This window comes from Pelodiscus sinensis, chromosome 21, assembly GCF_052426305.1.
Source record: "Pelodiscus sinensis isolate ZL-2025 chromosome 21, ASM5242630v1, whole genome shotgun sequence".
Taxonomy (NCBI): domain Eukaryota; kingdom Metazoa; phylum Chordata; order Testudines; family Trionychidae; genus Pelodiscus; species Pelodiscus sinensis.
Window position 1 is genome coordinate 11791322 of NC_143072.1, and position 115094 is coordinate 11906415.

Sequence of the window (115094 nt, forward strand, 5' to 3'; positions counted from 1 at the left end):
GGAAAAACATGGAACTGAGCAACAGGCTCCATGTCCTGAGCTCAGTGTATGAACAGGGCTCCAGCTGCAAAAATTCTGCAGCAAAGGACTCCTCCTTTCCTTGGGCTCTGTAATACTCTGTTGTGTACTCAGTGGAACACTGTCAATGGATAGTTTGCAAAGGAGCAGTGTATAGGAATCCTCTATCAGCCCCAGGCAGATGTCAGGTTAATAGGACTATACAGGTGTCTGCAGCTGCTGGGCCTGAATATGATCTGGTAGGCCCAGAACTGGAGCCACAACCTGGGTAAGAAGCAGGGGAAATGTTCCCAGATTATATACATTGTGAGAGAATCACAAAACCAGGAGAAAGTTTTCACTACAGTGAAGAGGTGCTCTGGGGTCAGGCACAGATGGGGAAGCTACTCAGCTGAGTATTATCATAGAATCATAGAGCTGGAAGAGACATCAGGAAGTCATCAAGTCCAGCCCCCTGCCCAAGGTAGGACCAATCCCAACTAAATCAACCCAACCAGGGCTTGTCAAGCCAAGACTTAAAAACCTCCCTCAGTACCCTCAGATGCATTAAATCCAGGCCCATGGATTTGTGTATGTTTAGGTTTTTTAAATAGTTCCTAACTTGTTCTTTCCCCACCAAGGGCTGTCCACCTCTTTCCCATACTGCATTGCCTACTGCCTAGTGTCTGGGAGCTGGCCTTGTCCGTGAAGACAGAGGCAAAGGAGGCATGGAGCACTTCTCAGCTTTTCCCACATCATCTGTCACTAGGTTACCTCCATCATCCAGTAAGGGCCCCACACCCTCTCTGATCACCCTCTTACTGCTAACATGGCTGTAGAAACCTTTCTTGTTATCCTTCACATTCCTTGCTAGCTGCAATTCCAATTGTGCTTTCAGCTTCCTGATAACTCCCCTGCATTCTCGAGCAATATATTTATACTCCTCCCTTGTTATCTGTCCAAGTTTCCACTTCTTGTAAGCTTCCTTTTTGTGTTTAAGCTCACCAAGGATGTCCCCAGTAAGCCAATCTAGTCGCCTACCATATTTGCTTTTCTTGCTGCGCATCGGGATGGTTTCTTCCTGTGCCTTTAATAAGGCTTCTTTAAAATATGGCCAGCTCTCCCAGACTCCTTTCCCCTTCATGTAAGCATCCCAGGGAATCCTGCCCATCAGTTCTCTGAGGGAGTCAAAGTCTGCTCTTCTGAAGTCCAGGGTGTGTATTTTGCTACTCTCCTTTCTTCCTTTGGTCAGGATCCTGAAATCTACCGTCTCATGATCACTGCTTCCCAGGTTGTCACCCATCTCTACTTCCTCCTACTAGTTCCTCCCTGTTTGTTAGCAGCAGGTCAAGCTGTGCATGGCCCCTGGTCGGTTCCTTCAGCACTTGTACCAAGAAGTTATCCCCAACATTCTCCAAAAGCTTCCTGGATTGTCTGTACTGCTGTATTTGTCTCCCAGCAGCTGTCAGGGTGATTAAAGTCCCCCATGAAAATCAGGGCCTGCGATCTGGAAGCTTCTCTCAGTTGTCCAAAGAAAACCTGGTCTACCATCTTCTCCAGTAGTGACGGACTGTGCCTTTTTCTCCCCCTGCCATCACCTCTTTCCTACACTCATCATCCCCTCTCAAGCCTGCAGAACGCCCCTTGCTTGCTGCTGCTGCTGGCAGGGTTGATGTTTGCCCAGGCAAAGCCCGCAGCATCTCCTGATAAGAGCCATTATTTTATGCCTCAGTTTCCCCATCTGGCAAACAAGGGCCGGGTGTTAGGCGGGAGCCGCCTCCCCGGGGCGGCAGGGCCAGTCTCTCCGCTGTGCAGAGGGAGGACCGGCCCAGAGACAGGTTCACAGGCTCCCGCGAGGTGCTGGGATGCGAGCCGCGCTGGCCCTCGCTCCCCGCCAGGGCGCACGCGCGCTGCAAGGACCGGCCAGCTGAACGGCTCATCCGGCGCACGCGCAAAGAGCGTCCCCATGATGACACCTCTTACCGGACTCTGCGGGTACTGCGCTTGCGCGGCCGCTTTCCGCGCCTTGCAGCGTAATGCCGCCGACGCGTGTACAGCGTGCGCGCGCGCGCGCGCGCCCCGCCGTGCTCGGCCCCGCGCGCTGAGGTGGCGGCGGGAAGATGGAGGCGGCGGCGCTTGTCGGAGTCTCGCTGCTCCTGGGGGCCCTGGTCCTGCTGGTGCTGGCGGCGCTGGGCCGCGGCGCGCCGCGCGGGCAGGGCGCCGGGGAGCCGGCCGGTAAGCGGAGGGGGGGCCTGTGGAGCGGGACACGGGGCCCGCATGACGCCCCCGCAGCAAGGGGCTCCCGGGCGTCGCCGCCTTCCCTCCGCCTGGGGCCCGAAGCGCCGCGCCGGGTTCAGCGGCCCTGAGGGAGGGAGGGAGGGCGACTCCGGCTGCCTTAGTCGCCTCGCCACAGCGGGAGGCGGAGGCGAGACACCTCCCAGCAGCGCCCCCTGCCGGGCACGAGCGGGAGAACCCGCCGCCCTGAACTAGAGCTGCTGAATCGAACTCCGCAAGATCGATCCCGGTAGCTCCCACTTAGTGCAGACAGGGCCTAGTCCTTCTGAACGGAAGGCACAAGGTGGATCCCTGCTCAGCAAGTATAGACATGGCCCGAGAGGGAAGCCTGCTGCGTGCGCTTCTCTGCAGCCAGTTTACTTTGCTCTTGCTGCTCAGGCCAAGAGCTGGTCTGCCTAGTGTCCAGGATAGACTAGAGACCAGTTCACTCACGTGTTTACAATCATAGTCTTGCTACAATTAGAAATCCATCCTGTGTGAGGAAAGTAGGGATATAAGAGCAGGATGACTGGTGGGATTCTGTCAGGATGGGAAGGAGAAGCTAGGCTGTTTCTCCTGATGATTTTTTTCATATAATTGCAATTCTACAACTTTGCATCTGTAAATTATTGATAAAAACTCACAAGCCTTACTCCAGCATAACATGGTATGTTAACTAGTGAGAATAAGAACAGTCCTACTGGGTCAGACCAAAGGTCCATCTAATCCAGTATCCTATCTTCTAACAATGGCCAATGCCAGGTGCCCTAGAGGGAGTAAACACAAACAGCTAATCATCTAGTGATCCAACCCCTGTCATCCATTTCCAACCCCTGACAAACGAAGGCTAGAGAACACCATTCCTACCCATTCTGGCTAAGTAGTATTGATGGACCTAAACCCCATGAATTTATATAGCTCTTTTTTCAACCCCATTAAAGGCCTAGTTTTCATGACATCCTCTGACAAGGAGTTCCACACATTGACTGTGTGCTGTGTAAAGGAAAAACTTCCTTTTGTTTCTTTTAAACCTGCTACCTATTAGTTTCATTGGGTGACCCTTAGTTCTTTTCAATTATTTTCAAATTTCTTAAATCATTTTCAGCTTTACATTTCTAACAATAAATGATGCAAGCAATTGCTCCTTATGTTATATATAACTTTCATACCAAAACAAGCCAGGACAAAACCAACAAAGAGTCCTGTGGCATTTTCTGGAATAACAGATTTATTTGGGCATAAGCTTTTATAGGTGAAAGCCACTTTGTCAGATGCATTTGGCAAAGTGGTTTTTACTCATAAATGCTTATGCCCAAATCTGTTAGTCTAAAACAGTGGTCCCCAACACGGTGCCTGTGGGCGCCATGGCACCCGCGGGGCCATTTGTGTGCGCCCGCCAAGTGCTCGGGGCTGGCCTGGCCCTGGGCATGTGGTGCATGCATGGAGCCGGCCCCGGCGCATGGTAAGTGCCGGCCCCGGGAGCGCCGTGAATTGGCCGCTTGCGCCCCGGGCGCGCGGCGCTTGGGGGGAGGGCGCTGGCCGTGGGTGCGCGGCTCTTGCGGGGAGGGGGGCGCCGGCCCTGGTGTGCGGCGCTTGCGGGGGGGGGTGGCCCCGGGTGCGTGGCATTTGGGGGGGGCCCCTGAGCACGCGGCTATGGGGGGGGCCCCGCCCCCGGGCGTGCGCGTGCATGTGTCCCTGGCACCTGGCAGCCTCTAAAGGTTGGGGACCACTGGTCTAAAACATGCTAAACTCCCTGTTTTTGAGATACAAACTAAGGGTACGTCTAGACTACATGCCTCTGTCGCCAGAGGCATGTAGATTACGCTACCCGACATAGTAAAATGAAGCGGCGATTTAAATAATCGCCGCTTCATTTAAATTTACATGGCTGCCGCGCTGAGCCGACAAACAGCTGATCAGCTGTTTGTCGGCTCAGCGCGATAGTCTGGACGCGCGGGTGTCGACATCAAAGGTATTTGTCGACCACCCAGGTAAACCTCATCCCAGGAGGTTTACCTGGGTGGTCGACAAATACCTTTGATGTCGACACCCGCGCGTCCAGACTATCGCGCTGAGCCGACAAACAGCTGATCAGCTGTTTGTCGGCTCAGCGCGGCAGCCATGTAAATTTAAATGAAGCGGCGATTATTTAAATCGCCGCTTCATTTTACTATGTCGGGTAGCCTAATCTACATGCCTCTGGCGACAGAGGCATGTAGTCTAGACGTACCCTAACACAGCTACCCCTCTGACACAAAGTAGGGCAAGTTAAGAGAAAAATTAATTTCCCAGACCCTTCCTAGGAACAACTGATTTACTTCCCTTTAACATGAGAATATCTTTTTCAGGCTTGTCTAAGCCATGTATCTGTAGAGAATTTGTTAGCAAAGAGGAGAGAGCAGGCTTTCTAAGGAATGCAATATCATTAGAGCTGCTTTGTAACACTTTTGTGTGTCCCAGTACACAGGATGGTTCTGGTTTACTCGATTTGTGTGTCTCTGCTTTGTAATAGGATACAGATGTCGGGAAATCACTTTCATACTTCTTCCTTTTGTTTTTTCTAGACCAGGAAGTAAATGGGGAAACAATAAGTAAGACATCAGGACCAAGGAAACAGAAGCACCATCAACGAAGCCGCAAGGATAAGCCCCAGCAACATGACTTTTCACATCCACTCCTAGCTGCTGCTCTCAAGGTAACTGGCATATCAGTTGAACATCAGCACCTGTTTTTTGGCTTGGCATCATACACTGACCAACTGTTATGCATGGGAGCAAGTACAAACAGACTTCCATGCATCTCCACCTACCTGCTTAGAGATCGACTATCCAAGGATGAGGAACAGTTTACCAGCCCTCTAGTGGTTGGAGACTTAGAAGAAAGAGTAGCTAACATCTTACACTCTGCCTGCTGTGGACTGAGGTCTCTGAGGACATTTGCCAAAACAGGTTTCCTTTTGTATATGGCTTGGTGGCCATGAAAATTAAAATAACCTGGGCATGAGCCATCCCCAAGCTTCAGTCTACCTATTCCTGGATGTATCCTGTTATGGGACTGCTTTGTTTAATGTCTGTGACCCTTGCTGAGCAGCTTCTCCTGAGCATTTGGAAAGTGAACACTTCTTGTTACTTCCCTGTTCCCATAGGTGTTCGCAGCACATTTCATTAGGGTGTGCACCCAACGAATTTTTTTTAAATGTACTCTTTGACACCCATTAGCCACGCCTCGGAGGGTAATACTTTTGGGGCAATATGGACACATGACCAGAAATAAAAGGTGTCATGTGCCCCCTCTCCCCAGGACTTTTCCCACCATCCTCTTACCAATAGGGATTAGTTTGGCCCTCACTAAACCTCCCTCCCCCCCATGCTACTATCCTGCAATTCCTTTAACCCAATGTGTGTGACATTAACTTGGGGGGTGGAGAGGCTGGGGGAAGTGTCCCTTCTAAGAGTTTCCTTCCATGAGCACAATAAATTTTGTGTTGTGCACCAGTACTGAGTTTGTGGCTTGTTTGGATGTGCCACTGTGGCACCCAAGTTATTAATAAGTATCTTATAAACCTCTACCCATTCCCTCTGCTGCCATAGCTCCTCCTCTTCCTCCATCAGCCCCCCTGGTGCCTGCTGCCCCCACTCCCCGCCCCAACCCCTCACCCACTTCTGCTGTCCTGACTCCTGCCCTTCTCACTGCCCTCAGCCTTCCTGAGACCTGCCCCCCTCCACCAGTCCTTTTCTCCCCCCTGTGCTCACTCCTCCAGTAGCCCCACTCTGATCATGTGAGCTACCCCTCCCCATCCCCTCTTCCAATACCTCCCTCTATACACCTGCCTTGCCACTCTCCTCTGGTGCTGGTCCCTCCCCTGCAGGTGTCTGCCCTTCTGCTTCACCCCCAGAATCCCCTGGCACCTGCACCTTCCCTTACCCCTGCACCATCCTGGTGCTTCCCCCTTCCCTCACTTCCCCTGCCCCCTTTTCCTCTGATGCCCACCCCCTCATCACCCTCTGCCCCCATTCTCCTCATTCCCCTGTGCCCTCACACATGCCTTGCTCCATCCCTACCTTCCTCATGCCCACCCCTTCTTTCAAGCCTTCTCCCGGCACCTCCCCTTGTCCCCTCTAGCCCCCAAAACCCTTCCCCTCTCCTCTCCTAGCATCATGCTGTCCCCCCCCCTCACTGACATCTCCCCTCCTGCTCTTTTCCTCATTGTCTCCACTTGGCCCCCTGGCATTTGTCTCTCTCCTCCACTCTGTCCCTTGGTGCCTTCTTCTTTCTTCTCCTGACCTGCCCCCCTCCCGTCAGCACAAGCCCCTTCCTCTCTGACCCTTTCCCCCTATTTTTCCCTCCTCTTCCAGCAGCCGCCAGCTGGTCTGTAACAGAGTTCTAGGTTCGCCCTGTCACCCTTCTGGTGCTCCCCCTACTCTGTCTCTTAGGTGTCTCAGCCCCCCTTTTGGGCCACAAACCCCCACACCGCAGTTTCTGGTTCCCAAAGTTCTGGCAGTCTCCCCATCACTTGGTGCCTGCACTGGGTCTGACTCGTAGGATTGCCAGGTGTCTGGTGTTCTACCGGACAGTCCGGTTTTTGGGCCCTCTGTCTGGTTAAAAAAAAAAAAAAATCCAGAAAATACCCAACACATGCAGTGTCTGGTATTTCCTGGTTTTCCGGCTGGGCACCAGACTGAAGCCTGCTGGTGGCGGGGGAAATGACTGGAAGGTGGGGCACAATCGGCACTGGGAGCGTCTAGTGGGGGGGGGGGGGCAAGAAGCAGAGCTGGCGGGGGGTCAGGGGCCGCAGGGCTGGTTGGGAGGAAGGGGGACCGGGAGGAAGGAGGTGCAGGAAGCAGAGCTGGGGGGTGATCAAGGAACGCGGGGTTGGCAGGGAGGAAGAGAAGGGCTGGGAGGAAGGGGGGATGGGAAGCAGCTCTGGGGAGGGCGGGGGCCAGCCGTGCTGCCCCCAACCCTCTTCTCCCCCCCCCCAGCCCCCCGGACCAGCCATGCTGACCCTGACCCATCCCCTCCCCAGGCCAGCCTCGTTGCCCCGACCCCCCCCCCCCCCCCCCCCGGGCCAGGCAGGGTCAGCCACATTGCTCTAGACCCCGCCCCAAGCCCAGCTGCACTTCCCCCGACTCCGCCCCCCGCTCCCGGGCCCTGCCGCGCTGCCCCGACCCAACCCCAGCTGTGCTGTTCCCGAGCCGACCCCCAGCCTAGCCACGCTGGTCCCATCTCCTGCCCAGGGGTGGGCATACCCCCCGCCTTCCTGCCCGGGGTTTAAACTTACCTCGCTTTCCGGGGTGGCGGGGTAACGTTTCTGTTCCCTGCTGCCTGTTTCCATGGGGTCCTAAGACCTGCTGGTTTTAGCCACGCATGCGTGGCAAGCCCTGCGCAGTGTCCGTTCCCCAGTGCACCAGGGCGGCCCTTTGAAACATTAGGGTATGCCTGAGCACACCCCATGCGTATGCCTATTCCTGTTCCCATCCCAGTCTGTGATTGCTGCAGCTCCTCATGGAGTTGTATTGCTTGTATGTGTAGAGGCTTGTAGGGGTAATGTGCTGGGAGAGAAGCTGAGCCCTGATTAGGGGGCGGGGCTTCACTGATCAGGGGTCCTATAATGGTAGCCTTCTAGTCAGGCAGCGGCATAGATAGCTGCAGCGGCACAGGAGCCAGCAAACAGAGCTGTAAACAGGGGAGTTTGAGTGGGAGTTTGTAAAGGGAGTTTGGATATTGGGACTTGTTTGGTGTGTGTTTTTGCTGTGGAGGGGGTATTTTGGTTTGTTTTTGTGTTCACCGGACTAATAGGATTTTGGTGAGAAAGTAGATAAAACACAGAGGCAGTAGTGGCCATGGCCCAAGTAGTAGAGAACACAAGGAAGATGATTGGATGTGGTAGCTGCGGTATGTACATGATTCTGGAGGAGGTACCTGAAAGGAGTTTTGTTTGCATGAAGTGCTGCCTGATAGAGCTGATGGAAGAAAAGATCCAAAGACTGGAGATGCAGGTGGAAACTCTGGTCGAGTTTAGAAGGGGGTTTGAGCAGATGATGGAGCAAAGGCACGACGTGGCTGAAGGGGAAAGCTTAGATATGCAGATGGAAGCAGGACCAAGGGCCTCAGAGGGGGGACTGCTGGATGAAGAAAATGGACAGTGGAAGCATGTGTCTAAGAGAACCAGGCAGAGGAAAAGATGGGTCAGTGAAGGAAAAATAGAGCTCAAGAACAGTTATGTGGAGCTGGAGAATGAAGAAGGGGTACAGCAGGTAGATAATGAAGATGGAAGGGTAAGGAAGAAGAGAAGAGTGGCTAGTCCCATAGATAAAGGGGAAGAGTTAATGGAGACAACACCAATAATGAGCATCAGGAGGATACAGGATGGGTTAAAGAGGATTACAAGGGAAAACAGGAATGGCAAGGACTTGCAGCCAGAGGAAGCAAGAGATAGACCACAGAATCGCACGGTCACTAAGAAAAGGCAGGTCTACGTGATTGGGGACTCTTTATTGAGAAGAATAGATAGGCCTGTAACCAGAGCTGATCCAGAGAATACAAGGGTGTGCTGTCTGCCAGGTGCTAAGATACGGGATGTGGAACTGAGGTTGAAGAGGATTATTAAGGGAGCAGGAAGGAATCCATTGATCATCCTTCATGTAGGAACAAATGATACGGCTAGATTCTCGCTGGAACGAGTTAAGGGAGACTGTGCTAGGCGGGGGAGGACACTCAAGGAAATTGAGGCTCAGGTGATCTTTAGTGGGATTCTGCCTGTTCTTAGAGACGGGCAACTAAGATGTGACAGGATTATGATGATCAATAGATGGCTTAGGCTGTGGTGCTATAAGGAGGGCTTTGGGATGTATGGTCACTGGGAGGCATTTATGGACAGAGAACTGTTCTCTCGGGATGGACTTCACCTAAGTAGGAAGGGAAATAGACTTCTAGGATGGAGGCTGGCTCAACTGATTAAGAGCGCTTTAAACTAGGAATTTGGGGGAGACGATTGGGAGATCTCTACGCCGGATTTTAACGCTGAGAGGGAGGAAAACGAAGTAAGAAAGGATATAGCTGGGGATTGGAGAATGTACATGAGGAAGGGTAGGGTGGATACTAGTCTAATAGGTCATATTGGAGGTACAACGTCCGTGCCAAACTGGGTAAAGAATGTGAGTGAGGCCAAACAGCAAAAATTAAGATGTTTGTACACCAATGCGAGGAGCCTAGGTAACAAAATGGAGGAACTAGAGTTATTGGTCCAGGAAGTGAAACCAGATATTATAGGAATAACAGAAACGTGGTGGAATACTAGGCATGACTGGAGTACAGGTATTGAAGGGTATGTGTTGTTTAGGAAAGACAGAAATAAGGGTAAAGGTGGTGGAGTCGCATTGTATATAAAAGATGAGATAGATTGTAAAGAAATAAAAAGTGATGGAATGGAGAAGACAGAGTCTGTTTGGGCAAAAATCATATTGGGAAAGAAAACTATCAGATCCTCCCCGGGACAGTGCTTGGGGTGTGTTTCAGACCACCAGGATCCAATTTGGATATGGATAGAGACCTCTTTAATGTTTTTAATGAAGTAAATACTCATGGAAACTGCGTAATCATGGGAGATTTCAACTTTCCAGATATATACTGGAGAACAAGTGCTAGTAATAATAATAGGGCTCAGATTTTCCTAGATGTGATAGCTGATGAATTCCTTCATCAAGTAGTTGCTGAACCAACAAGGGGGGGGTGCTATTTTAGCTTTGGTTTTGGTGAGTAGCGAGGACCTCATAGATGAAATGGTTGTAGGGGACAACCTTGGCTCGAGTGATCATGAGCTAATTCAGTACAAATTAAATGGAAGGATAAACAAAAATAAATCTGAGACTAGGGTTTTTGACTTCAAAAGGGCTAACTTTAATAAATTAAGGAAATTAGTTAGGGAAGTTGATTGGACTAAAGAAATTATGGATCTTGAGGTGGAGGAGGCCTGGAATTATTTGAAGCTAAAGTTGCAGAAGCTGTCAGAAGCCTGTATCCCAAGAAAAGGGAAAAAATGTATAGGCAGGTGTGTTAAACCAAGCTGGATGAGCAAGCATCTCAGAGAGGTGATTAAGAAAAAGCAAAAAGCATATAAAGGAGTGGAAAATGGGAGGGATCAGTAAAGAAAGCTACCTTATTGAGGTTAGAGCATGTAGGGACAAAGTGAGAGGCTAAAAGTCAGGTGGAGTTGGACCTTGCAAAGGGAATTAAAACCAATAGTAAAAGGTTTTATAGCCATATAAATAGGGGAAAAAAACAACAAAAGAAGAAGTACGGCTGCTAATTACTAAGGATGGAGTGGAGGTTAAGGATAATCTAGGAATGGCCCAATATCTAAACAAATACTTTGCATCAGTCTTTAATGAGGCTAATGAAGAGCTTAGGGATAATGGTAACATAACAAATGGCACTAAGGATATGGAGGTAAATATTACCATATCCGAGGTAAAAGCCAAACTTGAACACTTTAATGGGAGTAAATCGCGGGGCCCAGATAATCTTCATCCAAGAATATTAAAGGAACTGGCACATGAAATTGCTAGTCCATTAGCAAAAATTTTTAATAAATCTCTAAACTCAGGGGTTGTACCATTTGACTGGAGAATTGCTAATATAGTTCCTATTTTTAAGAAAGGGAAAAAAAGCGACCTGGGTAACTATAGGCCTGTTAGTTTGACATCTGTAGTATGCAAGATCTTGGAAAAAATGTTGAAGGAGAAAGTAGTTAGAGACATTCAGGCTAATGGCAATTGGGACAAATTACAACATGGTTTTACAAAACCATCGTGCCAAACCAACCTGATCTCCTTTTTTGAGAAAGTAACAGATTTTTTAGATAAAGGAAATGCAGTGGATCTAATCTACCTCAACTTTAGTAAGTCATTCGATACAGTACCACATGGGGAATTATTGATTAAATTGGAAAATATAGGGATTAATATGAAAGTTGAGAGGTGGATAAGCAACTGGTTAAAGGGGAGACTACAGGGGGTCATATTGAAAGGTGAATTGTCAGGTTGGAGGAAGGTTACTAGCGGAGTTCCTCAGGGATCGGTTGTGGGGCCAATTTTATTTAATCCTTTTATCGCTGACCTTGGCACCAAAAGTGTAAGTGTCCTGATAAAATTTGCGGATGACACAAAGTTGGGAGGTATTGCCAATTCAGAAAAGGATTGGGATATCATACAGGAAGATCTGGATGACCTTGTAAATTAGAGTGATAGCAATAGGATGAAATTTAATAGTGAGAAGTGTAAGGTTATACATTTAGGGATTAATAACAAGAATTTAGTTATAAACTGGGGACACATCAGTTGGAAGTAACAAAGGACCTCGGAGTCCTGGTTGATTATAGGATGACTGAGCCGCCATTGTGACATGGCCGTGAAAAAGGCTAATAAGGTCTTGGGATGTATTAGGCGAGGTATTTCCAGTAGGGATAAGGAGGTGTTAGTGCCATTATACAAGGCATTGGTGAGACCCCATTTGGAATACTGTGTGCAGTTCTGGTCTCCCATGTTTAAGAAGGATGAATTCAAACTGGAACAGGTACAAAGAAGGGCCACTAGGATGATCCGAGGAATGGAAAACCTGTCTTATGAAAGGAGACTCAAGGAGCTTGGCTTGTTTACTTTAACCAAAAGAAGGCTGAGGAGTGGGGGACATGATTGCACTCTTTAAATATATTGGAGGGATAAATACCAGGGAGGGAGAGGAATTATTTAAGCTTAATACCAATGTGGACACAAGAACAAATGGATATAAGCTGGCTAGTAGGAAGTTTAGACTTGAGATTAGACGAAGGTTTCTAACCATTAGAGGAGTGAGGTTCTGGAACGGCCTTCCAAGGGAAGTAGTGGGGGCAAAAGATCTATCTGGCTTCAAGATTAAACTAGATGTAGGTGAGAGGATTATTTTAGGAGGGGGTGGGTGAGATTCTGTGGCCTGCACTGTGTAGGGGGTCAGACTAGATGATCATAATGGTCCCTTCTGACCTTAAAGTCTGAGTCTGAGTTCAATGCTTCCACTTTCATCTGTGAAATGGAGATAATTATTCTGAACTCCTTTATGAAGCATTCTGAGATCTAGCATTGTGTAAATATGAGACATTATAACTTTTCCTGTTGTAGTCCACCTCATTCTTCTCCCACAGTCCTGTGTCCCTTCGCTCTAATTCACTTGCCTCATACCCTGGAGAATCAGCTTTGAAAGGTATGCCCTGGAACAGCAGGAAGGCAGGGGGGAAGATAAAGGGTTTGAGGACCTAGGGATGGACATTGCAATATATGGGTAGAAAGGGGATCTCTGTCTAGTGGGGTTTTGCTCTTAAAGCAGATGGGATTCATGTACATGTTTTCTTTCTCTTTCACTCTCTCCTCTATGTGATGGGACAACTTTAGCCAGTGGCCCCTTCAGCAGGTCTTGGCACCCTGGGATGGAGCAGGCAGATTACCTGTTCTATTCATCCTACAAAAAGCTGGTGCTGATCATACCGGCTTTCCACAGGGTCACAGTGGGAGTGTAACCTGCCTCGACTTCAGCAGCAATGGCAAGTACTTGGTGTCTTGTGCTGATGACCGCACTGTCCGGATCTGGAGCACCAAGGACTTCTTGGAGCGTGAGCACCGCTGTATACGAGCCAATGTGGAACTGGACCATGCCACACTGGTCCGCTTCAGCCCAGACTCCAGGTGCGAGGTGTCTTCAGTGGGTGGGGCTAGAAAATCATAGCAGGAGATTTACAAAGAAAGCATTTCCTTTTCCTAGCTTGACAGCATAGCCCTACTTATTACCAAGGCCTGAGAGGGGAGCAGGGATATTTTCCAGCATGTGTTCCCCCTGAAGATTTATTAGATTTTTGCTGATCCTGCTGAATAATTAAATTCCCTCACCTGAAAATTAGTTCCTGTGATCACACGGCTTAGTGATTTAAGAATTGACCTGTTCCTACTCCTGCAGGTTCCCCATGTCCCAGAGGTTGGGCTCTGCCTTTAGCTTCTTCCTCCCTCTCCCCACCATACAGGCCTGGCAACAGGAAAATGGACTTAAGTGGGAAGTTAACTCTGCAGGCTGGCAAGTGGTAGCACTTCCAGGCTCTCAGGCCAGTGCTGTGAGCAGATCTGTTATTAGCAAGATGTAAATGGTCCTGGGGTATGTGTTTTATTACTTGTATTTATGTAGCTCCTGGGAATCACACCCATGGATCCAGACCCTACTGTGCTGGGCACAGCACAAACAGAACAAAAATTCAGTCTGTGCCTTGAGGAACTTACAATATAAGTGCAAGACAGCAGACACAAGATGAATGCCCATCTATCTGTACCCAAGGAAACAATGAGACTATTGGTCAGCAGAGGATTGTGGTCTTTAAATATAAAATCTTCCCAAACCCCTTCACTGCAGTAATACCCCAGTGGACTTTTCAGCTTAGATCAGCGAAGACTAAGGGGGATATATAGAGGTCTATAAATTCATGACAGGTATGGAGAAAGTGAATAAGGAAAAGTTATTTACTTGTTCCCATAACATAAGAAGTAGGTGTCACCAATTGAAATGAAAAGGTAACGGGTTTAAAACAAACAAAAGGAAGTTTTTCTTCCATGCAGTGCATAGTCAACCTGTGGAACTCCTTGCCATAGGAGGTTGTGAAGACCAGGACTTTAAGAGGGTTCAAGAAAGAACTATATAAATTATGGAGGTTAGAACAGGTAGGAATGGTGTCCCTAGCCTCTGTTTGTCAGGGGCTAGAAGTGGATGATGAGGGATGGATCACTTGACGATTACCTGTTTCTGTTCACTCCCTCTGGGGCATCTGCCATTGGCCACTGTTGGAAGACTGGATACTGGGCTAGATGGACCTTTGGTCTGACCCAGTATGGCCATTCTTATGTTCAGCTCGCCTAGTTGTGCCTGATAACATGTAGTTGTAACCTTCTACCTTATTAGTTTGAATCCAGTTCAGATTGTAAGGATGAAAGGTTCTCTTCAGACTATATGGAATGAGCTGGGGTCTTGGTGTAATATCCAGTGGACAGGTGCCTGCATCACTGGGGTCAGCATCAGAAGGGGCAGTAGGTCTCATGCTTGATAACATTCTCAGAAAGAGCAAAGGGAGAATGAGCTATGGAACCTCTTTGTGTCTGGGAGGAGGCATCTCTGGCTCAGAGCTGTGGTGGCAGGCAGAAGCTTGTCCTGCTGTTGTCCATGTTCTACCTACTCTGGGGATAAATGGAGGATTCAATCATCAGAGCTTCCCTCTGGGACTTCTTGCCAGCTCTAAATTCTGTACAAAGAGCTACACTCTGCCCAGCCAGTCTTCCACCTGCAGTGGTCGACTGGCTGGGAAAGCTCAAAGCACACTCCTAGATTGGTTGCTTCTAGCCACACAGTTTTATCCCTTGCAGTCTAGCTAGGTGCACAAAAATAAGCTTAGTGTGAGATGAGCATGCCTACACATGGCCTGTGACATTAGTTGCAGTGGTTTGTTCACTATGTTCGTTACAGGAAAATGACTGTCCTTCTTTCCTTTAGAGCCTTCATCATCTGGCTGGCAAACGAAGAGACCATTCGTGTCTTTAAAATGACCAAGAAGGAGGATGGCAACTTCACTTTCACTGCAGCCCCTGAGGACTTCCCAAAGAAGCACAAAGCTCCCATCATCAACATTGGAATTGCCGAGACAGGTACAGAGACAGAGTTGACCCCTTTCCACTGGGCTTGTGAGCCATCTGCCTTGTACATTCTGAAGAGCAGCAGCTGCTGACTTGAGCATTGGGAACATCTGGGATCTGATTCCAGCTCAGTAACCAATTGAATGACCTTGGAGAAGTCACTAAAACTTCTGCCTCCACTTTTCATGTGTTCAATGGATGTATTTAATGTCCACAAACAGAGCTCTTCCTTTGAGACAGGGACACTCAAATTCACTTCGTAGTGCATATATTATCCCTTCTTGATTCTTCAGAGATTCTGCTTGCCAAGAGGTCTGCCTCTAACACTCTACAGGCTGTGTTCTGACCCATAGATGTGTTAACTGGTAAGAATTTCTCCAAGTGCAGGCTGATTGGATCAGGAAGGGGTGCCTGCCTAGAGCTTCTGGGATCCATGTAACAACATTCTTACCAATGGTGAGACCTCAGCTCCTCTTATTTTTAACACATACAGGTCCTGATAAATTAAAACTTACCTCTCAATGTCCTGTGATCCTGCTCGGTGTTGCTATTGCTGAGATCTTTTTCGCTGCAGGAGAAGTCACATCATTGTTTGAGCCCTAGTATTTTAAGGGACACTACTGACCTGTGTGTGACTTCAAAGTGAAATGATTATTTTCATTGGATTTCTTTTTTTAGAGTTGTGGAGAAATGTTAATTTTTAACACAACCTGGAATCTTAAGTATTGTAGCAGACAATATGAGGATAAAACTTACTGAACAAAGGAGATGTTGTAGCTGTGTCTGTCTGAGGCGATTAGGGAGATGAGGTGGGTGACATCATCTTTCATTAGCCAGCTTCTGTTGGTGAGAGACAAGCTTTTGAACTTACATAGAACTCTGTTTCAAGTCTGGGAGATGTAGAGGGTGTGCATACATGGCCTTGTCTGAGCAGTAGGTCTTGAGTCAGCTGACCAATGTCAGAGAACCCTGTGCCTGAGCATCTATACGGCATTTTAATCCTACAGTAAGGATTTTCTAACCCATACTCAAACTAGGGCTCTGGAAACTTTGCAATTCTTAATTTTTAAAATGGGACATTCAGTGAAGATGTTTTTGTTTGATCAATTTATTTATGTATTTATCTGTTTTGAAGTTTGACATAAAAAGTAGAACCGCCAGTGTTTTTGACAGCTGCAGCTGGCAGTAGAGAAGTGAAGGACTTCCTCATGGATTGGTTGCAGCATGTTCCAGCACCTCTCCAAGATACTTTTTCCATGCTCCCACCACACCTCTAGGAGATATGGATAAGAGATTTCTGGGAGGCTGTATGGAAGTTTTGGGACAGGTTCCCATTCATCACTTCACAATGCCTGTGTACCTGCACATGCAGCTCCAGAGAGGGTGGGTGACCTGGGAGCAAGGAACAGCAAGGTCAGCTCAGCAGCAAGGAGAAACTTGAACTGCCACCATCACAGGAGGCTGCAGGGAGATTTTGGGACTGGTTCCCACTCGCTGCCCTCACAATGCATGTTGTCTTGCAGGGAGTGACCAGAGTGTTGGGGGGGGGGGGAGGTTATCCCTGCTCTGCTCTCTGCCCTTCGTGGAGCTATGTATGCAGGGGCGCCTGGAGAGTGTACACCAGAATCTGGCTGTGCACTTGTGAGCAGGGAAAAGCTTTCTTTGCAAAAAGCTCCTTTGCATTTGTCTATTAGTGTGCTTGCAGATCACTGTTCAGCAGACAGTGGGTTAATGCTGAGTTGCAAAGGAAGATGTGGCTTCTGGTGCAATAGTGACCCTCACAGATTGTCCACATGAAAATGACTAAGGAAGTTGCTCCAAGGAACTGGGGGGTACATCTGGAGGACCTCTGGGACCACACAGGAAAGTAATGAGGCTCAGACTCTCCAGACCTGCAGGGTCCTGGGACCCTAGGTTTAAGCCCTATCTTAACAATTGGTTTGTAGACACAGCTAGGAGAGTCTTGAGCGTAGGTTTATGTTGCTGGGTAGTTATAGCTCAGACCAGGGCTAAGTAGAACAGATTATTTAGGGATAGAAATGTAGCCGTGTTAGTCTGGTGTAGCTGAAACAAAATACAGGACTATGTAGCACTTTAAAGACTAACAAGATGGTTTATTAGATGATGAGTTTTCGTGGGCCAGACCCACTTCCTCAGATCAAATAGTGGAAGAAAATAGTCACAACCATATATACCAAAGGATACAATTAAAAAAAAGTGAACACATATGAAAAGGACAAATCACATTTCAGAACAGAAGGGGGATGCGGGGGGTGGGGGGCGGAAGGTAAATGTTTGTGAGCTAATGGTATTAGAGGTGATAATTGGGGAAGCTATCTTTGCAATGGGTAAGATAGTTAGTGTCTTTGTTGAGACCGACAGGTAGAGTGTCGAATTTTAGCATGAATGACAGTTCAGAGGATTCCCTTTCAAGTGCAGATTTAAAAGGCACTTGAGGAGCAGGATGCAGGTAATTAAGTTGTTGAGACAGTGTCCTTTCTGGTTGAAATGGCAAGAAACTGTTTGTTCTTTGTGATCCTGTCTAATATCTGTTTTGTGGGCATTGATCCTTTGGCGAAGTGTCTGAGATTAGTTAGGGTAAGTAGTTCATATTTCAAGGAATTGAAGTTGCCTGTTGTCTACAGCCAGGCACTTAGCTAGGCACAGAGTGAATCCTGGGATACACCCCTTAAGACTCTCAAAACTGCCTTAATCAAACAAGGGCACTCCACCAGAGTAGTAGATTGTCATGGAATGGGCCACCCAAATACCCTGAGAGAGCCTGCTTCAATACAGAAATAAAACCTCCTCCAGCCACACACACCCCAGTTGTCATCTGCCACCCCACAGTGGAATCCATATGGGGAACCATCAAACAGCTACAACCCATACTTGATGGATACCCCACCCTGAAAGAAATCTTTCCTGAACCACCACTTGTGGCCTTGATACAAAGTCTGCAAGCTCATCATCCAAGACAAGCTCCCCACAACCAAAGGGACACCTATATAAAGCTGCAGCAACAGACTAAAACCTGCAGACATCTCGTCACTGCTACAGCGATCAGCAACCCTCCACAACCCACCTTTTAAGATCCATGGTCTTACATATGCCTATCACATGTGGTGTACCTATTCCAATGCACTGACTGCCCCGACAACAACTGGGTGGGTGAAATCAGACAATCTCTATGCTCAAACTCACATGGGGAAATGGTAACGACAAAAACATCGCCAGTGGGTAAACACTTAATAAAGCAGTCCTTTAGACCTGTTGATCCTCACCCTCAAAAGAAAAAACTATGCAGCACTTTCAAAAGACAAATTTGGGAGCTTAAAATCATAACTTTACTAGACACTAGGAATAATGGACTGAATAGACACTGGATTTATAGCTGCTTATAACAATCTCTATCAATCCACTAACCTTCCTCCCTGTTACTGGAGGGGTGTTAATGGGCCATTTCATCTTAATTATGCTCTCGTTTTAACTAGGTACTTGTGTTAAACAGTGTTTCCCTCTTGTATTTAGCTGTGATGCTCCTGAGGCCAGATCTGTGCTACAGAGCTATGTCAGTATAACTAGGTGGTTCACACCTGAGTGAAATAGTTGCACTGACCTTAACCCCCCCCACGTAGTGCTCAACAGGAGAGCTGCTACTGCCTCTTGGAGAGGTAGTTTAATCAATGATAGAACTTTCCCATTGGCGTAGGAGCAGCTTAAGTGCTACTGCGGTGCAACTATGCTGATGCAGTGTTCTAAGTATAGACCTGGCCGAGTACATTTCCCAGACCCAAAGAAGAGTTTTGTGTAAGCTCAAAAGCCTATCTTATCAGCCAAAGTTGGTCCAATGAAAGAAATTACATCACCCAACTTGTCTCGGAAAAAAAGGGAAACATTCATTGATTTTTATTGTCCAGACTGAGAGAAATGAACAAAGTAAATGACAGCAGCTTCAAGTTGCAGTGCATTAATAGCAGGAATGTAACCAAATGAAATTTTTTTCCTGGATTTTTAAGTGGACCGGTTCCCTTCAGTCTTATTACCTACACCTGTTGTGTTTCTTGTGGTGTGTCAAGTCTTCAGACTACACTGTTATCCTGCCATCTCTGACAATGGAGTCTGAGAGGTGGAAGGCCCAAGAAGCTGATGTGACTTCCCAAACTGTGCTCAGAATTCAGTGTGATGGGATCCTATACATTGGCATTTCAAAGCCAGCTGTTCTTGCCTGGTGCACCTGGTGGAAACCAAAGGAAATGAGTGTGACGGGTTGGATCACAGAGATCCCCTTGAGCCTGTCACCCAAAGTGCTGATTATACCACTGAGCCTGCCTTTTGGAGCACCCCCCCACCCTGTCCTGCTGGGCCAGATGCTCTGGTTTCCCCTAGCGAGGCACAGAGTTAGGGACAGCCCCCCAGCAGAGTAACACAGATGGTGGTAATAGCTGTGGGAGGGCTCAGTTATAGGGACTTGACAGCACTCAGGAGTACAGCCTTCAAAAGGGACCAAAACTCCAGATCTGTCTTACTCTGTATAAAAATTTTACAGAGAAAACTCAGTTTGCGTGCTCAGTGAAAAAGAGAGCTGCACAGTGATTGTCCCTCCCTCCCCCCTTTAACAGGTAACAATTATTTACACTGGGGTTGATGATAAACAAATGTTTTTATTAAGTATAAAAAGTAGGAATTAAGTGATTGCAAGTGAAAACAGACAGATCAAAGCAAGTCACGAATCTAAAAAAATATGCACCAGGTAAGAGATTGTTACAAATCATATTTCTCACCCTAGTCCTTATTTCAGGTTCTTCTTTGAGAGTCGTCTCTGGGGGTGCTCCACAGTAGGTGCAGGTGCGTCCCAGTGCCGCAGACTAGATTCTTGATAGCAGTGCATTTTGGGCTGCGTGGGTCTCCCCCCAGCACCATCGCACATGCACAGCCACCCTTCCCTCAGTTCCTTTATACTGTCCCCGGCTTCAGACGGACCTCCGCAGTGCTCCTCAGTCCTCATTAGTTCTAGAGAGAGAGAGAGATAAATTAGTTTACTCCAAGTTCTTCTCCCTAGTAGTTCTTAGGGGGGGGGGGGGAGACCGCCGCTCACCTCAGTTGGCTTCTCCAGCCATTTTTAATATCACTGACAGAGATGGTCTCACCCGGCTTTAACCGCTTCACTGATTTCAACAATGTGATGCTGGACTCAGACAGCCACAATAAATATATAAAATACCTTGGACACTCCCACTCTCAACTGGATTGTCCACACTGTGCCAAACTGAAAGCGTGCACACGGAGAGACAGAGACCTCTGTTTAAAAATGATCCTGACAGAGAATGACAAACACCCATTCTCAGATCCAGGCTCCCAGCAAATCGCCAAGGACAAAGGGGACAAGCCACTTAAATCCCAAAAGAAATGGGCCACCTTACTTCCTCAAAACCTCTGGTGCTCTTACGACCATGGCAGCTTCAGCATCTCGCACTCCTACCATCACCTATGGGAATCACAGAGACCTTGCAGTCTCCTCAACTTTTAACTCCACATTTTTAAGAACTGACAAACCATCTTATTCACTGCAATCCAAATACACATCATCACCTACTGTATTATCAATTGACAATGATGAGGCTCCAAGGGTTTTCTCACCACAACTGTCCCCACGCACAGAGGCATCGGGACACTTGTTTCATTCTGATGTTCCTAACTACACCAACGCAGCCATGGCCCCCTGAGCCTCCTATTCATGGATGCCACCACCCATGCCCTACCCACCCTCGGTTTCCAAAAACGCAGGCACAAGGACTGGTTTGATGACAAGGACAGAGATGCCCAAGCTCTTCTTGATAAGGTGCTTGTGACACATCCGGCTTGCATCAATGATAAAGAGAATGCCTCCAGAAAATTGGCATATATTTGAGCTAAACAAGAGGCACAACTCAAATTATGGCAAATGAAAGAGGACTGGTGGAAATATCAAGCAGTTAAATTCCAAGATGTGGCTGATAGACATAGTGATAGAAATGTAGCCGTGTTAGTCTGGGGTAGCTGAAGCAAAATGCAGGACAATGTAGCACTTTAAAGACTAACAAGATGGTTTATTAGATGATGAGCTTTCGTGGGCCAGACCCACTTCCTCAGATCAAATAGTGGAAGAAAGTAGTCACAACCATATATACCCGTGGTCCCCAACCCGGTGCCCGCGGGCGTCATGGCGCCCGCCGGGCTCTTTACATGCGCCCACGGAGCAATCTGGGCTGGGAGGTGCCAGCCCCGGGCGCATGGCCGGCCCCGGGGGTGCCACGTGTACCCTTGCCAGCTCCGGCGCCGGCCTTGGCCCCGCCCCCGGGGGCACCGCGCGTGCCCTTGCCGGCTCCGGCCTTGGCCCCGCCCCCGGGGGCGCCGCGCGTGCCCCGGCCCCGGCCCCGGCCCCGGCCCCGGCCCCGGCCCCGGCCCCGGCCCCGGCCCCGGCCCCGGCCCTGGCCCTGGCCCTGGCCCTGGCCCTGGCCTTGGCCCCGCGGCGCTTACGGGGGGAGCGCCGGCCCCGGGCGCGCGGCGCTTACGGGGGGCGCCGGCCCCGGGCGCGCGGCGCTTGCCAGGGGGCGCCTTCCCCGGGCGCGCGGCTATGGGGGGGGGCCCCGGCCCCGGCCCCGTGGCTATGGGGGGGCCCCGCCCCCGGGCATGCGGCTGGGGGGGGGCCCGCCCCCGGGCGGGCAAGTGTCCCCGACCCCTGGCGCCCGGCGGGCGAACGGCCACGCCCCCTGGAGCCCGCCAACCTGAAAATGTTGGGGACCACTGATATATACCAAAGGATACAATTAAAAAAATGAACACATATGAAAAGGACAAATCACATTGCAGAACAGGAGGGGGATGCAGGGGGGGGAGGAAGGAAGGTAAGTGTCTGTGAATTGATGATGTTAGAGGTGGGGAGAGTGGGATGTTTGTGAGTTAATGGTATTAGAGGTGATAATTGGGGAAACTATCTTGGTAATGGGTGAGATAGTTCAAATGTTTGTTCAGTCCTTTTTGGAAAGTGTCAAATTTTAACATGAATGACAGTTCAGAGGATTCCCTTTCAAGTGCAGATGTAAAAGGTCTTTGTAGCAGAATGCAGGTGGTTAAGTCATTGAGAGAGTGTCCTTTCTGGTTAAAATGGCAAGAAACTTTGTGATCTTGTCTGATATCTGTTTTGTGGGCATTAATCCTTTGGCGAAGTGTCTGAGATGTATATTGGACAAACATCTCAGACACTTCGCCAAAGGATTAATGCCCACAAAACAGATATCAGACAAGATCACAAAGAAAAAACAGTTTCTTGCCATTTTAACCAGAAAGGACACTCTCTCAATGACTTAACCACCTGCATTCTGCTACAAAGACCTTTTACATCTGCACTTGAAAGGGAATCCTCTGAACTGTCATTCATGTTAAAATTCGACACTTTCCAAAAAGGACTGAACAAACATTTGAACTATCTCACCCATTACCAAGATAGTTTCCCCAATTATCACCTCTAATACCATTAACTCACAAACATCCCACTCTCCCCACCTCTAATATCATCAATTCACAGACACTTACCTTCCTTCCTTCCCCCACCCCCCTGCATCCCCCTCCTGTTCTGCAATGTGATTTGTCCTTTTCATATGTGTTCATTTTTTTAATTGTATCCTTTGGTATATATGGTTGTGACTACTTTCTTCCACTATTTGATCTGAGGAAGTGGGTCTGGCCCACGAAAGCTCATCATCTAATAAACCATCTTGTTAGTCTTTAAAGTGCTACATTGTCCTGCATTTTGCTGATAGACATGACTTTAAAGCATTTTATGACGGGCTGAGGGCAGTCTATGGGGCACACATTGCTGGCTGTTCACCAGTGTGCTCTTCTGATGGCCTTACTTTGATCACAGATAGTGCTAAAATCTTTGACTGTTGGGCTGAAAATTTTTACAAAGTATTGAACCAGACCTCAACTTTTCACAGCGGCGTTCTTGAAGAGATTCCTCAGTGGGCTAATGATTTACAACTGGACATACCACCAACTCTTGATGAGGTACAAAAAGCTGTTAATCAGATGAAATCTGGAAAGGCACCTGGGTGTGATGCAATTCCATCAGAAATTTATAAAGCTGCTTGTGGTCAGCTGATGTACCATCTCACCCGTTTATTTATCACCATTTGGGAGAGGGAGCTAGTCCCCCCGGACTTCAAAGATGCACTGATTGTACACCTATACAAGAGAAAAGGTGACCATGCATGTTGTGATGACCATTGGGACATCTTTCTGCTCTCTATAACTGGTAAGATCCTGGCCCTCATCCTTTACAACCAGCTTTCACTACATGTGTTCAAAAATGGCATTATTCCTGAAAGTCAGTGCATATTTCGTGCCGATCGAGGCACTGCTGAGATGATATTTACAGCCAAACAGATACAAGAGAAATGTAGAGAGCAACATCAGGACCTCTGTCATTTTCATCGACTTGATCAAGGTGTTTGACATGGTCAACAGAAATGGGCTCTGGAAAATTGGCTACCTTGAAAGATGTATCAACATTGTTCTGTCCTTTCATGATGGCATGCTTGGTCGCGTCCTTAACAATGGAGAGATATCAGCACCTTTTGAAATATCAAACGGTACAAAGCAAGGATGTATCCTTGCTCCTCTCCTGTTCATCTACTTTTCAGTGATGCTGTTAGTTGCTTTTAAGGACTGCTTGTAGGGCATACCTATTCAGTTCTGAACTGGTGGCAGTATTTTCAATCTCTGGAGACTTCAGGCTTGCACCAAAGTAATTACTACAACTGTCTGTGACCATCTGTTTGCTGATGACTGTGACTGCTGATGCTCATTCAGTGAAGGATGCACAGGAGCTTTTTGATCGCTTTGTTACTTCTGCTCACTGCTTTGGACTCTCAGGCTGTGTCTCAACTGCACCCCTCTGTCGGCAGAGGGATGCAAATGAAGCTGGGATTTAAATATCCCGCGCTTCATTTGCATAATCATGTCATGGTGCTGTTTTGAACAAGCGCCATGTCGAAAGTGAAACCACAGTTTAGACATGTTTTTTTTCGACAACGGTGATTTTTTGAAAGATCAAGGAGTACAAGATCTTTTGAAAAATCGCCTCGTCAAAAAAACCCACGTCTAAACTGCGGTTTCATTTTCGACATAGCGCTTGTTCAGAACAATGCCATGACATGATTATGCAAATGAAGCGCAGGATATTTAAATCCCAGCTTCATTTGCACTTTCAAAATGCTTCATTTACATCCCTCTGCCGACAGAGGGGTGTAGTTTAGATGTAGCCTTTGTGAACCTCAAGAAGTCAGAAGTTATGTCTCCGCCTGTTTGGAAAGAGCCCAGCACTCAAGTGATCACTGCTGCTGGTACAGTCCTTAAGGCTGTTGACAAGTTCTGCTACCCTGGGAAGTGTACTGCCTTCTAGCATAGACGTGGATCATGACGTATCTGCTCGACTGGCCAAAGCCAGCGCTGCCTTTGGAAAATTGACCAAAAGCCCATGGAATGACATTGGCATCAAACTCCATACCAAGGTAGTGGTTTATCAGGCAGTTGTCCTGAATATTCTGCTGTATGGCTCGGAGTCATGGACAATATATTGTTGCCATGTTTTGAAGCTTGATAAGTTCCATATGTGTTGCCTGAGGAAGATTGCCCATGTGAAAGGGGGGGACAAAATTCCTAACACGGAGATTCTTAAGCTGTGTAGTGTCATGGGCATGGAAGCAATGCTTATGAACAAATAGTTTCGCTGGATTGGTCATGTTATGAGGATGGATGATATGCAGATACCAAAGATGGTCTTCTATGGCTAGCTTGCTTATGGAAAGCGCTTTATCGGTAGCCAGTATAAGTGCTATAAAGACATCTTAAAGGCCAACGTGAAGTCATGGCATATCTCCCAATGATCTGGAAACTTTAGTTCGGGACAGATTGTCCTGGTGGCAAACCACTGTTTTGAAGCTCTTAATTGCGTTGAGAGTCAGCATATCCAGGCATTACAGGAAAAGCATAGGATCCGAAAAGAACGTACTACGCATGCAGTTGATGGTTTTCTATGTGACCTCTGTAATCAGCTCTGCTGATCAAGGATTGATTTAGTTGCTCATCAGCGGCATCATAGAAGATGTGATCCGTTGATCGATGACTCAGTCCACCCCCCTCATTCCCCAGGCAAATTTGGAGCCCGTGGTCTCAACACAACAAGAAGAGACCATATAAGATGAAGCATACTGTGAAAACACTTTCTCCCCTAACCCAATCCCCTCCAGTGGAGAGGGGACGAAATGAAATTGATGAACATTATTCTCTGAACTCAGGTCCAGAGGCATTACTTGACACAAGCTCACTGTCTGTGATGGATGTAACTATCATGCCACCGCCCTTGGCAACCACTGAGGACTTCTCCTCTTCTCAGGACCTTTTTAAGCGAGTTGCAGCAGATTTGAAGATTGACATAGAGGAAGTGCAGGACATGCAACACAACTCAAATATCCTTCAGGTGACACCACCTTCAAAAATTGCCTTGCCAGTTAACTCAGTCATACTCGAACCAGCCAAAACCCTGCCTCCATCCCTCCCATCTGTAAAAAGGCAGACCGCAAGTATTACGTCCTGCTGAAGGGGTCAGAATTTCTGTTCACCCATCCACCACCAAACTCACTAGTAGTGGACATAGCTTAGCAAAGAAAAAAGCAACAAAACCACTCCACACCATCCGACAAGGATAATAAGGGACTTGACCCACACGGTAAAAAAAGTGTACACATCAGCCAAAAAGTGTACACATCAGCCAAAAAGTGTACACATCAGCCACGCTGCAAAGCAGTGGCCAACTACATGGCACTCCTCAGCAAATACGATTTCAGTAATCATGGAAAGCTTAACGCCTTCATTGATGATATACCAGACACTAAAAAGGTGCAGTCTAGAGCAATCATCATAGAGGGTCAGGCAATATTAGACAGCCCTTCAGGCTGCCTTAGATGCAGCTGACATGGCTATAAGAACAACAGCCACATCAGCTGTCATGAGATGTGCCTCATGATTTAATTCTTCTGCGTTCCCTTGAGAAATCCAACCGACCATGGAAGACCTGCAGTTCGAGGGAAGAGAAGCTCTTCTCGACAAAAACCAAGGAGGTCCTCCACTCGATGAAAGACTCCAGGGCAACCTTATGCTCTCTTGGCATTCAGACATCTCTAACAAGGAGATGGCAATACAGATACCGACTGTACCAGAGGCCAAGATACCCACATATCATTACCAAAGGCAAACACTCTCTGAGATGCTTTCATCCTCAAATGGGACTCCCCCTTCCCCTACACATTTCTCCTCCCCCCCCCTTCCTCAACAGAGTGCTCACCAAGATATGGAGGGACAAAGCGAGAGTTATCTTAATAGTACCTTGCTGGCCCTGACAACCCTGGTTTCCCCTCCTGCACAGAATGTCCCGACATTGACCTATCACCCTCCCACATAGTCCGAGCATACTATCCCAACCAGGAACCAAGATTTCAGCCTCAGTTTCCTACTCTTCACCTCAAAGCATGGTAACTCGATGGTTCACGGGTGTAGAACTGCAATGTTCACAACATGTGTGCAACATGCTCTTACGCAGCAGGGTCCCTACAACAGGGAAGACATATATTAACAAGTGGTCTTGCTTTGCACATTGAGCGGCCTCCTGCAAGATATCACCGGAGGATGCCCCCCTGCCTACAATCCTCGATTACTTATTGCACCTCAAGCAATCACAACTTTCCCTGAGCTCAATCAGAGTTCATCTTGCAGCAATAACAACCTTCCATACAGCAGTTGATAACGCCACAGTGTTTGTGCATCCTATAACCAAGCGCTTCCTAAAAGGCATACAGGCTCTATATCCTGACATTAACTCTCCTCGGGAACCATGAGATTTACATCTGGTGCTGACGATGCTCACAAAGCCCCCATTCGAACCCATGGCCACATGCTCCTTTCTCCACTTAACCCTAAAAACAGCATTCCTAGTTGCAATAATATCAGTACGTAAAGTAGGCGAGATGGCTGCCTTAATGGTGAACCCACTGTTCATCTTTTTTTAAGGACAAAGGCTCTTTACGGACGCACCCCAAGTTTTACCAAAGGTGTGCTCCCTCTTTCACCTCAACCAAATGATATACTTACTTGTATTGTTCCCGAAGCCTCATGCCAACGCTTTCGAGGCACAGATGTGCAAAGGGTACTGTTCTACAGCCACGGAACAAAATCCTTTAGATTGTTTCCATGGCTCTTCATCTCCATTGCAGAACGCAAGAAGGGGAGCCACATATCATTCCAAGGACTATCTCATTGGATCTCTGAATCACCATTGCTCCTCGCTCAACCATCTACCACCACCTACCTCAATGCAGGCACACGCTATGAGAGTGGTTGCCGCCTCGGTCTCTTACCTGAGGAAGGTTCCCATAGATGACATTTGTGCTGCTGCTGCTGCTGCTGCTGCTACTGCTACATGGGAATCAGAACAAACTTTTCCTAAGCACCATGCACTTTCCTTCAGCCCTCTTCACTGCACAAGAGTAACAAATGTGGTACTGCAGACAGCTTACCTACTTGATCCGAAGTCCCTACCACCATAACACAAATTGCTTTTCAGTCACCTACTGTGGAGCATTCCCAGGGACGTGTCTCTCTCTAAGAGGTGTCTACTCACCTTGCTGTAACTGACATTCTTCGAGATGAGTGTCCCTAGGGGTTCTCCACTACCCTTTATTTCGAGGGGGGAAAAAATGCTTTTCTGTTATGCCGGGTTCCAGATAGAGAAGGAACTGAGGGGAAGGTGGCCGCACATGTGCGATGGTGCCGGGGGAGGAACTCACTTGCCATGCATGCATAGCCCCCAATGCACTGCTATCAAGAATCTGCTCTGCAAGTGCTGAGACGCACTTGCACCTACTTTGGAGCACCGACAGGGATACTTATCTCGAATATCAGTTACAGCAAGGTGAATAACCTTCTCTTTTAGAATGGCTATTTCACTACAAAGTAACTCCCTTCTTTTGAAATATGTATGTGTGTATGTGTATTCCAACTTAAAAGCTGTCCCCCCCCCCCCCCGCACCGGCAGGGGAGGCAGGAGGGTAGTGTGAGCTGGAAATCAGCTGATTCCCTCGGGCCTGGTCCCCTGCTGTGCTCCAGCCTTTTTACATTTAAGGCTGGTTTGCAGCAGGGGACCTGGCGCAAGCTGTGAATCAGCTGGCCTGGTTCATGCCAGGTTCCCCACTGTGCTTCAGCCTTTTAAATGTATTAAGAGCCTACGGGGCTGGGAGTTAACCCCACTTTAGCTCCCCTGCTTATCAACTAGTTGATTAAACCAAATTTAACATCCCTAGTTTTTTACCCATGAAAGCTTATGCCCAAATAAATCTGTTACTTAGGGATGATCTAGATGGTGCTTGGTCATGCTGTGAGGGCATGGGACTGGACTTGATGACCTCTCGAGATCTCTTCCAGTTCTAGTAATGTGTGATTCTTTAAGGTGCTGCAGAACTCCTAACTGTTATAGCCTTATGTTACTGAAGCTTGTAGAATCTGGTTGTCATTCTGTGAACTATGGAAAAGCTTTATCTCTCTGAATGCAGGAAGCTCGTTGCTTAGCTGCAGAGAAGCATGACAAGGGGCAGAAGCATTTCGGATCTTTAGTTCCTGCTCTGGTTTTTACAACATCTCTGCCCCCATAGGTAGAGACGAGTCAAGTCCTACTGGGAGGGAAGAGTTTGGATCCCAGGACAGCTTTTGTTTATGAGAGTATTTGCCAGCCTATTGTCCCTCTCTCCCATTGCATTCAGGAAGAGGGGAGTTTAGAGTGGATCTCTGTCCCACCTCATGGGTCTGTCAGAAATGGAGAGTTCTGCTTTTTCCTCCTAGACCTAATGCTTATACGGTTCCATCCATTCCGAGACGAGACATTTCTTCTCCTGGTGGTGAGTGGGATAGCCCATAGGAAGCTCTCGTGATATGGCTGTTAGCATGGTCTTCTCTGTGGCCAGACTTCCCACTAGACGTGGGAACTACTAATCTTCATCCTTCATTCCCCAGGGAAGTTCATCATGACCGCATCCAGTGACACAACCATTCTCATCTGGGACCTGAAGGGTGAAGTCCTGGCAAACATCAACACTAACCAGATGAACAATGCCTTTGCAGCTGTATCTCCTTGTGGGAGGTGAGGAACATAGGACTGCTGCCAGGGAGATAGGGGATTGGGATGCTATCTGCTCCCCTCAGGAGTTGTAAGGGGCATAAGAAATAAGGCAGGCTAGGATCTTCATTCCTTTCCCAAAGGGGCATCAGCAGCATGAATTGTTTGCAGTTAATATTTTAAATTTCAATAGATCCACTTTTAAACAGTACGTATACCCCTACAAAATGTACCACTAGGCATGTTCCAGCTATTTCTCCTTTTCTACAGGTACTTGCTGCCTGTTCCCCTTCAGCATTGCTGCTGCTATTACTGCTAACTACTCATGATCTCTAGGAAAGAGCATACATCATCAGACCTGATAATGACTAGACTTGTATTGCTGTCGGGTGCATGTGTGTTGGTGTTTTCTTCAGTTTAAGATCATGGTAGAAGCTTTTTTAAACAGGTCTTATGATGGATATGAGAGTTTCTTAGCAGATATTGTCCATTAACCAAGATCACTCTGTAATGATCGCTCACCAGTGAGACCATGAACTTATCAGGCTCCGGGCTTAGGCACTAGATGATCTGACCTCTGAGGGCAGGTGTTTGGATTCCTGTTTCGCTGGGCTGGAAATATGTAGTGCTCAGGATTTCCTTTATTTGGAACGGTCTCTCTGCATGGTCCTGTCCTGACCACTTGGGATTGCGATTCACCCTGTCACTGCACTGCCTTCTTGGTGGCAGGGGAAACTAGTTTTCCTTGTGACCCAAGCTATGCTTCAACCCCCATTTCCACACAGGATCTGCCAGCCTCCCCCAATGCTTTCTTATATCCATGCACTTTTGGGCACCCCCAGCTTGGCTGCTTTTTATTCCTTCAGTTTGGTTAGGGTATGACCCAAAAGTGGAATCATGCCTATGGTATCACAGAGCTGGAAGGCGCTCAGTGACTGGACTAGCATAACTGATGAACACACATGCACACTCTCTTCCCCCCAGGTTTGTAGCGTCGTGTGGTTTCACCCCTGACGTGAAGGTATGGGAAGTATGCTTTGGCAAAGGCGGAGACTTCCGGGAGGTGACCAGGGCCTTTGAGCTGAAGGGCCATACTGCTGGCGTGTGCTCCTTCTCTTTCTCCAATGACTCCCGACGGTGAGAAGCTGCCCTGAAAAAATCCTTATCCCATGTCTTTGTGATTTGCTAGCTGGCCACTTCTAATGTGTAGAAGCAGGAAGCCTGTATAGACTCTCCTTTCTCAGCAATGTGTGTCTCTAGGCAGGGTGCCCAGTATCACTGTCCATCCTGACCAATAGGAAGGTTGGGGAAAAGAATCGATGGCAGTAAATCTCTAAGCACGGAGAATGGGCTCACCTGGGCAGAATCCCACTCCAGACCGATTAAAACATAGATGCATAGCAATTCCTCCCCACTTGGATGGAGAAGGGGGCTCATGTTTATATTAACATTTCCTGTGCCTTCAGTTTTGACCCAGTTGGTGACAGGCCCATGTGCTCCTGTTTGAAAGGAATTGTTTTTATAAGTACTAACTTCCCCTGTCTCCAGATTATGGGTAGGCTGCTCTCTCCTTGTAGTCTGCACTAATTGAGAGAGTTGTTCCATGCCAGGGGCTGTGGTTTGGGGGAGGGGAGAAGGGGAGTAATGTTGCTGTCTAGTCTCCTTGCAGGTGTGATTTGTGCTCTCTCCCGCTGTAGGATGGTGACAGTTTCGAAGGATGGCACATGGAAGCTGTGGGACACCGATGTGGAATACAAGAAGCAACAGGATCCTTATCTGCTCTTTACAGGGAAGTGTGAAGTGAAGGAGCCTTGTCGCATTGCTCTGTCACCTGATGCTCGTGTGCTGGCCATCTCTAGCTGCACCAGCATCACTGTGTACAACACTCGGATGGGGGAGAAGGAGGAGCATTTTGTAAACGTCCATGGAGAATACATAACGGACTTGGTGTTCGACATTAACAGTCGTTACCTTGTGTCGTGTGGGGACCGGGCCATCCGAGTGTTCCATAACACAGCAGGTTATAGGGCTATTGTGGAAGAAATGAATGGCATGCTGAAAAAAGCAACGAACGAGGCTACCAGAGAGAGACTGCATCAGCAGATCAAAGATGCCCAGAATGCCCTGGACAGTATCTATGCCAAGAAGAACTAAATCCCTGTGGAAAGGGTATATGTGCAGACTCTTCCAGGTCAGGGAGCCTCATACTCTGTATGGTGGGTTTTTAATAACTGAGTTGTAATAAGAGAGTTTACTGACAGACTAACCACCTCCTTATGGTTGCCTTGTCATTTCTGTACAGAGCTTAATGAAAGGATACAGAGCTGAGTGGTTGATGCCTTTTACTTTGTCTGGGGTAGTTAGTGGGGCACTGTGCTGGGAATAATTACCTGCCATGGGAAGAGAACTGAGAGCCTGAGCCACAGCATGAGAGATTTCATGCTGAATGGAGGAATGGGCTTTGTATGAGGAAGTTAGAAGGGGCTTATTAGTGCCACTCCTCAGGAGCAATGGAACCAGGTCAGAGGGAAAGTTTGTCCATGCAGGGTGCCAGACAGCATTGAACTCTCCCAGTAACTAAAAATGTCTATAGCTATTGCTCCAATGCAGTTCAGATGCTAGGCCCATTTCTTTGACTTGGTCTCCCAAAGAATAACATAAAGCTCACTAAGGGGGCATCTACACTGCACCGGTAAGTTTAAATAAGATACGCAATTTGAGCTACTCAACTTGGGTATCTTATTTCGATCTAATTTCAAAATAGATTAAATTACGTTTTGAAATAAAGTGCTATGTTGAAACTTCCCTTAACTCTTGTGGAACGAGGGTTACAGGGATGCTGGAATAGTGCTCCTGTTGTTTGGAAATCTATTTCAAAATAACGGGAATGTTTAAAGATGCAGAATAGCTATTTTGGAATACTTCTGGTATCCGGAAATAGCGCTGCTGTCTAGATGTAGTCTATCTTACCCCCATATGTGCTATGCATACAGCTTTCTCCTGGGGAGAAGGAAATGGAAAGGGGCTGCATTTGACAGATATTAGTCACCTTGTTTAAAATCCTACGTATAGGAGTTTGGATACCACAATGATGCATGCAGAACAGTAATGTGAGCAGAATAACAGGCTTAAAACAGGAGGAGCCATGTTAGTCTGCCACGTAACTGAAAAAACTTAAAACAACGAATGGTCCTGCAGAACCTTCAAGATTAACAAAAAATGTAGATGGTATCACAAGCTTTCGTGGGCACAACCCACTTCATACAACTGGAGCAAGGGGTCCAGAGGTATAAATAAATAGCAGAAAGGGGGAAGATGAGGAGAGAGAGAGTAGGGAAAAAAATCTTGTGAATTAGAGAATGTCTGAGCTAAATGAGGCTAATATCAGGCTGCAAGTGCCTGATACTTACAGCCCACTCTTTTAACCTCATTTAGCATGGACACTAATTGGCAAGATTTTGTTCTTCTTTCCCTCCCAATTTCCCCTTTTTCTGCTATTTATCTGGCCCCTTGCTCCATTCATCTGAAGCTTATGATACTATTTACATTTTTTGTTAGTCTCTAAGGTTCTGTAAGTCCATTTGTTTTGTTTTTTTAAGCTTAAAACAAAAAGTTCTACAGCTATGATGACAGTGTCTCAACCTGGACTCCATACATTAAACTCCTTTTAGATAACTGCCTTGTGCCTGGAGACAGCCTGTTTGAGAGTGCTACATAGTCCTATATTTTGTTTGAGAGAGAGGTTTCCTGCTGCTCTGAAAACACTAGGCCCCTGCTCTCAGGAGAAATGCTTGCTGAAATAGCTGGAGACTGGATGTGAGATGGTTGCTAGTCAGAATTCAGGCTTTGTAAACAATGTTGTTTTAAAATCAGCAGGGTTATTAAGTTTTGCACTTTAGCTGTCTGGGAACACGCTAATTCCAGCACTTTTAGCAACAGAATTCTTCCTCTGTAAATGTCTACTAGAATAGCAGGGAGGAACTAAGTATAGTCAGTATTATGTTACTGTTCCTTTTGTGCAGCCTGAGCTGAAAGACTGCTTTGGTGAGAAGGCATATACACACTATTTTCTAGCAAAAACAAAAGGAAAAACTAACAAGATGGTTTAATAAGTGATGAGCTTTCGTGGGCCAGACCCACTTCCTCAGATCATATTCTGAAACAGAATTGGCATGACCATATATACCAAAGGAATACAGTGAAAAAAGTGAACACATTATTAAACTGACAGATCCGTTCATTTCAACCTACCTGAACATAATCTTAACGACTTTATTATATGCATTTTACTTCAGAGACTTCAACACCAGATTACAGAGGGAAACTTCAGAAAGTTCTTTCATGCTTAAATTTGACACTTTACGAATGGGCCTTAAAGATGCTAATTATCTTAAATGTGCATCTGACAAAGTGGGTCTTTGCCCACGAAAGCTTATGCTCCAACACTTCGGTTAGTTTATAAAGTGCCACAGGGCTCCTTGCCGCTTTTGCAGATTCAGACTAACAGGGCTACTTGATACCTTAACCATTACAATGATAACTTCCCCACTTATCACCCCTGATTACCCATTCATTGACTCATAAATAGCTATTCCCTCCCTCCCTCTCCCTCATCTCACCTTCTGTACTAAATCTGCTTTGTCAGTTTAATAATGTGTTCACTTTTTTCATTGTATTCCTTTGATATATATATGGTCATGCCCATTCTCTTCCAGAATATGATCTGAGGAAGTGGGTCTGGCCCACGAAAGCTCATCACCTAATAAACCATCTTGTTAGTCTTTAAAGTGCTACATAATTTTTCCTTTTCTTTTTGCAAGATCAGACTAACACAGCTACCTCTCTATTACTATTTTCTAGAGCACTGAAAGAACATTAAAGTTCAGGGACGGCATATTGCATAGGCTGGAGAACGTTGCGCCTCCCTAAGCAGCCCTGTGTAGCTCCAACAACAATCCTCCCCAAAAACCCAATTGGAGTGGCTGGGGCTGCCTCCTGTTTGGGCCCATGCCACCTGATGCTCAAAGGGGCTGCACACATGGACCTACCCTCAGCGAGTGGGGAACTACATGGTGCTTGCCCACCTCCTCAGGGACCAGGAGTGCCATGTGCTGCCTCTGGAGGCTGTACACCACACACTGCTCCTGGCTGCCTCTAGGAGCCGAGAGAGGTTGCTACTTCTGGGGAGTCCCATGAGGTAAATGACCAGAGCCCACATCCCAAAATCTTACCCAGCGTGAAGCCTCCTCAACATCCAAATTCGTTCCTGGGGCTTGAACCCGGCACACCCTACTATATCCTCGTCCCATCCCTCAGCCCCCTCCTACACCCAAATTCCAACCTAGAGCCTGTACCCACTCACATAAAGCCTAGCCCTGAGCCCCCTCTTGCACCATGAACCTCTCATTTCTGGCCTCACCATAGGAGCCATATGCCTAGTCCAGACTCTGTACCCCACCCCTGAGTCCCTGCCTATACTCTAACTCCCTCCTGCACCCAAACTCTCCCCTGGAGCCCATAGCTCCCTCAGCCATTGAATCCCTCGGCTCCACTCCCCCAAATTCCTTATCCCCAGTACCCCCAGGCTGACACTTTGGCCCTTCTCCATGGAAAATAAATGAAGATGTGGGAGCAAGGGTGGGGCTTCAGATAAGGTGAAGGGCAGGGGCAGGACTTAAGCAAAAAGAGGGGAGTCTCAGCAAAGAGAAAATGTGCAGAGGGATGGGGTTTAAGAACATAAGACTGGCCGTACTGGGTCAGACCAAAGGTCCATCTAGCCCAGTAGCCTGTCTGCCGACAGCGGCCAATGCCAAGTGCCCCGGAGGGAGTGGACCGAAGACAATGATCAAGTGATTTGTCTCATTTCCAGCCTCTGACAGAGGCCAGGGACACCATTCCTACCGCCTGGCTAATAGCATTTTATGGACCTAACCTCCATGAAATTATCTAGATTCTCTTTAAACTCTGTTATAGTTCCTGCCTTCACAGCCTCCTCTGGCAAGGAGTTCCACAGGTTGACTACATGATGTGTGAAGAACTTTCACTTAGTTTTGAACCTATTACCCGTTAATTTCATTTGGTGTCCTCTAGTCCTAATATTATGGAAACTAATGAATAATTTTTCTTTATTCACCCTCTCCACACCATTCATGATTTTATATACCTCTATCATATCCCCCGTCAGTCTCATTTCCAAACTGAAAAGTCCCAGTCGCTTTAGCCTCTCTTCATATGGGACCTGTTCCAAACTCCTAATCATTTTAGTTGCCCTTTTCTCAACCCTTTCCAAGGCCAAAATATCTTTTTTGAGGTGAGGAGACCACATCTGTACACAGTATTCAAGATGTGGGCGTACCGTAGTTTTATACAGATATTCTGGCTAGATTTAGATATTCTGGCTAGATGTAGACTGGCATGATTTTGCGCAAATACTTTTAACGGAAAAGTTTTTCCACTAAAAGTATTTGCGCAAGAGAGCGTCTATACTGGCATGTGCTTTTGCACAAAAGCATCCGTGCTAGTGTAGATGCTCTCTTGCGCAAGAAAGCTCTCATGGCCATTTTAGCCATTGGGCTTTCTTGCGCAAGAAATTAACGTTGCCTGTCTGCACTGGCCTCTTGCGCAAGAACAGTTGTGGAGGAGGACTCATCCCTGAGCAGGAGCAGGGAAGTATTTGCGCCAGAGCCACTGATTTTGTACATTACAACGTCAGTGTTCTTGGGCAAATACTTGCGGCCAGTGCAGACAGGGCAGGATTTTGTGCAAACCTTGCCAGTCTAGACGCACCCTCTGCCTATCTTCTGTCCCGCTCTTACTAATTCCTAACGCCAGACCCCACTGGAGCTGTACTGGGCCTGAGGGGCGGGTTCGCTCGGGCCAGGACAGCGCTCCACAATTCTCGCCTCCTCCCTACACGCGCAGCGGGCGGGGCAGGACTGCGCATGCGTACTGACCGCTGCGTACTCCCTGCACCCTCCCTTCCCCCGGGCGGAGCGGGCGCGCTGACGCACTACGCACAGGGTGCGGGCGGGACAGGTCGCGCGCATGCGCGGGGGGCGGGTCGTGGCGGCGGTGCCTCGGAGCCGGGTTCGCCGGTGCTGCGGGCGCCATGTCGGGCCGCTCGGTGCGAGCTGAAACTCGCAGCCGCGCCAAAGATGACATCAAAAAAGTGATGGCGGCCATCGAACGCGTCCGCAAATGGTGAGAGGCGGGGGCGGGGGCGGGGCCTCGCGGTCATGAGCCAATCACCGCGCCTCATCGGCTTCGGTGGCGGGACTCGCATGGCTAATAACCAGTCAAAACGCATCACGGAAAAGTGGGCGGAGCCAGGGGAGGGAACACCCAATGACTCTTTACGGTGTGAGTGGGCGGGCACACGAGGGGTTACCCGATTGGCAGAGACGACTCCCAATGACAAGTCTGCTGTGGCGCACTGCGTCCGAGGTCACGTAGACAGGCGTTGTGCGCGGCCAGTCGGGGCCCAGGGGGCGGGATTCTCTGTTACCATGGGCGCCGGAGGCCCTCTCCGTGACCCCCGCTGTCCTGCCTGGCGCGGGGACATGGCCGCCGGGCCGGGCTGCAGGGCCCCGCCGGGGTGAGTGGGCGGGCGGGCTCCCCCGCTCGCAGCCCGGCCTGAGCCCGGGAGTGGCCCCGCCCGGCGGCTCTGGGGGGGTCGGGCCCGCGCAGCGCATCGCGCGGCCGGAGGGAGACGGGGCCTGTCTGCGCCTGCGCGAGGGCGGCGATGCCCGCTCAGGAGCAAGAGGCCAGTGCGTTCGGGCACCAGGAATTCTTGCACAAGAAGCCCCTGTGGTGAAAATGGCCGGCCGGCAGAGCTCCCTTGCACAAGAGAGCGTCCACACTGGCACGGATGCTCTTGTGCAAGGGCACGTGCAGTGCAGACGCTCCCTTCTGGAAGAGTTCTTGCACAAGAAGCTGCCAGTGCTGACCCAGCCTTAATTTAATATTGCAATAGCTAACAGGCGCTCGCATCATTTCAGTAACACCCATAATGTGACACGTGCTGTACTAACATAAAAGACTCCTCCTGACTCAAAGAGCTGAGGTAGTGATCTCACGATGGTGTAAAAGTCATGGGTAATTTTCAGACTGATGGAGGGGCCTACCTCTTGTCAAAGTTCCCATAAGCCAACAGCTTGGCAGGCTGAAAATTAAGGCACAACAATGTTATGGCCAATGGTTTAATGGGGCCAGCTTGTGCCCAGCTGTCTGAGTGACCTAACCCACTGGATCAGGCACCTCTTTTGAGTTGAGTAGGCTTTCAGCATGACATCAAGCAAGACTTAAACCCATGATCTTCAGGAGTGCAGTTGGGCCCCTTCACCACTCAACTGCCCAACCTCTCCTAGCAATCAGTGTTAAAAAGCCTGTGGAAAGTCAAGGCCTGGGCGACCAAGTTTCCATGTCTTTCTTTACAATCACAAGGGCCCACAGACAACTGTAAGTCAACTCCTCTCCTAGTGGCTCCTCTGCAGACTGACTTTCCCATTAGTCAGCCACTACTTCCCTTCCTTTGTTTCAACAAGAAGGTTTTGGGATAGGCTTTAATTTCTCTCCCTGCAAAGCATATCTGCAGGCAGAGTGCAAGTTTGGATGCCAATGCCCCTTGGCCCTGATGATGCGAAGGTGAGAGGCACCAGGTTAGAAATGGGAGGAGAGAGAAAGCCATGCTGAGGGGCAGAGTGAGCAGAAATGCCCTCTCTTTTCCAGTCAAGTCAGTGGGCTAGGAAACTCTTGCTCTACAGATAATGGGAAAAGGCCCATTTTAGGGGGAACAAGGAGACAATGTTCAGTGTTTATGTTCCTAACCCTCAGAGCTAGGACACTGAAAGGAACAGAGACTTCCTTTGCTGCTGCTGTTGCCTTTTTGGACAGCTTTGTGGTGTAGTTGTGTCAGTTTCACTCTGTTTCTCATCCTGCCTTGGCAAATGTATGCAGAAGTAGCTGCACAGGCATGATCCTGAATTTAATGGCTGTGTCCTGAGAAATCACCAGGACTTTCTCAGTTGTGTGATTGGGAGAGGTGGTTGGCTCTGTTGGCTGTAACCTGTCTCCTGCTTGTTGGTAGGGAGAAGAAGTGGGTTACAGTGGGAGACACGTCCCTTCGGATATTTAAGTGGGTGCCTGTAGCAGATAGTAAAGAGGTAAGTGCTGGGTCCCAGGTAAGGAAGGCCCTTAAGGATTGTGTGCACTGGCTGGAGAGGAGGAGGCTGCACATCACTGCTAAAGGGGACGGACTTAAACTGTACCCTTCAGAATGTCACCCCAGCTCCCCAAGGAAGGTTTGGCTTTGAGGATCTCCTCTTCATGTCTCAACAAACCTGTAGTTCTCTCAGGAAAACAAAGGGCCTCATTTCCCCTGGCTGCCCCTCACCAGACAAAAGAACCAGTTGTCACTTGTGTGGGGATCCCTAGGGCAGGGGAGCTCTGGTCAGTTTGCTCACTGGAAGGCCAGTCTTCCTACAGCAATCAGCTGCAGGTGGGGGTAGGCCCAGCCAGCCACAGAGCATCTGTCATGTGACTAGCAAGTACCGTTGTTACTGCTGGGGAGGGCACTGTTTGATGCCCTGCTGTCTCTCTCCCGTCTGCTTGCTGCCTGTGGTGACTCCATGTTCTCTCTCCTGTGTAGAAAGAGAAGTCCAAAACAAGTGGCAGCACTGCCCGAGAACCCAATGGCTTCCCAGCTGACACATCGGCCAACTCCTCCCTTCTCCTGGAATTCCAGGGTGAGTCTGCCGACCCCCAGCATGCAGGCTGGCAAGGAAAGGGCACTGCTGCTCTTCATACCACAAGGACTTTGTAAATATTGAAGTGTCATTAGTATCTATGTCTTGCACATCACCCCAGGAGCAACACAGATTTTCACAAGGGATGTTGTTCTAACACACAAGAAGGGCCATACTGCATCAACCAATGATCAGTATAGCCCAGGATCCAGACTTCTGATGGTGGCCAGTGCTGGCTGCATCAGAGGGAATGAACCACAAGCAGTGGTTATGTGATCCATCCTGTCATCCATTCCCAGCTACTGGCAGTCAGAGGCTAGGAACACCCAGAGCAAGGGGCAGCATATTTGCTTATCCTGGCTGATAGCCATTTTGGATCTGTCCTGCATGAATTTATTCTTTTTTTGACCCTCTTATATTTTTGGCCTTTCCAACATCCCTTGGCAGGGAGTTCCACAGGTTGACTACATGCTGTATGAAGAAACATGTCCTTTTGTTTGTTTTAAACCTGTTAGGCCTTCAGGGTTATCCATGGTGACACTGTTAATTACCACTATGAGAGGACTTCAGACTAATCTCCCCTTCCCATCCCAGAAGGGGGCACTGCAGGGACTGGTGTGGAGAATTGGAGGAGCAGAGATCTCTGCCCCCAGCTGCTGCTCCTGCTTCCTTTTCTCCAGTGACTGAAGTGTGGGGAAGCTGTTTGCGGCCTGCAGCCAGCACATCTTGCTCTGTAGCACTCTGCAGAGCCGGGCACAGAGATCTCCTGTAGTGTTAGGATGGAGTCTTTCTGGGCATGTCCTGCTTTAGGACAATGGCTCCCAAAGGTTTTACTGAAATGTCCTTCCAGCTGCTTTTTAGTGATCTCTCCAGGGTCCAGATTCCTGGGGAGGGAGGACAGAAACACAGGTCAACCCCCTTCTCCACTGCCTTGCCCCACAAAGGGGTACCAGCCCGAGGTGTGTCCATGCCAAACATAAGCAAGTGGAGCTGTGACCTCATGAACCAGGTTGCAGTACCCAGAGCATGGAGCTGAGCCCAGCCTCACAGGACGGGAGCCATTGCTGCAGGGTGAGCGTGAGGCAGGCTTGTTCTTTAACCCCCATCCCTCAGAGCCTCCTCTTGGGAATGCTGCTGTAAGAGTCCTACGGGCAAGGCCCAGACCGATTCTGTGGTGGATCCAGGATGGACTTTAATTTTAAGAAGCTTCAGGGGGTAGCCGAGTTAGTCTGTACAGGAGAAACTTAAAAAAACAACCAATAGTCTGGTAGCACTTTAAAGACTAACAAACCATGTCGATGGGATCATGAGCTTTCCTGGGCACAGCCCACTTCTTCAGATGGCCGGAGTGTTGGATGTCCAGGACCAAAATAAATAGGGGAGAAAGGAGAGGGGTAGAATAAGTAAAAAAAAACAGGAGTGGGGGAAATAGAAGTAGGGGGGAAGGACAAGAAGAGGCAGTGGGTAAAGAATGCCACTTGTCTCTTCTTGTCTCTCCCCTCCCATTTTTTGCTTCTTCCATTTCTGCCTCCCCCCCCCCCTCCCTATTTATTTTGGTCCTGGACATCCAACACTCTGGTCATCTGAAGAAGTGGCCTGTGCCCACGATAGCTCATGATCCCATCGACATGGTTTGTTAGTCTTTAAACAACAGACTATTGGTTGTTTTTTTAAGTTTAATTTTAAGGCCAGTTTTGCTCTTTGGCCCATTCCATTTGGCCATAAGGGCTTTAGGAAGCCAGAATGGGTAGGAATGGTGTCCCTAGCTTGTTTGTCAGAGACTGGGAATGGGTGATAGGGGAGGGATCACTTGATGGTTACCTGTTCTGTTCACTCCCCCTGGAGCATCTGGCATTGGCCACTGTTGGAAGACAAGACACTGGGCTAGGTGGACCTTTGGTCTGACCCAGTCTGGCCAGTCTTATGTTCATTTGCTTCAGAACCAGGACAGCCTAGGAACCACTACTGAACAGATTTGTGTCCCAATCCCACAAAGATGCTCTTTGCTCAGCAAACACCTCAGGGACCCTCCTCTGCCTGTTCTCTCTTCCCATACTTGGTCTTTTCCTTCTTGGAGGAGTGGTGTCCCGGACATTGACTCTGAAAATCTTACGTGGCTTGGGAACAGCTGCAGAGCCCTCCTGTTGGGTGTGAATCCTCCCTGCTCCGTATGGGGTGCCCCCATTCAGTGCTGCCCCTGCTGGGCCCCTTGTGCTAACGCAGCAGTGAACTTGGCATCCCCCAACATGCTGATGACTTTTCAGATGAGACCAGTAACCAGAGCTCCCTGTCGGATGTCTACCAGCTCAAAGTCGACAGCAGCCCAAACTCGAGCCCCAGCCCACAGCAGAGTGAGTCAATGAGTCCTGCGCACACGTCTGATTTCCGCACGGACGACTCACAGCCGCCTACACTGGGGCAGGAGATCCTGGAAGGTATAGTCTGGCCAACTGCACTGGGAGAGGAGATCAGGGAGGGGGTAGGCGGGACAGCCTTAAGAAAAGCACAGTTCAGTCAGCCATTCTGGGCTTGGCGAGGCCTGGACAGCTGCCCATGATGGGGTGGGTGAGTTTCTGGTTCTTGCTCCTAGAAAATAGTTTGCTGCCTTGTTCTTGTGGGTGGAGAGGGGCTGGGCTTCCTGCTGGAGGTATGGCTTGGGAGGAGGGTTGTCAACCCTCCAGGATTGTTCTGGAGTTTCCAGGAATAAAGATTGATCTTTAATTAGAAATTGTTGTGCTGAAACCACCAGAATGGCAGCCCTACTTGGGAGGCTGCGTTCATGCATGTTAGTGCTGCATGTCCAACGTGGTGCTTTTCCTAGGCCCCTGTGGTGCAAGGACAGCAGAGTTCTGCCCTCCAGGCAGAGCCATACAGTCCTGAGAGTATGTTGTGGGTGTAGCTGGCTGGCTCACTCACTCCGTGAGCCTTTACCATTGGGCTCGTGGGGCCAGCGCACCCTCACTCTGCCTGCTCCCTTCCAGAGCCCTGCCTGCCTTCCTCGGAAGTTGCAGATGAGCCTCCCACTCTCACGAAGGAAGAGCCTGTCCCTCTTGAGACTCAGGTAAGGGGAAGGGGAACCAGAGCAGACCCAAGCTGCACCACCGTCCCATTGGGGCATTGCCCTGGAAACCTACCAATGGCAGGTTGGGTGATGACCCCATGAACTCTCAGTGCTGCCCATTTGAGAGAAGCACCCAGCTCATGCTTTCCCTGCAGGCTTGGGTGGCCCTCAGCCCAGGTTCCTCGCCAGTGTCGAGCTGCGAGTGCCAAAATCAGCAGTGACTGGAGAACTGAAAACGTGGGGACGGCCTGAAAGAAGCACAGTAACTAAGTAGGCTGCTGCACTTGGCCAGCTGTTCTTGTTCATTAAAAGGCTCCTCTGTGCCAAGCTGTTGGAGCCTAGGCCGCAGCGCCTCATGGTCGGAGTGTAGCCTCTGCTCTTCCCTTCAGGGCTATTGGTTCCTTGTGAGCAGAGCCCAGGGGCTGTTGCTGAGCTGTGCACAGAGCGGAGAGCTGCATGCCTTGGTGCCAATGACTTCTGCTTTCTTGCTGTTGTAGGAAACTGAAGAGGATTCTGGGGCACCACCTCTGAAGAGATTTTGTGCCGAGCAGAACTCTGTATGCCACACAGCCTTGGAGAGCTAGCCTGCCCTCCCCAGGGCCGGGCCACTTCCGGCACACCCCTGCAGAGGCAGCCTGCCCTCCCCAGGGAAGGGCCCCTTCTGGTGCACCTCTGCAGAGCTGGCCTGCCCTCCCCAGCGCTGGGCCCCTCCTGCCAGATCTCCCCTCCTCCCCCATTTCCCGCAGAGCTAGCCTGCTTTCTCCTGGGACTCTCCTGCTGGACTCCCTGCAGAGCTGGCCTGCCCTCCCCAGGGACAGGCCCCTCCCACCAGCCCCCGTAGTGCTGGCCTGGCCCTCCTGCTACTCCTCACAGAGGAACTTATTTGTCCTTCCCTCTGGGCAGGGCAGGGCTGGGCAGGGCAGTCCCTGCTATCAGTATGTGCAAACTTGCCTCTATTTATTGGCTCCCTTTTCCTGCTGCTCTGTGCTGGTGCTGCAGGGTCTGGGCCTGCAGCCTGCTTGTGGGAGGTGCTGTGTGTTCTGGGTCTCCTGCTCTGCCTGATGCCAGCTGAGAGCTGCAGCCTGGCAGACAATAAGCCCCTGCAGGACTTGGAGTCAGTGCTTGAGTGAGGCGCTGTGCCCCCAGTGGCCGGGACTGGAAGAGCCCTTCCCCCTGCACTGTTTCTCTTCACTGGTGTGACCATGTCCTGGAGCTTCCCACAGTAAACAAGCCTCCCTGATGAGCCTGGAGGAATTTGGGGAGTGGTTGGGCCACAGGACCTTGCAGCACTGGGGCTCTGACAAAGGCGTTTGCCTGCAGGACAAGAATTTCAAGCTGGGACACTGTGCAATAGCTGTTGGTTTAAGCCATTTGTGCTGGAGGAGACAGGAGCCACCCTGCTAAGGAGGGAAGGCAGCTGAGTGCTTCAGGACACAGCCGCCCCCAGCTATGCCCTACGGGGCCTCTGGACGCAGGATGGCAGCATTCGAGGATGCAGGCTGCTGTTAGTATTAGATCCAGGGAGGGTGCCCAGGTCCCAGCTGACTCTGTGCCCTGAGCCTGGCATGGACATACTGTTCCTAATGTGAGGGCCCCTGGCAGAAGCAGCAAAGGTTTGCTGCAGCTTGGGGCCCACTACAAGTCTGACCTCAGGGATGAGGAAGGACTCAGAAGGGCCTTAGGTCTCTCCCAGCAAACCCAGGGGCCTTGGTTCTCACTCTCCCAGGAATGTTGGGGCCACATCAGGTCCCAGGACATCTTATACGGGCTACCCCCAAGGCCCTGGCTGGTCACCCAGCTCCCAGGGAGCGCTGCTCCCCAGGCTTGTTTATCATGGAGCTCCCATCCCTCCTCCTCTCCAACGCCATGGACCCGTTTCCTCTTCGTAACAATCTGCATGTGAAATCAAGTCTGTGAGTGAGTCTCCGTTGAAGCCGAAGGCGCCAGTTAGGCATGGGAGTGGAGAGATATTTTAGCACTGAATAGAATATTTTTAAAATTAAACTATTTGAAATACCCTGTGTGAATTTCTCAGCAGCAGCTTGGGGAGGCTGTGGACCTACCATGGAGCTCTGCAAGTGCAGAAGCAACAAGATATAGTGACAAGACGTTTCCCATAAAATTGAGACTGTCCACTATGTAACTTGTAGTCCTTGTCCTGCCAAGGTACAGTCTTGCTGCCATTTGTCCCGATATTGTAGGATTGCCAGGTGTCTTGTTGGCCAAGGTTGGCTCCATGCCGCTCCCTGGAATAGCAGAGACATGTCCCTCTGATGCCAAGACATGGGGGAGGGGCGGGGTTTTGGGTCTGTCTGCAGCTCCTATTGGCCAGGCAGGACAATTGGAGGCCCAGGAGTGGCACCTGTGGGCAGAGGCAGCAGAAGTGCTAGAAGCCTGAGGGACATGCTGCTGCTGGAGAGCTACCCAAGGTAAGTGCTGCTTTCAGCTGGGCTGTGCACCCTTAGCCTGTGGCTTGTAGGAGGTGCCATATGCTTGTGAAAGAGGCAGGAGTGGGGCCATGCTCCTCTGCCTTGCAGCAGTGGCATCTGCCTCCCTTGTGGCTTCCTGTGGCTGTTCCTCCTCCCCCTGCTGCAGCCAGTGTGAAGGAGTCCATTACTTCTAGTTACGAGCAGAACCTGTGGAGCTCTGAGAGTGTGCGTGCATGGTGGAGAGTTTCTGCTGTTTCCAGGTGATTGTGCCCCATCGGTATCCTCAGCCTCTCCTGGCAGTGAGGCTGGGGTGGTTATGCCTCCAGGAGAACATTGCTTTGCTACCTGGTCACATGCCCAGGGTCCAGAATCTTCTCAGACCAGTTTATCAGGAATTTATCTCTGAGTCACGTGTGTTCCATAAAGACAAGTTCTTCTTCGGGGATGTCCCCGCGGGTGCTCCACTATGGGTGCTGGGCTTGCCCTGGCGCCGCAGACAGAGACTTGTCAGTAGTAGTATCCGGCCGGACCACGCATGTGCCGCAGGCTCGCGGCTTTCGCGCTCTTTCCGTTGCGCGGTCCGGCCGCCCGCCAGTTCCTCTTCACCGCCTCAGGCTGCAGCCGCCTGTAACCGCGCTCCTCTCTCCTCAGAACTAGACAGCTTCTAGTTCTCCCTTTCTACATATAAAATCTCCTTTTCCCTCCCTCTCCCCTCTCTCCCCATAAAGTAAAAAACAAAACAAAAAATTTTCTTTCAAGAGGGGAAGGATAAACAAGAGCTATCGGGAGTGAAAGCGGAGACCGCTCTTACCTCCCGCCTCTCAGTTGTTCTCCTGTCAGCTCCTCCGTATAGAGCTCCGTTCACCTTAAAAAAAAAAAAAAAAAAAAAAAAAAGACAGATTGTTAAGATATCAAGAACAAAAGATAGCTATCAGTTTTAACAACCACCTACTGTCAAAACCATTAACAGATAAGAAGCAGCGAGCTCCCGACATGTCATCTACCGGCTTTAAAAAATGCGGCTCCTGCCGGGAGGCAATGCCAGCCTCTGACGGCCATACAGACTGTATTCGTTGCCTGGGGGAGTCTCACATCCCCCAGAAGTGTCACCATTGCCTAAGGCTCACCTCCAGAGCCAGGAAAGACAGGGAGAGGCGCCTCCATATGCTGCTTTTTGATACAGCCCTGCAGTCGCAGCAAGCTGACTTGAATCAGCAGCCGCTTAAGCGCCGGGCTTCCTCCGCTACTGTGGGACTGGAGAAGAAATTGACATTGTCCCCAGCAAGATCCCTGCCAGCTGCCTTGAATGGCAGGGACAGCCAGGCACAGACACCGGGGACCTCTGGCATTCCAAAGCCATGTCCCCCTGCCTCAGGGGCTTCCAAGTCTAAGCGGCCACGGGAGCCTGCAAAGACGTCAGCTCCCCAGCCGGCTTCAGTTCAGCCACTGCCTCCTCCTCCGGCGCCGAGCATTGAGCCGCCGCCGAGAGCAGCCCCGGACCCGATCACGGCACCGGCCGCGACAACCGCCCCGGCACTGCCTTCCAGTAGCTGCGCGGTGCCGGACCATACGGCGCCGACCCGTTCTGGGGCCGGCGCGGTGCCGATCGCTCCTGCTCCTCCACACCAGGAGCTAAGTAATTCAGCGGCTAGCGCTTCAGCGCCTGCCGCACATCAATCACCCCGGAGCCCTGCTCCTGCTGCTGCTTTCTATTCCCCACGCCGCTGCAGCTGCTCCTGCTCCTGCTTCTTCTCCCCAGCACCGTCCTCTTCTCAGCCGGCGGTGCGATCTCCACGCCGGTCCTCTCACCGGTGCCGCTCTCCTCGCACCTCGTCGAGACTGCCCTCCCCGTTTCTGGCTGCTGGATCTCCCCATCGCAGGCACCAGTACAGGCATCTCTCTGCCTCTCCTGCCTCCTCCAGGGCATTACACCTCCGCTCCTGCTCACCCTGCTCCCCGTACCGTTATCGGACGGCAGCCACTCCAGCTTCAATTATGACCGTTCGCCGCATCATGGCGCCTACCATCGTGATGACCGTGACTCTCGACATTCCCATAGCCGGTATTCTTATCGACCACGATCCGTCTCCAACTACGCTGCACACAGGTGCTCTCCAACCCCGGCTCCCCTTACTCCTCCGCATCATGCGCCATCACCATCTCACCACTCTTCAGAGCCGGAACATACTCCCTTCGTGCACCATGCCTCGGGGTCTTCCATTCCAGTCTCATCTCCTCTGGAGGATGCAGTGAACCCCGACGATAGCTCTCCTCCAGACGACCTCCGTCAATTCCAAGAATTATTTAAGCGGGTATCGATTACCCAGGAGATTCCCCTACAAGAGCTCAAAGATAAGCAATACAAGCTTTTTAGGAATCTCCAACCGCGACACAGTTCACGCCTCGCCATCCCTCTCGACGAAGGCATCCTGGAACTGGCTGACGAAGTGTGGCATGCTCCAGCGTCGGCCCTTCCCACCAACAAAAGAGCCGACAAGAAATATTTTGTGCCACCAAAGGGCATGGAATTCCTCTTCGCCCATCCACAGCCTAACTCTTTAGTAGTTGACGCAGCTCAGCAGAGATCTAGAGCCCCTCATCTCAAACACCAGGGCTCTGATAAAGACGTAAGGAGGCTTGACGTCCTGGGCAGAAAGGTATATACCTCGGCGACTTTACTCCTCAGAATCGCCAATTACTCGGCGCATCTTTCCAATCACTCCTTCGACACAATTTCACGCCTCACTCCTCTCATGGATCATCTCCCTGATCCAGAAAGATTGATCCTGAGATCAGTCATCCAAGAGGGCTACACATCAGCGAGAATGTCCCTCCAGATGGCCATGGACGTGGCTGATACTGCTGCTCGCTCTGCCGCTACGGCTATTGTTATGCGTAGAGCTTCTTTTCTTCAAGCGGCAGGAGTTCCAAAGGAACTACAGACGAAGGTCGAGGACTTACCCTTCGACAAGGACAAGCTCTTCGCAGAAAACACGGATGCGATCCTGCACTCCTCTAAAGACTCTCGGACAACCTTGCGAACTCTGGGGATGTATACCCCCCCCTTTAAGAGACGTCGGTACGCACCATATCAGTGCAGATATGATTACCCCTACATTAGACACCAGTGGCAGCAGCACCACCACCAACAGAGGCCTTTTGACAACCAGCGTTCTCGCCAGAGGCCTCAACGACGCCGAAACCTGAACGGCAGAACGAACATACCTTCCAACAACAAGCAACAGATTTGATGTGTTGGTCGAGGGCGAGCACACAACCACAGGCAGCACCGTGAATCGTTCAACCCAGCTGTTTCACTACCGTCTAAGACCCTTTCTACATCAATGGGCAACAATCACCACGGACAAATGGGTCCTCGAGATTGTTCAGTTCGGCTATCCTATCCCTCTTATAGCCATCCCACCAACCACTCCTCCCACCCCGTCCCTCTTCAGGGACCCCTCTCACGAGACTCTCCTCAGACTAGAGGTCGACCGCCTTCTCTCTCTGGGTGCCATAGAGCCAGTTCCGAAGGACTTCAGGAACAGGGGTTTTTACTCTCACTATTTCCTCACCCAGAAAAGGTCCGGAGGCTGGCGTCCTATCCTAGACCTCCGTCGTCTGAACAAATATCTCAGAAAACAACGATTCAAAATGACAACTCTAGCTGCCATAATCCCTATTCTAAATCCACAGGACTGGTTTGCCGCCCTCGACCTCCAAGACGCCTATTTCCACGTCCCTATTCACCCTGCTCACAGAAGGTTCTTGCGCTTCGTCGTGGCGAAGGACCATTTTCAATACAAGGTCCTCCCCTTCGGGCTATCTTCAGGCCCCAGGGTATTCTCAAAGCTCCTATCCGTGGTCACGGCCTTTCTGCGACGCCAAGGGGTGCTCATCTTCCCTTATCTGGACGATTGCCTGCTCAAAGGCGCTTCGGCACACGAGGTCTCCCACATGGTTCACCTCACGATGCAAGTCTTCCGATCGCTCGGACTCCTCCTCAACGAGCAGAAGTCCGTCTTGCATCCCACTCAGGACATCGAGTTCATTGGGGCCCGTCTGGACTCACTCGCTGGCAGAGCGTTCCTACCGTTGCAGAGGTTTCAGGCCATCCAGGACCTCATTTGCACCATCACCATGAGCCCCACCGTTCCACTCATCACATGTCTCAGACTCATGGGCCACATGGCCGCCACAACGTACGTCGTGAAATACGCCAGACTACACCTGCGTGCCCTTCAACACTGGCTGAGCCTCGTATACCACCACACCAGATACGACTTCACAGACCCGTTACACCACCACCGGCCGTTCTTCAATCATTCCGATGGTGGACCAGCCACACAAACCTGCTGTCGGGCGTACCATTTCACCCGCAGCAGCCTCTCCACCAAATCACAACGGACGCCTCCTTACTAGGCTGGGGGGCCCACATGGGTTCCCTCTCGGTACAAGGCCAATGGTCCCTACAAGAAGCAAGGTTGCACATAAACCTTCTAGAGCTTCGGGCTATTTTCAACGCATGCAAATCCTTCCTCGTCCACATTCGAAATACCACTGTGACGATACTTACAGACAATATCGTAGCCATGTACTACGTAAATCGCCAGGGCGGCGCTCGCTCCCGTTCCCTATGCACGGAAGCTATCCACTTTTGGAACTGGTGCATTCGCCACGGGGTGACTCCTTTGGCATCCTACTTACCTGGCACCACAAACGTGACGGCAGACTTCCTGAGCAGACACTTCCACTCAAAACACGAATGGGAAATGCACGACGGCATACTACGCGACATCTTCCAACGTTGGGGGACTCCCCGAGTGGACCTCTTCGCAACTCCCGCCAACGCAAAATGCCACAAGTTTTGCACCAGAGCGGGCCTGGGCCGCACATCTCTAGGGGATGCCTTCCTCGTGACTTGGCGTGGACCCCTCCTTTATGCATTTCCCCCCATACCTCTCATTCCCAAGGTCCTTCAGAAGCTGAAGGCGGACAGGGCTACGATAATCCTCATAGCCCCAGATTGGCCTCGCCAGCACTGGTTTCCATTCCTGCATCGCCTCTCCGTGCGGACACCGATCCGCCTTCCGCCTCTCCACGACCTCCTCACACAAGCCCGAGGACGCCTGAAACATCCCCAGATACAAATGCTGAACCTAACAGCATAGTTCCTAACTGGCTGAACCCAAGTGAATCTGTTTGTTCTGCCGCAGTCCAAAACGTCCTAGTACAGAGTAGGCGACAAACCACGAGAAAAACTTACCTCCACAAGTGGCACGGATACTCCTCCTGGTGTACCTCGAACCACCACGATCCGGCACGTCCGTCCATTTCCTCCGTACTGGACTATGCACTGCACCTAAAAAACAAGGGTCTTGCGTTAGCCTCCATCAGGGTGCACCTCGCAGCAATATCGGCATTTACATCACCTGTAGATGGCGTTTCTATCTTCGCCCATCCTACGACTAAACGATTTCTCAAGGGCCTTATCAATATGGACCCACCACGCAACCCAGTCCCTCCTGTGTGGAGCCTGGATGTGGTACTCGACGCCCTAATGAGGCCACCGTTTGAGCCTCTGGCGACCGTATCCTTACGATTCCTCACCCTGAAAACGGTTTTCCTGCTCGCAATAACCTCTGCACGCAGGGTTAGCGAGCTTTCCGCCATGATGGCCATTCCACCATATACGATTTTCCGTAGCGATGGGGTAGTCCTACGATTACATCCGAGGTTCCTACCCAAAATTGTCTCCAATTTCCACGTTAACGAACCAGTCATCTTGCCAACCTTTTTCCCGAAGCCCCATGCCTCGCCACGGGACGTGGCCCTACATTCCTTGGACATCCGCAGGGCCTTAGCGTTCTACATAGATCGTACTAAACCGTTCAGGCTTACGGACCATTTATTCGTCTCCCTGACACACAGGTCAAAGGGTCAACGCCTATCTTCCCAGAGAATCTCCAATCTCATAACGGCATGCATAGTGCAATCGTACGCAGCAAGAGGGTTGCCCCTTCCGTCCCAACCACACGCTCATTCCACTAGAGCCATGGCCATATCTACAGCGTTCCACAGAGGAGTATCTCTGAAGGACATTTGCAGAACGGCGACCTGGTCCTCTCATGGGACCTTCGCTAAGCATTATTCTATCTCTCTCTCTCATTCGGATGGGGCAGTGGTGACTGCGGTGCTCTCCACGGCGGATAAATAGGGTCTCCTTGCCCTCCTTCCGCTTTCGGCGACTACCGCTATGCAGTCACCCATAGTGGAGCACCCGCGGGGACATCCCCGAAGAAGAAAGCGAAGTTACTCACCTCCGGTGCAGTAACTGTCGTTCTTCGAGGTGGTGTCCCCGCGGGTGCTCCACTACCCATCCTCCTCCCCGCTTTGGATTCCCCTCTATCTCTGCTCTTGTCTCTTACAGACTCCGAGGCGGTTCCGAGGAACTGGCGGGCGGCCGGACCGCGCGACGGAAAGAGCGCGAAAGCCGCGAGCCTGCGGCACATGCGTGGTCCGGCCGGATACTGCTACTGACAAGTCTCCGTCTGCGGCGCCGGGGCAAGCCCAGCACCCATAGTGGAGCACCCGCGGGGACACCACCTCGAAGAACGACAGTTACTGCACTGGAGGTGAGTAACTTCGCTTATCCTCTGGGCCAGTGTTGTGGCGTGGGTATCCAGATGATTGACCTGTTGGCGATCAGGGACAACAGGAAATGTCACAAGTACCCCAAAACCTTATCTTTCCAGGGTTTGGTATAAAGCTTCCCCCCAAAATCTTAAACTTAGATTTTGGGGATAAAAATCCGCTGCCACCACCCAAGTAATGATAAACTCAGGGAAGAGATCACTTGAGAAATCTCAGCCCTAAAGTAAAACAAGGACATGCAAAAATTAACCAATACCAGGTTAATAAAAGTTCTTTCTCTCTTTTTTGTTTTAATCACCACAGTACTCCTGTTACAAGCATAATGACTAAATGGAAAAGTCACCAATTTATATACTGATGGGGGGACCCCTCATGGGCCAAGAGCTTAGTTGCAAAGGAGAGGAAAACTCATTTTTAAACGCACAGACATCAGATTCCCATTCCCAAATCATAAAACAATAAAACCTAATGGATTTATCTAAACTTTACCCTACTTACAGATGGTGAAGAGTCTTTTCTTGGAGAGACAGACATGTCTTTCTCCCTCAACATCTGGAGAGAAAAACTGCGCAGAAACAAAGGAGGGAAAAACCCAAAAATTCCTTTGTCCCATTTTGAAATCCCTATCTGCATTTGTATTGGCTGACTATACCTGGCTTAGGTACAGTTAACCTCTTACTCCCCAGGCTGCTGGCTAACCCTCATGGTCATGACATACCTCTTCTGTTCTTTCATTGCAGCTGCCAAGCAGTTTTCTTCTTCGCCCTTCTGCCGGTCACCCACAAGCAGAAGGTGGGTAGGGCCAAGTGCAGGCTCATAGTTCTGGTTCTTCAACTGTTTATTCAGCCTCATGTCCTGTTCCCTCCACCCTGACCAACTTGTTCAGAACCACACACACTTGCTGCATCCCAGGTGCAGCTCCCTGCTGCTACTGGTGTGGCTGCTGCACAGCTGAATGAGGCAGCACACCAGCGAGCCCTCTGCCAGGATCCAATTGGCATCTAAATGGATGTATTGACTTGTGCAATTCATCCTGCTGGCTTCTGTCCAGGACATTCTGGCATACCTGCATAGGCTGGTTTGGGGTAACCACTACAGGGCCTGCACTTTGGGGGGGGGCCCTCAAGGTGGCCTGGGAGATTAGTAAGGGGGGGTAGAGCCTGAGGCAAATTGGGCAGGGGGTTGTCCTGGGCCCGGCACTCCCCTAGGGATGGATCTTCAGCTCTTGGGACTTGTGCTTAGTTCATTGAAATTTCTTCTGGCAGCAATATCAGCATTCCATCTCTCCAATTGGGGAAGATGAGTTTTCTCCAATGCCATAATAGCAAGGTCCCTGAAAGGGTTTCTTCCTCTACATCCTCCAGTCCAAGAGCTAATTTCTCTGTGGGACCTTAACATCAAACCTAGCGCCTTTGATGGAACCTGTTTGATTCCCTGGCATCTTCTCTGTTTCCATTTTTTTATCAGAACCCTGTGTTCCTGGTAGTGAAAACATCCACAAGGAATGGGCGAGAGCTGCCGGCTCAGATAGCAGCACCTCCTTATAGCTAATTCTCCAATGTGATGCTGACCACACCCAAAAATTGTGTTTAACCATAGCTAGCTCAAGTGAAACAAAAAAACACATTTTACTTATCTGCATACTTACCTAAGCTGCCTTCATCGCTGGAGGAGCAGTGTCTCCATATGCTACAGGTCTGGCCTTCTATTGGGCAGGACTCAATTTTGCCTCACCTGATGTGACCTGGCAAGGGAAGAGGGTTCCCTGCTAAGGGGCAATCACAGTTCACCTGGTGGTTTGCCTCACCTGATTGTATGAAGGGGCAAGTAGTCTCTTCATTCTCTCCAAATGGAGAAATCTGTATCAAACCCACCTGTGAAATAGCTTTGGCTACATCCCATCTCTGAGTGTGAGCTCAATCTACAAAAGCAGAAGGCATGTCCATAGCATTCTTCAGGACTGCCATGTGATCATCCATATGCACATTTACTCCATCTTCCAGGGCACGGTTGTAAGCTTTGGTAGGTTGGTCCTGTAGTCCTTTTGTAGGTGGACTCTAAGCTCCACCTCCTCATGGGAGATACTGTGAGGGAGTCACTTAAGTAGAATTATGGCACAAAACTGAGAACTGGTTACAGTAATTCCTCATTTAACATGATAGATGCATTTCTGAAAATGTTTGTGCTAAGCGAAAACGAGCTATGTGGGGTCAATTTTCCCATTAAAAATAATGGAAAAGGTGGGGGTTGCATTTCAGATGGCAATGGCAAAGTCAGTTTTTTGTTGGTGTTAGATCTCTAGCAACACAAGTCACTGCAGTTTGTTAAAACACAAAGATAATCACGAGTGAAGGGAGGAGCACTGTGACCATGTGTACTCATCTGCTCATGCATATTACCACTGTTTTCACAAACTTATACCGCCACATGAAGTAGTCTGCCACTTGATTATTTTTGTGTTATTTTGGGAATGGTTGTGTTATTCGAAAAACATTCCCTAAAAAAAAAATCATGCTATTGCAAAAACGTATTAAGCGGCACATGTTAAATGAGTAATTACTGTAACTGTGGTTCTGGGAGACATCATGCAGATGTGTGTTCCAGCGACCCACCCTCCATTTCCTTTGCATCAGTTTGTTCTTCAGTGCAAAAGAACTGAGAGGGTTGGGACAGTACCACTTCATATAGCCATGGTCCAGGCTATAGCCACAAGATGCAAATTCTCCTGCTCTTGAGCAGATGACATCTGAGCGCTTGTGTCCGTTTGGTTCTCTAGCCAGGACTGTCTCATACAAAGCTTTGCTAGTGAACAACCACCACATAGTCACGCCCAGCTGTATTGGTGAATATTATGCCCAGCCACGCAAAAATCGATGCTGGGTACATGTTCTAGGTCCAGCCTTGCACCCCGGTCCATCCCGTCACTGAACAGAGCAAACGCACAAACGCATTTCTTTGGAAAGGAAATAACCAAGCCAAAGCATTTGTGAGCGCATGGGGATGTCCCACGGCGCTGGTTCGGACACGAGTCTCAGGAGAGAACCTGCAGCTCTCGGGAGTCCGCAGAGCTGGAAAGCCAGGCCGGCCCCCTCCCCGCCCCGCCCCCCAAGGGGGGTCCTTGTCTTTTGACCTAGTGTGCGTCTACTGTGGGGCAAGCGACGTGCCTGTTCCCTGGCTGCCGGGCAAGCCCCCGTCGCAGGCTCTGCGCAGAGCCCGCACCCCTCCCCCCCCGACCCAGCACACCCCCCCGGCCCCCGCAGAGCCCGCACCCCCCCCCCCGGCCAGGGGAGACGGGCCGCGCATGCTCAGCAGAGGCCCCGCCCATCTCCATGGGGCGCGGACGCGCTTTCGGGCCGGGCCATGGCGGAGCCGTGCTGGAGCGCGGAGGCGGGGGGGGCGGTGTATCGCTCCCGGGACCCCGTGCGGGGCCTGCGCGTCCGGTCAGGGCCCGCGGGGTGTTCCGGGGGGGCGGGGTGTCGTGGGGGGGGCAGGGAGTGTGGGGTGTCGGGGGGTGTGGTGTCGGGGGGGGGGGGGGGCGGGGAGTGTGGGGTGTCGGGGGAGGGGTGTGGGGTGTCGTGGGGGGGCAGGGAGTGTGGGGTGTCGGGGGGTGGGGTGTCGGGGGGGGGCGGGGAGTGTGGGGTGTCGGGGAGTGTGGGGTGTCGGGGGGGGTGGGGTGTCCCATGGAGGGTACCTGGGCCCCTTTGGGGCGTTGTTGTGGCACAGCAGGCTGGGGTGCCTGGGGAGGGCCCAGGCAAGCGGCCCCTGGCGCCTTCCTCCCTCCCCTGCCCTGGGCAGCCTGCTGACTCCAGCCTGGTGCTCCTCCCTGCCCAGGGTGCATGTCCAGCATGTCACTTCCACCAGCCTGCTCCTGCAGCAGCTCCAGCAGCCCTCTAGCCAGCAGCAGGGGAAGGATCTCATCAGCCTGGCCACCTTCAGCTCCCATCCAGCAACAAGTAGGTGGTTCATGGCTGGTGTCGGATGGGGACCCATCTCTCCTGTGCAAGGCCTCACAATGGCTTCTGCCACTTGGCCGAAGCCCCACTGCACAGGTCGCAGGCAGGGAGAGATGCCGGACTTGCAGCAATCTCAGTGGCAGAGCAGATGGCATTTTTACACCTTTCAACCCCACAGAGTACAGGACAGCCTCAGCTTCTCTGGGCTACCTCATATGAAGACCTGTCCTACCTGTGGATGGAACAGGTGCCCCGTTTCTCCCCCTGGATATTCTGATAGTGGTAGGAAGTGCCTCCTTTTCCCAGCCAGGGAGCAACTGGTGAGACAGGGATTTAATACCTGTGGTAGGATAAGGTGTCAGAGTGGGTGCATCTTTGCTAGGGAAAAGGTGTGCCTTGACCTCGTTAGCAACTACAAGGTCAAATCCTAGTGAGGACAAGCCACTTGGTAGTTTTTACATGTTAGCACCTCAGAGTAAAGTCTTGCAAAATACTTGGCTCAATTTGCTAATACATGTGCTGACCGCAGACTTTGGGATTTGATCTTTTTAGTTATCAACTGTTAGTTAATTTGCAATGAGAACACATCTTTTTCTTAGTGAAGAAGCACCTTCCAATTCTTGTTTCTTTTTCTTGGTGCATCATGTTGAAGAAGGAAATTCCACCCTCTTTGACCTTAGGCATTTGTATTGCCAATTGAGCATTATACCTAGTTGCAAAACAGGCTTCCAGGGCTATTCCACTCACAGGGCTCATTGTCTTTTCTCTTGCTGAAAAGTGAGACTGGCTGTGAGCAGAAGAACATAAAAATAGTAACATTGCATCATATCAATGATCCATTTATCCCCATATCTTGTCTTCTAACAGCAGCTGGTACCAGGGGCCCCAGAAGGAATGAACTGAAGAGGCAATCATTAAGTGATTCTTCCCGTCACTTATTCCCAGCTTTTGGGAATCAGAAGCTAGTGATATCCAGAGCATAAGGGTGCATTCCTGATCATCTTGGTTTATAGCCATAGATAACGTTAGCCCCCATGAACTAACAGTGGATATTTCCAGAAAGCCTTTGACAATTTCCCTCACCAAAGGCTCTTAAGTAAAGTAAGTTGTCATGGGATAAGAGGAAAGGTCCTTTCATGGATTGATAACTGGATAAAAGACAGGAACCAAAGGGTAGGAATAAATGATAAGTTTTCAGAGTGGAGAGAGGTAACTAGTGGGGTCCCTCAAGGGTCTATCCTGGAACCAATCCTGTTCAACGTGGAGGGAAGAAGCACATGTGTGAAGAAGTGACCAGCCCCCTATTGTCTTTCAGGTGGCTATCGTGCCGACGATGAGGAAGAGGAGGCCGTGATTGGCTGGCAAGATAAACTCTTCAGCCAGGTGAATAAGCAGAAGGCTGGAAGTGACCCCTCAAGTGGCAGATAGTACTCAGAATAGTATAGTGGATAGTGTGTGTCCAGTGCAAGGGGACTTGGCTTCATCTCCAGGTCCCAGAGCAGAATGGAGGGCCTGTTCCTCTGGCTCACAGTTAGAGATATACGTGCTGCTGCAGTTCAATATGGTTTATATTCTCTAGCCTCTCATGGCCACTGCAGCCTCTAAACTCCACTAGGAGAAAATGGAACATGTTTCTGATTTAGAATTATCCCAACTGCTTGCCTGTGCCATCTTGTCCATGTCTGTAGGGGATGAGTGGAGGGTACTCATTAAACAAGAATGATTAAAGGTCTAGGGTACATGAGCTGTAAAGGAAGACTGAAAGAATTGGGCTTGTTTAGTTTGGAAAAGAAAAGATTAAGAGGGGACATGATAGTGGTTTTCAGGTATCTAAAAGGGTGTCAGAAGGAGGAGGGAGAAAACTTGTTCTTCCTGGTCTCTGAGGATAGAACAAGAGGCAGTGAGCTTAAACTGCAGCAAGGGAGGTTTAGGTTGGACATTAGGAAAAAGTTACTGTCAGGGCGGTTAAACACGAATAAATTACATAGGGAGGTTGTGGAATCTCCATCTCTGGGGATATTTAAGAGTAGGTTAGAAAATGTCTACTAGGGATGGTCTAGTCAGTACTGGGTCCTGCCATGAGGGCAGGGGACTGAACTTGATGACCTCTCAAGGTCCCTTCCAGTCCTAGTATTCTATGATTCTATGAAAAGCAGTGGAAGTGACTCTCAATCACAAGAGAGAAACAGCATTCTGGTTACTAACGGTCCAGGATCCAGCTCCAGGAACTGCAGTCTGGTCCCACAGTTACAACCACATCAATTTTAAATCCTAATCCCACAAACAGTTATGCATGTGCGTAGCTTTACACACTTAAAATAGTGGTTATTTCCACTCCAGCTTCCCCTCATCTGAAGAAGTGGGTTTTGCCCACGAAAGCTCATAAAAATATATATATTTTATTAATCTCTAAGGTGCCACAGGGCTACTTGTTTTTAAAGTGAAATACTAACACTGCTACCCCCTGAAACTTTCTATACATAAATGTACATATCTAGGGACAGAGACTCTAGGCCGTAGGGACTTTATCCTGGGAAGCAAGGACTCTGAAAAAGATATAGGGGTGGGATGGATTATCAGCTGAATTTAAACTCCCAGTGCAGTGTTGTGACATACTGCAATCCTTGGATGCATAAATGGGAATCTTGAGTAGGAGCAGAGAGGGTCTTCTATCCTTGTATTTGACACAATTGCAACTGTGCCTGGTGTAGTATGTCCAGTTTTGGTGTCCACAATTCAAGAAGAATGGAAGTAAATTGGAGATGATCAGAGAAGAGCCACAAAAATTATTAGAAAGCATTCCTTATATTGATAGATTCAAGGACCTTGTCAGAGCTGTTCCCCACTCTGGCACTCCGAGTACAGAAGGTGAAGGCCCTCGAAAACCCTTCAGCTGTGTCTACATTGGCATGACTTTGCGCACGCTTTTGCGCAATAACTAGCTGCCTGTCTACACTGGTGGGGAGTTCTTGCGCAAGAACACTGACGTTCTAATGTGTGAAATCAGGGCTTCTTGCGCAAGAACTATGATGCTCCCGCTCAGGAATAAGCCCTCTTGAGCAACTGGTTCTTGCACAAAAGGCCAGTGTAGAGAGGCAACATGAATTTCTTGCGCAAGAAAGCCTGATGGTTAAAATGGCCATCAGAGCTTTCTTGCGCAAGAGAGCATCTACACTGGCATGGATGCTCTTGTGCAAAAGCACATGTTTTGCGCAAAGACACATGCCAGTGTAGACCCTCTCTTGCGCAAATACTCTAATGCAAAAAGAGTATTTGCATTAAAGAGTATTTGCATACTCTTGCGTTAAAGAGTATTTGCACAAAAACTTGCCAGTGTAGACGTAGCCTTCCTCTATAGGCACTGGTTACAAAAAGCTCTTTCTTACCCTCCCCTTCCCCTCTCCTCCCCCGAATCATAATACACAGATTTTTGGGAAATGCTTCCACCATCCCTAAAAATCAGGAGTGAACACTTGAAATCACCTACGGGGTACCCCAAGCTCGTTTGCCCCAAAACAACTTGAAAACCAAGCGGCAGTCTCTGGTAGCTGACCCCTCAGTCAGAGCATGCAGATACACACAGACAGACCTTCCAGGACACCAGAATCAAATCATCACCTTAAAAAATGATTTTTATTACAAAACAAAAGATAAACTGGAGAAAGCAGACTTGGTTGTTAGATGTTACAGAGCAACTAAGGAAACCAAATTAAAAAACAGAGAAAATCTCTAGGAACGATGCTTAGATGACGAGGAGTCCTGTGGCACCTTATAGACTAACTGAAGTGTAGGAGCATAAGCTTTCGTGGGCAAAGACCCACTTCGTCAGATGCATGTAGTGGACATTTCCAGAGGCAGGAATAAATATGCAGGCCAGGATCAGGCTGGAGATGACGAGGTGGATCCAATCGAGGATGAGGCCCACTTCTAGCAGCTGATCTGGAGGTGTGAATTCCAAGAGAGCAGAAGCTGCTTTTGTAGTTAGCTATCCATTCACAGTCTTTGTTTAATCCAGAGTTGATTGTGTCAAACTTGAAGATGAACTGTAGCTCAGCAGTTTCTCTTTGAAGTCTGGTCCTGAAGTTTTTTTTTGCTGCAGGATGGCTACCTTTAGATCTGCAATTGTGTGTCCAGGAAGATTGAAGTGTTCCCCTACAGGTTTTTGTATGTTGCCATTCCTAATATCTGATTTGTGTCCATTGATTCTTTTACGTAGGGACTGTCCTGTTTGTCCGATGTATATAGCAGTGGGGCATTGTTGGCACATGATGGCATATATTACGTTGGTAGATGTGCAGGAGAATGTACCAGTGACAGTATGGCTGATCTGGTTAGGTCCTGTGATGGTGTTGCTGGTGTATATATGTGGGCAGAGTTGGCACCGAGGTTTGTTGCAAGGATTGGTTCCTGAGTTCGAATTGTTATGGTGCAGTGTGTAAGATGGTAATTGAGGAGGGAGGCATAGAGCGTTCAAATCAAACCACAAAATAAAGATAGATTACCCTGAACACGAAAGTGCTTTCTAGGGATCGATAACTTACTCCTCCCAGGAGATTCACCTCCTTTTTAGAGAGCAGGGTCCTGGATTTAAATAGATTCATAGATTCCAAGACCAGAACGGACCATTTTGACCATGTAGTCTGACCTCCTATGTAACTTAGGCCAGAGACCTACCCCACACTAATTCCTCCAAGAGAGCTTTCAGATAAATATCCATTTCTGGTCTGAAAATTGTTAGTAATGGAGAATCCGTGAGGGTGCTTGGTGACTTGTGCCAGCAGTTAATGACCCTCACTGGTAAATATGAATACCTTATTTCTATTCTGAATTTGTCTAGGTTCAACTTACAGCCAATGAATCATATTCTATCTTTCTCTGCTGGGCCGAAGAGCTTAGTACTGTCTGTTCTTCGTTAAGGTATTTATAGACTCTTAAGTCAGCCCTTATTCAAAATAAATTGAGGTCTGTAATAGCCAGTAGGAGTGCTGACCAGCACCCAGGCACTAAGGGGTTAACTCAAGTAATTAGCAAAGGTGTTGGCGAGAGGGCAAGGAGAAGCAATCGAGATAGAGGGTTGAAATATGGATTGGATATAGGTTTCTTGCCTGCTTTATTTGTGTGGGAGAGATAAACCAGGAGTTGAGACACACAGAATGATTGAAACCCAAGCAGGACTACCATGCCCCCAAGGAATTCGCGGCATGGGAGCGGACTGAACAAAGAGGAGATTGGAAGCAAGTAAAAAGGAAAAGTGAACGCAGTTGCTTTCAGGGTGATCTTTCTTTATTTTGTGGTTTGATTTGAACGCTCTGTGTGATTCTCTGCCTCCCTCCTCAATTACCATCTAAGCATTGTTCCTAGAGATTTTCTCTGATTTTTAATTTGTTTTCCTTAGTTGCTCTGTAACATCTAACAACCAAGTCTGCTTTCTCCAGTTTATCTTTTGTTTTGTAATAAAAATTACTTTTTAAGGTGATGATTTGATTCTTGTGTCCTGGAAGGTCTGTCTGTGTGTATCTGCATGCTCTGACTGAGGGGTCAGCTACCAGAGACTGCCGCTTGGTTTTCTCTTTTCGAGCCATTTTGGGGCAAGTGAGCTTGGGGTACCCCTGGAGTGAAGGCAGCACAAAAGTGACCCAGCCCCTGGGGGACTGACTGGGGATTCTCTAGTGCAGACAGGAATTACGTGGGAGTGATCTCTGGCCTGTGTTGTGCAGATGATCAAGCTAGCTGATCGCAGTGGCCCTTTCTTGCTTTGGGCTCTATGAATCTCTGGACTAGGTTGGAAGTAACCTGGAGGCTGTGGTGTTTAAAAGGAATTTCGCTATCTGAGGATTCTTTAAGAATCCCAGTGTAAAGGCCCTGGCGCTCTCTAATCTCTGGACACATTTTATGTCAAAGCAGCCTTTGTGCTTTCTCTGTGCTGTTCAGTTTGAGGTGGATCTATATCAACATGAGTCAGCCTGTCAGACCCCCTTGGACCGGCAGTACCACCAGGAAATCCTGAAGTTAGAGAGGTCAGGGGGCCGGAAGAACCACCGCATCTTCACCTACACAGACCATGACCGATTCACCAATCTGGAGGAGGTACTTATTCTTAGTTGTGTTTAAGCAGTTGCCATCTGTGCAGTGTTGTATCTTCACATGGCCAGGCCTACAGCCTGTAGGAAAGAGGGACATGTTTCTCAGGGATGGCCTAAGGAACTGAAGCTGAGGGCCCTAACAGGCCACCTGGATATTTTCATGAAAAACACCTCCAGTCACTGCCCCAATAGTAGGCTGAGTTCTGGACCTTTCCAAAAGATGCATATTGAAAATCTGGAGGGAGATGCCAAGAATTTAAACTCCACTGTTTGTTCCCTGTTATAATGGCAACTTCCATAACACAGAGAATCTCAGATGTGCCCTGTTCAAAGAATGGAGGATGAATTGGTAGCACTTTCACAGCTAAGCTCAGGAACTGTGCTGTCCTGCTCCAAGACCCTCTGTGGATCAGTGAGAAGGGTGTGCGTGTGTGTGTGCACGTGCACTTACGTGCCTGTTCCTCCTAAGGACTGAAGTTTGGTCTGCCTGACGCTAGAGAGGGAGAAAGGGAAATCTCATGGTGTGAATGCCCCAGCCTTTCCAAGGGGAAGGAAAGGCTCTGTTCATAACTGTAATAGTTCCACCTCCCGCCCTCTCTTCTAGCACTGTCAGAAAGTGACCAGCTCAGAGCAGGAAGTGCCATCGTTCCTTGCAGAGAGGATGGCCAATTTAAGGAGAAGAAGGCAGGACCACAGAGCAACGTGAGTGCAAAGAAGAGCACAGAGCTCATCTTGGCCTATCTCAGAACTCACTACTGCAAGATTCCCAATACAGGTGCCTGGGGGTTTGAGTACCCTACCTGGGGAAGCTGGTGATTCATCCAGAGCTTGGAATTGTAGCTTCTTGCTCTGATGCCCTAGCATGTGAATGTTTACATTGGGGTTGTATGCTCTGGCACTGTGGGGTTTTGTGCCTGGCAGCTTGGAGAGCATGGATAATACTGTTCTGTGGATTCCTTGGCAGGGAAGGAGGTGTTCTGAAGTCCCGAGTCATCACCTGGGAGCCCTCAGAAGAATTTATTAAGAATAACCACGTCATCAACACCCCTGTTCAGACCATGTACATCATGGGAGACTTGGGACCATATGGGAAGTGAGTAAAGACTTGGAGTAACCTGGTCTCCTAGAGGGGAAACCCCTGCTTTCCCCCTCCCTTATGAAACTCTGGCACTAGTCCCATAAGGGAAATTGCAAGATCATCAGCAATTCCAGCAGCTGTTGCCTTCTATCCCTTCTCTGAGTGAGAAGCATTGTACCTCTCCCTTCCCCCTTACTCTGATTGGTGGGGTATGGCTGGACCATGATTCCAATGGCAGCTGGTGTCCATGAGCTTTGTTCAGACTGGGTGTCTGTTTCATGGTCTTTCCCCTCAGGCTCGGCCACAGGGAGTATGAACGCGTTCTTTGCACAATCAAGGTGGATGGCAATGGAGTGATCATAGTGAAGCCCGATTTCACAGGCACTAAAGGTGCTTACAGGTGAGCCATAGGGATGTAAAATCCAGTTTAATTGGCTAACCAGTTAAACTTACTGTTTAACTAGTTAGCCGATTAGAGGGGGCTGAAATGCCTTCCACCCCCTGTCGCAGGTAGGGGCTACTCTAGCCTGGCCAGAGCAGTTCCTGCATGCGGCCCCCTGATACAGGGCTGCATTGTCCAGGATGCCAGTGCAGCCCCTGTCTGCACCTGGCTCCCACAGCTGAAGTCCTGCCCGCAGCAAACGGGGAGCTGCTCCATCCCCACCAATTAACTAGTTGAACCTTCACATTCCTAGTCAGCCTGGCAGGGTGGGGCTAGTACTGCAGCTGGGATGGGTGCGGAGGGGCTAAACTCACTTCCTGGGATTACCTTGTATACTATGGGAATGGGGGAGCATTGCTCCTCTCTGATACATCATGGGATCTGCTGAGGCTCTGGAACAGGAACTCACCCCCTTGGGCACGTAGGGGTGACTGCCTGCTCCCCACATCCTGGGGGTTTCCTTAAGGATGTCTTGCTGCTGGGCAAACCCCCGGGAGTGTGAGTGGTTGGGCATGGCTGCTCCTGGGGCCGCCACCGTAGCAGGCATTGCCAGTCTTGGTCTGAATTTTGCCCATGGTACTTTGGGGATGTACAGGATTGAGCTGGATGGAGAGAAGCGAGAGCTGTGGAGATACACCATTGAGAACACCTCAGCCCAGGCACAGCGAGAGGAAGAGGAGCGGGAGCAGCGCATGTTCAGGGATGTAAGGATCAGCTGTGACTAAAGGCCCCTGGGTACTTAGCTCAAGAGAGAGCTTGTGATGGGATCAGTTTCTGAAGTGGTGAAACCTTCCCAGAAACTCCCTGCCACCAGCTCCCATCTATTTAAATGGAAACAGCTCCAGATGAAGTTCCTCATTATAACTGTTGCATTTCACTGACAGCTGGGCTCTCAAGTAGCCACTCTTTTAACCAGTTTGGTACATGAGAGGATCTTCCCTCGTATCCCAGGAGTGCTTATTTCACTTAAGAGCCTTTGGTGAGGGACTTTGTCAAAGGCCTTCTGAATTTCAGGTACACTATGGCCACTGGATCCCCTTTGTCCACATGCTTATTCATACTTTCAAAGGATTATAATAAATCATTGAAGCATGATTTCCCTTTACAAAAGCCATGTTGATTCTTTTCCAACATAATTGTGTTCATCTGTGTGTCCAGTAATTCTGTTTTTTACCATTATTTCAAGCAGTTTGCCTTGTACTGAAGACTTACCAGCCTGTAACTGAATCACCTCTAGAGCCTTTCTTAAAAATCGGTCTTCATTAGCTGTCCTTCAGTCACCTGGTCCTGAGGTTAATTTAAGTGATAGGCTACAAATCACAGTTAGTAATTCTGCAGTTTCATATTTGAGCTTCTTCAGAGCTCTTAGGTGAATACCATTGGGTACTACAAGTTGCACCTTCAAAATCTGGCACACTCTGGTCTGGCAACATCTGTGGTCAGGCAGGACCAGAGAGCTCTGGAGCGTAAGAGCAGGAGGGCCAGCCAGGTGGGGCATTAGAAGCCCAGCTGAGGGCAGCGTAGGGCTGAGGCTGGAGCCCCATGGCAGCGTGGGAGTGTGCCAGAGCCCCGTGGCTTCCCCCGGCTGCGTGGGGCCAGAGCTCCAGCCCTGAGGCTGCTCCCAGCTGCACGGGACAAGAGCCCCGCAGCAGGAGCTGGAGCCTCTGCCGCCTAGGGAGCCAAATAGCTGAGCAAGCAGCCCAGCCGGGGGCGAGGGGGGGGAGAGAGAGAGCGAGGCAGAGTTGCCTGCTGGGTGATGGGTTCGACGGCCGGTGGCAGGAGAACTCCCCTGATCTGGCAGGGAGGGAGGTCTAACCTGTAGTGACATTACTATTTAATTTATCAGTTGGTCCAAAATTTTCTCTCTAGCTCACTCTGGGACAGTTCCTCAGCTTTCTCACCTAAAAAAATAAAATGGCTCAGGTGTGAGAATCCCCTTCACTTCCTCTGCAGTGAAGACTGATGCAAATACTTAGTTTAGCTTCTCTGCAATTGTCTTTCCCTTGGGTGCTCTAACGCTTTGTGTATATCTACACTACAGAGAAGATTGAAGCTGCCACTGTCGATCTTCCAGGGTTCAAATTAGTGGGTAGTGAAGACACGCTAATTGGAACTGAGAGGGGCAGTCTGGTCAATGCCGGTAGTCCTGCTTCCATGAGGAGTAATGGAAGTCGAAGGGATAGTGTTCTCCCTTCAACTTCCTGTAGTGTGGACAGTGCCAAAAGTTGAGTTACGTTACTTCAACTTCAGCTACGCAACTGAAGTAGCTGACGTTGCATATCTCAGTTCAATCTTATCCTGTAGTGTCGACATTCCCTTTAATCACCCAATTCTTTTGTACTGAAATTTGTTTGCTGTTAGTTTTTGGGACTTTCACTAATTGCTCTATGAATTCTTTTTTGGCCTCCCTAATTATACTTTTACAAATAATTTGCCACAGTTCAGGCTATTTTTTATTTTCCTCGGTAAGATTTGACTTCCAGTTTTTAAAGGATGCCTTTTTGTCTCTAACTGCAATTTTTACTCTGCTGTTTAGCCATGGTGGCATTTTTTTTGGTCCTGTTATTGGTTTTTTTATTTATTTGGAGTATACCTTTAGTTATAGTATTTTTTTAAAAGTTCCCATGAAGTTTGCAGGTATTTCACTCTTGTGCCAGTTCCTTTTAATTTCCTTGTAACAAGCTTCTCGTTTTTTGTGTGGTTTTCCTTTTTAAAGTTAAATGCGACTAGGGTGGGTTTCTTTGGTATCCCTCCTCCATCCAAGAACGTTACATTTACATATTAGTCATTTTTATTGAGCGGTTCAGCTATATTCACCTCTTGGATCTTATCCTGTGCCTAATAATAAATAAATCAAGACTTGCCTCTCCCTTTGTAGGTTTTGGGACTAGCCGCCCCAAGAAGCAGTTGTTTAATGGTGTCTAAAAATTTTATCTTTGCATACTGTTCTGGGGTGATGTGTGCCCAGCCAATGTAGGGATAGTTGGAGTCTCTCACTATTACTGGGTTTTCTGTTTTTGTAGCCTCTAATCTCCCTGAGCATTTCACAATAACTGTCACCATCCTGGTCAGGTGGTTGGTAGTATAGTCCTACTGCTAGTCTACTTTTATTATGTAAGCATGGAATTTCTTCCAAAGAGATTCAATGGTGCAGTTTCATTCATTGACGATTTTGACTATATTTGACACTCTACTTTCTTTCACAGACAGCACCGCTACACCATCAGCGGTGTATGACCTAATCTGTCATTCCTGTATCCCACTGATTATCATTATTCCCCAAGTTTCTGTAATGCCTATTATATCAGTACCCTCAAGCAATCAAATACACCCATCTGAGAATTTAACTTTCTCACATTTTTAATCATAGAACACTAGAACTGGAAGGGACTTCGAGAAGTCATAGAGTCCAGTCACCTGTCCTCATGATAGGACCAAGCACTGTCTAGACCAGTGATTCTCAACCTTTTTTAATAAAGTACTCCTTTTTTTAAAAAAAGATGTACTTGGGGTACTTACAGTTTTCAGACACGCACAATTTTTTTCTACCATAGCAACACATTTGTTTAAACAACTTAATCATAGCTGAATGGGTGACGAAATTTGTGGGTGCAAAAAGTACAAAAATAATAAAGTACTGTAAAACTTAAAACAAAAATTCAGTTTTCTCCAAATTTCAGTTGTGTTGACGTACCCCCCAGACTTCTCTCGAGTACCCCTAGGGATACTTGTACCACTGGTTGAGAAACACTGGTCTAGACTGTTCCTGACAGGAGTCTATCTAATAATCTGCTCTTAAATATCTCCAAAGATGAAGATTCCACAACCTTCCTCTAGGCAATTTATTCCAGTTTTTCCTAATGTACAGCCTAAACCTCTCTTGCTGCAGTTTAAGCCCATTGCTTCTTGTCCTATCTTCAGAGACCAAGGAGAACAATTATTCTTCCTCCTCCTTGTAACACCCTTAGGTTCTTGAAAACTGCTATCAGGTCCCCTCTCAGTCTTCTCTTTTCTAAACTAAACAAGCCCAGTTCTTTCAGTCTTCCCTCGTAGGTCATGTTCTCGAGACCTTTAATCATTCTTGTTGCTCTTCTCTGGACCTTCTCCAATTTCTCCACATCTTTCCTGAAATGGGGTGCCCAGAACTGGACACAGTACTCCAATTGAGGCCTAATCAGCGCAGAGTAGAGCGGAAGAATGACTTCTCATGTCTTGCTCACAACACTTCTGTTAATGCATCCGAGAATCATGTTTGCTTTTTTTGCAACAGTGTCACACTGTTGACTCATATTTAGCTTGTGTTTCACTATGACCACTAGATCCCTTTCTGCAGTACTCCTTCCTAGACAGTTGCTACCCATTCTGTATGTGTGACATGGGTTGTTCCTTCCTCAGTGGAGCGCTTTGCATTTGTCCTTATGAAACTTCATCCTGTTTACCTCAGACCATTTCTCCAGTTTGTCCAGATAATTTTGAATTATGATGGTATCCTCCAAAGCAATTGCAACCCTTCCCAGCTTGGTATCATCTGCAAACTTAATAAACATACTCTTTATGCCAATATCTAAATGGTTGATGAAAATATTGAACAGAACTGGTCCCAAAACAGACCCCTGCAGAAACCCACTTGTTATGCCCTTCCAGCATTATTGTGAACCATTAATAAGTATGTATAAAATGTATCAGTATTTGTCTGCCTTTGTGTGATATAATTGAATGAGACTCTTTTCTCTTCAGTTCCTACCTATACTTTATTAAATTCTATTCTCTCCTCTTTATTACAATATAGAGGCTATGGGATTTAAGAAACCCTCCTCAGGATGTGTCTGTTTGAACAATGTGCTCTTCTGCACCTGTTGGCTTTTCTCCATCTGAATACTGCATACAGATGTGGTTGCCTCATCTCCAAAAAGATATATTGGCATTGGAAAAGGTTCAGAAAAGGACAACACAAATGATTAGGGGTTTGGAACGGGTCCCATATGAAGAGAGATTAAAAAGACTTGGACTTTTCAGCTTAGAAAAGAGGAGAGTAAAGGGGGATATGCTAGAACTCTATAAAATCATGATTGGTATGGAAAAAGTGAATAAGGAAAAGTTATTTACTTATTCCCACAATAAAAGAATTAGGGGTCACCAAATGAAATTAATAGGCAGCAGGTTTAAAACAAACAAAAGGAAGTTTTTCTTCACTCAGTGCACAGTCAACCTGTGGAACTCCTTGCTAGAGGATGTGGTGAAGGCTAGAACTTTAACAGGGCTCAAAAAAGAGCTAGCTAGATTCATGGAGGTTAGGTCCATCAATGACTATTAGCAGGGCTCGACAATCTATTGAATCTATTCGCCTGGGGCGAATAGATTTCAGCCCGGCGCCCTGTTTACCAGCAGCACGCGCATGCACAATGTATTGTTGGCGAGTGGCTTTCGCTGTGGTTCATCAAGCCCTGGCTATTAGCCAGGATGTGTAGGAGTGGTATCCCTAGCCTCTGTTTCTCAGGAGGTGGGTGACGGGAGGGATCTCATGAGGATTACGTGTTGTGATCTCTCCATCTGGGGCATCTGGTATTGGCCACTGTCGGTAAACAGGACACTGGGCTAGATGGACCTTTGGTCTGACTCAGTATGGCCGTTCTTATGAGGATCTCTTAGGTTTAAATCCTCCTCTACAATCTTTTTTATTTTATACATCAACAGGCTGTTTTTTTTCTGGTTTAGATGGATCCCATCCTTCCTATATAGTCTCCTCCTTTCCCAAAAGGTTCCCCAGTTCCTAATAATCCTATCCCCCTCCTTCCAATAATTGTCTCATGCACACATTGGGACCCTGCTGTTCTGACTGGCTCTGCCTGTGGAATTGGAAGCATTTCAGAGAACGCAGCCAAGAAGGTCCTGGAATTCAATTTCTTACCTACTACCCTAATTCTGGCCTTTAAGACCTCTTCCTGTACCTTTTGCTATGTCTTTGGTACCTACATGTACCATGACCCCCAGTTCCTCCCCAGCACTGCATGTAAGTCTATCTAGAGGTCGCAAGAAGTCCACAAGCTTTGCACACTGCAGGCAAGTCACCATGCAGTTCTGGTCATTGCAAACCCAATTATCTATATTTCTAATGATCAAATCCCCCATTAATATCATCTGTCTCTTCCTAATAACTTCCCCTCCCCCACAAGGGTGTCCTCAGTGCCAGAAGATACCATGATGTCATTTGGAAGGAAGGTCCCAACTATGGGATAATTTCTCTCCATCCCAGCTTGTTGCTCTTCCCTCGAACTTTCCTCATCCTCAACAACAGAGGCTGTCTAACTGGGGGAGGGATCTGCTCTACTATGCGCTGCAAAGTCTCATCTATGAACCTCTCAGTCTGCCTTCACTCCTCCAGTTCAGCCACTGTGGTCTCAACAGCCCATATTCTGTCTCTGACAGCCATGGGCTACTTGTACTGATTGCATGCACATATAACGTGTCCTCAAGGCCGGTAATTAGACATGGTGCATTCAGTGCAATACGCTGGATAGCCCCACTTCGATTCTGGACTTTGCCTGCATTATTTTTACTCTTACAGGGATTTTTTTGGTTTGCTTTCTGGGGTGGTTGTTTTGCTAAATTTAGACTATGCATGCTTGCTATATCTGCCTCTTGTGCTTCCTCTCCAAACTCCCCTATTTGCTGCTCCTTTTCTCTGGCTCCTCTGATGACTTAAGAACTAGCTTTTTAAATCCCACCTTCTTGTCAAGGGATCCTAAAGGGATTAGGGATCCAAGGATGGCAGGCTAGAGTTTTGTTAGGAAGCTCTCAGTCTTGCCCCGTACGCTGTTTGGCTGAGCACACGGACCCCAAAACATCACATTATGAACTTCAAGCAAACAGGCACGTGGCGACAAATAGACAATAAACGCACCCCAGTGAGTCTCACTTGGTCTCCTCTTCACCTGGAGAACTCCCTCGCAAAACTCCTGTTTGCTGTTTCTTGTTGCTTGCTCCTTCCCTTTTCCCCTACCTAGTTTGTAGCCTGTCAAATAATCAGCCTGGCTGTTTGAACACAGGACTTGGTGCTTCATCTGCTAACATAGAGGGGGGCAAGATGTAATGCAAGCGGCACATCTTGTTGCAGGAGGGATTCCAAAGTGTCAAGAATCTGAAACTCCTTTCCATACCATGAGCTCTTGAGAGACAAGTGGTTTCTGTGGTCAGGCTCCAGAAAATGGAGAAGTTCATGTGTGTAGTCCATCTCTAGCTGAGTTCCTAGGTCCTTAAAAATACTGGAATGTTGTAGCTTTCTTTGCCCTTGTTATGTGATCCCACATGGGCTGCACCTGACCAAGAAACTCTTGTCATTCTTACAGGCACTTTTGCAGCACTGGCATTGGTTTTCTTTCTCTGCATCCTGGATATCTTGAGCCATGTTTCTCATGCATCTCTTAGGTTAGGCTGTTTCTGTTACACATTCGGAACTTGAAATGATTCCTGCATAATGAACTTTTTCTAATCCGTTTTTTTTTAAGTTGTATGGTCGGCACAAGGAATATCTCAATGGCCTTGTTGGCTCAGACTTTGAAATGGTGAGTAACAGATGTGGTAAGAATATGAAATCATCAGTGTCCTGAAGCCAGAATTGTTAATAAATTGTCTTTGGAGAATGGTGACTCCCAAGTCCCACAGGGCCGTCTTGGCCCTGATCTATCCCACAAAGTTAAGATGATGTACAGCTGCATATGTTGATCCAATTATGTCAGTGTACACAGTGCAGCCTTGCTCCCAATGATGTAAGTGTCCTATAGAGCACTGATATATCTCCACCTCCATGAGAGATATCAGCTTACCTTGGGGTGTTAGGCCAATGCAGTGTCTGGGTGGACACTGTGAGTTACTTACATTAGTTGTTGGCTGTCATTTTTGTCAGTTTCACAGCTCCATGCCAGAACCATGAAATTGACAAGAAAGCCAACCTGTAACCACGGGGCAGGTGGGGGGCTCCCAAGTTCAACCCAGCTGCTTCCCAGGCTCCAGATTCCCCATCCCAGCTGGCTTGAGTGGGAGAGAGCCAGGAGCCAGGATTTCCTTAGTGACCGTAGATGTCCAGCTTGAGATACCATAAAGCATCTGGTTTTAGAGAGGGTTGAACTCAGATTGAACGGTCATTTTTGGAAATCTTAGCTGCATCCCGTGAGAAGTCAGTACACTCTCCCAGGGAGTCGAGTCTCCCTTTGACCAGCAGAGAGAACCCCCTGGCTGGGGCTTTTAGAGTACTTGACAATGAAGCATTGTGCAGTGATGATCTGGCTTAGTGCAGGGTGATTAGTCATCTGTCACTGAGCTACTTCTTACCTTTCTGCCTATGTTCTCTCTGTCCTAGACTCGTCCTGGTGAACTTCGTCTGTTTGTGAATGGAGAGATAGGTGAGTGCCTATTATAGACTCTCTGTTGAGGAGGCAGCCTGCTGACATGTAGGGCCCCTGAGACCTCGGAACTTGGATCCACAGTTCCTCGATTTAGGTCAAGTGCCTTGTCTTCTGGGAAGGGTGTGAGCTGTTTCCCTCCCAGTGCCCCACATCCCTGCTGACTAGTCCCAGGAGCAGTGTTGGCACATTCCAGTGAGCCTTTAGCCATCCCAGGCAGACATACAGGCGTCCATATGCAGCAATGGAGACCATAGCAAAGAACAGAGCCAAGCATGGAGCCTCCCAAGTTGCTGATGGGGAGAGGTGCTGCCAGTCACATGAGGAAGCCCTCTTTGAGAAGATCCTGGCATCCACAGTAATCTCTTTTCCTTACTGTGACCTTTGGGAACCTTCTGTGGGATTCTCTCAGCCTACGCAAGGGGTTTCTGGAGGGTTTGGGTTGTAGTTACAAGACTCCATTGTCATTGTCTTTTCCTCTCAGTTTCAGCTCAGGGCTACGAGTATGACCGTCTCTATGTTCATTTCTTCCTCGAGTTGCCCAGCCGTAAGTAGACGAAGTCTGGTTCCTGAGCTAATGTCCCTGCCTCATGGCAGCGGTTAGGAACTCTGCCCTGCTAGAGTATTCACCAGATCAGTCCTTCCCAAAAGCAAGCAGAGCAGCAAACAGTGTGTTGGCCGCCATCTTAGCTTGCCCCAGGGATTGACGTGACATTTTCAGAGTTGAATGGATGAGTATCTATGGCTTGAGCCAAGCTTCATGCATCTGGGGGTATCCAGGGTTGTGAGGCAGCTCGCTGTAACCTGTGCTTAGAGTAAAGTGTCTGTGCCTCCTGGGGGGGAAGCTCTCCAAAACAAGCAGTTACCTCCTGGTCTGCCAGGCCTCTCTCTGTCTCTGTCTCTCTCATATATATCTGTTGGCATACTCCAATCCCCAGCTCTGCCAAGCCTCCCCCTGGAGTGACCAGCTCAGAGTCTGCTGGACACCTGGGATTCACAGGTCTACTCCCAGAGAAGCAGTACACTCAAGCTTATTAGTTTCCTTTCAGATCACTATTCCATTTAACCCAGAGCACTTTGATACGAGTATAGTGAAAACAAGTAAAAGTTTAACAAAACGTAGGGATTTAAGTGCAAGTAGAAATATTGGAAACAAGTGGTTACAAGTAAAATAAAATCATACCACGCATGTTGGAGCCTCGACCTAGTTAACTAGATACAGTCATGTCTTACAATGTTGCTTATCAGCATTTTTCAGTCAGGCAGGCTGTGATTCCTTTTTCCTGAAACATGCCACTCTCTCTACTTGTCTCCTCAGTAAAGGATATCATGTGTCTTTCTGATGTACCACGCTATGTCTTTGATTTGTCTTACACAGCAGCAGAGTGTCCTGTTGATTCTGTTGTGTAGGTTGTGATCTCCTCACTTCAAAATGTCGATTAGCAGGTGGTCCTATGTGCAAATAGATGGACATATGAGATACAGTGACCAGCCAGGGAGACCCCTGCCTGACCACCTTCTGCTGTCCTGTTAAAGTACATATCTTAAAAGCACAGTTTTCAGTGTGGACATGTAATTTTTAATTAACTTCCTTACAAGCATTTTGCAGTAATTTTATGATGACCAGTGAGCTATAGGCTCACAGTAAAGACCTTACATGCCTCCTTTTAGCTGGCTATTATGCAGATGTGACCCAGGGGAACCCTTTAAAACCCAATGCACCCGTTATGCTCTTGCCAGATCTCACGAAGATGTCCCTGGGTCACAAGGATGCATAACACATGCTGACCAGTGGATTATCCTCACTAGTCCCCTTGCAGTGTTTTGGGCCTGCAGGCTCCCTGAGCCTCCTCCTGAGGATACTGTGTCAAGCTCTGCTCTCTACCTCTTCCCCATTGGCAATGGTCCCCACTAAGATCCCTCTGCCTGGTGGTGTCTGTGACGGCGCGTTGGGGTTCCCCTGACTCCTGCACCCCCGTAGTGGCACGAACAGACTCCACCAGCCACTAGAATAGAGGAAGTTTATTGCTTTTCCAGGATACAGCCCAGCACAGATGTAATCCGGTTACAGGGCTAGGCCTGTGATGCCTCAGCCCACCTCGAGATGGGGGAGACGGCCCTTAAATCCCAGCCCCCTTGCTCAGACTGCTCCCTCCGTGATTCCAGACAGAAACTAAAAAACTCTCTTCCAGCCCTGCTCCCCAGCTAGGTGCTGGTCTCTGCCCTCCTTCATCTCCCTCCCTGGGAGGCTTAGCCTGGGTGTCTGGGTTAATCCACATTTGGGAGAGTCAGTGAGAATCTCCCATCACAGCGCAGGGGAACCCCGGGTCACAGAGCAGACAGCACCCCCACTACACCACAGTGTCCAGTTTCCATGTGCTGTGCTAACATTGAGCTGTCCTTTCCTGAGTGGAGAGAGGCAGGCCCCTGACCCTAGGGTCACTGTGAGTTTGAGTCTGTTTGTAGAGTGTTTGCTGCTTTGTGCAGCCTGTGCAGCAGGCCTTGATCACGGTTAGTTTGTCTGGCCCTGTTTTAAACCCTTGGCTTTTTATCTCTGTGAGGCTGTAACCCTTGTCCCCTCCTCTCTATGGAGTTAAAACCCAGTTAGTTGTCTGGCTTTCTGGGCATACAGCCCTTGCCTGTATTGTGCTTCCAGGTTAAATGTAGGTAAGTTTAATCTCTTTAAATCTGAATGAAGTTGGCTCCAAAGTTCCAGGGCTTTCCCAGGAGACATAGCTGGAATGACGAGAGTTCAGCAAAGTGCCTAAAGGGAGCTCAGTGGGAGAGGACTAACACTCTTCTCGGCTGCTCCTCCTCCTTTTCTTGCAGCGTTAGCCTTACATCTCACCACCTCCTCCTCTTCTACCAGGTTGGTCAAGCCCAGCATTCCAGCAACTCTCTGGTGTGACGCAGACATGTGCCACCAAGACCCTACGCAGGGTAAGGGGCATGTAAGAGCACTTTTTGGTGGTGTAGGTTTGCACGCTGATGGGGCTTCCTACTGCTTGAGAGGGGCCCTGGCTCCCTGTGTAGAGTGTTACAATGGGAGGCATTATGGGGGTTCCTGACTGGGATAGAGGTCTCGGGCTTGATATTGTCTTGGGGACTTGCCAGGGCAAGGAGCACATTCAGTGCCCTCAGTCTGACTAATCTTGGCCAGGAATCAGTCCGCAGCAGGATCAAACCTCAACCCTGCTGCATGATGCTGCCACTCGCTCTCTTCTGCCCAGGGTCTGAGCTCTGCCCTCTCATACCATTCTTGTTCCTCTTTCCAAGGACAATGTGGCACACTTCTCCTACCCCTTTACTCTGGAGATGTTTTTCACCCAAGAGGATGAGTCAGAAGGTGAGTCCCTTGCTGTCCTGAGCCTTGTTTGCCAGAATCTGTCAGGAGCATTATGCTGTACTCTTTGCACAGCCTGACACACACAGTCATGCACCTAAGTTCTTCCTCACCCTCTGAGGAGCAAAACACTATCTAGAAACCATTCTCCCCATGCCACATGGACCAGGTGCATCTGATGAACAGTTGCCTCCCATGCCAGGGAATATGCGGGGATGGGACATTCTTGCTGGTGAGGTCCTGAGTTCTTAGGGACCAGCTCTCTGTGTCCAGCAGAGGCCTCGTTGGTTCATTTATAATATCGCTCCCCTCCTTTTAGGCTCTCTTCCACAGTGGCCTGTGATCTATTTTGAGGTTCTCTCGCTGGATTATTGGCAGAGGTATCGTGTTGAAGGCTATGGATCTGTGGTGCTGCCAGCAGCTCCAGGTAAAACCTCCCCAAATGACCGGTATCTGGAGGCTGGAACATTAAGCTTAGGGAGCTCTTCCCAGCCTGAAACTCAGCTGATCAAAGGATTTCCCGCTAGCATTGTGGGACACATGGGAGGCAAGATCAAATCAGTATCATAGATGCCTGTATACAAATGCAAGAAGCATGGGTAATAATCAGGAAGAACTGGAAGTGATAATAAATAAATACAACTATGACATCGTTGATATATCAGAGACTTGGTGGGATAATACACGATTGGAATATTGGTAAAGATGTGTTGAGAGTCTCTGGGTTAGGCTAAAAGGGGTAAAAAACAAGGATGATGTTATGCTAGGGGTCTACTATAGGCCACCTACCCAGGTGGAAGAGATGGATGAGGCTTTTTTTAAACAACTAAAAAATCATCCAAAGCGCAGCATTTGGTGGGGAGGGGGGACTTAAACTACCCAGACATATGTTGGGAAATTAACACTGCGAAGCACAGACTATTCAATAAGTTCTTGGACTGCATTGAAGACAACATTTTATTTCAGAAAGTTGAAAAAGCTACGCGGGGAAGCTGTTCTAGATTTGATGTTAACAAATAGAGAGCAACTGGTTCAGAATTTGAAAGTGGAAGGCAGCTTGGGTGAAAGTGATCATGAAATCATAGAGTTCATGATTCTAAGGAAGGGTAGAAGGGAGAATAAAAAATTGAGACAGTGGATTTCAGGAAGGCAGATTTTCGTAAGCTCAGAGAGCTGGTAGGTAAGATCCCATGGGAAGCAAGACTAAGGGGCAAAACAACTGAAGAGAGTTGGCAGTTTTTCAAAGGGACATTGTTAAGGGCCCAAAAGCCTGCTATTCTGCGTATGAAAGGTAGAAAGTATGGCAAAAGGCTGCGTTGGCATAACCAGGAGATCTTGCATGATCTAAAAATAAAAAGAGGAGTCCTATAAAAAGTGGAAAGTAGGACAAATTGCAAAAGATGACTATAAGCAAACAATGAAGGTATGCAGGGGAAAGGCAAAGGCACAAAACAAGCTCAAACTAGATACAGACATAAAGGGAAACAAGAAGAGTTTCTATAAATTAGAAGCAAGAGGAAGACCAAGGACAGGGTAGGCCCACTGGTCAGTGAGGAGGGAGAAACAGTAACAGGAAACTTGGAAATGGCAGAGATGCTTAATGACTTGTTTTGGTCTTCACTGAGAAGTCTGATGAAGGAATGCCTAATACAGTGAATGCTAGTGGGAAAGAGGTAGGTTTAAAAGATAAAATAAAAAAAAAAACAAATTAAAAATCACTTAGAAAAGTTAGATGTTTGCAAGTCACCAGGGCCTGATAAAATGCATCCTAGAATACTCAAGGAGCTGATAGAGGAGGTATCTGAGCCTCTAGCTATCATCTTTGAAAAACCATGGGAGAGATTCCAGAAGACTGGAAAAGTGCTAATCTAGTGCCCATCTATAAAAAGGGAAATAAAAACAACCCAGGAAACTACACACCAGTCAGTTTAACTTCTGTGCCAGGAAAAATAATGGAGCAAGTAATTAAGGAATTCATAGAATCATAGAGCTGAAAGAGTCCTCAGGAGGTCATCGAGTCCAGTCTCCTGCCCAAGGCAGATCCAATCCCAACTAAATCAACCCAGCCAGGGCTTTGTCAAGCCGAGACTTAAAACCCTCTAGATAACCCAGCCCAGTGCTTCACCATCCTCCCAGTGAAATAGTTTTTCCTAAAATCCAACCTAGACTTCTCCCACTGTAACTTGAGACCATTGCTCCTTGTTCTGCCATCTGTCACTACTGAGAACAGCCTCTCTCCATCCTCTTTGGAACCTCCCTTCAGGAGGTTGAAGGCTGCTCTCAAATCCCCTCTCACTCTTCGCTTCTGCAAACTAAACAGACCCAACTCCCTCAGCCTCTCCTCATAAGTCATATGCTCCAGCCCCCTAATCATTTTGGTTGCCCTCCGCTGGACCCTCTCCAATGCGTCCACATCCTTTTTGTAATGGGGGGCCCAGAACTGGACACATACTCTAGATGTGGCCTCATCAAAGCCGAATCAAGGGAAATAATGGCATCTCTGGATCTGCTGCCAGTGTGTGAGAGCAGGGTGGGGAGGTGTCGCACATTCATTTCATACATACAGAAAGGGAAGTGACTGTCTAGGAAGGAATACTACAGAAAGGGATTTAGGGGTCATAGTGGACCACAAGCTCAATATGAGTCAACAGTGTAACACGGTTGCAAAAAAACCCCAGCAAACATGCTTCTGGGATAGAAATGTAGCCGTGTTAGTCTGGGGTAGCTGAAGCAAAATGCAGGACAATGTAGCACTTTAAAGACTAACAAGATGGTTTATTAGATGATGAGCTTTCGTGGGCCAGACCCACTTCCTCAGATCAAATAGTGGAAGAAAGTAGTCACAACCATATATACCAAAGGATACAATTTAAAAAAATGAACAAATATGTATTCCTTCCGCATCCCCCTCCTGTTCTGCAATGTGATTTGTCCTTTTCATATTTGTTCATTTTTTTTAATTGTATCCTTTGGTATATATGGTTGTGACTACTTTCTTCCACTATTTGATCTGAGGAAGTGGGTCTGGCCCACGAAAGCTCATCATCTAATAAACCATCTTGTTAGTCTTTAAAGTGCTACATTGTCCTGCATTTTGCTTCATGCTTCTGGGATGCATTAACAGGAGAGTTGTGAGCAAGACATGAGAAGTCATTCTTCCAGTCTACTGTAAGTAGGCCTCAACTAGAATATTGTATCCAGTTCTGGGCACCACATTTCAAGAAAGATGTGGAGAAATTGAGACGGTCCAGAGAATAGCAACAAGAATGATTAAAGGTCTAGAGAACATGACCTATGAGGAACTGGAAAAGAGAAGACTGAGAAGGGACATGATAGTGGTTTTCAGGTATCTGAATGGGTGTCACAAGGAGGAGGGAGAAATTGTTCTCCTTGGCCTCTGAGGATAGGAGAAGAAGCAATGGGCTTAAACTGCATCACAGGAGGTTTAGGTTGGACACTAGGAAAAACTTCCTACCTGTCAGGGTGGTTAAACACTGGAATAAATTGCCTAGGGAGGTTGTGGAATCTCCATCACTGGAGATAAAATTTAAGAGAAGGTTAAACAGACATCTATCAGGGGTGATCTAGAAAGTGCGTGGTCCTGCCATGAGGGCAGGGGACTGGGCTTGATGATCTCTTGAGGTCCTTTCCAGTTCTGTGATGCTATGATACATTTCCAGTAGGGATGCTAAATAGCAGTTAGGAAGCTAATCGAGTAGTTGATGGAATTTCCATCGACTACTCAATTAGTTGATAAGGGGATTCACTGTCGCTCTGCTTTTTAAATGTAGTAACAGCTACCAGGCTCTTACTACATTTAAAATGCAGAGCCGCAGTGTTTGGGACCCAGCACAAGCCAGGACTGCTCAGTCCCAGCTCACGCTATTTTCCCTGCTGCACCTCTGACTCCCCTATCACTTGCAGAGAAAGTGTTGGGGGGAACGGGCTTTAATTCAGCTCCCCCCAGCACTGGCTCCTGCTTCCCCCCCTTGCTGCCTCTGAAACAGTAGTGACTCGACTACCCAATAAGCCTATGTTTATCGGGTAGTCAACTAGTCGCTTACATCCCTAATTTCCAGTCCATTTGTCAGGAGGGATCAGTGACACGGGCCCTTCCTACCATCCTCCCTTGTGATTCTTGACGGGTTTGTGGACATACCTTAACTGGCCTCGTCATCCTGGTACAGGATTCCACACCCTGATAGCCCCCACCTGGCGACCCATTGAGCTGAGTCTGGTCTCTGAGCTGAGGCGGTTTTTCATTGGTGGGTCCCCTGAACTGGAGGACTTGACCTACATCCGGGTGCCAGGAACCTTCACGGTGAGTTCAGCCTTGCGGCTTGTGCCACTCACTCTGAGTCTGATTCTGCACCTTATACAGGAATCCCTTGGGGTGATCTGAGCCAAATTCTAGCCTGCTGCCCAGTGGGCAACACCAGACTCATCATGAAAACTAGCTGCCTCGTTGGCTGTCTGAACAGGATCAACTGGGCCTCCGAGAGTGAACTTTGCTCTCCAGGGCATAGGTGCATGGTCTGGGGAGGGCTGTAGGAGACTTGCATTGCCCTGGCCTGTGCTGGGCTTGATCTCTGCAGAGTGACTGGGTCCAGCCTCTTTCCCTGACCCCTATAAAAACGCAGGTGAGACATGGAGCCGTGCTGCAGCTGGGCTCAGGTCCTCATTGTGGGGAGAGGCAGACAGAATGGCCGTGTGCTTTAAAGATTTAAGCAGTTTGGCTCAGCAGGAGGCTGGAATCAGAACAGCCCTCAGAGAACAGCGAGTGCAGCCTCCCACCCCTGCTGCTTGGTCAGCTCCTTAAAGAGCTGTAGGCAGTGAGCCCTACCTCCCAGCATGGCCTGGAGCTCTGTGTGCCTTTGCCTGGTCTCAGTGTTTGGGACCTGGTGCAGGGAGAGGAGACTCCATGCACCCACCAAATCTCTCTCCCTCTTACCGGGGCCATTCTTGCTCTTTCTGGATCAGCCTGACACTGCTGACTGCAGGCAGGGGCTGCTCCGACTTGTGCTTTTCCCACAGGGAGAGCGCCTGAGCCGCTTTGGCTTCCGTACAGAGACGACAGGGAGCGTCACGTTCCGACTCCACTGTCTGCAGCAGTCCAAGTAAGTGCTGCCCCCCTTCAAGCTCATGCGTCAGTGGCTCCTGCCCAACCCTGACCTGACATGTGCGTCTGTGCAGAGCCTTCCTGGACTCCAGTGCCCTGAGGAAGCGCATGCAGAGTGTGCTGGACCGGCTCGGAGGCTTCAGCCAGCAGAGCTCCCTCTTCAGTGTCCTGGGTAAGGCTCCTTCTTGTCAGTCTCGGGCATGTGGACACTCCATGGCTCAGTTTGCTCCCTGCCTTGGACTAGCAAAACAGCAAATTGTCTATGCAGCACCGGGGTCCTGACCCGATTAACTCTCATGGACTGTACTCTGGGACCCAGCATGGCTAGCTGATCTGACACCAGCTCCCAAGAGGTAGCTTGCTGCTCCCTGACATATGCTGATAAAATCAAAGCAGATTGGCTGTTCTCAACAAAGCCCAGTTGGAGCTGGTTCTGCTTTGAGCAGGGATTGGACTAAATGACCTCTTCAGATCTCTTCTGATTCTAGACTCAATGTCCTCTGTATGTTCCCAATCTTGGCGCTTGTGCCAAAGGTGCAGCAAGACATCAGCACTTTCTGGTACCAGTGCTCATTAGGGTGTCCTCATGCTCAAGCATGCTCTGCGAGTATGGGTATGAAAGGGAAGTGACACCTGTTCCCACCTCTGTTCCAACCACAGCAGCAAAAGGACATGAATCTCTTTGGGTCTCCTAGATCCGCAGATTGTAAGTGCTTATAATTAGATAGTCTATACAGGATACATTTGAAAACCAGCAAATGGTCTGGTAGCACTTTATAGACCAACAAAACACGTAGACGGTATCATGAGCTTTCGTGGGCACAGCCTACTTCTTCTGATGACGAGCTTTTAGATATAGATAGATAATTAGATAGTTGCTAAGCTAGTAGTGTTGGTTTTTATCATTAGTAGTTTTAGTTTTTTAATAAATTATATTAGTTTAGGTTAGTTAGATAAGAACATCTTTATGAATTTTCAGTATGGTGGAGCCTGGCATCAAGAAGCGTGGATTCAAATTCTGTGTATCTTCCCAGTGCTCTTCCTGATGCACATGTTCTTTGTCAAAACTGCTGAGGGAAGAATAATTCCCCAGCATGTTGTGCTGCCTGTAGCACATTTTAACCTTTGGGCCTGCAAAGAGAAACAAAACAGACTTTCAGGCTCTTCTCTTACAAGAAGCCTTGTGAGTTAAGCCTCTTGGATCTGATAGTTCTAAAGGATCCAAAAATAAGGATGGGAGACTGGAATTGGCTCTGAATACATCCTAATGTAAGAAAACAGGAATTGCAAAGTCCTTGGCCTTGATGCTGACCCTCAGTTGCAGTCTCACTGACCTTATTGGACCACATTCCTCAGATTTGGCTCCAAAACTTCTAAGACCTCCCTTGGAACCTCTATCAGACAGACATCCTAAGTATTCAGATGACTTACTGGAACCTATTACTTCACTCCTCAGGAAAAAGAGACTCAATTAAAGCATGTGGCCTATAGGTCTTCAAACCATTAACACATGGATCTGAGACCTAGCAACATTAGACCTCTGGATTGTAGTACTTAAATTCAAGTACTTAAATCCAATCCAAGTACTTAAATTCACCAGCATAGAATCAGAGTCATATCAGATACACTCAGATGTGTATCTTCTCTCAAACCCAGCTATATCCATAGAACCAGAGGGTTAGAAGAGACCACAAGGGTCATCTAATCTAATTCCCAGCCAAGAAGCAGGATTGTTATGTCTCAGCCATCCAAGACAGATGGCTTTCCATATTGCATTGCTCTCCCAAGAAAAGGTGAAACAGGATCCTGAGTGAGGAAGCTCCCCAATAAGCAGGAATTTATTTCATTTGTGTGTAACTGCAAGAGTAAGGCCATTTCATCCAGCACCTATCTAAATGGATAGTCATCGTGTTGAAGAGCATTGAGAGGGTCTCTCTCCTATGCCTGATCCACTTAGTATTTGTTCTAGAGCTGTGGCTGCATCTACAGCATTTTGCTAATCATGTTTCTTTTATTGAGCTACATGGAGGACTTTCACAACACATTATACATTGAATTTGGTTCCCAGCTCTGATGCTTATTAGAGTGACACTCCAGTTTCTGTTTTTAATTATGACTCCACATCCCTACTATATTGCTTACCAAACTATCCCAAGAGTGGGAATATACAGAGGAAACTTGAAGAAGAAAGGAAGGTTGGTCTGGATGGGTTCTGTGTATTCACATTCCCCACTCACCTTCCCTACTACTGCAGAGTCCAGACTTCAGTGTCTGGATATTCTGCTTCAGCAGTGGAAGGAACAGAGGTGGGAACAAGCGCGTTGACCCTTTCATACCCATTTGCTCGGAAGCACTGCTGTGGAGAAGAGCTGTGGGCACTCTAACAGGCACTGCTACCAAGTCTGCTGTCATGCTGTGCTGTTGGGCACAAATTCCAAGAGTGCGAATATACTGAGTCCACCTTGAAGAATTCCAGTTACAATTCACCGATCAGCGTTTATATCATGCAGGCTGGCAGTGGGGTGCTGCAGTGCAGCACCACAATTGTGCGGGAAGGAAGGTGGAGAGAGCAGCCCAGATTTCATGCTTCATGTCCTAGCCAGCCAGAGAGAATGCAGTGTTAGCCAGTTCCCCGACAAACTGCCGGAGCAGTGCAGTGAGTATGAGCCCACTCTTCAATGCTCTGTTACAGAGGCATTCCAGAGGGCGCGACGCCGCATGCAGGAAGCACGTGAGAGCCTCCCCCAGGACCTGATCAGCACCTCGGCCTCCACTGTGCAGCAGCCATGAGCATCGAGCTCCCAGCAGCTCCACTGGCACCAGGTCTGGCTGAGTGCAGCAGCCTCTCTCTTCTAAAAGCACTTCATGCAGCAAGTCTCAGCTCCAGCCGCTCCCGGCTCTGCAGGTGCCTCCATTGCCCAGTTCCTGGCCCCTTGTGTCCCTGCTTGCCCCAGTAGAGGGGACGGTGTCAGGTCCAGGCAGAGCCACTCCCCAACAGAGAGCTGGGCATGCCCAGCACTATCTGGGTCCCTGCATGGCAGGGTAATGAGTTGCCAGGCTGGCCCTGGGCTGATGGCCGAGCACTCCATACATGATTGGTATAAGGTAAAGCTCTGGCTTTCACTTTGCCCATGGGAGGGATTCAGAGGGCCTCCCAAAGCTGGGAGGTATGGTCAGGTAGCACCTTGTTTCTTCTAATGTAGTGCCCAAGTGAAGTTTCACATACCACCCTAGATAAGCATAAGCAAGTCCCTCCCCTGCTCTCCCAGCAGGGCCCAGAGTTTGGCACCAGCAGTCCCATTCAGTGGCACAAAGCTAGAGACCCAGGTCCATGAGTGCTGGCACACAGTAAGCCCAGCCAAGGTGAGAGCATGCATGCACCATGCTGACGGGCTATGGCATCCATGCACTGTCACATCCTACCGTCCTGCCTGCTGCACGCTTACAAGAGAAATGGACATTTGATCAATTTGCCAGGAAATAATTCTACCTCAAATGGCTCTGACAACACTTCCAGAACCCTTTTTCCTGACCACATGGCAGTTCTCTTCACCAGAGCAGCTCCCACTGCTGGACAGAGCAAGAGATCTGTTGCCAAAGCCTAAAAGCCATGGACAATCATTCTGTCACCTCTGTGGGAAGGGTGTAAAACCACCTGAGAGACATGGATGTTGGAACACTTGTTATTTCTATAGTAATTATTGTAAGTGACAAATCTCTGGCTATATTAGTAACTGACAGAGTTCTCTTTCTGTGAGAAGGGGGATGTTGTCAGAGGTCATGGTATGGCGCCATTGCAGAAGTTCTGTGTAACTGAATGAGTAAGCAGGTAGGTCCCTGAGACAGGCTAGATGAAGCAGTGATATAGTTCTTTGTAGAGTCCAGGTCTTTTGTCACTAAAATTGATTGTCTCCACCTGAGGCTTATGACTGGATCATTTTTCTGGTGAAGTTCTACTGCCTACACGCACCCCAAACTAAAACACAGCAGAGTCAGAACCATGATAGCCATGGGTTCAGGGCCCATATGTTCTAGCCTCTGACTTTGAAGCTCCCTTATGTGTCAGGTCTCCCTGTCCTGCACCCTGTGAAGTTGTTCAAAAGAGCGACCAGACTGGGTCAAATTAAAGGTCCATCCAGCCCAGCAGCCTGTCTGCCCCAGTGGGAATGAACTGATCATGCGATCTCTCTCCTGCCAGCCATCTCTACCCTCTGACAAACAGAGGCTGGGGACACCGTTCCTTACCCATCTTGGCTATAGCCATGAATGGAATTAACCTCCATGAATCTATCCAGTTCTCTTAAACCCTGCTATAGTCCTAGCCTTCACAACCTCCTCAGTTAAGGAGTTCCACAGGTTGACACTGCGCTGTGTGAAGAAAACTTTAATTTTTTTTAAACCTGCTGCCCATTAATTTCACTTGGTGGCCCCTAGTCCTTATATTATGGGGAAAAAGTAAATAACGTTTCCTTATTCACTTTCTCCACACAACTCATGATTTTATAGACCTCTATCATATCCCCCCCATAGTCTCCTCTCTTCCAAGATGAAAAGTCCCAGTCTCTTTAATCTCTCCTCATATGGGTCCCGTTCCAAACCCCTCATCATATTAGTTGCCCTTCTCTGAAAACATGCAGAAAGAAGTGGGTTGTAAATGCAGAACTCCCTATTCTTCTTTGCTCTCTTGGCAAACCTCCCAGGCGGAGAGTTCTGCTGTGAACAAAGGGAGAATGTGGCTGTGTGTTATCTGTTTATTGTTCTATCTCTTATTGTTACATGCAGTGTCACTATGAGGGACTAGATGGGCGCTTTGTGGCCCCCTGCTTTAAGTCCTGTTACATTCAAGACAGTTACTAGAGAAATCACTGGAGGGACAGGAATAGACCTTTGGTTTGTCAGCTCTAAGAGCCCCATGCCCTTAACAACAGTTTCCAGGAAGTTCCTGTGCTAGAGGCACTTGACTACAGGGTCCCATATGTCTGTGAGTGGTGCTCCAGTGTGTGCATGCTCAGCCACACAGCGTGTCATGGCCTCTGCTAGGAAGCCAGCTCCACAAGGAGCCAGAGGAAGCTTTTGATTCCGCCGTCTGGGCCTGTGTCACTAGACAGCACTACCATTCCAGCCCCAGGGTTTGGAGCTTGGCTCTGGCTAGTTGCCTAAAGGCTGATGTCCTCTTGGCTTTAGGTCTTTGGAAATATATTCCTGGAGGGACAGAGAGTCCTCCAAACAGCAATGCTGGCCATTTACAACTCCATTTACAATGCTGGGGGAGTCCTCTTGTCACCATAGCCCTTGGGCAACCTGCACCCCAAACCTTTCCCAGCCTCACCCTGGAGCCCATACCCCAGGCAGAGCCTTCACCCATCTTGAGCCTGTCATCCCTTGCCCCTCCCCAGAGTACTTACCCCACTGCTGCACCCCAGTCCTCTGGCACAGCCCAAAGCCCCCTCCCACACTCCAGAACCCCTTTGTCCCACCCTGACCACATGAATTTTGTTATGGGCACCAGGATAAAGGTGTGTGTCACATCACCTCCCTATTGGTGCATGTAACAAAATTCATTCTGCACAAGGCTGGGAAAATTTAGAGGGGATACTTCCCTATACCCTCATGGCCGACATTTTTAGATGGTCACAATCTATTTTGTACACCCAAAGCCTTGTGAGATAGCATCTGAAAACTCAGTCTCTTGAACATCGTTGTCATATTTAAATGTGTAGCAACATCGTATATGGAGTTCTGAGCTTTGTTATGTTTGTTACTGAGATGTACTGTAACTGAGAAAGGGCTGGAAAACTAACTATTGAAGCAGTCATTCACCGAGTGGGGGGGAGCTGCAAATAAAGATGTTGCATGGCACCCCTAAAATGTCTCAAACATCACACACACACAGAAGGCATGAACAAGAAATTCATAATGTACTCGAAAGCAGCTTTGAATCGGAGACACGGGACTGCTTTGGCTATTCCTACAATGACCGTATTTTCTGAACTAAAAATTAGGATGCATGATCTGACACAAGATATTTTTCTGATTTCTGAGTGAGCTGGGGGTGCAGGGTCTTGGCAGTCCTCGAAATATTGGCATTTCTGAAACTTTTTGATGGTTTATGGGGGCAGCGGGACAGAATATTTGAAATCGAGTGTGTCCTGGACAATCTGGTACGTATGGTCGGTGTACTTATGATTGTTTTTTCAGGGACAGCTCCCTAGCACAGCTGCAGGCACACATTAGTGCCAGTGCTCCTGCCAGCAGTCTCACCCTATATCTCTGTCACCTGTGACCATGCCTCATCCTGGCCCTGCAGATGAGAGCCATCCTCCAGGTCATTAGATAAAGCTTGGCCTCTGAATTTAATCTCCCTGTAGCTCATTGTGTTAATGGGAAGGTCAGCTCTCTACCACCCTGGTCTCCAGCATTACTCTGTTGCCTGCAGCTCTTGAAGTCTGGAACAGGCCCTTTGCGTGACATGCTGTTTGCAGTCTGAGATAGGGCTGAGTCATGGGGTTTGGACCTGGATTTACCTCTGTTGCCGTGATTGCCCTCTCTTCATGCTCCTTTCCTTGCAAACGGGTCCCCTCCTTCCCAGCACAGAATTCTTCCTCCCAGATCTCTGTTGGATTCACCCCAGATATGCCTTTAGATATGCCTCGCCTCTAGGCTGTGTGTGACTGTGCTCATCACTTCCAGGAGGATCTGATATGGAGCCTTCCCATGGGAGTGCTGTGGGAGTAAATTGTCCAGTAAACTTGTCTGGACACTTTGGAAACAACCCTGGCTTCTGGCAGGAGGGACGAGCCAAGAGTGTGACCGGCTGCTGCTGCTGCTCCCTCTTGCCCTTCTCTCTCCCATGCCCATGTGTCCCTCGCAGGGAGTGAACAGCACTCAGGTATGGCTGTCCTGCCAGGTGTGCAGCTGGAGACTGAGGGCTTGATCCTTTTCTTAATTGCACAGATAAATTCAGAGCAATAAGTCTGATTCTGACCTTATCACTGTGCAGCTCCATTGGCTTCAGTACAGTTACCCTGATTTACGCCAGGCTGAGTGAAAGCAGGAGCTGCATTTACAGTGGAATGAGAGAGGACCACCAGTACAATCATTATGGACCAACGTGACTAGAACCTTCTCCCAATTCCAGCACCCTCACCCCACATTCATAGTGCTCTGCAGTGGTAATGGATGTCCACAGTTCAGGTTGTGAGTCCTCTGTGAGCCAGCATGCCCTGTAACCTAAAGCGGTGAAGTGGTTAGCAGCCCACTTGGGCCATCTCTTGTGGAGTGCAATGGCTGTGCAGTCATGGGGTAGGGAATCCTGTACCTCTGAGGGCTTAGCTCTTAATACCTCCTGCTCTGAGGCTGTCTACACTACAGAGTTGTTCCGGTATACCAAAAGTACCCTGGAAAAACTCTGCCATGTCTAGGGAACGTGTCTTCTTTTTCAGATCAGTTTCTGAAAAAGCGGAATTTTATGAGCAATAAGGGCTCTTCTGAAAGAGGAGGTTTTTCCCATGTTTGGCCCCATGTAGACGGGCCAAATGTCAGAAAAGCCTCTTCCAATAAAAGAATCGGAAAATGGTAATTTGCGTGCCTTTTTCCGAAAAAGACCTGCAGTGCAGACGGCCTGAGTCCCACTCTCCCAGCACCAGCACCTGCTCACTCACTGAATTCTTTGGACCTTATTCTCCTGCATTGACCCACTTTCACCTCAGCAGAAAGCTATTGATTTCTGTGGTGCCTCAGCAAGTCAGGACATAAGTGGAACTACCACCCAGGGCTACTGGCCCCCTGTCCTGGGCTGTCTGCTGGTGCCCATGTGCCTCCCGCTAATGAAGTCTCCAGCGCTGGCGTGAACGTGCCCTCATCGGCTCTGCAGAGAGCTACTGGCACGGGCTGGCGCCTTCTCCTTGGCCAGCGCAGAAGAGCGAACTGGCCGCCTCCTGCCAAGGGCTGGTCCCGGGAGGCTCTCGAAGGATGCCATCTCCTCAGGGCCGTAGCCCGTGTTCCTTCTTGCCCCGCCCCTTCCCCTCGTTCTTTCTTTGTGCTCCCGGATGACGCCTCCCTGCCCCCAGCCCTCCAGGGCATGTGCGCGGCCCCAGCACCACTGGGGCGGGGGAGGGTTTCTGCCCTCCCTACCCCAGGGCAGCCCGACCAACTGCCATAACTGCCACTCTGGGAAGGTACCACCATCCCCTGGGCATAGGAAGGGGGGGGTGCCCTGACCTACAGCAAGGCCAAAATGTCTCCTTTGCCTATCCACAAGCGGTGGGAAGAGCGGGCCCAGAATGGATTGATGGTCATCCATCAGCTGTGGGGCCCCGCGTTGCCCCCTCGTACTCAGGCTATAGGCTTTCCTCTCCGCTTTGGGCATGCAGGGCGATAAAATGAGGCAATTGTGGTTTGGTGGTCCTCAAGCAATCAGAATATTTCTTTCACATTGTTTGATTTAATTATTGAGCAGAGGGTTGGGAAAAAAACCTGGAGGTTTGTTTGGGGAAAGCACCCCCCCCCCCCACACACACACGAAGATGGTACCTCCTGCCTCAGTGCGGCTGTTGCTTGTTGACCAGCTTCTCACCTCAGGGGCAAGGGAGGGGAAGGGGGTGCTGGTAGGGTGCACAGGTTGATGGGGGGTGCTATACACAACACCCAGTGGTAAAGGGGATATCCCCGATTCCCATCTCACTGAGCAGAGTTATTCCACACTCCATATTAGAATGGGGACCTCCCCACTTTGGAGCCATTTTTTATTAAAGACCCAGCATGCATGGGAGTGACAGGACGGGTACAGAAATCGAAATAAGGCTGCTGAGGCTTGGGTGCTAATGGATTCCAAGAAATGAGGGACTATTGCTCTCAGGGAGGCTACAGAGTAGCAAGTGATGGAGCCGTACTGATATACAATGCCCCAGCTTCTCAAAGAGTGGTAGGGCTGCAACAAAATGGAGTATGGTTGTGCCATGGAAGAGTGATGAGGCCTGAAGATGTCTGTCCTAGCCCCTGGAGTTTTCATACATTCATAATTCTCTAAAACATTCAATTTTCCACCTGAAATTTTCCAGACTTTTTCTCTGCCAGGAAATATTCTTCTCGTGAGATAAAGTTTGGAAGATATTTGTAAAATCAAAATAACTGGTGCCTTGCAAGGAGTGTACAGATTCCACCATAACTACTGTTTGTGAAGAAACACACAGCATAGCCCCCACCCCTTTGGCTGCCCTGTCCCCACATTCCTAATTATTCCCAAGAATCTATTCTGCTTTCATCTCACTGCATGCTTCTGCAGCAGCCATCTGTCCCCACCACTTCTTCCTGCAAACAACATAGCTCCTAGGAGCACTATTGGAAGAATGAAAAAGGGAGCTAGGGAAAGTTCTAGGGCATGGGGAGCTGGTATGCTAGAGAGGGGGAAAGCATTGCCTTCCCAAACTACCAGCCTGGCCCTGCCCCCAGAACACCTACTGGAGGTGTACTGTGGATAGAGTGTTGTTGCCCCTGAGCCTCTGCTGGGAAACCATGGGCTGTGTGCCTGTCCTCCCTCCCCTGTGCTGGGGGTGGTGGCTTGGTTTGGAAGGGGGTAGGGAGGTGGCTTGGCTCCCATGGGAGGTGGGCCTTAGCAGAAGGGGCTGGGGGCTTGCCTCTCCCTGTCTCACCTTTACCCACTGCCCATGCTATAGGGCAACACTAAGGGGTCCAGTGGTGTCCTGACCCATACCATCTCCAACTCTGCAGAGAACTGTGTGGTTCAGGTCCCAAAGGAGATGGGTGCTTGAGTGCTGGGAACAGATCTCACATGCTACTGCTTAAAGTGTGTGTCTGTAGGGAGGGGTGGCCTGTCTCTGTCCCTGTGCTAAAGCGGGCTGGCGAGTTGGGCTTAGCAAGACAGAGTTACAGGGTGCCCAGGCTTTCAGGGAAAGCAGCTCGGTGGGGGTCTCAGCACATTAGGAGTGTTGAGTCCAAGGGGATTCTGACCCATCATACCCAGATTTACTCCTGCCTGACCTCCATCATAATCATCCAGGAACTCATCCCTGCAATTGGCCCTGTTGCCAACTCTGCACACACGTCTACACCAGCAAGTTCATCACGGGGCCCAATGACATCAGCCACCAAATCAAAGGCTCATTTAACTGCACATGCACTAATGTGATCTATGCCAGCAATGCCTCACTGCAAGGTATATTGGCCAAACTGGACAATCTCTATGGGAAAGAATTAATGGACACAAATCAGATATCCGAAAAGGCAACACACAAAAACCTGTTGGAGAACACTTTAATCTTCCTGGACACTCATTAATGGATCTCTGAGTCACTGTTTTGTTTCAGATCAATTCCTCAAGCCAAATGCACAGAGAAGGATTGGAACTTAACTTCATTCATAAATTTAATTCTTATGCTAATGGTCTGAACAGGGATATAGGATGGCTCGCACACTATCTTCCACCTTTTAATGACTTAACCAAACAATGGAGGTGCTAATGGTTCTTAACAGCCTCTTGTAGCTGTTTGCACTATCTACTCACTGTCTCTCTTTTTCTTCCTTCCCTTCTCTTTTTCCTCCCCCCACTCCCTCCTTCCTTCAGTTTCAGTTACGGGTGGCAGTTGGGACTGAGTGCCTGATCCATTGTTCCCTTGATTGCCTTTGATCAGTCTCAGGATCAGCCTTCCCCTCTGTGACTAAGGAGGGGGTAGGCCTGACCTAGGCGAGAAGCCAGAGGCAGAGCAAACAGGGAAGCGAAGCAGGCAGGAGGCTGCAGACAGGGAAGTTTAAGAGGGAGTTTGAAAGAGGGAGGCCTACTATGGTCAGGAAAACCCGCAACACCTGTGCCAGCACTACTCCTGTCTCCTCCACCTGAGCCTGTAGCCTGACAGACCACCTGACCGTGGATGCCTCCACCCAGATCCTGGGGTGGTTTTACAGGGACTGTGGCTTGCAATTCCTACTTACTGATATCCAGGCTGGGGGGACTATCCAGTGTGAAAGGTGCCTGCTGGTGGAATCTCTCAAGCAGCAGATGGGAGAGCTACAGGAGGAGGTGGCTAGGCTGAGGAGCATCTGAATCCATGAGCAATTCCTGGACAGTATTCATGAGGAGACAGCTGAGGTACACAAGACTGGACACACCACTGGTGGAGGAGGAGGAGGCTCAGGGCAGACACTGGCAGCTGGTTAGTTCTAGCAGCAGGCAGTGCTCCCAACCCTCCCACCATGGTACTAGGAAACTGTTATGCACTTCTTGATACAGGAGATAAGGATTCATCCCCTACAGCAGAGGAGGAGAACCCTTGTACCCCGAAGGCTGGGAGGTCTGCTGCCACCACTGTGAGGAGTAAATGTAGGGTAGTGGTGATTGGAGATGCTTTTCTGAGGGGGATAGAGGTGCCCATCTGTCGCTCTGACGTCATCTTGGGAGGTATGCTGCCTGCTGGGGGGCCCATATCCGAGATGTTATGGAGGCAGTGTTGAGGATTATACAGCCCTCTGACTACTACCCCATGCTACTCATCCATGTGGGCACTAGTGATACTGCGAGGTGTGACACTGAGTGGATCAAGAGTGACTACAGGGCTCTGGGAGTACGGGTGAAAGAGTTTGGAGCACAGGTGGTATGCTTTTCGGTCCTTCCTGTCAAAGGTAGGGGCTCAGGCAGAGACAGGTGCATCCTGGAGGTGAATGCCTGGCTGCGACGATGGTGTCACCAGGAGGGCTTTGGCTTCCTCGACCACAGGATGCTATTCCAGGAAGGTCTGTTAAGCAGGGATGGCGTTCATCTTTCAAGGAAGGGGAAGACTGTATTTGGATACAGACTGGCTAATCTAGTGAGGAGGCTTTAAACTAGGTTCGATGGGGGCAGGTGACCAAAACCCATAGGTAAGAGAAGAACATGGAGACCTGGGAGATGAGTTGGAAATGGGAGGGAATGTGGGCTATAATAGCAGAGAAAAAGAAGGGTCAAGGCAGAACTGGGGAGCAAGATCAAATCAGTACCTTAGATGCCTATATACAAATGCAAGAAGTGTGGGTAATAAGCAGGAAGAACTGGACGTGCTAATAAATAAATACAACTATGATATCGTTGGTATCACAGAGACTTGGTGGGCTAATACACATGATTGGAATATTGGTATAGAAGGGTACAGCTTACTCAGGAAGGATAGGTGGGGAAGAAAGGGAGGAGGTGTTGCCTTGTGTCACATTACTGTATTTTAAAAGAAGCCAAACCATTGCTGCACCCATGGGGTGGGGAGTGTTTGCCCCCAAAGTCTATACAAAGGGGGCCATGTGAGGTATCAAATAAAAGCTTGTGCTCTACAGATTCTGTATATGCTATTCATGTACTTGTATAATATCTGTATGTGGAATTATAAATATGTACTCTGTGTTGGTGCTGGAAAATTCTCTGTCTGAGACAGCAATATGCAAAGAATGTTTAGCCAGTGGCTATGCTATTTAGCAAGGAGACAATGAGTCTCTAGATGCCAATACACACCTGAGGAATGTGACTGATACCTGAAAACCAGCCAGGGCATAATGGCTGCCAGCATGTGAAACAGAGATAGGTTGCTCAACCATGTGACCTTCTCTGGCCAGGAAGATGCCAGGAGCGGTAAATAAGTGCCATGTGGCACCCTCCATCTGGTCCTGAGTTCAGCTCCTGATCCCAGATGCAGCCTAGCAAGGAACGAGCCGGGAAGAACAGTGGACGCATCCTGAATAGGATGTACACCAGAGACTTATAAGATAACAGTTCATATCATCTGTGCTAAGAGCCTGCATTGAGAACTTGGTGATTTGATGCATGTAATGTATTCTCCTTAACAACCTGACTCTCATGTTTTTCATTCTTTTAGTAATAAACCTTTCGATTTTAGATTCTAAAGGATTGGCTCAGCATGAACTTGTGGGTAAGATCCAGAATATAAATTGACTGGGACCTGTGGCTGGTTTCTTGGGACCGGGAGAACCGTTCGGGGTAGGTGAGGTTGGATTCGAAAACCCTTCACCCGTGTGTTAGGCCCAGGGCTGATTGTGGCATAGGAAGAGCTAGGATGCCAGAGGGGTTTTGCTCATAAAGCTTCTGGCTGGCCAGATTGGCAGCTGAAACGCTCGGTGTGACTGGTTTGTGGCCTATTTGGGAAGGTCTCCAGTATGGGGCTGTCAGAAGCCCTGAGTTTGAGCAATTCACCCTGAGCGGATGCCCTCAGCTGGGCCCAGACCTGGCCCGGTCTGTCATACCTTTTATAGTAAAAATGTACACACTTGGAATGAGGTGGAGATGGACGTAGGAAACAGATGTGTTGAGAGTCTCTGGGTTAGGCTAAAAGGGGTAAAAACCAAGGGTGGTGTTCTGTTAGGGGTATACTACAGGCCACCTACCCAGGGGAAGAGGTGGATGAGGCATTTTTTAAACAACTAAAAAATCATCCAAAGTGCAGGATTTGGTGGTGAGGGGGGACTTCAACTATCCAGATGTATTTTGGGAAACTAACACAGCAAAGCACAGACTATTCAATAAGTTCTTGGACTGCATTGAAGACAACATTTTATTTCAGAAAGCTGAAAAATCTACTAGGGGGGAAGCTGTTCTAGATTTGACTTTAACAAATAGGGAGCAACTGGTTCAGAATTTGAAAGTGGAAGGCAGCTTGGGTGAAAGTGATCATGAAATCATAAGAGTTCCTGATTCTGAGGACTGTAGAAGGGAGAACGGCAAAATAGAGACAGTGGATTTCAGGAAGGCAGATTTTGGTAAGCTCAGAGAGCTGGTAGGTAAGGTCCCATGGGAAGCAAGACTAAGGGGCAAAACAACTGAAGAGAGTTGGCAGTTTTTCAAAGGGACATTGTTAAGGGCCCAAAAGCCTGCTATTCTGCGTATGAAAGGTAGAAAGTATGGCAAAAGGCTGCGTTGGCATAACCAGGAGATCTTGCATGATCTAAAAATAAAAAGAGGAGTCCTATAAAAAGTGGAAATTCGGACAAATTACAAAAGAATATAAGCAAACAGGTATGCAGGGGCAAGATTAGAAAGGAAAAGGCACAAAATGAGCTCAAACTAGCTATAGCCATAAAGGGAAACAAGAACAGTTTATATAAATATATTAGAAGCAAGAGGAAGACCAAGGACAGGGTAGGCCCACTGGTCAGTGAGGAGGGAGAAACAGTAACAGGAAACTTGGAAATGGCAGAGATGCTTAATGACTTCTTTGTTTCAGTCTTCACTGAGAAGTCTGATAAAGGAATGCCTATCATAGTGAATGCTAGTGGGAAGAGGCTAGGTTTAGAAGATAAAAAAAGAACAAGTTAAAAATGACTTAGGAAAGTTAGATGTCTGCAAGTCACCAGGGCCTGATGAAATGCGTCCTAGAATACTCAAGGAACTGATAGAGGAGGTATCTGAGCCTTTAGCTATCATCTTTGAAAAATCATGGAAGACAGGAGAGATTCCAGAAGACTGGAAAAGGGCAAATCTAGTGCCCATCTATAAAAAGGGAAATAAGGACAACCCAGGAAACTACACACCAGTCAGTTTAACTTCTGTGCCAGAAAAAATAATGGAGCAAGTAATTAAGGAATTCATCTGCAAACACCTGGAAGATAATAAGATGATAGGTAGCAGTCAGCATAGATTTGTAAAGAACAAATCATGTGTAACCAATCTGATAGCTTTCTTTGATAGGATAACAAGTCTTGTGGATAAAGGAGAAATACCTAGACTTTAGTAAACAAAAGATAGGACTATGCAGAACTTTAAAGACTAACAAGATGGTTTATTAGGTGTCTGTCTGTATCTGTGCGAGTTTCTTAGGTGATGAGCTTTCGTGGGCCAGACCCACTTCCTCAGGTCAATTTGTGGAAGAAAATTGGCACGCGCACATATACCAAACTGACACAATCAAAAGAAAGTGAACACATATAAAATTGGCAATATGTGTCAAAATGTGTCAAAAATATGTGTTCACTTTTCTTTGATTGTATCACTTTGGTATATATGGGCGTGCCAATTTTCTTCCACAAAATTGATCTGAGGAAGTGGGTCTGGCCCACGAAAGCTCATCACCTAATAAACCATCTTGTTAGTCTTTAAAGTGCTGCATAGTCCTGTCTTTTGTTTCTGCTAGACCAGACTAACACGGCTGCATCTCTATCACTAGACTTTAGTAAGGCATTTGATACAGTTTCGCATGATATTCTTATAACTAAAGGAGGCAATTACCACTTAGATGGGGCTACTGTAAGGTGGGTGCATAACTGACTGGATGACCGTTCTCAGAGAGTAGTTATTAATGGTTCACAATTCTGCTGGAAAGGTATAACAAGTGGGGTTCCGCAGGTGTCTGGAGAAATTGGAGAAGGTCCAGAGAAGAGCAACAAGAATGATCAAAGGTCTAGAACATGAGCTATGAAAGAAGACAGAAAGAATTGGGCTTGTTTGGTTTGGAAAGGAGAAGACTGAGGGGGGACATGATAGCAATTTTCAGGTATCTAAAAGGGTGTCCCAAGAAGGAGGGAGAAAAATTGTTCTCCTTAGCCTCTGAGGATAGGACAAGAATGGGCTTAAACTGCATCACGGGAGGTTTAGGTTGGACATTAGGAAAAAGTTCCTAACTGTCACTGTGGTTAAACACTGGAATAAATTGCCTAGGGAGGTTGTGAAATCTCCATCTCTGGAGATATTTAAGAGTAGGTTAGATAAATATCTATCAGGGATGGTCTAGACAGTACTGGGTCCTGCCATGAGGGCAGGGGACTGGACTCGATGACCTCTCAAGGTCCTTTTGGCTACGTCTACATTGGCAAGATTTTGCGCAAATACTCTAACACAAGAGTATTTGTGTTAGAGTATTTGCGCAAGAGAGCATCTACGCTGGCATGCACTTTTGCGCAAGAGGTGCTTTTGTGCAAAAGCATCCGTGCCAGTGTAGATGCTGTCTTGCACAAGAAAGCTCCGATGGCCTTTTTAACCATTGGGCTTTCTTGCGCAAGAAATCCATGTTGCCTGCCTACACTGGCCTCTTCCGCAAGAACAGTTGCACAAGAGGGCTTATTCCTGAGCGGGAGCGTCATAGTTCTTGCGCAAGAAGCACTAATTTCTTACATTAGAACGTCAGTGTTCTTGCGCAAGAACTCGCGGCCAGTGTAGACAGGAAGCAAGTTTTTGCGCAAAAGCAGGTGCTTTTGCGCAAAATCTTGCCAATGTAGACACAGCCTTCCAGTCCTAGTATTTTATGATTCTAAGGAGTACTGCAGAAAGGGATCTAGATGTGTGTAAGACATGAGAAGTCATTCTTCCACTTTACTCTGCACTGATTAAGCCTCAGTTGTGATGCCCAGAACTGGACACAACACTCCATTTCAAGAAAGATGTGGAGAAATTGGAGAGGGTCCAGAGAAGAGCAACAAGAATGATTAAAGTTCTCGAGAACATGACCTATGAGGGAAGACTGAAAGAATTGGGCTTGTTTAGTTTAGAAAAGGGAAGACTGAGAGGGGACACGATAGCTGTTTCCAAGTATCTAAAAGGGTGTTATAAGGTGGGAGAAAATTGTTCTCCTTGGCCTCTTATTTTAGGACAAGAAGCAATGGGTTTAAATTGCAGCAAGGGAGATTTAGGTTGGATATTAGCTAAAAATTCCTGCCAGGGTGGTTAAACTCTGAATTAAACAGTCTCCAGGGTTATGGAATCTCCATCACTGGAGATATTTAAGAGCAGATTAGATAGACATCTATCTGAGATTATCTAGATCAGGGCTACTCAAGATGCGACCCATGGGCCCCATGCCGACGCCTGCAAGGCGCTCTGGACCGAACTCCCGATGGTCAGCGCGGGCGACCAAGACCGGCTGGAGCTGCCTCTCACTCTGGCTGAGTTCTCAGAAGCCCTCCATCTCATGCCCAACAATAAAACCCCGGGCATGGACGGGCTGACCGTGGAGTTCTACTGCGTGTTCTGGGACGTCCTCGGCCCAGACCTCGTCACCGTCTGGGCCGAGTCCTTGGAGAGCGGGGTCCTCCCTCTGTCGTGCAGGTGAGCGGTGCTCGCCTTACTGCCAAAGAAGGGGGACCTCCGCAACCTACGGAATTGGCGTCCCGTCTCGCTCCTCAGCACGGACTACAAGGTCGTAGCAAAAGCCATCTCGCTGCAACTGCGGTCCGTGCTGGCGGACGTGATCCATCCCGACCAGACCTACACCGTCCCGGGCCGTAGTATTTTTGACAACCTGTATTTGGTCCGGGATCTCTTAGAGCTCGGGTGTAGGGACGGCTTGTCGTTCGCCCTCCTGTCCCTGGACCAGGAGAAGGCGTTCGACAGGATGGACCACGGGTATCTCCTGGGCACTCTGCAGGACTTCGGCTTCGGGCCCCGTTTTGTGGGTTTTCTCTGGGTGCTGTACGCCCTCACGGAGTGTTTGGTCAGGCTCAACTGGACCCTGACCGAGCCGGTCAGCTTCGGGTGGGGGATACGTCAGGGGTGTCTGCTGTTGGGCCAGCTGTACGCTCTGGCGATTGAGCCCTTCCTCTGTCTTCTCCATAGGAGGTTGACGGGGTTGGTGCTCTGAGAGCCGGAGCTGTGGCTGGTCCTGTCAGCATACGCCGATGACGTGCTCCTCGTGGTCCAGGACCCGGGCGACCTGGCGCGGGTGGAGGCTTGCCAAGCCGTCTACTCGGCAGCCTCTTCCGCCCAGGTCAACTGGGTCAAGAGCTCTGGCCTGGTGGTCAGGGACGGGTGGCAGGCCGGCTCCCTCCCACCTGCGCTTCAGGCCATCAGGTGGAGCGCGGGTCCACTGCTCTATCTGGGCGTCTATTTATCCGCCACGCATCCTTCTCCGCGGAAAACTGGCATGGTTTGGAGGCCAGGGTGGGTGAGCGGTTGCGGGGATGGGCAGGACTGCTCCGGTGCCTCTCCTTTCACGGGAGGGCACTGGTGTTACATCAGCTGGTCCTGTCCATGCTCTGGCACCGGCTCAACACCCTGCGCCCGGCCCCGGAGGTCCTGGCCAAGCTCCAGAGGGCAGCTTTGGAGTTCCTTTGGCCAGGACTGCACTGGGTCTCTGCAGGGGTCCTGTTGCTCCCCCTGGAGGGGGGGGGCAGGGCCTGGTCTTCATGCGCAGCCAGGTCCGGACCTTCCGCCTCCAGGCCCTGCAGAGACTCCTCTTTAGTGCAGGTAGTCCGGCATGGGGCACCTTGGCACACGCCTTCCTCCGCCGCCTCCGAGGGCTCCGATACGACCGGCAGCTCTTTTTTATCCACCCGAGGGGCCTTCCGCGAGACCTCTCAGAGCTGCCGGAATTCTACCAGGACCTCCTCCAGACCTGGAAGCTGTTTTGGGCGACCAGGTCCGTTGTGGCCTCCGAGGGAGCAGACCTCCTCGCGGAGCCCCTGCTCCACAATCCAGCCTTGTGGGTGCAGGTGGCGGAGTCTCCCTCGGTGCGCCGGAGGCTGATCCTGGCAGAAACCACCATGGTCGGAGACCTCCTGGACTATGACGGGGGGGGACTGGGTGGATCCCCGAGCGCTCGCTCAGCGCATGGGGCTCTCCACCCCCCGAACCTCCCTGCACCTACTCCAGGAGGTGAAGGCGGCTTTGCCGCGGCCCGCTCTCAACTTCCTGCAGCGGTCCCTGCGAGAGGGTACGCCCCGCCCCTCCCCTCCTGCAAACCCTCCGTCCCTTATTATTGGGCCCCTGTTCTGCGGGCCCCCCCGGCCTCTCCATCCTTGGACCCCCAGTCAGCTGCAAAATCTGCAGCTGGTCTGTTTCCAGACCATGCCTAGGGAACAGCTGTACACACTCGTGCTCCACACCCTGCATTTCCCCACCCTGATTCTAAGTGGCGGGACTATCTAAGACCCATAGAGGGTGGGGGACCCTGATGGGCCAGTGTGTATTCCACTTTAATTCCACGGCCCATTGGGGACATCAGTTGGAGGCTCCTTCATGGGGCTGTGAGCACGGGCATGTACCTGGCGCGGTTCACCCCCATCCTGGAAGCCTGCCCCTTTTGCGGCGTGAGGGAAAACCTGGCGCACGCATATCTCGAATGTGCCAGGTTGCAGCCTCTATTCCGGCTCCTCCAGAACCTCTTACTGAGGTTCTGGCTGAACTTTTCCCCTCACCTTTTCATTTATGCACACCCCATCCGTGGCCCCACAAAGTCGCGAGACCTCCTCATCACCCTCCTCCTGGCCTTGGCGAAAGCTGCTGTCTATAACACCAGGAGGAGGATGCTGGACAAGGGGGTTCTCTGTGACTGTGGGGCCTATTTCCATTCCTCCCTAGCTTCATGAATCCGGGCAGAGTTCCTCTGGGCGGCGTCCACTGGCTCTATCGACAGCTTTGAGGAGCAGTGGGTGCTGACCGGGGTTCTCTGCTCGGTGTCCCCATCCGGCTCCCTAGTTATAAACCTTTAGCCCGCACTCCTTGTCCCTTTTGTCATTATTTGTCCCCAGTAATTAATTGAGCACGGGTTCAGTCGTCCCTCCCGCAAGGCTGGGGGAGGGGCTTTTAGAAAGTGGGCGGGCAAAGCCCGCCCACTCTCCCATGTTTTCAAATAGGACACTCCTGAGAAGGAGGAGAGGCAGCAGGGTGTAGGAGCTGCTCTCTTCCTTCTCCCCCGCCTTGTTCCTGCTCCTGCTCCTGCCTCTGCACTGGCCAGAGCCCTCCCCACCCAGCTGCCTGCCTGCCTGCTGAGGCCTGCTCCTCCGGACGCTGCTCCAGCCGCTGCTTCTTACCACCACCACTGCTACCACCACCACCAGCTGCTGCTGCTGCCTGAGGGGAGGCCTGCCGGCTGCCCTGCCTCTCCCCTCCACCGCTCCGGAGGAGGAGGAGGACCCCACCAGCACCCACCACCCAGAGACCTGCCCCACCTGGCTGCTGCCCGCCTGCTGCTGCTGCCGTACCACCTGCACCCCGCCGAGGAGGACAAGGACTGCCAGTTGGACTGTGGAGGGGTTTGTTTGTTAAGACTGAGCTTTTTATCTGCTCCTGGGGTGGTGGTGGACAGAGACACCAAGAGGGGGGCTGGGGGAAACGCGTAGAGCCTCCCCCTAGTCCAGCTGCCCCCCCCCATACCACCATCCCCACAACCCCCTCCATCAACCCTTGCACCACCAGGACTCGCCCCTCGGCGGGGCTGGCTGTTCCCCCCATTTGTACCACCTGGGACTGTCCTGCTGCGGCAGTGGGTGAGGACTGAGCCTCCCACAAGTGCTCGTGGGTGTGCTTCCCCCCCCTTGGACTTGGCCCCCCTCCCTTAGTAGTGTCCAGTTGGGCCCCCCCCTTACCCTTGGTTTCCTTGCCCTACTCCCCTTTGTAGCAGCCCTGCCCACCCCACTCCGTTAGCCGGTTCTGTTCTCTCCTCCCTCCCTCAGTTTGCTGACCAGCCCCGCCCAGCTTCAGTTTGTTCTACCTGCCCCGCCCACATTTGGCAGGTCTTCTGTTTCCCAGCCCCTGCTTGCCCTGCCCCGCCTTGTTCACCCAATACCCCTGCCCCCAGCAGTCCTGTAGCCCCACCCAGAGTTCCGGTCCCCACCACGAGCGCTTGTGCGCCCCCCCTTTTTAGTTAGTCCCCCCCCAGCACATCACCCCCTCCTCAACAGCTCCATAGTCCCCTTTGTACCCCAGTGCAGCCGGAGGAGTCGGCCCCTGCCCTGCACCCACTACCTTGCTTCCTGTCTGCCCTGCCAGCACCCTCGTCCTCTGCCCCCAGCCTTTCAGGGAGGAGTGGCTGCTGGCCTTTCAGGCTCCCTAGTCTATTACCCCTGATAGAACCCTCTCTCCCAGAAACCAGTCGGTGGGAGGGAGTGGTTGGTTCCCCCCCCTCCTCCTATCCCTTCCCCCCCGTCCCCAATTGAGTATCCCCTCTCCTTGCATGTCCCTCCCTTGCAATAGCGCCCTCCTCCTCTGCCATAGCCTCAGCAGGAGTGGCTGCGAACCCTCCCTTTCTACGGTTGCCCCTTCCTCAAACCCAGTGCCTTCCCCTCTTCCACCCCCTCTCCGTTCATTGACGTCCTCCTCCCCTGCCTGCTGCCTGGTGAGGAGGAGTGGCTAGTCCTCACCCCTCCTCCTTGCTGTCTGTACCTCCTTCCGCCCTCTCCCCATGATGGAGGAGGCCCCTGCCCCTAGCGGCCCTCAAATGACCACTGCGGCTGACCTCCCGCCCCCTGGCCTGAGCCCCGTCACTGCCACGGCCGATGCGCCCCCTGGTGCGGGTTGGCCTTCTACCTCGGCCGGTAAGAAGGGCCGGGAAGGGAAAAAGGGTAAAGGCCAGGCCCAGAAAGCTACACCTCCTGTGGCCGCGGCCGTCCCGCCCACTGCGGCCCAAACAACCGCCGCAGCTCCTTCTCCCCCTGTTGTTCCCTCTACCGGCTCTGGGTGTGATTCACTTATGGCCCCCAGAGCGTACGCCCAGGTGGCTGCTACCGCCCCCCCACGTGCCGGGTCATCTGCCCCTTCTGCCACCTCCAGCTCCATCCCTGGTGTTTGCTGCCTCCTGGTCACCGCCTCGCCCCACATGGAAACCTATGTGCGGGCGTTGGCGAGGGTGGTGGGGGCCTCGGCCGTGGTGGCGGCCTCCAAAATGTATGGCAAGGCGGTGTTCTTCCTTGCCTCAGAGGCCACTGCCCAGGAGGCGGTGGAGAGGGGCCTGGCGGTGGGGGGCGTGCACGTGCCCCTCGAACCGCTGCAGGACCTGGGCGTATGGGTGGTCCTTACCTCCGTCCCGCCCTTCCTCCCTAATGCCGCCATGTTACCTTCCCTCTCCACTCTGGGGAAACCGATTTCGACCATCAGCCCTCTCCTGTTGGGCTGCAAGGACCCTGCCCTCCGCCACATCCTGTCCTTCCGCCGGCAGGCACAGCTGCAGCTACTGCCGGCGGCGCGTGGCGGGGAGGCACTCGAAGGGTCCTTCATGGTGCCCTACCGGGGGCCCTCTACCGGGTCCACTACTCTTCGGGGGAGACCCGGTGCTTCCTCTGCCGGGCGATGGGGCACATCCGGAGGGACTGTCCCTTGGCCTGGTCGGAGGAGGGGTCCGGGCCCACCACCGCCAGCACCCCTGGTAGTCCGGCCTCCGCGGCCGCCCCTACTCCAACCGATGGCCCTGCTCGGGAGCCGGAGGGGTCCCCTCCGACGTGCCCGAGTGGGCAAGCGGGCCCCGACTCCATTCGATCTGTCTCTGCGGGGCCCGAGGAGGAGAGGGTGGTGCGGTCGCTACCGGGCGAGGGAGAGGGCCCCCCCAGGTGGAGGTATCCCCCTCTTTCTAACCCTTACCACAACGCCCTCCCCGAAAACCAAAAGCGCCCCCCGGCCTTGCCCCTGCTGACCAGCCCTCCACCTCTACCTCGGAGGGCTGGACGCTCGCTCGGGGAAGCGCAGAGCCAGCCATTCGTGGGATCCCTCTCCCCCCTCCGATGGGAAGGGCGGGAAGGCCCCCTGAAAGATCCCGAAGGGGGCCAGCGCTGTCGAGGTCGTCCCCGGCGAGCATCAGCAGGAAGTGCTGGCCGAGGAAGCCGTGGCAGCGAGGGGGGACGACGACGACGCCCCCCGCAGAGCCTATCCACGAGGAGGCCTCTGGTGGAGCCCCCCCGGCCCCGGCTCCAACTGAGCCCCCCTCCATCCCCGCTGAGGTAATTGGTGCCTTGGCGGCTGGAGGGGAAGGCTCCGGGGCCGAGGGGATGGAGCTGAGCTCCATCTTTGAGGAGATCGAGGCCCTGGGTCTGACCCCGCTCACCCAGGGGGAGGACGACCGTCCGCCAGCGGGCCTCGGTCTGGGCGGCGACTCTGTGGCACCGCCCCCTCCTCTCCCTAACCCCGCGTCCCAGGTGGCCGACCCCGTCCTCACGCTCGGGGCGCCCCTGATACTGCCCACTGGCCTGGCCGACTTGAGCGCCGGAGCTGATGCCGCCGAGCCCTCAGGGGCGACGGCTGGCGCCGAGCGGCCGGGTCCTGGGGCTGGGGGTGCCCCCCCTCCAGTAACCGGGGCGGGGCGGTCATCCCCCTTTCCCGTTGGGGGCCCCACACAAGACACCACTCTGGCCGACGCCGAGGCACCAACACCTGTCTTTCCATCTGAGCCCGGCGTCGGCGCGGGCCCCACCCTTCCTGTTCCCGATTCCCAGGTCCCCATTCAGGAGGAGCTGCAGCCTGGTGGGATGGCCACGGGGGAAGCCCCTCCAGATCCCACCCGGGATTCTGATCCCCTCCCACGTCCCAATCCTCCCCCCACCCCTGCTTCCACCCTTTATGAACCTATCTCCAGCCCCGAGCCCTCCACTGCTCCTGATCCCTTTCCTACCCCTGCCTCCCTCCCCCTCCCTAACCCCGACCCACCGTCCGGCCTAGAGCCCACCCCTTCTCACGCCCTGACTGTGGAGAACCCCCCCGCTTCCGTCCCCCTGTCCTCCTCCCACACCGGTCCCTGTCGTGTTACCTGACCCGTCCCCACTCCCCTCCCAAATGTCTGCCAGTGCCACCCCCCGTGAGGGCCGTCTCGTTCCCGCTAGCTGCGAGCAGCTCTCGTGGGGTGGTATTTGTATCCCCGGTCCCCAACCCGTTAGGGGCTGCCTTGTTCCCTCCGCCGCCCCCTCCCTCGCCGGGGTCGGGGACGGGCAGCGCGGCGCCATCCGTGTCGGCACCGCGTCAGGGATCAGATCCCTGTTTGCCCGTCTCCGTGGCCCATGAGCTCCATCCGGGGGCCCGGACAGAGGAGAACCCTGGCCCCCCCTTGGCGCTGAGGAGTGAGCTGCGCCAATTCCTCGCGGATAACCGCGGGGCAAGAGGAAAGGTGCAGCTCGCCCTCCAGCGCTTGGGGGATTTCCACTCCATCCTCCAGGCCACTAGAGCCCTGTTGCAAGAGGAGAGAGGGACCAATAGGCAGGATGAGGCGGCCTACCGCTGGACCCGCAAGTTTCGAAACGCTCTCCTGACCTTTGGGTCGGGGAGCGGTCTGCTGCGGGGCCTGCGTGAGGCCACCGATTCACCTGCCCGTGAGGATCCACCCCAGCCCTCATCATGAATTACACCCGGGGCTGTAGGGCGGGTCTCCGCAGGAGCCGGGTGCTCTCCTTCCTTCGGGAGGAGGGGTACTCGGTGGTTTTCCTGCAGGAGACCCACACGACTCCAGCTGTCAAGGCTGGCTGGCGGCTGCAGTGGGGGGACGGGGTGCACTTTAGCCACCTCAGCGCTCGCTCGGCCGGGGTGGCCACCCTGTTCTCCCCTGCCCTACGGCCCGAGGTGCTGGGGACCGCCGAGGTTGTCCCGGGCCACCTGCTGCACGTCCGGGCCCACGTGGAGGGGCAGATGTTGAACCTGGTCAACGTCTAAGCCCCAAATGCGGGCCCGGACCAGGTCACCTTTTATCAGCAGGCGGCCACCTTCCTTGGCACTCTGGATCCTCGCGAGTGCCTGGTCCTGGGCGGGGACTTCAACACCACCCTCGGTGACCGGGACCGTGTAGGACTCGCGAACTGCCAGGCCGCGGCAGACGTCCTCAGAGAGATCGTGGAACATCACTCCCTGGTGGACGTCTGGCGGGACCACCACCCGGCCGACAGTACCACCTTCACTTATGTCCGGGTGGGGAATGAGCGGTCGAGCCAGTCCCGGTTGGATCGCATCTACCTTTCGCGATTCCATCTGGCACGAGCCCACTCCTCCAGCATCCGGCCAGCCCCGTTCACAGACCACCATTTGGTGGCCGTGAAAGCCTCTCTAACTTCGGAGAGGCTGGGGCCGGCCTATTGGCACTTTAACAATAGCTTGCTGGAGGACGTGGGCTTTGTGACGTCCTTCCGGGAGTTCTGGCAGGCCTGGCGGGGGCAGCGGCCTGCCTTTCCCTCGGCGTGGCGATGGTGGGACGTGGGGAAGGTGCGCGCCCGGCTCTTCTGCCGTGACTACTCCCGGGGCGCCAGCTGGCGGAGGGATGCAGCGATAGAGCAGTTGGAACGGGAGGTCTTCAAGCTTGAGAGGCGCCTGGCATCCGCCCCCAAGGATCCACTCCACGAGACGTACTGGGAGAAGCGGGAGGAGCTCCGGGCCCTGGAAGATCACAGGGCCCGGGGTGCTTTTGTTCGATCTCGCATCCAGCTCCTTCGGGAGATGGATCGCGGCTCCTGCTTCTTCTACGCCCTGGAGAAAAGGAGGGGGGCCAAAAAGCACGTCACCTGCCTCTTGGCAGAGGACAGCACCCCCCTCATGGATCCGGTGGAGATGCGTGGAAGGGCCAGGGTCTTCTACGCCAGTTTGTTCTCCCCGGATCTGACCGAAGCCGACGCCTGCAAGGCGCTGTGTACCGAGCTCCCGACAGTCAGCGCGGGCGACCGAGACCTGCTGGCGCTGCCTCTCACTCTGGCCGAGTTCTCGGAAGCCCTCCGTCTCATGCCTAACAATAAAACCCCGGGCATGGACGGGCTGACTGTGGAGTTCTACCGCGTGTTCTACCTACTCTCCTGTGTCTTAAATAGAACCCCACTACAAAGGCAAACATGGTAGGGGACCGGATTGGCTTACAGGGGAAATCCTTGGAGAAATTAAGTACAAAAAGGAAGCTTACAAAAAGTGGAAACTTGGACAAATGACCAGGGAGGGGTTTAAATGTATAGCTCGAGAATGCCAGGAGGATATCAGGAAGGCGAAAGCGCAAATGGAATTGCGACTGGCTAAGGATGTGAAGGATAACAAGAAAAGTTTCTACAAGCATGTTAACAAGAAGAAGATGATCAGAGAATGTGTGCGGCCCCTAATGGATGAAGGAGGTAACCTAGTGATAGATGATGTGGGGAAAGCTGAAGTACTCAATGCTTTCTTTGCCTCTGTATTCACGGACAAAGTCGGCTCCTGGACTTCTGCGCTAAGTGACGCAAGATGGGATGAAGATGGACAGCCCGTGGTGGGTAAAGAACAGGTTAGAAACTATTTAGAAAAGCTAAACTTACACAAATCCATGGGTACGGACTTAATTCATCCGAGGGTACTGAGGGAGTTGGCAAATGTCATTGAGGAGCCTTTGGCTGTTATCTTTGAAAAGTCGTGGAGATCGGGAGAAATCCCGGATGATTGGAAAAAGGCAAATGTAGTGCCCATCTTCAAAAAAGGGAAGAAGGACGATCCAGGGAAAGATGGATCGAGGTAAGATGGGCTTACCTCGGTTCCTGGAAAAATCATGGAAGGGATCCTTAAGGAATCCATTTTGAGGCACTTGGATGAGAGGAAAGTGATTAGGAATAGTCAGCATGGATTCACAAAGGGCAAGTCGTGCCTGACCAATCTGATTAGCTTCTATGATGAGCTAACTGGCTCGGTGGAGAGTGGGAAGTCAGTGGATGTTATATACCTTGACTTTAGTAAGGCTTTTGATACGGTCTCCCACAATATTCTTGCCAGCAAGTTAAGGGATTGAATAAATGGACGGTAAGATGGATAGAAAGATGGCTAGAAGGCCGGGCCCAGCAGGTAGTGATCAACAGCTCGATGTCAGGATGGCGGTCGGTTTCTAGCGGAGTGCCCCAAGGTTCGGTTCTAGGACCAGTTTTGTTTAATATCTTTATAAATGACCTGGATGAGGGGATGGATTGCACCCTCAGCAAGTTTGCGGATGACACTAAGCTGGGGGGAGAGGTAGATACGCTTAAGGGCAGAGATAGGGTCCAGAGTGACTTAGACAAATTGGAGGTTTGGGCCAAAAGAAATCTGATGAGGTTCAACAAGGACAAGTCTAGAGTCCTGCACTTGGAACGGAAGAATCTCAAGTATTGTTACAGGCTGGGGACCAACCGGTTAAGTAGTAGTTCTGCAGAAAAGGACCTGGGAGTTACAGTAGATGAGAAGCTGGATATGAGTCAACAGTGTGCCCTTGTAGCCATGAAGGCTAATGGCGTATTAGGTTGCATTAAGAGGAGCATTGCCAGCAGATCCAGAGATGTAATTATTCCCCTTTATTCGGCTTTGGTGAGGCCACATCTGGAGTATTGTGTCCAGTTCTGGACCCCCCACTATAAAAGGATGTGGATGCATTGGAGAGGGTCCAGCGGAGGGCAACCAAAATGATTAGGGGGCTGGAGCATATGACTTATGAGGAGAAGCTGAGGGCCTTGGGTCTGTTTAGTCTGCAGAAGCGAAGAGTGAGGGGGGATTTGATTGGAACCTCCCTTCAGGAAGTTGAAGGCTGCTAAGAGGATGGAGAGAGGCTGTTCTCAGGAGTGACAGATGGCAGAACAAGGAGCAATGGTCTCAAGTTGTGGTGGGAGAAGTCCGGGTTGGATATTAGGAAAAACTATTTCCCTAGGCGGGTGGTGAAGCACTGGGATGGGTTCCCTAGGGAGGTGGTGGAGTCTCCATCCCTAGAGGTGTTTAATCTCGGCTTGACAAAGCCCTGGACGGGTTGATTTAGTTGGGATTGGTCCTGCCTTGGGCAGGGGGCTGGACTTGATGACCTTCTGAGGTCTCTTCCAGTTCTATGATTCTATGATTCTTGGTTCAAGTGTTGAAGGAACCAACCAGGGGCCAAGTGCAGCTTGACCTGTGTGACGGCGAGTTGGGGTCCCCCCCAGTCCTGCACCCCCCCTAGCAGCAAGAACAGACTCCGCCAGCCGGTAGAACAGGGGGGTTTATTGCTTCTCCAGGATACAGCACAACATAGACGTGACGTGTTTACAGGAGTCTGGGCCAGGATGCCTCAGACCCCTTGAGATGGGGCTCCTAGGCCCCTGGATTCCAGCCCCTCCTTAGACTGGTTCCTCCATGATTCCAGCCCAAGACTGACCATTTCCCCAGTACACTCTTCCCTTAACAAGTAGAACCGGTTTGGCCACTGTCCTGAAGTCCCTCTTGCTGGGCCGTGCTTACAGACACCGCCAGTGGGGGTCCTCCACAGCCAGCAAGGTACTAACACTACATCACAACACGTGGGCGAGTCAGTGGGAATCACACATCACAACACAGGGGGACTCCGGGATTCAGAGCAGACAGCACCCCCACTACACAACATCTCTCCCCCCTCCGAGAGCGAACTGAGGAGTAACGGTAGTTCGGAATAGGAATCCTAGTTCGAACTACCTAGTTGGTGCCCCGTGTAGCCGCGCTGCACGGGGTTCGAACCAGCGGGGATTTAAAAATGGCGGCTCCCCGCTTATGCAAATGAAGCCCGGGAAATTCAAATCCCGGGCTTCATTTGCAAGTGCGGTATGCCTACATTACCCCGCTAGTTCGAACTAGGAGGGTAGTGTAGACATACCCCCAGAAAGTTAGGATGTCTTCCACCCCCAATGCTCCATCCAGGGAGGTCTCCCCCTCCCATAACTCTATCAGCAAGCCCAGGGGGTCCTTCCCCCTTCCACACCCAGGGTCCATCGGGGAGAACCTGGCAGACCAGACAGCAGATGGGGCAGGTACTTGTCACAGTTCTTTGGGTGCCTGTGCATGAAGGCCTCCAGCATCTGCTTCAGGGTCCCCTGGAACCTCCCCACCAGCCTGCTGGACTGGGCACCATACGCTGGGGTCCAGGTGAGCTGGGCCCCGTGCTTCTCCCACAAACACCGGAGCAGGGATGACATGAAGTTGGATCCCTGGTCTGTGAGGACTCCTGGGAGAACCCCACCCTGTTGAAAAGGGCCAGCAGCGCGTCTACCACCATGTCTGCCTCGCTAGAGTGCAGAGCCACGGCCTCGGGGCAGTGGGTAGCCGTATCCACGGCTACCAGGATGTATTTGTTTCCCATCCAGGTCACCAGGCTAACAGGCCCCACTATCTCTAATGCTGTCTTCCAGAACCATTCCTCTATATGGGGTAGGGACCTCCAAGCAGCTTTCCCCCCATTTTGGGCCTTCCCCACCCTCTGGCAGGAGTCGCAGAACCGGCAATATTGCTGCACGGCCACAAATATCCCCAGCTAGTAGAAGTGTTGGAGCAGCCTCAGCCGGGTGCTCCGGATCCCCTGGTGGCCCCCAACGGGGACGTCGTGGGCCAGATACAGCAGCTTGCAGCGATACTTTTGGGGGTCGACCAGCTGCTGCTGGACCCCCCATGCCCTCAACTTCCTGGGGGGAAGCCATTCCCGGTACAGGGATCCCCGCTCCCACAGGAATCTCTCCTGACCACCTCTCCCCAGGGGCTGAGCTACACGGAGGCCAGCCTGGTCCCTCAGCCTCTGCAAGGAGGGGTCTGCCTGCACCTCCGCCTGGAATTCAGCAGCTGGGGCAGGGATCGGGACCTGTTCCCCACCCTTGCCTAGGTCTGGAGTCCCAGCCTGGCTGGACTCCGTGTCCGCTGGGATAGGACCCTGAGCCCCCTGCAGGGAGCCCTTCCCTGGTCTGGCTATGGGTGGTGACCAGGGTCCATCTGGCCACTCCTCTAGGTCACCCCCCATCAGCACCTCTGTGGGTAAGTGCGGGTGCACCCCCACTTCCTTGGGGTCCTCCTTGGTCCCCCATTTCAGATGCACCTGGGCTACGGGCACCTTAAACAGGGCCCCGTCTATGCCCCTCAGGGTCAGCTGAGTGTTGGACACCATACGGTCTGGTGCCACTACCAGGCCAGCGTCACCTCCCCGCCTCCATGTCCCAGAAACCCATCACCTCCCTGCCATCCACCTGCAGGGGCACGAGGTTCTCGCTCCACAGGGGCCGCCCTGCCCCCACCTGGTACACCAAGAAATCCGCCTCCAGAGGGTCAGATCTCCCAAGGGAGGTGCACTGAGAGCAGGAGTGGCCCGAGGCCGGCTGCGGCAGCTGGCACCCCAGGCAGAAGGCGCGATCGGCACCTCCGCCTGCACGGCCATCAATGGCCGTGATGTCATCATCGGGCGCCCGGGCCGGCAGTGCCCTAGGCAACTGCCTAGTTTGCCTAGCCTCACGGCCTGCCCCTGACTGAGTGTCCTTTCCCCCTCTCTGAGCAGAGGTTTGCCTGCCGGCCCCTGCCTCTGGGGCAGCCTGCCCTTCCCCCAGCCCCAGCCAGTTAACCTGGGGGAATCCCACATCTTGGTGCCTGGTGCACTGAGCCCTCTTGTGGCCTTTTTGCCCACAGTGATGGCAGGTTAGGTCCTGCGGACCCTTTTGGGCCAGCTCTGCCCAAGCCCTGGCTGGTTCTCTAGGGAGCAGATGGCTGGTCCTTGTCTCTTGGGCTCACCTTGTGGGTGACTCTCTCCATTGGTCAGCCAAGAACCGGTCTCTGCGCGATTCCCTCTCTAGCCACGATTCCTGTTCACACCCGGACCGGCTCACTGTGAACTCGTCCGCCAGTCTCCCAGCCTCCTGGGGGTTCTCTGGTCTTTGGTCCTTGAGCCACAGCCTCAGGCTGGGTGTGCACAATTCATAGAACTGTTCCAGCATCAGCAGCTTAAGCAGGTCCTCTGTGGTCTGGGCTCCGGCCCCGCACACCCACTTGTGGTAGTATTGCTCCAGGCAGGAGGCCATATCTACATAGGTCTCCTGTGGCCCCTTCAGCACCCCCCGGAACTTCTTCCTGTAGGTCTCTGGGGTCAGCCGGAACTTGTGCAGCAGGGTCTCTTTGACCCATTCGTAATCACCTGACTGCAGATCCTCCAGCTGATTGAGCACCCCTGCAACTTCCTGATTCAGCACGGGGGTAAACTCTTGCAGCCAGTCAGCTGGGGGGATCTGGTGCAGTTCACAGGCCCGCTTGAAGGAGCTGAGGAACCCGTCCATGTCCCCCACGTCTTTACATTGGGCCAACACGAGCTTCTCCAAGCATCTGACCGCCCCGGGCCGCCTGGGGCCCTCCCCACTCACCGCAGCCAGGGCCTCTCGGCTTCTCCTCTTTGCTATGGCCAGCTCATGCTGTCACTGCTTCTTTTGGTCCTGGCATTCCTCTCTACTGTTCTGTACTTCCAATTCCTTCATTCGCAGCTCAATCTCCAGCTGCTGCAGCTCTGCCAGACTGGACTCCGCCCTGGACGAACCACAGCTGGCAGAGCTTGGTCTGGTGGGCACCGCATCTCGTCGGCGGGCTCCAGCCCTCTGTCCGGTCTGAGAGCCTGAGACACTCCCCGGGGGTGTCTGGCTGCTTCCTACTGGGACAGGTTCCAGGCCCCTGGATGGGTCATTCTCTTCTAGCCGGGCAATCAACTGGGTCTTGGTTGCTTTCCCCACGGGCAGACCTCTCTCTCTGCACAGCCCCACCAGCTCTGCTTTCAGGAGTTGGGTGTAGGTCATCTCCCCGCCGGTCCCCATGGTGCAGACTCACCGGTCTAGTGCTGTAGCATCACACGATTCCCAAGAACCGCTTTGCTCTGTCTCCAGCACCCTTGGCTCTAAGCCCCTCTCTCCTTCTACTGCGCCTTGTCACTTGCTGCTGGAAGCTCCATCCACGGGGTGCAGTGGATCCCACTCCTGACACCACTGTGATGGCGAGTTGGGATCCCCCCCAATCCTGCACCCCCCTAGCAGCAAGAACAGACTCCGCCAGCCGGTAGAACAGGGGGGTTTATTGCTTCTCCAGGATACAGCACAACATAGACGTGACGTGTTTACAGGAGTCTGGGCCAGGATGCCTCAGACCCCTTGAGATGGGGCTCCTAGGCCCCTGGATTCCAGCCCCTCCTTAGACTGGTTCCTCCATGATTCCAGCCCAAGACTGACCCGTCCCCCAGCACACACTTCCCTTAACAAGTAGAACCAGTTTGGCCACTGTCCTGAGGCCCCTCTTGCTGGGCCATGCTTACAGACACCGCCAGTGGGGGTCCTCCACAGCCCACTGCCCAAGCACAGCAACCAGCAAAGTGCTGACACTATATCACAACACGTGGGCGAGTCAGTGGCAATCACACATCACAACACAGGGGGACCCCGGGATACAGAGCAGACAGCACCCCCCACTACACCTTGACCTGCTGTTCATAAACAGGGAGGAACTAATAGGGGGAAGTAGAGGTGGGTGACAACCTGGGAAGCAGTGATCATGAGATGGTAGATTTCAGGATCCTGACGAAAGGAGAGTAGCAAAATACACACCCTGGACTTCAGAAGAGCAGACTTTGACTCCCTCAGAGAACTGATGGGCAGGATTCCCTGGGACGCTTATATGAAGGGGAAAGGAGTCCAGGAGAGCTGCAGTATTTTAAAGACGATTTATTGAAGGCAAAGGAAAAAACCATCCCAATGCGCAGCAAGAAAAGCAAATACAGTAAGCGACTAGATTGGCTTACTGGGGACATCCTTGGTGAGCTTAAACACAAAAAGGAGGCTTACAAGAAGTGGAAACTTGGACAGATGACTACGGAGGAGTATAAATATATTGCTCGAGAATGCAGGGGAGTTATCAGGAAGATGAAAGCGAGGTTAGAATTGCAGCTGGCAAGAGATGTGAAGGGTAGCAAGAGAGGTTTGCACAGGCACGTTAGCAATAAGAGGGTGATCAGAGAGGTTGTGGGGCCCTTAATGAATGAGGGAGGTAACGTAGGGTATGTCTACACTAGCCACCCTAGTTCGAACTCGGGTGGCTAGTGTAGTCATTCGAACTTGCAAATGAAGCCCAGGATTAAAATATCCCAGGCTTTATTTGCATGTTCCTGGGCGCCGTAATTTTAAATGCCCGGTAGTTCGGACTCCCTGCAATGAGGAGTAACGGTAGTATGAATTAGGGGCTTTAGTTCAAACTACCTAGCCCGTGCCATGTGTAGCCGCGGGCAGGGAGTCCGAACTACCGGGCATTTAAAAATGGCGGCGCCCGGGAACATGCAAATAAAGCCCGGGATATTTTAATCCCGGGCTTCATTTGCAAGTTTGAATGATTACATTAGCCACCCTAGTTCGAACTACCCTGTGACAGATGATGTGGGGAAAGCTGAAGTACTCAATGCTTTCTTTGCCTCTGTCTTCACGGACAAGGTCGGCTCCCAGACAAATGCACTAGGCAATGCAATATGGGAAGGAAGTGAACAGCCCTTGGTGGGGAAAGACCAGGTTAAGAACTATTTAGAAAAGACTGAGGGATTTGGGTTTGTTTAGTCTGCAGAAGCGAAGAGTGAGGGTGGATTTGATAGCAGCCTTCAACTTCCTGAAGGGAGGTTCCAAAGAGGATGGAGAAAGGCTGTTCTCAGTAGCGAGGGATGGCAGAACAAGGAGCAATGGGCTCAAGTCACGGTGGGGAAGGTCTAGATTGGATATTAGGAAAAACTATTTCACTAGAAGGGTGGTGAAGCGCTGGGATGGGTTCCCTAGGGAGGTGGTGGAATCTCCATCCCTAGAGGTTTTTAAGTCTCGGCTTGACAAAACCCTGGCCGGGTTGATTTAGTTGGGATTGGATCTGCCTTGGCAGGGGGCTGGACTTGATGACTCCTGAGGTCTCTTCCAGCTCTATGATTCTATGAAGCCATAGATGTCAAGATTCAAGGCCATCCTTGCCTTGAGCAGACTGCCTCGCCAGGTGTTCACAATCACAACATCCAAACATGTATAAGACTTTTAGTTGAGAGAGCCACGTTAATCCCAAGTCTCTGCTAGGACTGGGAGATGTGGGTGACTGTTAGAAAACACCAGTATTTTCTCTGGAAAATCCACAACAAAACATGCGGGGATCTATCACCTCAGTGATACCAACTCCTTTAGAATGGAGGCTCTGATTATCCAGCCCCAGCTGAGGCAGAGCAGGCACTGTGTGCACGTCTGATATATTGTTACCAAAACTCCTGCCTGCCCAACTTGCCAAAGGAGAAACAGGGAGGCCAAAAGGAAAGGTATAGAGCAGTGTTTTTATAAGCTTTAGGGGGTAGCTGAGTTAGTCTGTAACAGGAAAAACGTAAAGAACAAACAGAGTAGTAGCACGTGAAAGACTAACAACACATGTAGATGGTATCTTGAGCTTTCGTGGGCGGAAGTGGATTTTGCCCATGAAAGCTCATGATCCCATCGACATGCTTTGTTAGTCTTTAAAGTGCTACTAGACTATTTGTTGTTTTTTAAGTTTTTCCTTGTTATAATTTTTTAAAAAATGTACTTTATGACTACCCCCAATACTCCCATCCCTCCCCCAGAGCCAGGCACCCCATCCCAATACACCAACCCCTCCCTCAGAGCCAGGCACCCTACCCCCCCATTCCAATGCAACCATTCCTTCCCCAGAGCCAGGCACCGGAGGTATGGGACGGATAAGGTAATCCTGCCTTTAAAGTGGCCACCTGGCCCGGCTGCCTCGGCTTGCAGTGTGTACAGGGAGGCAGCACATGGCCCAGCTCACTGCTCTATGCATCACACGGGCCTGTGCTGCAGGCACTCTGGTCCCGCCCCAGCCCAGCACCCCCCCGCTTCCCTTCTCGCTACACCTCTGTGTGTGTGTGCAAAGGGTGTGAACGCCCCTTCCCCCATGGTGCATTGCCCCAGCCTCCCCTCCCACCCCCATGTTCTGGCTGGCTGGGGAAAGGCAGGAGCAGCAAGTGGCCCCAGCCTCCTTCCCCCATGCTCCCGCTGGCTGGGGGAATGCTGGATCTGATTTCTCTCCCTCCACCCTCTACCAGGACCCGGGATAGGGCTGGGCCACAGGGTCAGGGTAGCCATCAGCCCCTTCACTGCTCATCCCCTCCACAGAAATTCCTGCATATGGGCCTGCACCAAAGCTTAGGGGACACAATAAAATTGTCGGCAATGGTCACTAACTGACCACCCAGCTAGAGCACTTTCAGGACCATGTGCCAGGAGCAAAGGCCTGCAGTGGCCTGCTTATCCGCTAACTTAACCCCAGACAGTCTAAGCAGCACAGATGTTCCCAGTTTAGCCTGACGGGACCGGCAACCCTGCTCTACGGACAGTGGTGTCTACGACGTGTCTTTGTGGAGCACCTGGGCCTGCTTGGGCCCAGCTTTGCTCCTGCCTTGCTCCAGTCCTGGTTCCGCCCTTACCTCTCACCAGCTAAGCTTGCTCTGAACCTCAGCTCTGATTTGGCACCAGCACTAGGCCTGACTCCTACTCTAGTCGCTGGGCATGCTCTGTCTGCTTGGTCCCTGATACCTACCACAGATGGAGCTCGGTGGTACTCAGTCTCAAGGAAGCTGCAGCTCTTTGGGATTTACCATGATGACAACTGACAGCAGTGGCACAATACAACTTATGCAGAAGGTAAGCATGTGCATATAAGCATTCGTGGCATCAATGGGCCCAATTTTATTTTCAAGAAGAAGTACTGGCATAGCGTTTTTGTTCTTTTCAAACAAAACGGCTTCAGTGCCTCAGTGATTGACATTTTCAGTACATAAATGGAAACATGCCAGCTTTCTTGACTTGTGGTGGCTCAATACATGGGAAGGCAGCATTGGGTGTAAAGAAAGCACCGGGGACTTGTTTTTCCATTTAGTGTTTAGTTTGTGTTGGTTTCACAGTAAGGGTATGTCTACACTGCCACCCTAGTTCGAACTAGGGTGGTAATGTAGGCAACCGGAGTTGCAAATGAAGCCCGGGATTTGAATTTCCTGGGCTTCATTTGCATCTTGCCGGGCACCTCCATTTTAAATGTCCGCTAGTGCGGACTCTGTGCCATGCGGCTACACGCGGCATGGACCAGGTAGTTCGGACTAGGCTTCCGAGGAGTAACGGTAGTTTGGAATAGGAAGCCTAGTCCGAACTACCTAGTCCGTGCCGCGTGTAGCCACGCGGCACGGAGTCTGCACTAGCGGACATTT

At 50.3% G+C, this 115094-nt stretch overlaps 4 protein-coding genes across 12 annotated transcripts; 3 read left to right on the forward strand and 1 right to left on the reverse strand.

Annotated features, from left to right (window-relative positions):
* Positions 1-2060: 2060 nt before the first annotated feature.
* Positions 2061-31497, forward strand: TBL2 (transducin beta like 2). The gene is made up of 7 exons (XM_075904993.2): positions 2061-2232; positions 4836-4966; positions 12799-12983; positions 14824-14975; positions 29067-29193; positions 30154-30306; positions 30867-31497. Exons 1-7 carry the CDS (start codon positions 2118-2120, stop codon positions 31321-31323), a joined length of 1320 nt encoding a protein of 439 aa, XP_075761108.1. The 5' UTR covers positions 2061-2117; the 3' UTR covers positions 31324-31497.
* A 4649-nt stretch (positions 31498-36146) lies between these two features.
* On the forward strand, positions 36147-43992 carry BCL7B (BAF chromatin remodeling complex subunit BCL7B). 3 transcript variants are annotated; one of them, XM_075904996.1, is made up of 7 exons: positions 36378-36763; positions 38255-38330; positions 38816-38912; positions 41177-41347; positions 41894-41973; positions 42129-42243; positions 42471-43992. In XM_075904996.1, exons 1-6 carry the CDS (start codon positions 36405-36407, stop codon positions 42192-42194), a joined length of 849 nt encoding a protein of 282 aa, XP_075761111.1. In that variant the 5' UTR covers positions 36378-36404; the 3' UTR covers positions 42195-42243; positions 42471-43992. The 3 variants fall into 3 exon arrangements, with proteins under 3 accessions (XP_075761112.1, XP_075761111.1, XP_075761110.1); XM_075904997.2 differs by lacking the exons at positions 36378-36763; positions 42129-42243 and adding an exon at positions 36147-36369; XM_075904995.1 differs by lacking the exon at positions 42129-42243.
* A 10346-nt stretch (positions 43993-54338) lies between these two features.
* On the forward strand, positions 54339-85341 carry MKS1 (MKS transition zone complex subunit 1). Of its 7 annotated transcripts, none has more exons than XM_075904985.2 (18): positions 54339-54496; positions 54888-55009; positions 56325-56392; positions 60914-61096; positions 61697-61794; positions 62057-62185; positions 62466-62570; positions 63208-63316; positions 70118-70174; positions 70969-71011; positions 71496-71558; positions 73881-73951; positions 74288-74357; positions 74674-74781; positions 78542-78675; positions 79335-79471; positions 79548-79645; positions 82166-85341. In XM_075904985.2, the coding sequence occupies exons 1-18, from the start codon at positions 54417-54419 to the stop codon at positions 82261-82263; spliced, it is 1773 nt and encodes a 590-aa protein (XP_075761100.1). In that variant the 5' UTR covers positions 54339-54416; the 3' UTR covers positions 82264-85341. The 7 variants fall into 7 exon arrangements, with proteins under 7 accessions (XP_075761100.1, XP_075761102.1, XP_075761101.1 ...); XM_075904987.2 differs by having other exon boundaries at positions 79389-79471; XM_075904986.2 differs by having other exon boundaries at positions 60941-61096.
* A 24246-nt stretch (positions 85342-109587) lies between these two features.
* On the reverse strand, positions 109588-110655 carry LOC149521912 (uncharacterized). The gene is made up of 2 exons (XM_089772043.1): positions 110301-110655; positions 109588-110246 (listed from the first exon to the last, which is right to left on the reverse strand). Exons 1-2 carry the CDS (start codon positions 110653-110655, stop codon positions 109588-109590), a joined length of 1014 nt encoding a protein of 337 aa, XP_089628169.1.
* Between the last annotated feature and the right edge of the window lie 4439 nt (positions 110656-115094).

Excerpts from the sequence above, each read along its gene's own strand:
- TBL2 (XM_075904993.2), top strand. The coding sequence starts at position 2,118 with ATGGAGGCGGCGGCGCTTGTCGGAGTCTCGCTGCTCCTGGGGGCCCTG. Across the intron at positions 12,984-14,823 it reads CGCTTCAGCCCAGACTCCAG|AGCCTTCATCATCTGGCTGG; the intron begins GTGCGAGGTGTC and ends TCTTTCCTTTAG. Across the intron at positions 14,976-29,066 it reads CATTGGAATTGCCGAGACAG|GGAAGTTCATCATGACCGCA; the intron begins GTACAGAGACAG and ends TTCATTCCCCAG.
- LOC149521912 (XM_089772043.1), bottom strand. The coding sequence starts at position 110,655 with ATGGGGACCGGCGGGGAGATGACCTACACCCAACTCCTGAAAGCAGAG. Across the intron at positions 110,247-110,300 it reads GGAATTGGAAGTACAGAACA|CAAAGAGGAGAAGCCGAGAG; the intron begins GTAGAGAGGAAT and ends AGCTGGCCATAG.
- MKS1 (XM_075904985.2), top strand. The coding sequence starts at position 54,417 with ATGGCGGAGCCGTGCTGGAGCGCGGAGGCGGGGGGGGCGGTGTATCGC. Across the intron at positions 73,952-74,287 it reads CCACCAAGACCCTACGCAGG|GACAATGTGGCACACTTCTC; the intron begins GTAAGGGGCATG and ends CCTCTTTCCAAG. Across the intron at positions 74,782-78,541 it reads GGTGCTGCCAGCAGCTCCAG|GATTCCACACCCTGATAGCC; the intron begins GTAAAACCTCCC and ends ATCCTGGTACAG.
- BCL7B (XM_075904995.1), top strand. The coding sequence starts at position 36,405 with ATGAGCCAATCACCGCGCCTCATCGGCTTCGGTGGCGGGACTCGCATG. Across the intron at positions 38,331-38,815 it reads CTGTAGCAGATAGTAAAGAG|AAAGAGAAGTCCAAAACAAG; the intron begins GTAAGTGCTGGG and ends TCTCCTGTGTAG. Across the intron at positions 41,974-42,470 it reads CTGTCCCTCTTGAGACTCAG|GAAACTGAAGAGGATTCTGG; the intron begins GTAAGGGGAAGG and ends TTGCTGTTGTAG.